This window comes from Strigops habroptila, chromosome 7, assembly GCF_004027225.2.
Source record: "Strigops habroptila isolate Jane chromosome 7, bStrHab1.2.pri, whole genome shotgun sequence".
NCBI classification, from domain to species: domain Eukaryota; kingdom Metazoa; phylum Chordata; class Aves; order Psittaciformes; family Psittacidae; genus Strigops; species Strigops habroptila.
Window position 1 is genome coordinate 10161526 of NC_044283.2, and position 144179 is coordinate 10305704.

The following is a 144179-nucleotide window of genomic DNA, read 5'->3' on the forward strand; positions in this document are numbered from 1 at the left end:
AACCAAGCTGAAGACTCTTGTTGTCTGGTTTTGCCTTCCTGGTCATTTGCAGTACAAGCCTGGCTTGCTTTACTCCATGAAATGAATGCGACTGTGCAACAAGACTAACAGTACCTGCTGCTGAAAGACAAGTACTAACTCAGCATGAAGGAACTATTTACTCTTCTTTGGAAGGGATTCATTTGAAACAAAAAAAGGTTTCCACAGAAAGCTTATGCCATTCTGAACACCCATATTTGTTCTGTGACTTCAGTTTCACTTTGAAATTAATATCCTTCCCCTGTGCATGCTTTTAATCTGGTAGTTTTGTAGTATATATATTTGCTCAGTCTTCTCCTGCTGTAAAGAAGGTGGCTGTTTGATAGGAAAGGTGTTAGACTGGTGTTTCTGACTAGTTGCATAGAGCTTTTTAGCTGTCCCATTTTTAAAATCTACGCTTATATGCTTTATATGCTTTGTATCAGTATACAGCAACATCAATACAATCAATAACACTTATTTTTTAAAATATATTGAATGTTCATAAGTGATACAGTCTATCTTCTGCCCTCAAGGGTCTAAATGATAAATCTTCAGTCAATACTGTCATACTTTGAATGCATTAAAATTAATTTGTGCCAATGATTCGTCATTTAACCATCTGCTGTACAGTGACTAACACTGTATTAAATCCATAAAGCCAGCCTAGGGGTGGCAGGAAAATGTCTAGGTTAAGCAAGAGGTCCTTGCCTCACCTCTCACACCCCTAACATTGGCCACATTCCTATGGGGCACTCCAGCACTTTCTGCCTCCTGGCTTTCTGTGGAGCATTCCCCCATGGAAACTGGACCTCCATATTTTTCTCTTCCCTTCAAGTGCTTTGGTTAAAATGAAAATCCAATTTAAATTTACTAGTGAAATTTTATCTGGTATTTTTCCTAACACTTATACTGAAATTGAATTTGAATGCAAAGCCAGTTGAACAAACACCTCCCTAATTCATTATGAAACACACTTAAAAATGGTTTTATTAAATTATATGTTATTCCCTGAAAACTGACCAATTCAAAGGAAAGAAATAAACGCAAACATCTAAAAACCCCTTCTATTATGCTATTGAAAGAAAAATGTGCTGTATAAAAAAAGCTGAAGAATTAATTACCATCAAATAAGATGCAGTAGGAGTATTTTTAGAATAATGGACTCTAATTAGTCCATTTCTCGTTGAAATAAATCCGAGGACATCATTAACACATCTTATTCTATTAATTGTAGCTGCTCTGGGTTTGGTGTAAGTGGGTTGTTATCTTGTGACAGTTGCATTGCAAAGAAGAGGAAAAAAAGGGAGTATTTTTATCCGGGGTAGTTGGCTGTATGTCTTCTGGGAGGCGAGGGGAGCAGTAATTACGGGCTTTGAAAGAGGAATTTGAGCATTGTAAGAGGGGTGGGGAAAAGGGGGTGTTTCGGCCCGCTGGCGCCAGGCCCCGCTCCGCGGAGGCAAAGGGCGCAAGGATCCAGTCCGGGCTTTCCCGCCGCCCTCAGCCACCGGGCTGCCTGGGCGGTCAGCGGTAAAGCCCGGAGCGAGATTAGGGCGGCGGAGCGGGGTCGGTGCCTGCCCGGGGTCGCGCCCGAGGAGGTCGACAGGGCGGCCGTCGCGGGGCTGTGGCGCTCCGGGTGCGCCCCTTGCACCTCCCTCTACCAACACCCTGCAGGAAAAATAGTAATAATTAAATAAACCCTAACACCGCAGTAAAATACATGAATAAAGATCGAGTGAAAAGCTTCCTGGGACCCCCTCTCCCTTCAGCCAGAAGCCGCCCCGTCCCCTGCCCCTGCCCGCTCCACTGCCCGGTGGGGCCGGGGGCGCCGGGGAGGGCCGGGCTGCGCTGGCCGCTCGCCCGCGTCGCTCCCTGTGTCTGTGCGGGGACCTAATAAAGCTATTTTGAAAGTGACCCCTGGTCCAGAGCGCGGGGAGAGAGAAGCGAGCCGGGCGCAGCTGTCCGGAATCATGACTGAAGATGACGGATTCCGTGCTGGTGGAGGGTCACGTCAAGTTGAGAGATGGAAAAAAGGTCCCTGCTCGCAGCGCCCCTTCGGCCCGGCCCCGCGGCGGGTTGGGGCCGGGGGTCGCCCACCGACAACCCCCTCCTCAGGAGGGGAGAGAGCCCGTACTTCCCTCCTCCGGCCTTAGCTAACCCTCTCTTTTCCTCTCGTTGCAGTGGAAGAGTAGGTGGCTGGTGCTGCGTAAGCCCTCCCCGGTGGCAGGTAAGAGGGGGCCCGTCCTGGGAGAGGGGAGGCAGGTGCCGGGGTGTCCCTCCCTTCTCCGCCCGCGGTTGAGGGCCCCGAGGGCAGGGAATTCACAGGGCTCCCCTCGATGTTCGCAGCCGCTGGAGATCACCCTCGACGGGGCTCCCCTCAAGCCGTCGCTGCTCTTTCCTCCTCTTTTTTGTCTTATTTAATCAGGGGAGCGGACAGTAAATTATCTGGCAAAGGACCAGGCGGCAAAAAATAGGAGGCGGCTACCGCTGGAGCCCCCCGAAGCCGCGGCGGCCAGTGCCTGGTTGAACATTGTCCCCCGGGCTGCCAGTGGTGCCCGGGTGTCGGGTTTGAGTAGTTTAATACCAGGCGCTGACTACAGCAGGAAAGGTGACTTCTCAAGGCACAGCTTTTCGGTTTTGGATCCCGTTTATTTCTTCAGGGTGATTGGTGGCTGTAAAAAAAGCTGGCATTGAAAGCTCGGTAGGTATTTTTGATCAGTGTTTTGACATAAAATATCACTTCGATTTAAAAATAAAATGACATTTTGAATTAAAAAAAAAAAAAAGAAAAAGACAAAAATCACTTCCCTGCTTCTGAAGGGGAAATTGAAAATGCTATTCCAAGCTGATGTTTTACTGCTGGAGAAGGAAAAGTAGGTTTTAGGTTTCAGGTTTCCCTATCTGTTCCTAACAGAGAAAACATTTGGGCCTGAAAGTATATTTTTCCAGGGCTCCTATACATAGAAAATGTGAATCTGCATTGCTGCAGAATGGATTAAGGCATCTTTTCTAGCTTGTTGCTGGTAGACCAAAGTTTTCTTAGTAATTGAAGGTCTTCAGACCTAACTCTTGTTACTTGAATCATTACAGTTATGTGTTAGTGTCTTAAATGCCTGCGTATCGACTGGCTCTGTTAAACTTCCCTGCGTGAACTGGCATCTATAGATCCTAGAGCTGGTATCCAGACATATGAACGTGGGCCTGGATTTCTACTGTAAGACAAGTTTGAAGGGGGAAGATGAGGGAATTTGCTTTGAAAACTTAATGGCTGGTCCTGTGGCTTATTCCTCAAAGACAGTATTGTATTCTAGCTAAATTAGCTAGATTTAACAGAAAAAGTCCTCAGTGATGTGCTTTTCTCGGTCTGTAAACCATAGCTGTTAGTCCTCCAGACACACAACTGTATTGCAGAATGCTTGAATCTCACAGTTGCAGCTGTTTTTGCTAACAGGTGGATGAAAACAATTGTGAGTCAATGCAGAGCTCTGGTTTAGCTAGCAGAGGGTTCAGTCTTTCGGTCATTTTTCACTTCTTTGGAGGTGTGCCCATCCTTTGCCGAGCTGAGGGCCGCAGGGCACCTTGCCAGGGCTCGGAGCACCACACCCCAGCATTCATCAGATGGTGCATGGGGGGCTTTCTCCCTTGTGGTATGTAGGGCAGCTTAAGCTGTGGATGAAGCAGCTTTGATACTGATCGTTAATTGCACAACCGAGCGGTATGTGATAGGAAGGGGGAAGAGGAGAGCTCTTTTTCTAATTGCAAAAGTTTGGGGAGGCCTCTCCCCTTTTTTCTTCTCTTTTGGGGTTGCTTCTGGAATGTGTTTTCCCAGGGGACCACAGCATTTGAATTGCTCTCTTCCACTGCGTAGTTATAGTGTAATAAACACCTCTAGGAAGGGGTTAAAACCAAATGGTGACACAGGAAAGTATTTTACTTTCAAAAAGGTGTGGCACATAATGGTTATTTAGCAATGGCTACTGTGTAGTATTTAAGTAGGAAACCGGAGCTGACACCAGCAATCTGGCAGTGTAGTCTGCTTGCCATTTAGTAGTTGCGTAATCTGTGAACTACTGTAAGAATTTCATTTGTGCTTCAGTATGTTCTGGTGGAAATACAATGGTGGAAATACAATGACAATAGCCTCTTAGGTCTTTAGTGCTGGTAATGTGAACAGCTACTGTAGTGTAGCTTCTGATGCTCAGAGTTGAGTCAGTCCCACACTCCAGAGACTGTCTGAGAAACCACTGGATTGTTGGAAAGTAAAACAGAGAAGATTTTTCACTTGCCTTCTTATTTCTGAGCCTGCAGATTACTCTTGAAACATGCCTTCAATGTTTTCTCCTTAAAAACAGGGTCTGCAAACTACCCGGGGATGGGGTGGGAAAAGGAAACTGAGTTCTTGCATTCACTTGATTAGACTGACCCTGCAGTTGTAAACCACCTTTGTGCTGAAGCGAAGTACTGAGAAATGTGTTATGTTCTATATTCTGCCTCATCATCTCTGACAGTTTTGCTTCTTTTAGACTGTTTGCTCATGCTTGTGTACAAGGATAAATCTGAACGAGCAAAAGGGCATAAGGAGAGGAGCAGCATGACCTTAGAAGACATCTGTGGCTTGGATCCTGGGCTCCCCTATGAGGGCTTGAATCACACGCTTGCAATCATCTGTCTCTCTCAAGTTGTGATGCTGGGATTTGAGAACAAGGAAACAATGTATGCATGGGATATACGAATCCGCTACAGTTTGGGGGAAGGTAACCTTTGTCTTATCATGCTTTGTTTTTATCTTCCAGGGGGGAAAAAAGGCAAACAAAAACATAGCTAAAATGCAAATAATGAAGTATAGGTAAGGAAAAGACTGTCACTCATTTGAGAGTGAAGAGACTGGTCTTCCCTTTACATCTTAAAGCAGGTCTCCCTTATGATAGGTTTTGGTCATGGTACTGCCCAGTACTGACAGGTAACTATGAGAGCTCTTAGTTTTTGATTTTGGCACTGAAAGTGTGTAGCTTTGAAGCAAAGTGATCAGACTTCTATTTCTGGTCCTGCAATTTACTTAGGGATTTTGACAACAGGTTTCAGAGGGAGCCTGAAGGAGCAGAGTCCTGAGTTGCACTTGACTAGTTTAATCCCAGTTTTCTGAGCTGCCTACTAGGTGTTGTATTTATAATGCTTGTTACTGCTAGTGTCCTCTTTCAGGAAGAGACATCTTGCAATAAGGAGTGTCATCAGACACAGTCTTTCCAGCTAGCTTCACTCTTATGCATCCTTTTATTTTATTTTCTTGGTTAGCAGCTCTAAAAGGTACAGTGGTGAACAAAGACTGATAATAGTGGTAATCCACAGTATCTGTCTTATGTTTGTTTAGTCATAACTAGGGAAGGAGGGTAGGTGTATGGAAGATGCACATTAGCCATCTTAATCATTTGTTACATATGCTTTGCCATCTGTTGCATTTGTGGACTTGTTCCTTTGCAGTACATACATAGAAAGATGGTGGGAATTTTACAGTGATGAAATATAGAAGTATCGCAAGAGAGATGTGGGGATGTACCACTTGGAGCTGTCAAATATGAAGCCTTGCATAAGGGGAAAGGTTAGAGGTAATTTCTGAGCAATACAGGCATGAGTAGCTGGAGCAGTTGGTACACTTTGGTGTAGCTGTGCTGTGTTCTGGTTCTATTTCTTTACTAGATTTAGGATCTACGTGCAGGTAGGTCCGGCTTTTGTGATCTTGCACTGATGCAGTGGTGGGTTAGAGAGAGTATTTAATCTCAATCTGGTTGTGATAGGAGGAAATGCAGAAGCAGCGAAGATGGGCTTTTTTAAAGAAAAATGAGGTAGGAATAGAGTCTATTGGATGATGATATGAAGTAATAATGGAGTGGGAGAGAACATGTGTGGAGGTGAGGAAATGAAGAAATAAGAAACCAATTATAATTGGTTGAATTTGCAATAACTAGTAGAACACTAATTGCAAAAAAGCTTAGGGGAAGGAGGATAGACCAGAGTATAGAAGTTTTTTTCAGGATTTTACTTTTGAGTGCAGGTTCAGTTAGGAGAAAGAAGTCAAAGTAAAGTGAGTCTAGATTAAGAAGAAATAGGAAAGAGTGGAGTCTTAGATGAAGAGAGGATGGTGACTGGTGTTTTTTCTTGAAGCGTAGTAAGGGTGCCTTTGCATGCCTTGGAAGTAAGGTTGCTGGATGATAAAAATAGACCATGGACAGATGACCTCAGAGTCTGGGAAGCAAAACAAAAAAAAAAGGGAAAGGAGTAAATGAGTTGTTCCTGTTCATGAATGAAGACCACAGAATGGATGCATTTGCACTGGTGTTCCTAGTGTTTTCTATCCATTTTTAGCAGATGAGGTGGATGTGATTCCTGGAATAAAAGAGCCAGGATTAGAGAAAACACTGGGATTAAGTGAGTTGAGGTATAGGTCAAGTGCGAGAAGAGTGCTTGAGCCCAAACTCATTCTGAGGAAGTTAGTGTACTGCAGGTCAGTGAATAGCTGTGGAGAGGAAAAGATGAGCTAAAGGAAGTGAGGACCTTAAATAGTACCTTTTGTTTGTGGACATATTCAGCTCTATATCTTATTCATTATTTTTTCAGAGAAGAAGTAGATGGGAAGAACTTTGAAAAAAATTCCAATTTACTAAGAAAGCAGCATATGGCAAAAGCTTCATGTCCAAATCAGGTTTTTTCCTCTACTTTGACTTTAGATTTGCTTATGGTGTTTTTTTTAACAGTGGTCTAGCATCTGAGCTGCAGCTCTTTGTTTTCAGCAGCTGTTGAAACTTGCAACTGATTGTGTGAAGAGTGTACTTCATTCCTCATTTATGAGACAGAAAGAATACTGATGCTTCTGCTCCTGTGGTTTAATTGCCAGTGAAGTACTGAGCAGAGGGGTTGGAAATGATCTTAGATTCCTTACTGAATGTTATTCATCATGATGGTTTTGATACCTTTTTCATAGTTTATGTTTGAGCAGGTTGTGTAACAGCTGTGTGCCCAAAAGGGGACATCGTGTGACTACTGATTTGCTTCCTAGCAGTACTACTGGCAAAGCTGTAAGTAGAGCTGTGGTTAGTTAGATCTATCTCTGTCTCCTTGCACATTTCACTCGAATGACTTTGCGGCTAATTCTGCTGGAGCCTTAGGGAACTTATCTAATGCACGTCATAGATGAGGAATTGACTTACAGCTAAGATGGTAACTAAGAATGCAGCAAGTATTTAGATGAGAAGCAAGACTCGGACCTAGCTGAAATTCATGATGCTTGAAGAAGCATAGGCAAGACACAGGGAAGAGTGGATGTGAGACATGAGACTACCTGGAAGTTTACTGTGTAGATTTCCTGGGCAGGGAGCTGTTTGTATGATCTCTGAAGGATAACTAAAAGATAAATCTATGTGCTTCTTGATAAATGCTCCACCGAAAGCCTCTGACTAAAAATGTTGCAGTCCTGATGCTTCTCTGTGCCAAGACATATTTTTGTTTTTATTATCCAATTACAAGAGGAAAGAAACTAGATGAGTAGTGGAGGTCAAAACAGTTGTTTGAAAATTAAGTGCCTGCTCACTTAAATTGCTCCCTTTGAAACACTGTGAGATTTGAGCCCTTGAAGTGTACCCAATTGCTTATAATTCAGAATGCAACAGCTCTGGAGGACAAGGTGAGAGACCAGCCTAGAGCAGCTGCTGCGTTAGGCAAGGACCCTTACAACATAAGGGATAGTGGAGTTGGGATTTGAACCTGAATTTTGTAAACTTGAATGAGATGGGTATTTCCTTTTATTTTCCAGTCTTTTGAAGTTTAGGCTGTGAAATATAAAGAATTAACTGACATCTAACAGTGCTTATTACCTATGAATCACTTACTTTCCTCGTAATTCTAAATGTCTGGGCATCTACCATTACCAACTCCCAAAAGATTCACAAAGGTGGGAAAATGTAATTTTCCCCCATTTTACTGCTAGGGAAGGAGTGAAGCTGTTTATTAAAGGCTGCAAATGAGTCAGTGACAGAGCTCTGGTTAGAACTTGCCTACTACTTTGCGCCTTGGCTTTTGGGCTCCTTGGGCACTGTGTTACGTGTATGTGTGCATGCACTTAGGAATGGAGAGGCATGGTCTGTTTAGAGGAGGAGACAAAGAAACCCATGTGGTGATGCAAAGATGGAAGAGGTAACTGAAGTGTGGGCTGGATAACTGACTAATTAGAGATACAGAGTAGCCTGAAAGACTTAGGATAAATTAATAATTTTTTTTATATATATATATATAAAAATTTGTTCTTTTCCAGTCCCAAACTGGCATAATAGAGAGTAATGAGCTTATAGCTGCTCATATGGGGCTGTCTGGGCACTGCTTAGAATCTTTATGCTAGAGCCTTGTGGTGGGGGCAGGGGTTGGTCCACATACCACAGCTGAATAGAATGACTTGTATCACATAAGTCATGGTACCGTCCTTCTGTTTTCTATAGTAATCTTCTTTTTCTTCCTTATCTGATAGTTCATAGATTTCAAGTTTTTGTAGCACCTGGCACTAAACTAGAGAGTGGGCCTGCTACCCTGCATTTCTGCAATGACATTCTCGTCCTTGTAAAAGACGTTCCTCCTAGTGTCATGGGGCAATGGAAGCTCTCAGATCTGCGTCGGTATGGAGCTGTCCCAAATGGATTCATCTTTGAAGGGGGTACCAGGTGCGGCTTCTGTAAGTACAAACAGAACATGTCTCCTAAATGTTGTTTGAAACCTTATGTAGGAATGTAAATGTTAGTCTCATTCAAAGTGGAGATTGCAGAACCAGCTGCGCTGCTTTGCCATACAGGCAGCCTCAGGGTCTGTTCTACTGAGCAGATTTCTGCAGGCTTCAACCCTGGTGTTCAGTAAAAATGTGGCTATGTGGAATCCTGATTGAACATTGCCCTGTGGCCCTTCAGGTGTTCAGTCACCTACTGCTATTGGACACAGAGCAAAAATAAGGGGATGAAATTTTATGGTTAGTGTCATGCAAAACATAAAGCAAAATGGTTTAATGTTCAGATTGTTAAATTATGATCAATTATTTTGTTGTTTGCAGAGGGAAAATGATACAGAGCTTTGAGGTTACAGGTGTCATCAAGGCTTTTGTGTAAAGGCAAATGTCTAAATCCCATAGAGGACTTCTAGCTGCTAAAAGTTAGGAACTCTGTCTGTTCCCTTCCCTGTTAGTAGGTTGGTCACTTTATGGGACCATGAGGTTTGTGGGGTCAAAATGAAAGCAAGTAAGCAAGCTGAAGCTAGTTTCTGTAGCCTAGTACTTAAGATATATCTTTAGAGGGGAAGTAATCTCTTGTTCCAATGCCCAGTGTAGGACTCACACTCTCACTTCAGATAAAACAAAAAGCTTTATACAAGAATTGAAAATGAAAGATAATTAGTACCTTGGTATAATATCATATAAATAATTAGAAAACAAGGTTTTAACTTCAAAAGTAGAGTTTGAAGCCATGCTGAATTGATGAACTGTGAGTGCAAGTGGGTATGCAAATTGCCAGTGTAGATGTGAAATTGTTTGACTTGCATACTGAAATGTGGAAATAATGGATTTCTTCAATTACCAAATTCAAAAAGTAGACGGTTTAAGAATCCAAAGATATTCTGCCTTGGGACTTGTGGCAAAATCTGGGGAGGATGGTAAAGAAATTATTTTGACTGTTTTACTCTTGGAGTTTTTATTTTGTCGGTTGAAAATTACAGACTTGAGTTACAAAGATTATAAGTATAGACTTAACTATTCTATCCTGATTCCTGATTTAAGACACTTGTTTTCAATGTGGAAGATTCTGGTTCAAATCTTTCCCTGCCTAATTCAGAGGTTAGGGTTAAAGAAAGGTTTCCACTATTTGAAGGAATGTGTTACAGCCTGTGAGGAAATAAATCAGTTTTCTTCTAAGGTTATTCTGTTTTAGGTAAAAAACAGGTCTCCAGCTGGGCTTTGGGTTATGCTGGTCGACGCTTTCAGCCTGGCACTTCAGCCAGTCTTCAGTCCACTGCACTGTTCACTTATCTGGTCCGTACTTGATCTGTTTGTCAATGAATATATTATAGGAGATGGTGCTGAAATCCTTGCTAAAGTCAGAGAATAATATCTACTGCTTCATTCACCAAACCAGTCACTTTATCAAAGACTGTCAGACTGGTTAGACATTAGCTCCCTTGTGTAAATCTATACTGGCCAGTCCCAGTCAGCACCTTGGAAATGGACTCTTATTTCTATTACTTTCTATTGGTTCAAGTATATCTTTGCCCACATTATTCCTGAGAAGCTCTGAATGCAGAGGATTAGTGAATCAGAGTTTTAAATACCACTGTAATAAATACCATACTAAAAGAAACTGTTGATCTTGTGGTTAAATTGCCTTTCCTCTCCATAAAAAACCCTCCCAAGACCCAAACAGCAGCAGAGCTTACTTTTGGATGTTTCTGTGGTAGAAGCAAGGTCTAAAAGATTATGAAATCTGTTTTAGCTTTCTATTCCTTGCTTCCTCACAAAATTTTCCATAAATATAAAATGTGTGATTATATTTACAATTAGTCGCTCAGTACAGATTTTGTTCAACTCCAGAGGCTTTGGTGCTCAATCCAGGCAGAGGGAAACCATCTGAGATTATGCTAAGATTTCAAACATTAAACTAGGTGCATTTTCAAGACATTTAACACCAGTTTGTTCTTAAATAGGAAAAAGAGCATTTACATTTTGAACTTGTCTTAACATCAAAATTGTACTTCTAGAGATTAGAAAATACTTTCTTCTGCTCCTGACAGCTGCAAATTTGGCTCTCCCTGCCCCCAGCTTCTCTAGCGGCAGCTCAGTCACACATACCATTTGCAAAAAAGCCAGGCATCTGAGCCTAGGAGTCAATCGAAAGGTTTATTTAGAGGAATGGGCTGGGAAAAAGGAGTCTTTCACTTTCCTAAGTTGCTAGCTCAGTTAGAGCGCACTACTCTCAATTAGAGAGAGCAGTTGCCAGGAGAATCTTGACTTGGAGGTTAGTGTGAAACAATTCAAGTAGGGTAATTAAAGGGCATGTTAACATTGTGAGAATTCAGGCTCTCCAATGTTCAAGTACTTCAGGATTAGCTTCCATTAGCAGTTTGAAGCTGGCTCATGTTTTCTAACAGGATCTACTGGAAGAGAGGAACTTGTAGGACCCTTGGTGTCCTTTGAAAGAACAAATGATGCTGCTGCTAGTTGCAGGATGAGCAGGAGTATTTCTGTGATTGTTTTGATAAAATTAGGTGCTTCTTCCTCCCTAAGACTTCTGCAAGTGGCTCTTAAAAGTCATTCTGAAATAGTGGAAGTGGCTACCAGCATATCTGAAAGGGCCAAAGGAGGAAAGGAGTAAACTTGTAAATGAATGGAAATTTATTTGAAACTAAGAAGCAGTAGAGGTGGTTGAACAGGGGCAATGTCTGGAATTTCTTGAAAGATTCTTGGTTGCATAGATTAAAACTTCTGTTAATGTGCTAGTATTTTTCTTTACGTTACTTACGCCTACTGCAGACAACAGACATTTTTATCTTTTTAGTAGTCATGGCCATGTCTTAGCTGGCAATGATAGGAACACCTGCTGTAATTTTCACCTAAGAGCAGCCTGAGATACCTTCTAAAGAGGGTTGCATGAGGTCAGGATTGAGATATACTGATCTGACAACATGATGATTACCATGAACTAAACTGCCATGGTTTGTACTTCTTCTGTAGCTAAAAGACTTCAAGCTCTAGCATTGTCTGGTACCTGTTAGGAGGAATAATTCATGGGAAGGGACTGACTGACTCTTCCTCCCTGCTTTCACATGCAGTACAGAGTTTGAAGGAATAATTGGCAACTTCTCTTGAATGTTCGGGAGACCGTACACTGCTTTACTGCTGACTGCCAGAGGACTGGCTTAGTGTTTCAGCCTTATGCAAGCGGTTGCAGGCTGCTCTTCACCAGGTCTCTTACCCTATGAAGAGAGTGAGTGAGTGAGCTCTTTGGTCTACTAAACAGCTGCATGGTATTAGAGTGATGCATACCATATATTCCTTGGCTCCCAAATGCTTCTGCACCAAATCTCTTCCAACACATGACTGAGATGTCTAATTTCTAGTAAGAAAGCAGAGAAGAAATGTTATTGATGGATTTTATGTATGCTTTTAAAACATAGTTAAGCTTTTCCTATTCATATGTCTTTTGCAAGGACCCCCAAACTTCTTTCTTCCCTTGCAATCTAGTTCTACCTATCAAAACAAGAACGAGAATGTTTCCTGTAAGAGTTGATCAGCAACCGTGGTGGCCATGTGAATAATAGAATCTACAAAGAAATACTTTGTGCGTATGTGTATATTAGATTTGTATCCATGTGCACATGTGCATACACTGTTTGCACTAGTTTACTAGTTTACAAACCCATCACATTTCTTGGGATTTCCAAATGTGTGATAGTTTTTCGCAGAAATCATCCCTTGAGTTAAGCAGCCAGCTTGTATGCACACATTCACTTTTTTGTTTCTATTAAAGTCAAAAGCTTGTATAGCCTCTTAGGAGTTTAAGTAAGACTCTTGGCAATAGTGATAAAAGAACAAAGTGGTCCAGATGCACTCTTTATGACAGAAATATTTAAGCAATGTTCTTTTCCTGAATGGTGACATGGATGTGTAGGGTTCTGCTGAATTATCAAGCCACATAGTATATCATTGTGCTTGAGATATGAATGTCCTCTGTTATGTTGTCTCTATATCTTGCTTAATTATTGTGCATGGAATGGGTGGGTCATGTTCAGAGTCCAGCAAAGCCTTGTGCTGCCCTGCTCCCTCAAGGAAGGCATGGATTCTGGCATCACTATGATTCATGGGGGAGGAGCCATACCATCTAAGATTAGGCAAACTGGTTTCCCTAGACTCCCTCTATTCTGTGGGGGGAGGATAAGGCAGCTCAAAGGAAGAACTGAATTTCAAATCGTTCCTGAATACATGCTTTGCGCTTAGCTTTTTCTAATGCAGTGTTCTCTGACTCTGGCATTTCTTGGGCAGGGGAAATGGGACAAGACTGAGAGTGAGTCACCACCAGAAACATTCATACCTGTCAGACTGCATGATTTCTGTTGTAATCTCCTAGGTCTTTGATCCTGAAGCCAGGATGTGTATATGTGCCATGAGGAAACGTGGGGCAAACTTGTTTTTAAAAACAATACTAAAAACCAATGCCACAGAAGTGCAAAGTTGAGTAGGCTTTACTCTGGTTTACATTTCGTGAGCCTGTGTATGCTCATCTTTTCAACTGCTTAAACATGGCGTAGTGTTTTAATATTTGTCTATTCTAAGTTTCAAGTAATACATGTGAGACCTTGTTCTCTAGAAATAGCCCTTAAGTATAAATTTAACTTCTACCAGACAGTTAAATTTCTAGCAGCTCACCAGATGAAATAAACTGTTTCAAGAACAGGATTTCTGTTTCTTTAGCTGAAGAAGTTTTGATCAATAAGATCTGAAGGGGAATCAAATGTGGTGGAATGACAAATCAAGTTATGAAGATGCTGCTAACAATGTTGGCTTGAACAGATTTAAGCAGAGCAGATGGAGACTGAGATGTGATAGAAATTAAGAATTACAAAAGAGTGTGGACCAGAATATGCTTTTTGTAGGGTGGTCAGTTTGCAGCTTGCTGTTTATATGTAATTTACTAAAAGAATTATTTTGGTTTGTGGTCCACTCTTTATTATCCCCTTTGTTAGAATCCCATAATGCTTTGTCAAGTAGTCAAAAGTGTATCTGTTGCCTAAGTAAAATGTGAATATCCTGTTGAATGTGATGGGGCATAGGTGTGGAAAGTGATAGGGATACAGGCATTCTGGTCAAGACCAGCTTTGCTGCTTTGACTAAAATTGGCAAAAAAACATATGCAACTTGGAATTGGTTAGAGACATGCAGAAGTCAAATTTATGTCCAGATTAGGGGCCCAAATCTCAAAAAAAAAAAAATAAGCAAAAGCTTTCTGCAGGTTTAGGATTTGCTATTGCGGTTTTCTGGTGTGCATGGGTGGTCTTTTGCCTGATGTTTTAAGTTTTTTTTTGTTTCCTCATATGAATAATATTTGGACTGGCAATTCTCAAAGTGTTCTGTGGAGCACTTCTAGTCTTGTGCGTTGTCCATGTAGCTATATATCATGAAGCTCAGAACTTGTTTGTTTACTTAGTGATTCTCATTCTAATTTTGCTTGGGGCTATTCTTAATGAATGGAAAGCAAAATATCAGAATAGAGCAAAGGGTAAAGATCTGTTGACAACCTGTGGAGTTGTGTTACGTTCTGTTAATAATAGACACATAGGATTTGGTCTAGGAAAATTTATACTATAATCCAGCAATATAATCAAATCCTAATTCATTGGGATATAAAAAGCTGCTCTCAGTTAAAATTGGGTAATAGTAAAAATACCTTGGTTCGTTTTGATAAAGACCCTGTAAGTATCCCTGACTCTTGCATAGGTAAGATTTGTTCTACTAAATTTTAGCAGTAAAGAAGAATAAAAGACCCAGATGGCTGTTAAGAATATGGCTTGTATTTTGGCATTGCTCTAAGTGCCTGAATCTCAGAAAATTAGTGTAAAAGATTAGGTAGCTATTGAATTTATATGCGTGTTTGTGATATATTGTATGTGTGCTGATCTGAATTTTTTCTTTGTATTTCTTTTATTTGGATAACATCTTGTTGATGTCTTTTCATGCTTGCACTTAATACTCTGCTATACTATAAATAGCTTCATCTAAATATATTTCTAATGTATCCAAGTGAAAAACACATATTTATATTGTGCTTTCTTGCAGGGGCTGGTGTTTTTTTCCTTTCTTGTGCTGAAGGAGAGCAGATCAGCTTTCTATTCGACTGTATCGTCCGTGGCATCTCCCCGACGAAGGGCCCTTTTGGTTTGCGTCCAGTCCTACCAGGTTAATATAGGAAGTATAGAGTAACCGAGCAAAGTAGGAACTTGCCATGTCTAGCACTTTATTGCTGTGGTTGTAAGAACAGCTTGCAGACACTAAGGGTGTAGAAAGTGCAAAGTGGTTTTCATTCTGAAATGTCACAGTACGGATTTATCAGTTGAATGTACCCAGTCCCCCCCTGCTGCTCTGGCTCATTCATATTCCTGGTGATATTGTTAACTCTAGCCTTCTCTTATTTAGCAGTACTAAAATATGGCAATTTGGATTGAGAGGAACCCTAAACTCTAGTTTTAAATGTACACAGTTCAACTTGGATCCATGTCTGCATTACTATTTTGATATTTTAATGGAAAACTAACTTCTAGGGCATTTTGAGTTCATCTGAAATGTTTAGAACTAAGTCCTGCCAACCTCAGAAACCTTTGTCAGGCATCCACATCACATTTCAGTTTTGCAGCTTGAGCTTCTTTTCTGATGTGCAAGGACTAAATTCCTTTTCCTATTTCATGGTAAATGCTGCATGTGCTGTAATGTTTAGAGGGGGAATTAGGTGGCATCATAGTAAGTCCTGTTGCTTTTTGACTTGAGCAAATGAAGAAATATAATATTGAGTCAGAATGACTGTGTCAAAGAGGGCAAGAATGTTGAAATGAGAGTATAGGAAAATATCTGTGAATTGGCGGTGGGATATAGTGGGAATAGGCAGCAAGAATGGTGAAGGATGAGGTGGGATTTGTGGGAAATACTTATAGTTTTTGTTTAAGTGTTAGGCAGTTAATAGGTGTTTGTCAGGGTTTTATTACTGTTATAAGATGAAGATAGTTGCAGGAAGGAATATCATGGAAAAAATCAGATCTAGATGCAAAACTTGTGAATATAATTATGAAAAGTTAGTGAACATAAATGCAAGGCTCAGTTAATCTCTTCTTTCCATTAGCCGTAACACTGAAGTAAATAAAGTAAGCATAATAGTCAGTAAAACCTCATTCTTATGTGATGATCTGTGCTTGTGTTCAAGTAAGTGAAGTGTTAAAAAAACAAGCAACAAAAGCCCAACAACAGAAACCTAAAGAAGCAGTGCAGGTACTTAAACCTCTGCTATCGAACACATATTTTTCTGCATATCTGAAAGTGTATTACATATATACAACTCCTAAGTCTTTCATTTAACAAAAATTTGTCTAGAAAAATTAAGCCTACAAGCAACTACTCTGTTGTCTTTTTTTATTATTATTTTTAAAATTTTAGTTTTAGATGTCATGTTCTTTGAAAAATCTTTTTTTAGAGACATGTAGAAATAAATCTGCTTTCACATCTTAGTTATCAGCTTTGGCATTTGTGAGTTGTCATACATAGCCACATACTACATTCCCTTTCCTCCATTAAGAACTCTGACCTCACTAAAGTGCATAAAGTGGATGTTGAATATCCTGGGGGTGATTTGGTGGTTTTTGTAAAGGAAGACCTCTTTTCTGAGGTCTCTTGTCTTCTGTTCTTGATGGACTTGCCACTAAAATGAGGTGACGATGGACTCAGCCACTTGATTTCACTTTGTTTCCCTGAACAGGAGCAATATTCTGTAGGGAACAGTGCTCACATTCTTGCAGACTCCTTTTTCCAAGCTACTTTGACCTCTCTAACTTACATTTCCTTGTATCTTTACCCTTGTCTCCCCTAGTTTGTTGTTACCTCCATGTACATGTCCCTTCACAGAAAATTTGTATTTTTTATGTTCTCCTTCATTTATTAATCCCATGCAGAAGCTTGCACAGAGCTGTTAAAGGCATATGCACATGTACAATAATACTGAATCATCCATAAAGTAATTTTCATTGCCAAGTATGCCGTTACACAGAAAGTGGTGTGTTGCTTGAAAAGGTCAGGTCTCTACCAGCTACATACTGTATCTGGCAAGAGTACTGAAATTCACCTAACCTTTTGAAAGGGTTAGTTATTAAATAGATTAACCATCTGCACACCTCTGGTAACTACATCAAAACTCAGTGTTATTCATACTGACTGCAGTGCAGAATGCTACACACCCTCAACTGGGCTTTATAGATGCAGTGTTCTGCTTTTGTGTAATTTAAAAGCTTTTGTAGGAAGCAGCCTTCTCTCCACAGTTTGCTGTTTGAATTTGGCTTCTTGCTGTTGCCTGTACCTTTCCAATTTAAACATGAAATATGCTTGAGTATCTTTTATGCAGTTGTACAGAGAAAAGAATGTAATGTGATGAAAAAAGTCACATTGATGATGTTCTTGGACACCAATGCTCATAGCACAATTATAACCTAGAGAGGTTATGCAGTCAATATCTGCTTAGTCTGTCTTTGAAAGAAGGGTAATGAATGAATCCAGTAGCTTCATGTACAAACCATATGGTTAAGTGGAGTGCTGAAATATTTAAGTGTTAGCATGAAATTAATATGAAATGTCGAGACTGGTTTGAAGAAGACTGAAAAAATGACCAATTTCCTTACTTTTAATTGCCAAAGTGATTCTTTAAACAAATGTAAAATGCACAATATCCAAAAGGAGTTTGTAAGCTGCATGTGCAAGGAATGTTTACTCAAGTAAAATATTGACGTCTCTTCTCGATTGTAGTTTGGAAAAATATACCTTACTCCCTTAAAAGCTTGGTGTAACATAGATATATGAATACTATATGTATTTTATTATGTAATCTATAAGATATGTAATGAAAATGCTGTGCAGTGGAACTCAAACTTGACTGACCATTGCAAGCTATCAAAATCTGGTCTAGTCTCTCACAGCTGACCTGCTTTGAGCAACAGGTTAGACTAGAGAACTCCTGAGATCTCCTCCAACCTGAATTATTTTCTGACTTTTTGGAAATGGTATAAAATTATAATGAATATTCTCATGATAAAAAGATTTCTATTATGTGTATTACATCTAAAAATGGAAAAGAATATTAGATGTTTTACAGTATTTTACTGTGTAGTACTTATTTTGGGAGTTCATTAATTCTGCCAGATTTTGCCAAAATACTCCTGTAGGCAGCACCATTAGCAGATTGGAGGTTTTTGTTTGTTAAAGGCTGCGTGATCAGGTCTCAAATTTAAGACATATGGCATTGAGTGGGAATGCAAAGGTAGTGTAGGTATCTGTAGATGTTTTTAGGTAGTGTAGTGTTTAAATTAAGGACTCCAATGAGTGACAGGATGTCTTTGGATGACTTGTTTTCCCCAGCTACTAGTTGGAAGATATTTGCTGTAATTGACTGCTTGCATAGTCTCTTTTTCTTTTGAGAAGATATTTAGAAACCAGACCAGAGAATTTCATGTTCTTGACAGAAGTCTAGATATTGGCGTAGTAAAGAACACTGATTGCATGGCTTGTAATCTGTACTGAATTTGCATGTGTATTATATGATAAATGTTTGTGTTATCAGATGTGTGTTGAATTCCATCTTTTGACTAGCAAAATTAGTCTTGAACACCAAACATGAACACAGCAAAGGCCCAACAGCTGATCAGTGATATTTTTGATCAGTGGGCAGAGCAGTGTTCTCTAAATTTAGGGCTACTGGATAGTCTAGTCCTCAGGCTGGAAAGACGCCAAGTGTAATCATGGTAGTCGGGCAACCCCAGGCACTGCTACAGGCTGGGCAGAGAAGAGATTCAGAGCAGCCCTGCAGAAAAGGACTTGGGGGTGTTGGTTGACGAGAAGCTTAACATGAGCCGGCAGTGTGCGCTTGCAGCCCAGAAAGCCAACCGTATCCTGGGCTGCATCAAAAGAAGCGTGACCAGCAGGTCGAAGGAGGTGATCCTGCCCCTCTACTCTGCTCTCGTGAGACCTCACTTGGAGTACTGCGTACAGTTCTGGTGTCCTCAACATAAAAAGGACATGGAGCTGTTGGAGCGAGTCCAGAGGAGGGCCACGAGGATGATAAGAGGGCTGGAGCACCTCCCGTATGAAGACAGGCTGAGAAAGTTGGGGCTGTTCAGCCTGGAGAAGAGAAGGCTGCGTGGTGACCTCATAGCAGCCTTCCAGTATCTGAAGGGGGTCTACAAGGATGCTGGGGAGGGACTCTTCCTTAGGGACTGTAGTGGTAGGACAAGGGGTAATGGGTTCAAACTTAAACAGGGGAAGTTTAGATTAGATATAAGGAAGAAGTTCTTTACAGTGAGGGTGGTGAAGCACTGGAATGGGTTGCCCAGGGAGGTTGTGGATGCTCCATCCCTGGCGGTGTTCAAGGCCAGGTTGGACAGAGCCTTGAGCCACATGGTTTAGGGCAAGGTGTCCCTGCCCATGGCAGGGGGGTTGGAACTAGATGATCTTAAGGTCCTTTCCAACCCTTACGATTCTATGATTCTATGATTCTAGTCTGGATGCTCTCTCTTAATTTTGGAAGCTTTTTCAGGCTGCTTTGTGACTGACTGGAGAGTGCTGCTTGCTGAGGATCTATCTGATGCTCTTTCTTTTTGTTGAAGCTTGATACACCTTTGGCCATTGCAAGACAGCTCTGTGGCTGCCTTCTGCAGTATCTGTACCAAGTGGATCCTTCTCAAACTTTTAGGACATCTTTTCATTCCTCCATCTTTCAAGGTGTGGAGATGTTAGCATGAAGGTGAGGGTCCAGGCCTGATTTGCAAATGTGCCTACAGTTCAAAGGTAGAAAGAAAGAAAGAAAGAAAGAAAGGACAGATGTTCAGCCTAACTTATCTCACTTTGCTTAATGAAGTAATTAACCCATGTTGCATTTTAAAGATGCATATGATCAAGCATATCTTAGGTGGCTGCTGACTTAACTTAGTACAACACATTTTTTCCTGACAGGTGCTTACTAAACAACGCTGGTGCTTTGAATTACTGTGACACTTTATTTGTATGTTACCAAAGTATCCAAAATCTCCCACGATGAGCAGCTGATGTGGCTATAATGAATATCCACCAACGTAATATAAAAATAAAATCACCATCAGAGTCATTTTAAGTCCAGCCAAATTTGATGTAATCTTTCCCCTTTGCTCCCAAAGCAGCAAACCTTTAAGAAGATTTCAGTGAATGCCTCACATGAAGGATTTTTCTTCATAGGAAGGGGTCCATTTTTGTTTGGAAAATGATAAAACACTTTCTTAATTGAAAGAGCTGAGTGAATCTTACTGCCTAGATTCCATGGGAGTAAATCGCGTTACAGGATACATTTGTTAAGAGTTTGGGAAATGAGGGTACTAATTGCTCTTGGAGTTGGAGCTACTGCAGGATGTTGTGTAGGAAGAAGCTGTCTGAACTTCCTTGGACAGCTGTCTTGGTACCAGTCATGTTGTTTCTGTCCTCCTGAGTTAGTAATATAGTTAATTATTATGCAGTTATTTAGAGGCTTTGTATTGTGCATGCATAAGGTATAGGATGATGCCAACAAGTCCAACTTTACCATTGAAAAATCCCTCACTTTTATAATTTTTTAGGCCATATTTCTACTCTCATATGACAGGAGGACATAGGTTGTGTGCCCTCCAGTAAAGATTGGTCTCTAAAAAGTGGCTGCCAGTGACTTCAGTTCTTAGTCTGATCTTGTAGCAGAACCTCCTGATTAGTGCTTGGTAGTCTGTAACCAAAAATACTGTTATAAGAGTCTGCTGCTTCTGGGAAATAGTATCGTGTGTGTTCTCCAGAGGGGTCTTGCTCATTAGCGGAGAAGGTTAAAGGCAAACCAAAGGTTTCAGAAAGGACCGTTCAGAAAGGACTGAAGGACAATTATTTTTAATATCTGCCTAAGACTTAAAGTCTATATGTGTTTGGCAGGTTTTGAAACTGTTTCTCTAGATATTTCCTAGTTCTTGTTGAGAAAGGGTTTTTCTAATCAATATTCCACAAAACTGGGCAATGGGAGGTCACAGCACATAACTATGGGCCTAATTTTATATCCACCTTTTATACATAGACAATCCCTAAGGGTAAGTTTGACTAAAATTTATCAGTCCTGTTGGACAGGCAGTATGCCTAGAGATTACATGTTGTTGGGTGAAATCTGTTCTGTAGCTGTGTAGCTAATAGGGAATTTGTCTTCTAGAAGCAATTGAACATGTGAAATATGAACTTACTGATTTCTTCAATTTCCCTTCTACCTTCCCATCTTGTATTTTATTACAGGCCATTTTTGCAAGATCAGATGTTTGACAAGGTTTTTTTAGTTATATCTTTTGCTGTCTGTAAGATGGATATCAGTTATTAAAAAATCAATAGTTGTGTATGTGCCCAAGTAATGTTATTAAAATCTATATTTATCAAGTAATCATATTCTGAGGAAAGTGGCAGGATCTTTCCTACTGACAGTTCTTTTCTTTGGGAAGGGTTAGTGTCTGTTGCATCTTGGTTTGACTAATTTGTTGATCTGTTATGCCAACTTTCTATTCAAAGTGCTTGTAGAACATATTTGTTGAACATTTTTGGACATAAGGGCATTTAACTTGATACAGCAGAGTAACTGGAACAGAGGACATTAAAAAGTAGATTCTAGCAGCAGCCTGTAATGCTGTATGCTTGAGTGGATCCTTGCATGGACCTGTCTGGGTTGCACCACAGGTGCTGGTGGCCAAGTTGTGTATTTTTCTTTGGCAAAGGTCCATATGGAAACATTGGGGGTTTTGTTTGAGTAAGCTTACACAGTTTTGTTTGAGTAAGTTACACAGGTTTGAACTAGTCAATGTTTATTTTGAATTGTATTGCAGTGGAAATAGGAATGAAGACCTAACAACATAATCCATATCAAGAAGTCCTCTTTTCTGTTCTTCCGTTTTGGAAGGTGTCAGACACTGAAATCAAGCACTGTTTGAGCTGGGGCACACAGAGGTCACAGACTATGTTTGTCACATGCATTGTTGCCTTGTCCCTGTTAGAACATCTTTGATTTCCAACACATGCTGTTATAGGAGGACTGTGTGTATGTCTGGCTTGTCCTGCTCATCTTACCCAGATTGCTGACTGCTAAAGATGGAAATCCCCTCTACATGTGAAAGAAAGTTCAGCATTGTCACTTCTGTTCCTGTGACGCACTTGGATCTAGCCAGAGCAGATTAGAAAGTGAAATACAGTTAGGGAGCAGAGTTGTGTCAGCTTGTTTCTCAGGTAGGTAACAATTTAGGGACTCCCATGGAGCTTCAGCTCACTTGGCAGTGCTCCTTCCCCTGATTGTGAGCTTGATTTGATTGCTGTGTTGACAACATCAAACCCAAGTATTTTAAAACTGAAAGACCTGGGATGAAAATGAATTTTTCTTTCGTAATTTCAACTCTTTCTTGTCTTACTAACTCAACCGCAGCAATGTATAGCCCTTTTCAGGCTTTTTTCCCCTCTTATTAAATGATTCAATGATTAAACGTTTTTGTGGTATGCTGCTCAGTTGATCAGATATACAAGAGGAGCAGTTGTGAGGAAGCTAATCTGTTTTATCTGTCATTAATCACTTTAATTAATAAGAGCTACTGAAACTCCTGATGATGAACAAGTTAGCAGACCATATCCTTTGCCACTGCTGAACATGACACACTTGTCAGTGCTGTTTGAAGAAATCTGTAAGATTTCTCTTGGGATAATGATTATTATTGTTTTCAACATCTGGTTTTATTGTTGTGCCTGGCTAGAAACAAAATTGTTTAGAGAACACTGGTCTGTTTTACTGGTGAAAGTACTTCCACATTCTGTATAACTTTTGGTCTTTCTATTGGAATAGAGTGAGCCGCCTTCAGTGGTTTCAGCTGGAATGGCAAACTCACTGAAACGCATGGGGAAAATCCCTGATAGTATGCTTTGGGAGTGGTTTTTATAATTTTAACTTTTTTTGTATTGAACATGAAGACAGAGAACCACCAGGTTGCTTTTTTCGTATCTGACTTCTGAACTTCGTGACCTTCTGAACATCAAACTTGAAAGCAATGTCATTGTAAATAGGTGATGTGAATTGGAAGGTATCATATGGTTTAACCATTATAACTCTTGAGTTTATGATGTAGATTTGTAAATTTGTGAGATGAAAAATTTGGTCTTTCTTGATGATAAAATTCCCAAGGAGTTCAGTGAAGTCAGGACATATTTTACAGGTCACATACTAGTTTTCAACTCCTTTAGACCTGCTGGATGCTCATGTTCTTGTAGCTATTGCCTTTGGTGCTGTGCTCTTCAGGGTCCTGTCTCTGGTGATAACTCTTACAGACATTGGGCATAATCTTTGAAAGTGTCTTTGGCACTTAAAATTATAACTTATTATGTAGCATTTCTCCAGGATGTGCTTGAAAGCAGATTGTCCCATACATTTTCCGATCAGCATTATCCCTTCCTCTGGCAGGAGATCAAGCATGAGAACATAAGAATAGCTAACATTCTTATCTGACATAAGAATGTCTTTTTTTCCCCCCTTTTCTGCTTTTTTTGTATTTTCTATGTTTCTTCTCTTTTATTTACTTATCTTCTATTTCTTTTTAAAGATCCAAGTCCAAATCCAGCCTATTCAGAGGAAAGATTGGCTCATGAAGCTTTGCAGTTAGAAAAGCGCTTGAGCTTGCTGTCCCATACAAGTCGCCAGGGCAGCGGAGGTAAGAAATATCTTTAATTGAATAAAAATAAATGGTGTTCCTTCCTCCCCAGGCTTTAGAAATGAGCATATGTATATAATTATAAAAAGGTAAGCTTAAAAGAAAAATAATAGAAAATGGTCAAGATATTTGATTTGGCTGCTGTTGCTTGTGGGACGGTTCTTTAGCAGAATTGTCTAAAGTCCATTGATGTAGATTGGAGTTTTTTAACTGAGAAGAGTGAGTTTTGGATCAAATGTTATTAAAACAGGAAAATCCCTTAGTATGCTGAATCTTACTGAATTTGTGCATGTGTAGCTTTAAAAGAACATTCTGTGTCAAGTTCGATACCTGCTTAAGTATACTGGACTCACTCCAGCTTGAGAGATGGACTGACTTATGTAGTTCACACATCAGGCTTACAGCAGATTTTGTTGTGAAACCTAGGACTCCCGTGCTTTGATTCTAAGTGCTACTATTCTTGCTCTTTGTGGTGCTGTCTGTGCATGTTCCTTCTGGAGTCATTTATATATCAAAGTAGAATTGGTGTCGAGCACTGGATTTGTAAAAGGACCTATGCCCTGTACTTCTATTTGAATTATTTAAAGCAGAAGTTATATCCTCAAAACATCTGCTTTGCTTTTGACTCTAAAGCCTATGAACATGAAAATGGCCCTGTGAAGATCCTCAGGCACTTTCTTATGTGCCTCTATACACGTCCATGGCTACTTCAGTCTTGACCCTGCTATATAATGTAGTTTGTGACTAAATTACACTGAGACTTCTTGAGGTTTTTCTTGGTTAGGACATAACTACTAGACTTGACTAGATCGATGGAAAACAAATGAGACTTGATAGAGAAGCATGTTTGTTTGGTTTTGTTTGTTTGTTTGGGTTTTTTAATTGTTTGGATTTTTGGTTGGTTGGTTGCTGTGGTTTTTTTTAATTCAGTCACTTTGGTTAGAAAACATGGCCCAATTTCGAATACATTCTCCTAGAATGTTGTAATCCTCAGAGAATGAGGAATCCTAGAGTAAGTTTTTCATATTCTGTTCTTTGAGTTTCACATAGGAAAATTAAATATTTGTGTTTGTGGGATATATCATAACAACAAGACTGTCCCTGTAGGTTTGGTGGGAAGACATTTGCCTGAATCTGGAGACCTAGGTTCTGCCACTGCCTTGGAGAGAGAACATCTAGCTCTACAGAATTAGAGCATTTTCTTCAAGACTGGGGTGGGGGGTGGGCGCTTCCCTTCCAGAGTTCTAAAGTGCCTGAAATCTTTTTCTAAGAGAAGTGATATCAAATAAATTCAACAATCTTATTTTTTAAAATAAAAATAGATGTTTTTGTAAGCAAAACAACTTTTATTTAATGATTATATTTCTTCTTCTGGGCATGTTTCTGAGACCTACACTAATATTTTTGTAACTTGTGCCTTCTCTTTAGAAAGATGTATGATTTAATCTCAGAAGTTACATTCACACAGGGGTCACAAACCAGTGTCATGTAATGGGCACTGGGGGAAAAGAAAGAATTAGATTTCATGGGATAAACATTACTATTGTGTGACTGTATGTATCAAGAATTACTCCATGAAGAGCAGGAAAATTGTTCTAAACTTTTTCCTCAACAACTGTGAATAGAAATAGCCTAGTAACTCCAGAAGCTCAGGTCACAGTTTGTAGTGGTCCCTTCCCTTTCCACTCCATCTGGCAACTTACTGCCCAAGGTTTAAAATTAATAAAATGAATTAAAATTAATACTTACAAAATGATCCTGCTGTCAGCCCTTGTGTACATGTTGGCTTAAGAAGGAAGAAAATAACATTGTAGACTGTGTCTGTTGCTACAAGAAAGTGGGTTTTTGTTTGTTTCTGTGTACATGTTTGTGTGATGTTTGCCTTTTGTCCTTATGCCCTTTCATGCTGATGTTTAACATTTTTCTTTCATAGTCTGTCTTGGATAGCAACAGTTACCTGTAGAAGTATCCTCCTTGCAAATATCAGTGAGAAAAAAAAAGCAAACCCTTGCAATATATGCACAAATGACTCATGGGCCATCCTTTTGTATGTAAAAAAAAAAAAATAATAATAGTAGTGTTCTCATTTTTGTTCATTACAGTGATGTATAGTTATGTTTTGGTATGGATATTATGGATAAGTACAGTGTAGGAGAGCTCAGAGGAGAGAACAGGACAGTCTTAAGTTTGATTTCATTTTTGTAGTCTCTAACATTCACTTTGATGTCATTCAGATAAGATTTAAATAGAGAAAATAAAGTACAAATAAGATAATAAATTGGTTGATACAGCTCAAATATAAACATGAAAATGTCTTATATGGATTTGCATTACAGTAACAAGGTTTTCTTCAGAACATGCTCAGCTATTCTGAGCATGGGACTTTGTGACTGTTCCCTGTGATTTAAGATAGGAGTATCTAAAATAAAACCAATTAATTGTACGGAAGCAAAATAGGGTTTAAAAGGGGAGAACTTGGTGCCTAAACTCTAAAAATTTAGCCCTGAATGCATTATGTTCCACAATCTGGTAGGGTTATGGCAAGGTTACATACTATTTTCATTTTTCCTTTGGGGATAGGAATTAGTGCAGGAATTGTGGCTTTCTGACAGAAGTTCCCCTTACAAAAAGCAGATGGAATATCAGGGTCCTTTCTGTTTGTGCATGCTTGCCATGCGTCAGTCTGTCGATTGTGTTTTAAACTGAGACTGATGTGTTTTCTGTTTTTCTAGGAGACGAGAGAAGTCTTTCAAGCTCATCTTCAGATACCAGCCACTCAGATGTTAGTGTTGGGAGCAGGTTGACAATTTGGCCTGAACAGTCTTCAGCCAGCACCTCTCAAGAGAGTCATGGACTCGCAGCTGCAAAGGGCATTCATCTTGGGGAAGAAAAGACACTTCTAGAAGGAGCACGTGGCACCACTAAACCACCTCCAAAGCCCCTCCGATCCAGACAGCTACAGGAAATAGGTCGCCAGAGTTCTTCTGACAGTGGGATAGCTACTGGTAGTCACTCTTCTTATTCTGGAAGCTTCTCCTCCTATGCTGGGAGCTTGGACATTTGCCATGGTGATGAGTTTGGATCATTGCTAAGCTTGCCATTGAACTTTCCTTCGGATCAGAGTTTATGTACTTGTCCTCACAGTGAGCCCCAAAGAGGTGCAGGGTCAGAGTATCAGGTTCCCAGCTCTCTCAGACATATTTATGATATACCCAGGAGTGTGTTACAGGCAGCTTCTAAAGATGTGCAACCGAAAAGCGCGGATTCCACGCTATCCAAGGACCAGGCTCTGTTGCCTCAAGGTGCTAGTGACCCAAAACTGCTGCCACCACACTTGGAAGCAGGGAGGGTACCTGAGCACAGCCAGGACAGAAGGAGGCCTTCATCCTTACTGGCAGAAAGCAGCAAGGACTCAAGTGATGAGACCTATGTGGATTTTGTCTCGAGGTGGTCAGACACAAAACCACAAGGACAGGTGTCAGACTCCAAAAGTAGTGAGTTGTCACCTCCTGGTGGGCCCTCAGCTGACCCCTGTGACACATGTAGCCCCCATCTCGGGATGACAAGAGCTCTTTTTTCAGCTTGTCCAATCTGTGGTGGACTGAAGGTAAATACCTAACACTGAGCAGATGCTAATGAGCCTTTCTTAATATAGCATGATTAATTTAAAATGACTTAAGTTATAGGTTATAAGTACTATTGTTTCCTTTATAATTTGAACAGTTAATAACTTTTGTGTTGTTTATGCTTAAGTTGAGAGGCTTAGCCATACGGTTTCCTCAAAATCTCTGCCTGATCAAGAAAACACCAAACCATATAGGCCATCAATCATTACTTTTAAACTGGTCAGTTTTGGCTTTGCGTTTATGAGAGTGGCTTATAATGACAGAGATAGAAGCTTTACAGGCACTGAGAGGGTTGGATTTGTCATATAATAGTAATCTAGCATGAAGAACATTGATCTGCCTTGCTTCTGGTATTTCAAAAGAAGGAAGGTCAGATAGTATGTGCTGCTCTTTCTTAAGGTGACCACAGTGCATATTTTTATTGATGTTTTTGTTTTCTTTATCATTGTATTTTAAGCATGTCTTGCATGAAAAGCCAGATTAGCAAAGCTTCTCTCTGGGGAAAGAGAAGATTGTCAAGTCAACATGGCGATCCATAGCAGATCAACTAATCCAGTATTATAACTGAACAATGACAGATACTTTAGAGGAGAATACAAAAACTCATTAGTGGCCTACTACAAGTATAGTATTTGCAGGAAATATTATTTCTGAACACCAGTCACATAAAGACTTAAACCCTAAAGTACTGACATTCATACGCCTTTCTAAACGCATTTGCCAGTATCTGTTACTATGACTTTGATATTCTCATAAATTCTTCTTGAACCTTGCTAAATTCTTGGCTTTTTATGGCAGTAATCATACATTAATTATTCATTGCATGGAAAAAGTGTGTCTGTTTTTATCTGGAGAAGACTTTTTTTCTGAATGTGTTTGCTAAACTAGAAGGCAGCAAAGCTGCTTGTGTTGGTGGGCTGTTGAAAGGCTGGGAAGGTTAGAGGGAGTGCTCAAATTAGAGAATGTGTGAAATAGAGATTCAGCAAGAGAGACTTTTGGTTGAGGAATTAAATACTGCCGTTGAAGTGCATACATCTTAGTTGAGCATGTGAGATTACATAAATCAATGAAAAGGGCTTGAGTGTATAGAAAGTTATGAAAAAAAAAGCTTATCAATTAGAGTAATTATTTTCTTCTCATGAGGTGTTTCATGCATTTACATCATTGACTGCCTTCATGTGTTTGTGTGACAGGCTTAGTTTTCCTACACTGATCATTAGGATTATTAGGTTTTTTCCAAGGCCATCCTTGCCAGCCATCTGCACCAAAGTCCCTCACTAGCCCTCAAGCCTAATTCAGCTTCTCACTTCTCCTCTCTGTGCAGTGCAGGCAGTGGGGTGCACAGCAGTGTATCTATTGATGGCTTCCTGCCTTTTCTGCCTTTAATTAGAAAGAAGTTGGGAAAAATGCGCAAGACTGATTCCTGGAAGGGCTCAGCTCTGAGATTAGGAAGCTCCAAGATGGCTTCGTTATAGGCAGCAAGGAAAGAATTAGTTAAGGTACAGTTAACTCACATAGTCTAAATGTTTCTGGGTGATCTGAATTGTCAGTTTAGACATGACTTTATCAAAGTTTACCCTGATACCTGTGGCAGACAGGAAGCTGAAAGTGAGTATTCCATTGTGTATCTTCAAAGCCATTGAAGGCTAAATTATGTCAGTTCTTTAACTGACTGTTGACCCTAACAACATACACACCCTGATCTTTCATTGTATAGTGCTGTCACATTTCATGGTGTTTCTAGTTACCCTAGTAGTATTGGTTGGCAAGAATTTCAGGAATTGCCAATATTTAAAAAAATTTAGTACAACCCTCTTACTAGTTCTTGGTTTTTAGCATGATATGCACATATGCTTCTTATCTTCTTTTCTTTTTTTCCCCCTACACATTTGTAAGCAGTTGGGAAAGAAGTCTCATTAAATAGAATGATTCATGGGTTTGTTTTTACTTTTGAAAGAAAAAATAACCTTTTGATACATTGTCCTGGACTCTTCATTGTCAAGAAGAGTTATTTTAATGGTATTTAATGGACATGGTCTTTGGCTCTTCTCATGATGAATACAGTGAAAGCACAAATCCATACACTGTGACTAAAAAATAATTATTATTCCTTGTACTCTGAGAAATACGTTTAAGATGCAGTTAGGGCCAGGAGGATTTATGGATTAATGAAGGCTTCAGTTTTTTACATTTATTCAAATTCATGTTCAAAAGGCTTTAGTGTGCCAGTGTTTGGAGTTCCTTTACAGTTTCAAGCTAAGCTGTTAATCAAATTGTGTAGATGGTTTTTAAATGCCTCCTATATAAAGTGAGTGACCTGAGTAGAGCAAAGTCTGTGGCAGTAATAAAGGATATAAACATAGGTTTGTTTTCTGCCCTGTATGTAAACTTTGGCAAATTAAGGTTAGATTTGGGCACATTGTCTGTGTGTGTTGGAGTTCAACATGTGAAAAGTTGGAGGCAGGTTGCAGGATGAAGACTTGCATATGTGGAAGGCATAGTGGTGTTCATGACTGGGGTTGACTTGGTTAAGAACCACCTGTTCCACTAATAAAAAGGGTGAGGATGAACATAGGGAGAACATACCCTGGGAAAGTGCCAAGGTTCAAACAGAAAACAAGGCAAGGAAGCCTTTCGGTTTCACTCTGGATGAGAAATAGAACCAGCATGAAAAAGTCACTAAATATTGTTTCTATTATTTCTATATTGTATTTCACATTAGGCTTCAGGGATTCCTCAGCAAGCATGCAGGGTGTTTTGCTTTCTGGTGTATGTTATTGTAGTGTGCTCAAGATGTCCTTCTTTACTAACTAAACAAGGTGTGCCCTTGCTATTGTAATTTTTGCCTAGGCAATTTCAGTGCTATAGATGATTGCAGAGGTGAATTCATTGTGTTTTGTAAGTATATTTTAAACTCAGAATGTTGGATTGTTATGGGAATTCTGAGTAAGCTGTAGAGATTTATTATTAGACATTACATTTTCAACTACTTAGCTAATACTATTTTGATGAATAGAATTTAACTGTACGCTTGTTGCTCTGTAACTTCATTTGATGCTATAGTTTGAGAAATTCTGTCAACCTTTTTTATAGGGTGCTTTTTTTACACCACCATTGTTTGTAAATTTTCTTAGAAGTCTGAAAAATAAAATTATTTTCCAACTGGTTTTGTCCTTTTCCATCTGACAAGTACTGCTTTTAGTTTTGCTTTGCTTTTTGTCCCCTGACCTTCATCTTTTTGCAATTAGAATTAATATGGAATGATTATGGCTGTCTCTTCACACTACTTAGTGTTATACTCAAATCACTGTTGACAGCTCAAAATGTGCCTATTAATAGGAATGACTTTTGTGTATGTCTAGCTCACCTAAACTCATATTTATGTCAGTGGGAGTTCTTATGTATGTAGAAATACAGTCTTGATTATTGCTTTCATAGTTAATTTGCCATGATAGAGGAGAAACGAAAGTCAGTTTGTGTGTGGCTGTTATCATCAATCTTGTGTTTGTATTCAGCCACCCACTTTAGTTAGTGATTTAAAAATGCCAAAACCTCCTTGGAGACAATGGTCCCAAATTAGGAGCTGGTCTACACAAATCCCCTGTGAAGTATTCGTATAGTTTCTGCTACCACAGTAACTGCATGCCTCAGACTTTGAACCTCCCAGCGTGTCTGTGTAAGAGGAAATACAGAAATGCTATAATCAAGATGCCCAAAAGAGCTTAGGGTTTTGACAGGTAGCAGGAACCACAGCACTGGGTGGCTAAGAACCCTTCCCTACACAGTATAGGGAAATCTGGTACCTGCCTTGGGGTGATACAGATCTCTGTTTAAGTAGGGAATTGCTTTCTTTAGCTGATAGGAATTTACCTCTTTCAGTCTGTTCTGTAGAAACTGCTTTATTTTGCATTACAACTTTAGAGACCGGCACAGTGTCTGTCTGGCCTGTGATCCTTGAGCAAGAAATTTACTCAATATATTTAATCAGGCAGCACCATGTCATTGCAGGCCTTAGTAATCACATGCTGCCTTTTGTGAGTGCAGAGTCTCGGGGCAGGCCTGGACCTACTATGAATATCTGTGTTTCCATTGTGCATTATAGACCAGGTAGAGACTAAGCGTTAGAGAGCAAGGCTGGTGTGCCCTCAGGCAAAGAAGGGGGTTGAACTCTAAATAACATCTTCCAATGAGGTCTGCTTTGTGGTCTTGCCTAGACGGATTTAACCAGGGTCATGAAGAGGTTGTAACTGGATTGGGAATACAGCCTTGGTCTTCCAAATCCTGTACAAAAACCTTAACCCTGGATTTGCTGGTGTGTCTCCTTTCATTGTAGAGGCTGCTTTTGAAAGCGGTAAAGGAAAAAGCCTGTAAGGTGTAAACTTGTGTAGTGAGATTCAAGAAATAAAAGCTGCAAACTACATTGTCACATCCATGTAACTGGGAATGCTGGGGGTTTTTTAGCTTTTAATCAGGTACTTTTCTAATACAGTATTAAAATAGATACTAAAACCCCCATGATGTATTGCCATATACAACTTTAATGTAGCTATCTTTTTTCTGTTGAGCCATTACTTCTTTCCCCATGAGACTGAAAGCCGCCTGTGTTTATCTTGTAGTGTGTTTATTTCCCTGCTCTCTCTGAAAGTATAGGAACACGATTATCATAATTACACACCTTTTACATCTCAAAGACTTTTTTTTTTTTTTTACAGTATTGCTGTGTGATGCTGTAACATTTTATGTTTCCTCCCACCTTCAAAAAAGCTACAGGCTGTCTAAATCCTTAGTTGAGAGGATGCTTTTGTCATCTTCTGCAGCATTGTTTCTACTTGTTTTTCTGCTCTAACCTCAGAGCTCTGGGCAGTTAGGTAACACACACGCTGTTAAAACTGTAAGAGGAACGGTTTGTGCCTCAGAGGAATCTAGAAGTCAGTTGTCAGTATTATTGACCTGAGTGAGTTTGTGAGGCGCTTGTATGCTTTGATCATTGATTCTGAGTATTGCTGGCTTTTGGTATGAATTAGGAAACTTGAATTTGTGCTCTCTTCTTTTAAGATTGAATTACAATTGCTTTTCTTTAAGTCCTGACTGTGATACATTAACCTGCAGCGAGGTGCATCTTCCATAGCAGTATCACCACTAAATGAGGTGACTGCACTGGAAAATGATTTGGCAATCTGGCATTTATCTTGCATTACAGTTACTGTAAAAGGCTCTGAAATTTTTACAATAAAGTAGTGTTATTTTTTTGGTTTTTCACAGCCTCAAAGGCATCTTTAGAAACACCAATTTCCCCACAAGATTTTTCTGAAATAAAAAAAAATCCAGGATCATTGCTGTCCTTGACAATGAAATGCAGCAATTTCTGGAGCTGGTTGTCCTGACAAAAGTGCACAGCACTGTGAAAATCAAAAAGTGGAGCACCAGTAATCTCTCCAGCTGAAACTTGCTGAGGAAAGGGGCATAAATCAGGTGGGTGTAGTGTCAGTCTTAGAGCTTGGTTTGTTTTGTCTTCCTTGTTGTAGTTTTGGCCATGGTCCTAAGTTTATCACAGAATTAACTTCCATCCTCTTACTAAGGTGCTGTTGGGTCTGCTCATGCACTGTGTTGAGGTGTTGCTTATTGGAAGTTCACAGGGGAAGGAAGATCTTGTTTTCCTCTCAGTTTATCACTGTTATTTTGCACAGTGTTATAATGCTTCTTGGCAATAGGCTTCACTCCCAAGCAATCAAGACGAGACCCAGCTTCCTTTTACTTTGGTGTTGCTGGTAAGGGCTCATATAACTGATCTGGCTCTTCCAAAGCTTTGCATGGAGGAGGTAATTTTTAATGGGCATGACTTTGAGACATCACAGTAAAATACAAGACATGCCAACCATACGAGAACTGTGCAGGTCTGACTTGCTTTTGGCCTTGCAGAAGGCTGCCTTTCCTCTTACGTTAAAAAATAATATTGATGATACTCTCCATGAAAGAATCCCCACAGCATTTGTGCTAAGAATAAAGGATTCTAATTTGGATTCAGAATAACAAGAATTAAGCTCTCGGCACTTCTTGGGATCAGGCACTAACTGGAACAGCCTATGTTCTGTAGTGGGAAAAGTGCCTACCACAGAAACACTGGTAAGTGAAGTGATATTGATAATGTCAAGAGAAGAGAGCATCTTTCCTGTAGGAGGAAATGTAGACAATGTAGCTCAGTAGGATTCATTCTTCTGTACTAAACAGAAGTGTTGCTGGATCGCTTTTCTGTCAGAGAGCCAGTGAAGATATTGATAAGCCATGGTATTGACCTTTTATACCCATCAGAATGAACAAATGAGAAAATCTACTTCCTCCCCTAAATACAATCAAACTGGATAATAGCTTTTATTATTACTGCAAATGATGGCTACTTCTTCCTCTTTGGAAGCAACAGCTTTTCTGAAGAGAGATAAAGAAATGTTTTGAAGGAAGAGGAATCTGACAACAAAAGCTGGAAAAAATTACTCCCTTTGGAATGAAGGGTTTGTGGGGCTTTTGTTTTTGATCCAGTTGTAAAGAGACTCATCAGATTGCTTGAAACGTGGCCAAGATGGAAAAATGGCTTTTTTTTTTTTTTTTCCTTCTGTCTTTGTCTTCTTTTTTCTATATAGAAATCCATGTCCTTCTGGAAAAATTCTACAGAATCCTATAAAGTGTTAGCAGACACTTTCTACCTTCATTTTCTAAAAGAGAGAAAGTACAATTCACCTGGAGAGGAAAAAACCACAAAAAGACATTAGGAAAACATGAATTACATTGAGCAGGACTCAGCAGGAAGTAAATAACTTCAATACCAGCCCTGGATTAAGATTCCTAGGTTTGATTCCCCTGTGGTTCAACTCCTTCTGCAATATCATAAACAAAGCTATTTTAAAAATCCTTAATTCCTTGACTTGCATTTCTGCAAAATGTTTGTCATGTCTACCAACGTTATATTTTTAAGGTGATGGACTAAAGAAGACTATGCTGAAAACATCCTGTTTTGATTAACAGTCACTGATATCAAAGTAATTGTGCAGCTCAGAAGGAATTGGCGAGTGTCAGTAGGATAGCAATCATTCGGATGGGATGTCTGGAGGGCTGACAGCAGCTCACTGTGAGTAGATGAGAGCATTGAAAATAGGCGCTCAGTAGGGATGCAGCCTCTCCCACCAGCGCTTTTTGACAGAGCCACTTAAAACTGGAAATATGCAAATCAGAAGGATGAAATGAGTTCCAACACAATTACACAAACAGTGTTTAAACTTGTCCACAGCCCATGGCAAGACATATGAGTGGAATTAGTTTTGGTAATTCAAGATGCCAAATATATTTATTACTTAAAGATATCTACGGAAATACTTTCTGTTTGGCTGATAATATCCCATAAGGATTTGTAATCAGATTAGATCCTTAAAGTATTGATTGTGTAGAGGTTGTGATGTAGGCAAATTCTTACTGTTTCTGATATAACTGTGCAATCCTATACTGAGTGGTATTACTTCATAAAAAGCAAATAATTTTTCCAAATATTGGCTTAGTGAAGTTTAATAATATGGTAACAACATCTTCATATGGGTAGTGCAGTTTTGGCATTTGTTAGTGAGAAAACTGCAAGTGTGGCAACAAATCCACTGAATAGCAAAAAAATACACTGAAATCAATTTGAGGAATGAATCACTTAAAAATATGTAATGCTCAGAACAGAATACTTCCCATGGGCTGAAGAGTTAGAAAATGTGGATATTCTGTTCAGATATAGAATTGCCTGCCAAACAGTTTTCAGGATGAACTGTTTTTAAGTTCCTGTGTGATTTTATGTATTACTTTACTATGCATAGTTATGAAGCTTCTGCCGAAATGCTAGGGACTTGTCTAGAAATAAAAGAAAGGGAATTCTTTAAACATCCACATAGTAGACAGGACCACCAAATTTACATCTAATGCAATTGTACAGTCCTCACCAAAATGTCCCACTGAGATCAGCAGAAGCCTTGTTACAGACTTAGCAGGCTTTCCTCTGGCACTCTTAAAAGCCACTGAAATCAGCATAATTAAAATGTTTGGTTCATAAGAGAATTGGGCTGCATGTGAGTTAAAGGAAATAAGATGGATCTTTGATATCTGAGAGACAGATACCAATATCTGTCCCATAGTAGAAGAGTAGGGTTGATTGCTCTGGACATCAGGAAATAGAGAAAGAATCTGTACTAAACTTTGCTGTTCTTGCTGTGCCTGGCTTAGTGTTAGATGCATTTTACAAACCTGCGTGCTGTGCTATAAAGCTAGTTGTCCACTGCACACTTCTGGTGGGAATCTGTAAAGTGCAGATGATGGTGTTTTGGGCGCTGTCTCACTTCAAATAGGAGGGGAATCCCAGGGTGAGCAAGAGAGGTAAGAAGCTTGAAATTTGGACTGATCTAGGAATTTTAAGTTATGGTTTGATTGTTGTGGCTCTGACCAGCTTACCTCTGTCTACCCAGGTGTATAATATCTGTGTCTTTATAATGTTTAGTTCCTAAGGCTGTTGTCAGATCTGATGGGATGGTGTTTCTGCAATACTTTGGATGTGGACAATTCTATCCAAGCGCTAAAGCTTATAGTAAACATGTTTTCCAGGCTGCAGTGAGAGACAAAAAGTTGTTTACCTTTCATGTGAACTCTGGACAGAAAAGGATCTCATTAGTAGGAGTACAAAGGAAGAAAATCAACCTGCCAGGATGGAGCAGCTGCTCTACTATTATTTTTTTTTTTTTTTTTTGAATGCTTGGAATTGTGTCGCCAATTTTTATAACCTCAACAATCAGCTTAAAGCCATTTTCCATTTAATGAAAGATCACAGAGCAATGTCATTGAATACATTATTTCAACAGAATTTTTTTGCGTGAAGCTGAACTTGAAGAATGGTGTCTTTCAATAGCTGCAGAGTTACTGGAAAGAAGTTGTTAATGCAGAAACCTTTACACTCAGTGGATTCAGAAAGTCTACAACTGATGACATGGCAGTTGAAAACCTGTTCTTTCTAAGCATGGGATTAGCCTTAGGGTTGAGCAATTCTTTAGCATTTAAAAAGGAGCAAAATATCAAGAACATGCTTGAGGATATGGCTGAAATTCAAGCCAAGTTGTAACAACAGCAGAGGAAGAATGAAATCCATAACTGTGTTATGTTTTCTTGCATTATTTTCTTAAATCCTTATGGACAGGTATGTTGCATCAAATCCAATTTGCAAATTATTTTGATGCAATGATTTTTAAATTTTTTTTTTTTAGGTCAAAAGCTGTTTTTGATGAAGTTTGATGCATCAGTGTGTCTGTAACAACACCTAATTTCTGTGTGTGTAAAAGTTAGACTGAGCGTCCTTGGGTGGGATGGGAATGTTAAGATTAAAACAAGCAACTGTTAACATGATCCATGTGATAAACGACAGCCAGGATGGGGCAAGTGAACATCAGTCTTACATACAGATTTTAGGTTGCAGTGAAGCACCTTTACCGCATACAAGGTCTGCTTGTATTGATTCCTAGATGTTATCTTTTCTGTATTTCCATGTTTCCTTTCCTAAAGCAGTGTACGTGAAAGAAAGCAGTCCTCAAGACTTTCTCTGGAGCAGTTCAATCCCACACAAGTCCAAAGGGTAGATGGAAAAGGGGCTTTAAAGTTGACTTTGTGCTCCTGAGTCTTGTCACATGAGGATATTGGGCTATTCGCAGTATAAACTGCAGCAGCCAGCTGCCAATCAACTGAAATGACTGCTTCAACAGCTGGGAATCAGTGGGGCATGAACTCTGGCGGTGTTCCCTCTCCCCTAACCACATCCTCTGCAGTAGTCTGGATTCTGTGGAATCCTCTGCTAATTCAATGCTGATTGGAAGCAATTTTGAATGTACAAGAAATTTGAGCCTGGAAAATATTAAGGAAATACAAGCCTTTTCCAGATCTGGTTTATTACAAGGACAGAGAAGTGCTAAGTGGGCTATATCGGGGCTAGCAACTGTATACTTGAATCCTCCGTAGCACGAGGAAGATGTTTCCAGATGAACTTTGCCAATTCATCTCATTCCTGAAGACATAAAGTCAAATAGAACACATGTGCTATGGAGATAACGACTATAGAAAGCTTTGGAAAACTGCAGAAATAATTATACCTAATAATATATAGCAGTGTTCTCTGATACAGGAGAAGCCTGTGAGCAGCCCCCATGCATAGTTAAGTATCTGTATCCTTTAAGCTGTGCAGCTTAATTATAGTTTCGTTACCTTTGACAAACCATAATTTCAGTGATGGGCTGGGGATAAAGGAAAACACTTGTCTTAATTTTACTATTTTGAGCTTTCTTTCCCTTATTTGTCCTTCTAGTTCCACCCATTTCTTTCTAATTATGCTCATTGATTATCTTGTTAATAATTTTTTTCTGGGAGAAGTTGAGTAACCTTAGCTGTAAATGTGAAGTTGAAAAAGGAAAACGAATGTGAAGATCATATTGCAAGGCTTTGATTTTTATTCTTCATAGGCTCATAATTTAGTCCACTCTAGTTCTCTCTCTGTGTGGAGCAGGATGCACAGGTTATAACAAGGATTCTTTTCTTCATGTCTTTATGTGGAATGGACTGGAAGGAAGGAATCAAATAGCTAGTCTAATGTAAATTGGCATAGCTCCATCGGCTACAAAACAGGCTCAAGTGTATTTTTAGTGCAAGCCAGAAGCTAAGCTCACACTGTGGAACAACATTCTTTGGGGGAAGTAGAAGAAGGGAAAGACTTTTCTTAGGGCAGTCCCTACATGAATGTTTCAAAATTGTAATTACAGCTTAACACAAACTTTCTCCATCTCTAAGAATTTGTAGACATAGGTTTAATTTATCTCTAACAGCTGAGATTTCACTTTACCAGCTTCTGAAGTATTTTCACATTTGAGCCATTCTCCATTTACTGCTTGTCACTGTAGCTGTAGTTAAGCTATTTGCAGGAAAGAATCCTTTTTCTTCCTGAATAGATGACTTGGACTTTAAATCTTGTTGCAAGCAGAAAACTTGACTTTACTCAAGCATACGTTATTTCAACAGAAATGCAGGGATACTTTATGCACTTTCGTATAACTAGTGTAATTAATTTTCTGTTAATCGGAAACTTTTTGACAAGAATAGTTGTGATGTTGGTATATTTGTCAGTACAGTGGCATAAGAACTATTTTTCATAGAAAAGTGTAAAATGTCTCTCGTGCACATTGGTCAAAGCTCATTCCTTTCCTTGTCAGAGAAGGAATGTCTCAGTGTCAAGAAATGAATGGATTATTGGGCTTTTTGTCTTACACGTCTCTTCTGGTGTAAATTTGACATAAATTGCTCCTTTGCTAATCAGGAGAGCAAGGCTATCTGAATCTCTTTGACAACATGTGTACATACCTGTCTCTGTTAATGATTGTCCCTTTCATTTATGTTTAGTGCCTCCAAGCTTCATGCTAAACAGCACTCCTGTATTGACTTCTAAAGTCTTGAAATAGGCTAATGCTCATGCTGCAGCAGAACTCTTGTTTCTACTGGGATGCACTGTTCTAAGAAAATGTAGAAAAACACTTCCCATTTGTGAAGCCCTCCGAATTTCACAGGTGTTTCTGCAGTACTGAGGTGCTCAGTGGTGGCACAGTGAGTCTTGTGAACTTTAAAACAGAAAAGAAATGGATCATGTGAAGTCTTGCATTCAGTCTATGCACACCTTGCCTCTCCCTGTTTCTACTGTATGCTGAGCAAGAAGAATGAGGTGAAAACACCACAGTGCTTGTTATCTCTATGCCAGAATCAAGCCTGGGTTACTCATACATGTTTGGACCCCTTCCAAGCCTTATTTTCAGTGGTGTGGTAGTTTTGCTGGAGTCTCTGCCTTCAGTGGTTTTTGCTTGGTGCAGAATGAGTGGAAATGAGCGGATCTATTGTACAAAGAAGCTCAGACTAGCAAATGTGGGGAAACTGAGTGTATTTTAAATATAAAATGTTCTTGTAGCAGTGTAATGCTACCCCCTGTTGGAAATTGGAATATATGAAATATAAACCAGAATACGTGGAATTGAAGCCTCTTTGACTTTGTGTACATTGCTTTTTTTCTATTGCGCAATAGGACTTTAGAAGTGCCAGTCTCTATTTAAAAAAAAAAGGAAAAGATTTTTTGGCATAAATAGGAAAGATGTTTTCCCCTCAATTATCAGAACTGAGTTCAGTTTAAAATAATCTTTTCATGTTAAAATACAGCTGTCGGCACAGATGCCTGTAGCTTTACTATCTTTCTGTGAGAATACCGATATATAACCTATTATAATTAATGTTGATTTTATTGTTCATAAACGTCTATCTATTGATAAAGGCCTGGTAAAGAGAAACACGTCTGCCTTTTTGCATGGCTAAAGCTACTGTATATACTATTAGTCAGCTGCATTCTGAACAACAGCACTTGTGTTCACCTGTGAAAATGTGAATCATAGAATCATAGAAAGGTTAAAGCAGTGCTGTGGGTGCACTGCTGAACCTCCAACGGTCAGGACAAACGTGTGTTTAAACTCTTTTGCTTAAGCATTACAGCAGGAGTTTATATATATATATACCTAAGGAGAAATGGTTTATCTAACAGGAGCCTAAGTTAACAAGGCTCTGAAAAGGGGAAAAAGGAATGTAATGTTGCTATGAAAACATCTCTAAAAAGTTGGCAACACTATTTTGAATCAGAAAATTTGATGGGTGCCTTATGCTTAAATTAAAAATTGTTCCTTTTCATAGAATTTCAGAATGTATCTTCCACTACTACAGTGGAATTTACAGCTGTCCTACTGTAAATTAGGACAGCTCAGCTGAGGAGAGAGGGGGAATAATGTACCTGATTCTATTACCTGGAAGAATTGGCCATCTTTATTTTGGCCCTAAGAATATATGATATGCTGAAATTTAAATTATATCAGGGGTATCTGTATTGGATCTCAGACCTCACAATGGAGAAAAAGAAGTTATCATTTCTAAGCTGAGTATTCGATGGTTTATTTTAATAGTGTAAGGAGTCTTTCATGTCCTGAATGGCAGAATGATTGTTAGGAGATCAGCAGATTGCGATCTGGTGAAAGATGAGGCAGTGAAGGCTGATCTTAATACACTTTATTATGTAGCTAGCATCAATTCATCATTGTATTTGTTCAGGGTTCTGTGTTATGAAATCAGGAGATGCTGTGCCCCAGTTGTCAAGTTTGATGAATATACCTTATGACATTTGCATATGGTGCTTTTATTTTTCATTAATTGTTTTTAGTTCATGCCTTCTAACTCTTGCATGATTTTGGCCATGTTTATTAAATAAATTGAATTAAAACTGGTCTTGGAGGTAATTTGCTATGTCTGGCATAGCCATTCTTCTGACTGGCTGAATTCCTCAACCTAGTCCTGGCTCCTGCTATGAAAGCCCTCCTGTATCATGAACCAGGAGTGAAATGTGTCCTGATCATGCTCCAGTGTCATTGTGCTGTGAGGTCTTGTCAGGAAGTTTAGATGATATTATCATTAGTGTCCACCTTTTCATTTGAGTTGCTTATACAGATCTACTTAGAGGGTTTGCTACTGCAGTATCTCTCTCTGCAGCTTGTCACTGTTTGTGTCCTTACAAAAACTCCATGAAATGATGAAGTGCTACCTGTATAGAAACCAGTGCTTCTGATTTTTACCTGTGGTTAAGTAAGACAGACTCTCAAATTCAAGGAAGTATTTAGTAATTTTGTTTGACCTGGAACCATCATACCAATTTTTTGAAGAACCATGAGAAACCCAAACCATATGAAATTCATTTCAAAAACTGTAAGAAAAAACCTAAATCTGTGTTTGAGGGAGGTGACAGTATGTCTTTTTTATTTATGTTTCTTAAGTTGTCGTTTGGGGCATTTCCCTGTAACCACAAGCTATCTAGCCGATATTGGTGTTGGGACAGTTTATAATGGTTTGGTGGTGTGTGGCTTCAGACTTTGCTATCCACTTGGAGTGAGTGTCCTTGTTCTGGGCCAGCTGTATGTGCTCTTGGGCCAGCTGTATGTGCTCTTGACTTTGTTTTTTGTCTAGCAAGTATGGAAGCTTGACTTGTTGTAGTGCCTGGAAACAGACACAAACAAACTGGTGTGTTTACACCAGGTATTTTATATGCATTGGGTGGTATTCCATAGCTGTTTCCTCTAGAATTCTATCTGAATGCTTTTGTACATAGGAAGATATGTATGTGATGTTAAAAGGATATTATTTAGGTTGAAAAGTTAAGCCCCTTGCTGTTAAGGAATTGACAGATTTACAGTTGCTCGTGCCATCTTGATTTTACCCACGTATGTGTCCCTCTCGTGCAGTGAATGAGGCAGATGTCCTGTGGAAAAAAATGATATGTGACCATGTAATTGCATTATAGCCCAGTTGTTCAGCATAATCCTAGTGTGACTCTGGTATGCAGTAATTCTAGGTCTGTTTTTGAAAAGCAAAAGACAAGAGCAAATCATGTGCCTTGTTGCTGTGTCAGCTTCCCCATGCCCATATATTATCAGTAGCAGAGCTTGAAATTTGAACCTGTAGCATTGCAACCAAGACTCCTACCATCTGAATTTCAGGGCTGTTGGAGCTAGCTGGCAACCGCGGTTGGCTTTTATCTCAGTCTGGAGGCTGGGCAGCTGTGTCCAGGTACTGGCTTTTATGCTACCTGTGGCAGAGGACTCAGCCCAGCTTTTCTTTCTCTTCTTCCAGCAGACAGTTTCAGAGTATGCTGAAGACAAGGCATGTCATTTTTGAAGCTAATGGTCATATTCTGGATTGGGTGACAAGTGGCTCGCGGCTGCGGGTGACTGGGAAGCTCACAGCAAGGAGCAGAAGGCTCCTCTCAACAGATGCATATCAGAGTCACAACTGAAGAGTTCCTCTGTAAAAACACGAGAGAGACAAGATGGGTGCACAAATCTGGACTAGAACTAAACAATTCTTTGGTTCTTTCTGATCTCTTGTTGTTTAAACACCACCTGTAACTTGTAGATAAGTTGAGCTGTGATTATCCCACAGGTTTTAGAAGGTGTATTTTAATGTGACACTGAGCATGGCTTGCCAGTGCCACTGAAATCGCCAGCTTCATGCTTCAGAAAATAGCTGATGTTGGTTGGGGCTTGGCTGAGCAAACGGAGATGTTTCTGAACTGACTTCAGCAATCTTTCTGTAAGCTGACAGTTGGCTTGCGGAACACGAAGCTGAGTAATCAGAAGTTTGTGGCTGAAACTGGAGCCCTGCACCTGAGGCATGCCATGGACAGGAGTTTGTTTCATTTGGAGTTGTTATGAAGGATTGTAGAGTTTAATAATTTTATGTATTTTGTTCAGAACCTGATCAACTGCTAGGTGTTGTAAACCAGCCTGTCAAAGCAGATGACCTCTAAAGGTTGCTCTATGTATCTGTATTTATCAGTCTTTGCTGGGAAGTTTTTTTCCCTGTGGCAGCCTGAGAATTCCAGGCTGAATTTAAACTTTTCTGATGATTTGCTTCAAAAAGAACTCATAATCTTTAATGCTTATGAGGGAAGTACCTTAACTATCAGTTTCATTAGGGACTGTTTTCTTTTGCTGAAATACCTGAGCTTTGCAGAGCTACAGACATGGTCAAGATTTTTCCATTTTCTAAAAGCAATTGACGCTTTAATTTTTGTGATGCTGATTTCAAAATCTTTATTCGGGATTTCCCATTGAATCCTTTCCTCCTTTAGTCCTTTGCTTCTTTGTGAAGCCTCTGGCAGTTCAAGATATTATTTTCATAAACCATATAATGTAACCATAATTTGCTGCCTTCCTCTATGTGCAAACTATGTGAAGGAGTCTGAGAGATTGTGAGGAAGGGCCACCATCTACGTGCGGCAGGCGTGAGACTGTTTCTCCGTTGTTGTTGAAGTCTGCTTCACAGTTTCTGCTTTTCAGGGGCTGTCCTCTGGATTTTAAGTCATGATTTTGTTGTTTTTCTCTTGAAAAACTGGATGTTTTGCATGGTCTTGATACTGCTCAATATCTGCACAATATGCTGCACAGCTTTAAAATAAAGAAAGGGAGAGAAAAAAAAATCTAGATCATGTTCTCCATGCAAATTAAGCAGCTGACCAACGTTGCAATCCATCCTCTCTGTTTATGAGTTCATTTTTATATGTGCTGAATAAAAATCCCACCGTGCAAATAGTTGCTTCTATTTCTGAGTATGAATTCCTCTTTCATAACAAGAAGAGCCACTTATTTATGTTAGGCCTTTCTTGTTCCAACCCGAGGACCAGACCAGAGCAAAATTTCATACATATGCTCAGACTAAAGCAAATGGCATTTAAAAATCATAGAATGATAGAAACGTTTGGGTTGAAAGGGACTTTTAAATGTCATCTAGTGCAACCCTCCTGCCACAGGCAGGGATATCTTCCACTAGATCAGATTGCTCAAGGCTCTGTCCAACCTGGCCTTGAACTTCCAGGGATGGGGCATCTACTGCCTCTCTGGGAAATCTCTTCCAGTGCCTCACCATCCTCATTGTAAAAGAAAAGAACATTTCTTATACTGAGTCAGAATCTCCCCTTTTTTAGTTTAAAACCATCACACCCCTTGTACTATTGCTACAGGCCCTGCTAAAAAGTCTGTTCCCATCTTTCTCATAGGCCCCTTTTAAGTGCTGAATGGCTGCAATAAGATCTCCCTGGAGTCTTCTCTTCTCCAGGCTGAACAAGCCCAACGCTCCCAGCCTGTCCTCAGAGAAGAGGTGTTCCGTTCCTCTGATCACTTTTGTGGTCCTCCTCTGGTCTCCTTCCAACAGGTCCATGTCTTTCCTGTACTGAGAACTCCAATTCTTATTAGGTTCGGAATAATGGAGCTATAAAAAGCTGCCAAACTTAGATGAGCTGAAAGAAAAGCTTTATTTCTAAAGATACACAAAGGGAATTACATCAGCTGTGACTGATGAGGTGTGTCTGAAATGTTGACAGTAATCAGCCAAATGGCATCTCATTCCTCTTGCCAGTGACGATGGAGCCCAGCTCAGCATTACAATCTACAGGAGCTGATCTACTTTTTCTTGGAAGTGTGGTTTCCTCCTTCTTAGGAGGAAAAATATGAAACAAAAGTTTTTGTTCTTTGAAAATACATGCTTTATCTGGAACAATTATCTATCAGTTCCTACCTTTAAAGCCAGTAATGGGAAGGATTAGACTTAAGATAATATTTTCTTTCTTTCTTTTCTGTCCATCTGACTCACAAGCTCCTGGCTCTTTCTCACACCGTGGAAGTAAGCTTACAAAGCAGTTGTAAGGCCTCTTCCCACTATGAATCTGGCAAAAATAGGAAATTGTGCTGTACAGTGTCTTTGATCCTTACTGTGGAGCTTATACTGGGACTTTGGGACTAATCTTGTGCCCAAAAACTTTAACTCCTGTTAGCAGCTGTGGAACAGGATTGGCTATGCAGTCCTTGGAAAGTGATTTGAGTATATAGAGAAAGGTAGGCATATTGCTTTTAATATCTCTTTATATGGGACAGTATTTGTTTCTGGTAATGTTCTAAATAGAGAACTGATCTGGTAAATCATATATTTCATGAAATGAATGAATTACATGAATGTAACTTTGAAATAAAATGAAACTTTAAAAGAAAAAAAAAAAGGAGAGAAGGAAAAAGACATACCAAATATACACAAAGGAAAAAGAAATCCCATTTTGATTGTGGAAAGGATTATGTACTATGGTGGTTGTTTCCGCACACAGAGATAAATGCCAAGGCTTAGGTTCTGTTTAGCTGTTTAGGGCAACAGAGCTAAACTATGAATAACGATCCAACATATCAAACTAGTGGGTTCTCCTAACATCTATCATTGAACCATACCTAAAATATTTGGAAGCAGAACATAAATGAATGTCATCTGGCAGCAGCCTGATCACTACCAGAGTTAAAATAGCCCTGGACATGTAGTTCATGATGTGTGATATACAAGAGGTACGTATCCATTTACTGTGGGTGTTGTAGTGATGAGGTTGTTTGAACTAACAACCATGTATCACATACTTCAGCACTCAGCTCTTGCATCACAGATAAAAGAATCTACATTAAAAGATATTTAACTTAATAGACGTTAACAATAGTAATATGAGATATGCAGGATTTAGGTGCTCACTTCGTTAGTTATTGTCAGAATATCATAGCAGGCATAACAAAAGCGTATTATTTGCATGAGGTCACTTACCCCTTTTCTTCTTTTGTGTAATCATATGGTAGGTTGAGATATCTATTATACTTAGCATTTGAAAACCATGCATTTACATTTGTACCTGATGCCATAATAATTTTAAAAGTTTCTCCTACAGACAAAAGCGTGTTTTGCCTGAGTTTTGTAGAATTTAAAAAGACAGCTTTTAAGTCTCTGATACCATTCTTTCTACTGAGGTACCTTAGTGGTAGCTGCTGTAAGTTGGTGAAGTCTCTGCCTTAGAGGATTGCAGCAGGAGGCCTGCAGAAATAATAGAATATGATACATTGAAATGGAAATGAAGACAACAATCTTGTAGACTGGAAAAGCCACTTTATAACAAAAGACTGTTTTTTTTGTTATTATCTGAGACTCAGATTTTTAATCACATCTGATTCTTTTCGTACTTGTTTTCTTTCACCCATTCCCTATAATTTCAATGATATTTTATCAGTTCCACATCTGATGTAATTTCACATATTTAACTTGTTTGCCTGTTTGCATTTTTGTCAAGTATAATCTAATCTTCCAATAATGATTTTTAAAGTACTTTTATTTGATGTTATGTCTAGCCTTTATAAATTTTCTTATCTGTTTTGTGCATTTTTATGAAAAACTTGTAGGAATTTATTTTGTAATAGCAACGTGTTCCAGGCATGAAATAAGACTCCATTTTTGAACAATCTGTACCTACATTAACAAAATTATAACTCTTTCATTTCCAGTTATTTCCATGTCATATAGTATGCACAGAAAAAAAGACAAATGACGGCTTGAATTCTCATTCACGGGACAGAATGTCCCACTGATTCATTTTAAGTTGCATTAAGTAGCACATCACCCAAAAAATATTTCTGCAACTGAAATGTTTTTAGCAGTTGGGCGTTGCTGACTTTTTAATCCTCATTCTTGCAGAACTGCTGTACTTGTGAAACACCGAGGGGAGGGCAAAACAGCAAAACTTGGTTTGCAAGTAAATCAAATAGTTAACTTGAATTCAGAGGGGGAGCTGAGCTGTTTAGCAAGCAGGAACTATTTTGCAAGTAGCAACTTCGCTATATGGTGAGAAGAAAACTAATCATAAAAATATTCAGTTTATTCTTTGTTTCTTGGTGCTATTGTTGCTCTTAACATCTGTGATGATGAAAGAGGACTTTTCTCTGAGAGATAATGTATAAATAAAGAACCAAAATGCTATTCTTTCTTCAGGAAACTTTCAATCTCCTTTCAGTTTGTCAGCTTTCTATCCTTTATTTCTATACAAGTCTTTGCCATAATTTAGGATATTGTGATGTGTTAATGCATTTATGGAAAGAAAGTTAAAAATATTTTTCCAGCTTGTTATCTAGTTTTGTGCATCAGGCCCATGCCCTGAATGACAGCAGGGCTGTGCAGACTAATGAATCTAGAGGCAAAGGTGAGAAAGATAAAGATAATATTTTCCCTTTGAAAAACAATTTTCGATTGACTTTCTGAACTAAGAAAGAAACAGTTCCCCCCCAACCCCACGAGTTACTCCGCCAAAGAAAAGCTTTGTTTTTAAAGGCAAAAAAGTAACCAGAATGTTGTGGGATCCTTTCTTATTAGCAAGATTTGATTTTCATGCATTTCAACACTGCAGTCTGCTCCTTCCTATTCCATTAAGTAAGCTAGCAGCTGCTACCTTCATAAGCTGCTATAGATCCACAGACATAATCAAAGGCAGGGAAATAGTTTTTAGTGTTCTATATTAGTAACCCCCTAATATGTTACCGGTGACAGCAAAAAAAAAAAGCATTTTTCAAGTCTGCTATAAATAACAAAAAAAAGGTATCAAAATTCTATTGTAATGGAAAAACATTTTTAGCTAAATATGCAGAATTCTGTTAATAATATACTCTAATGTCCTCTATCTGTGCAGATACTTCTGCATATTCCCCAAATAAAAGCAGCGACTTCTGTGGCGGCACACAGTAACTATAGAAACAAATAACATCCACTATGGTTAAATTAATAAAATGCTCTTTTTTAAAATGCTGTGGGATGTTTTTTCTCTTTCCAAAATGAAATCTTGGCCGTGATTCTGACTTCCTCACCCTCTCTTCCACTTTGACTCTAAACAGTTGCTCAAATTCAATGTTTCGTATATTAAAATACGCAGTTAACATAAAAGCTCAAGTAAATACTGAAACTGTAGATTCCATGTTTGCAATAGGATCAGGCAGAATCTTGTTTGTTGTGTGTTTTTCCGTTATTGAAAGATGTTCTGTGTTGCAGATTTCAAAACTGTGTTTAAAAAAAGAAACAACCTTACCCCTCCCCAGTTAATCCAAGTAAGCTCTTTTAATGAATATTTTATTGGCTGAAACAGAATCAGTGTAATCTTTTCTAATCTTTTTTTCTGGTATATTCCAAGGTGCATCAAAACCAAAGAAAGCCTTTCCACTTTAACTGAAGCTGAATCTAGTTGCTAACTGACAGTTTTTTGTGATGATCACATGTCAGGAGCTTTACATCTTAAAACATTTGTCTTAAGAAAATGTGCAGGAATTAGTATGGCTTGAAATTCTGCATGCATAATAAATAAATAATCTATTTTGTTTGCTATTGAGAAATTTTGGGAAGTCAATGCAGTGCCTGTATAGGGGGAAGATATATGTAATGTATACGTAAAGTTTTATGTGTGTCTGAAAAGCCACCACTTTGTAAGAAAGCAAAGGAACCTAAGAGTTATCACAGGTCACAAGTCTGTGTATTTAGGTGAAGAAAATTGCTGTCAGGCGTCAACATGAAATGTACTTTGATTGCTCTGGAATTAAGCAGTGTTATTGCTCAGCTCCAACAGGTATATAATATTTTTCGCTTCAAAGCCCAGAAGACACATTTATTTGTCAAAGAGAATGAATCATGATGATGAACTCTTCTCACCCAGATTGCAGAAGTAGAAGAGATCTCTTTGTCAGAGTGGTAGATATCTTTGGCAGAGCAGACTGACCTCACAGCCTACCTTGATGTTGCCATGCAGGAGCAGCCTTGATACCATCTGGAGATGAGAGTGCTAGAGTATCCTCCAGATCAGCTTTGAATGAGATAGATAGCATAGCTGGGGAGAAACCTGGTCTGCAAGCATGTTTTGGAACTTACTCTGAAGTGTGAATGGACACTGGTACTCTGTGTCTGACCGCTTTGATGTGCCCTTAGCTGCCATTGTATAACCATGGTACAAACAATGTGAAACATCTGAGATGGCAAAAAGCTTTTCTACAAAAAGACCTTCATGACGCGGGTAGGATTTGTAGGCAGCCTGAAGTCAGTTTAATCTCTATGTTGGTTTTTATGGAGCTGGCTTGGAAGTACACCAGAATTCAGTCTGCCTACAGCACCTACCATTTTAAGCAATATAGGCATGGCCTTAATATACACCTGTTAACCCTGTTATTCCAACTTGATATTGTCTCCTCAGAATATGAGATTTTCTTACTTTTTACTGTTTAATTCAGAACTGATTCAATAGTGCTAAGCTTCACCATGACTGCTGCAGTTTTTGCAATGCATCCAAAGCCAAGTTAGTTAGCCTTTGCTAAGGTACACGAAGGTTTAGTAATTTGTACATGTTTTGAACACCTTCAGGTCCGAGCAGCTTTTTGTCTGTTCTGGATTTTAAACCCACTTGTTAAGCTTTTGTGATGGTGAAGTGATTTCTCTGCCATTCTTCCTATATTTCTTGAAGTTTCCGTTTCTTGAGAAGATTTTTCATTCTAAAATTTTCTGTTTTCTTTAGGGAACAGCAGTATTACAGTCTGGAGTCTTACCAGCTACACCAGGTAGGAGCCATTTAGTTATTTGTTTTGTTAAAGAATAATGTTTAAGTCTCAAATTGTGATGAGAGAAACAGAAGATTTATGGAAGCAGAACTAAAGACTATACTGAGAGGCATCCCGGTTGTGGTTGGTTTTGCTGCCACAATTCATGACTGACAATTTTGAAATACATTGTAATCTGTAGTAATCTTTGTTTCAAAGATTAATATAATTATTTTTCCCTTCCTTTTGTAATCTAAAGAGATTCAAAGTTGTTTAGTGCTTTTTCTACTTACATAGTCCAAGAATGTCAAGAAAATGTTTTTCTTAGGCTATATTAGCACCAAGAGGAAACTTGATTTAAATGTTCAGTGTGTATACACAGTTTTCTAAGTAACACAAACTCACAGGAATAGATCCTTACCAGACGCAACATGGAGATGCCTCTCTCATGCCGGTAGAACTACCGATTGATTAACCAACAAAATCAGTAAAGGAAGAAAGCTGAGTGTCTGGCCTGGAAATATTAGTTAGGAAAAGGTAACACACTGACCACCTTTGTAATTTGTGTATCAGTAGAATGTGTTGGTCATCTGGAGTCCTCTGTCTAATGTTGCCAAACTGGTCTGGCACTTTTTGTATCATAATTTTACTTTAAAGATAACATTTCATTAAAAATTTGGTTTTTTTACTGTCTCTGTCTTAGTCCTTGGAGAGATCTGAGCAAAGAAGTTGTTTAGTATCTTAAATGTTTTTATATTCCTTAAACTGCTTACTTGATAATTCATCAGATCTGTTAAATTTCTCAAGTTGCCTGCTTCAAATAGACATGGAACAGCTCTTTGTGCTTGGATTTCTTTATTGCTTTTAAAAACCTTGGCAAACGTGAAGAAGTAAAGCTGGTTGATACTTGTGCGAACAAATCCATTGAGATACCTTGGATCAGGAGGTGTCTCTGGAGAAGGTTATAAGTAACTCTATTACTTTGTGTGTCTCAGAAGCATTTAGCAGATCTTGTTCCTAGTTATTTCATTTGAGTCAGTGGAATTACTCTTGATTTATAGAGGTGTAAGTAGAAGCACAAATTGGATCATTAACTCTAATTTTATCTTTCCTTCTGGTACTCAGGTTTCTGTTCCTCTAATCAACCCAAGGCAACCAGAGCACTTATGATTAAAGTGTGTGTAAATACAGGGGATCTTGGGTCTATAGCTGCGTGTAATGGGCACAATATTATTTCTACATTAAATTCAGTGGCAAATTAATTGTGGATTCAAATAATATCTGACAAAAACTTAATCTCAGGCTATTCATGCAGATGAAAAAGCTGTTTTGATAAAACCTATCATTAAGCAAATTGAAAATGTAGAAATTCAGGACAGATTTTAAGATCAATGGAAAGGGAAGATACAGGATTGAAGAAATTCAAGTGGGTGGGTTTTAATGTCTGGTACACTGGGAAAATATTATTTAAGAAAGGAACTGAATACTTGCCTTAGGTAAATGCAGCATCTAAAGCCAGTGACTAATGTTTTTCGCTATGTTTGTGGGGTTTTCATCTCCCAAATGTGCTCATATACCTATAGAACTTCATTCTTCAATACTACACTATTTTTTCAGAACACAAACCCATGTTTTCTCTGCCTCCTCATATTTTTATTATCCTTAGACATTTCATTTTAAAGTATTGTCTTTTGTATATGTGAATGTTTCAAGTATAATTGAACTTGGCTTTGCAAAGCTTTCAAAATAATATTGTAGCCTTTGAATGTTTTGCTTTCACCACCTTTAATCCAAACCACTAACTGAAGGCCCCTGGGTGCAGTTAGGTTTGACTAAAGGAACAGCATCAAAACGTCTCTATGTTTCTATATTATTATCTTTAGTCCATTCTTGAGGAAACATAAGCACGTACTAATTTGAAGTAACTACATTCGAGTTGAGCATGTACGTGGCAAGATATCACTACTGTCATGAATGATTGTACAATGACCCAATACACAATTACAATATTTCCTAGTGTAGCAGTCCACTTAGTCATAAACATATTTCTTTTTTATCACAGAAAATAAGGTATTGCATTTTCATTCAAATACACGGTATGAATGCAAGCTCACTTCTTCATTGCTGTAAGTGCCTACATGTTCTGCACAATGTTTTTATCTCGAATGCCTCAGTTCTGTAGCAAGAAATGGAGATAAAGAGTCAGGATCAATTGATTAAATATTTTTCAGTTTGTTGGTAGTGAATGTGGGTGATGATATTCTATTTCTACTGTTAGTTACATATGCTGAGCAATAGACTCAGCAACTTCAGAGAAATGTGTCTGCTTCTAATGGCAGGCTGAAAAGTGTTCATAAACGCAGCAACAATTCTGAATTGTATTACTAGATGGAAAAAAAAACAAGTTGTGGTGAATCATTTAGTTCTGGTTAAAATAATTTGGTTGCCTTTGTTATAAATAACTTTGTAAAGATTGATTAGAAAGAGAGACTGAATTAGATTGCTTGCACTTGTAGGAGGAAAGTATTCCCACTGTTATAGCTTTGTACTACAGATCAAGGTAATGGATTCTTTGGGGTTTTATGATGTGGGAATGCCTGCTCTTAAGTATAATAGACTGCATTTATGGTTATTATGGACCTTAAAATACCATGACAAGATAGAGTTTCAAAACTGTTATTCAGATTTCCTGATTTCTGAGACTGCTGGATTCTGGAGGCACCTAGGTTTAGTACATTTGGTCTAAGAAGTTCTCATGGGACGTCCACAGAGTTTCTCATGAATGCTTAAGATATTCTGTAGCATGATCTACTGGATGCAGTTTCAGAGATATGCAAGTAGGTCCTTTACTCACAAGTTGCTTATGTGTTTTGAATTAAGGGATCATGAATGAGATGTACATTCAGTGTTGAGAGGTGCAGCCAAAAGAGAGCACATTCCTCCACAGAATCATGAGCTTTTCATTATCTTTCTGGTACTATAAATCACAGTACTATAGGAAAAAACAGGCTGAAGGGGTTGTCTAGCTCAAGCCTCTGACCTGAGCTTTGGATATACTTTTGTATGTATGTCTGACAGGTGTTTGTGTAGCATGTTCTGCAATAAGAATCCTTAATCCGCTTTAAATCATCCAAAGTCCTTTGCTATTCTCACATTTAGAATGTATTTCCTAACAGTTGTGGTGTTTCTCCCTGTGATTTAGGTCTGTTATTTAAATCTTGTGCTCTTTTCTAGTTCATTGCAACAGCTTAGATAGGAACCTCCAGCTCTTTTCATGGCAGGGGGGTTGGAACTAGGTGATCTTAAGGTCCTTTCCAACCTTAACTCTTCTATGATTATGTCTTCATGCTCTCCTTCAAAATATTTGGATTTTCTCCACTGACTAGAACTCTGTTACAGCTCTCCTGTTTTATGAAGGACGTTTAGGCCATGAGGTTATTTTGTGAGAGGGGAAAAATGCAACTATTTCTGTCCTTAGTTGCCAGCCGTTCCAAGTGAACTGAACTATCTGAATCCCAAGACTCCTATTTGGAGAAGCTAAGTTGAGAGCTGGAATGGACACTTAGGTTTGCTTAGGGACATTGCAATCCATGGAGAAGGCATTTCATGCCGGCTCTATGCACCATATGTGAGAACCTTTTGTCCCTTCCTGTTAGATACAGGGAAGCTGATTGCCTAGGCATTCGCAGAATCCAGACCCAACCTATGGCATTTCAACACTCAGATTAAACTTCTATAGTAGGAGGTCTGATCTCCCTTTACTTTTGTGGTGCAGGCTCTGGCTGGATGGGAAAATAAGTTAACAAATGTCCTCTCATGGAAGCAGCATACTTTAATATTGTTAAATTTTGTGCCTCTTAAATTCTTGTTTTTTCTATTTTTTTTTCTTGTCTGTACAGTTCCATTTTTCCATATTCCAGAGGAGCAAATTCATTAGGATTGCAACAGACACACTTGCTATCTGACAGCCCCTTAGCTTGTAATACCAAACCTATACAATCATAGAATCCTATAATGATTTGTCTTGGAAGGGATCTTAAAAGTCATCCTGTTCCAACCCCCTGCCATGGGCAGGGACACCTTCCGCCAGAGCAGGTTGCTCCAAGCCCTGTCCAACCTGACCTTGAACACTGCCAGGGATGGGGCAGGCACAGCTTCTCTGGGCACCCTGTGCCAGCGCCTCAGCATCCTCACAGGGAAGAGCTTCTCCCTTATATCTAATATAAATCTCTCCTCTTTCAGTTTAACGCCATTACCCCTTAACCTATCACTACATGCCCTTGGATGCCCTTGCTGAAATGTCAACTGAATGCTGATTATGAACATTGTATCTCTATTAAATTTTTCTTAGGTAGATAGGGAGTCAAGGTAGGGAGATATAAAATTAAGTATGTAACAGGTGACGGGTGCTGAAAATGAACTCAGCTGCCTGACAGCTTAGCTTTTATGATGGAAAAATAAGGTTTCTTTCATGCATTTAAAAAATTTTTATTGTGAACCTAGGCAGCCTGATACTTCTATTCCGTGCTTAGGAGTAAGCTTTCAAGGAATTACTTGAGAGCAGTGAGAAAGAAGAATCTGGGCCATACTGTGGTTGCTGTTGCTTAGGTTGAAAAGAATTTATAATTCGTATTTTTCTTTCAGGAAATGTGTTGTCAGCTCTTCAGATGTAGGAATATAAAGTATACTATGATTGAGCCAGGAAAGGACTATGTGCTGAACAGTGTCCATCATAAATATGTCATGTGTCATAGGTCTGAACACTGTAATAGAAAAGCATTATTATAATGAGAAACTGACTACCAAAACCCTGCTATAATATGGCATGTTCTTTCTTGATTGTGCTTTATTTTATAAGTGCACTCAAAATAATTCCGTAGGGAAATTAAAATAGGAGCTCAGAAAAGGGAAGTTGATGAAAATACGTATTGCATTTACAAGTTAAACCTTGGCCTTAGTGGTTACCTGAATTACTAGGGGCCCAACAGGAGGGGAGGGGGGAAAAGTCACTGTGGTGAAACCATATGCTAGTGAATAATCCAAATGCTGCTGCTTCATTCTCTGGGCTGAGTACATCCAGCAGGTTCCTGTTCCCTGTAATAGGGTGGTAGATGGTGATAAGTCCATGCCACAGTGACCATGCCACAGGACTAGAAGTCCTATTTTTCCTGTGTTCCTGATTTGCTTTCCCTTCCCTTCTCTGACACTGAAATCTCAGGAAATTACATATACCAGCCTTTTAGAACACAAAGGTGAGGAACTTTATTTGCAAACATAGTGATTATTTCAGTTTTGGTTTGGTTTGTTTTTTTTCTATGAAGGAAACATATTATGTGACTTTCATTCTTGGCCAATGCAGATCCCGAGCTTCAGATGCATCAAAATTTTTGGAGTAAATGTATGTAAAGCATCTTTGAAGGTATATTTTTCAAATAACAGACACCGAGTTTCCTGGTACAGGAAAATGATAATGATTCTACTTTAACACTTCTGTATTTTTAAGGATGGGAGGCTGGGCTGGAGTGGCCCTACAGCATGAGAAAATGACTAACAGCCAGAGGTAGTTAGATCCTCTGAGATTGTTCTGGACACACTAAACAGGCATCTTTGTAGAGCGATATTTGAACAGTGAGTGTGCTTGAACGTATTTCTAATTTTGAGTGATTGTACTACTTCTGAAGCCGGCTGTTACAGAGACAGGAGGCATTTCTGAATATGCTGAAATCTGTAGAGCAAGTAAGCATTTTTAAGCATCCGCTTCAGCATTTATGTCTTGCAGATAATGCCATTTGTATAGAAGAAAATATATAAAATCACTTTGAAAACTGAAGCGTAAACAAACTTAGGGAGTTTTTACAGGGCAATTATACAACACCAGGAAGTCTTTTACTACATTTACATGAAAATACCTCTGTACTTGCAATATTTCTCCCATCAATCAGTAGCTCTAGCCTTTGGGTGCTCTTTTAAGCAAGGTATCTGCTTTGAAAGGAGGAGATGGAAATGTTGGTTGGCTGAGTGGATCAAAGTACTTCATAATAAATTTAATTCAACAATAATTTATTGTAGAACATAGTGTTTTCTTCTGTCCTGACTCTTTGTCAGCAAATTTAATAGCCCAGACCTGCAGAGTTTGTGATCTACTCTGTGAAGTCCAAGTAGAGGCTGGGCAGTAAGAAGTAAAGGCAATGTAGTGTTGCATGTGTCTGCTCACTGGCCATGTAACAATAGGTGACTGTATTTGAAAGTGTAAACTGTCGTGGCTCAGTTTGTAATATTCCAGCTTCCTTCTTGTTTGTTAAGTTTTTTCATAGCTCTTTCTTGTAGCATATGTGCTGTAAGCTGTGCTTATTTTTGATGAGTGGGCATAAAGAAATAACTAAGAAGTTAGAAAAATGTTTCAAATAGTGCTTGTCCTCATTGAGCTACATCAGACATTTGAGTCTAATCATATGTAAGAATGCAAAATATTCTGCAGCTTATTTTCACTTTGTCACATTTTGAATATCGTCTTCCTCTTACACATCGAGGAAAGTAGGACAGAAATAACTCTCTTGATGAGCTACTCAGTTTTAACAAAGACTTGAGCGAGTCAGCCACACAGAACTGGATGGCAGGGGAAACTGAAAGAAATTATTCTTAACAATCCCTTGTAAGATGAAAAGAATGGTGGAAAGGAGCATCTGTCTCTTGCTGGATGCTTTATATGTTCTAAAATCTATCTTGCTAACTTGCTTTTTCCATTTCTGCAAGTTTTATCCTAGAATTCATAAATGAGAAGTGACCTGGTTTGTATGGTAGCTGTAAACATGAAAGAAGAAAATATCTAGGTTGATCTTGGTTGGCATGTGTTTATATGACACAATTCAAAGCTTCAAAAAAATTCCATGAGAGATTTGACTATGTAAATATTTTTTAGTTGCCAGATTTGAAAATGAGGAAAATGCAACAGGTCAAATCCTGAGTCATTAACATAGTTCTTTTAAATGAGCTCCAAATGGGGAAACTTCAACTTGACTATAAATGGATTTGGAATATCTTACTGTTTTAAATCTCCTTTCCTGTCCTGTGTACTTTACACAAATCCTAAAAATGTTTCTTAAAAAGTCACATTTCCTCTGGAATGATTTCTGCTGAGTTACATTAAGCTTTTGAGGAAGAAAAAACCCCACAAAACACCCCACACTAGTGCTGTGATGAAGCTGCAATTAGCATAAAGCTGCAGTCTTTCTTCAAGTAAGGTAAGGCTTTCAGCTGCATAAAGTGTATTCTGTTATTCCTAATAATGCAGAGACAGGGTGCTATGAAGTAAGAAAAAGGAAAATCTGTTACAGTGAAAATATAAGTAAATCAGCCAGTTCAGGTCTGTCCTATTTTTGCATTTGTTTTTATCAGCAGTCAGTTTTTAGTGATGAACTACTCACCATACTATGTGATGGTTCTACAGTCTGATCCCATTTGTTACAATATAAAATCAGTTTCTTGGCATGGTATGCTTGAAAATTGGTTGTGTAGCCTTGGATTGCCTTATATATGCTTTTTTTATGTGTACGCAAAGACTACAAACCAAAGATTTTAGTTCAGTTGTGTACTTCGAAATAGGTGTTTATTATTTTTCTTTAATTCATTGTCCTTGGTGAAACAATCTGTGTGTTTTATTTAGGTTTATTTCATAAAAGATTAGTAATAATTTTATAAGCTTGTAAATTATTAGATTTAAGGGGAAAAAAGTATGAATTTATACTTTATATGGTGGAAAAAATTCAGAAATTGACATTTTCTTTAGCTTCCTAGGCCATGCAATTTTCTTAGGTATTTGAGACTGCTACTTCTCTTATAGAATTTCTTCATGTTGCATAAGAATTATGGCAATTTTTGGACACTATTTTAGAAACAATTTGCAGAGAAGCATCTCACGTGCTCAGAGACTATTCATCAGTTTAGAAGAGAGTGTTAATTTTATACCTGATCCCCAACACCCAGCAGCATATGGCACAGCTGCCCTGTCACCAGTGGCAGGGTTACTCATACTCACAGACTCCTACCTTATTTCTGTTAAGTACCACTTACTTGCACAAGAAGTTCCCTCAAAATTGTTACTGTGAGGAAGTAAATGTCACTCACCTTGATTAAGGTGCCCACAGTGATAACAGTAGAGGGAAGACATTCGTGGCTGGATAGGGGTATTGCTAACCGACAAGTATAATGCTGGTTACTTTCTGCTTAAGTAAAGAAAAGATGGTGCATATGCAGACAAACTACACTAGATGTGTACCACTCTGTAGGCTTCTGAGTCACTAGCTCTTGTTTCGTCAAACTTCTGTATCTCCTACTATACCTGGGACAGCTTCCTGCTGATCTGAATAGGGCTGGGGAAAGAAGACTTACTCTGCCATCTCAAAGGAGACTGACATGCCCCCAGTACAGCTTTCCTGGCTGTAACACTTGGAATGGTATTTCACAAGAACCAGCTATGGCCTGGAGTCAAACCCCATGGAAGCAAGATCCTTTGCCTTCCCTTCATCCTCCCCCGGTTCATGCAGGTCTAAAACTAGACACTGGACTGCTGAAGTGTGATATAGTCCTTCCCATTAACTTTATTAGGTTTTGAATCCAGTGTGACAAGATTTTAGTGAACATTTTAAACTTTGTAGCTGCCAAAGCTATGCTATGGATTGGAAAGGCAACTCCCTACCCAGCTTTCATTGCTATTTTACTTCTCAGTTGAAGACAAAGATCTCTGTGAGTAAGGCAGTACTCACCAAAACCAGGAAAGCCAATATCCTGAAGTTTTATAGATGGTATCCTTTCTTTCTAAAGAAAGAAAACAACAAAATCAGATTATAATGTCACAATCTCAGGATAAAGAATTTAGGAAAAAAAAATTGCTGAAGTGAATCATAGAATCATAGAATAGGGTTGGAAGACCAATGACTTGTAGATCTTATTGAAATTTTTCTTGATGTTTCAGAAACACCTGCTAAAAATGATGATGTGCAGCAGATTCCTAATAATAGCATCAAGTATTTAGATTTAATGTGAATATCTCTCTCTGAAAACAGGTGGTGCTTCTGTCATGGCAGCTTCTGGGTCTTTGAAAGTGCATAGAGGGCACAGTCTCCAAGCTGGTAAGTATGAGTGGTTATGAAGTATGTGTGTGCATGTAAATTTAAGCTAAATTAAACTTAAATTATTTTAAACTTCAGAAAATGTTAAAGGTAACGTGTGACTTGATTCCCTATTGTAAGACTTGCATATTTCTTTGGGTTTTTTGCTTTGCAGGGTTTTTGTTAGAAAGGCATTGACAGATGGGATAAGTTTAGAAGAGGCAGTGACAGATGAGAAAAGTGTCAGAGCATAGACAGTAATCTTATTCACAGCAGTTAAATGCTGCCAGCACTTTAACAAAGGACACCCACCAGCAAAATCTCACCTCAGGCCATGAGAAATCCTGTACCCTAGCAATGACATGGTGGGAAAAAAAACCCACCACATTTAAAGATACTTCTTTGTGACAGTGGAGAAAAACCCAACACCAGCAGATAAATTTATGAGTGGTTATAATTCAAAATTAATCCAAATATGTTCATTCCGTGGATGTAGCATTTTTGCTTGCCTTGTTTGAACTTGGGTGGAGGCTGAGATCTTGAGAGAACCATGGGCACCTTTTTTCAGCTTAGTGCTCTGGAAGGACTGATGGTGTTGTGCAACCTGGCCTCTTGCAAAGTGCTTCTTTGCACTTCGAAAGCAAAGTTACCTTTGGAAGGGCTAGTTTAATCATTTTCTACAGAGCTTTGTCAGAAATCAAGAAGTTATCCATCATGCTGGAGGTGGAATTTTAACAAGAGTCTTCCAGATGCTCCTGAGATCACCCACTCACTTCTCCCTGATTCACGCGTTCAAGACAGCTTTGCTCCCAAATTGATGCACAGCAAAACACACTGTTGACTTCAGTGGCCTTCAGTGTGAATACCTGTAAAAATGTCCTAATGTTTCTTTCCTTGTGTTACACTCGTGAGAAAATGCTGACATCACCACTACAGAAAAGTCAACACTAGCCACTGTTCATACTTTCTAAGATTATTCAGATTAGAAGGTTACAAGTCAAAACTTAGAAAATCATACGCTTGTTTACATCTTGCAAATTCCTAAATCCAAAATGATTGACAGTGTTCCTGTATTCTAGGTCCTAAAGGTGGCTATGAGATGCTAACACTTCCTTCAGAACCTGGAACTCCTACTAGCCTTGAGGAACCTGGTGAGTACAGATCTTTGCAGCCAGTTGCACCAGGGGACACTAGTATCTCCTGTTGCTTTTTCCTTTCCCTTTTTTGTTATGATGTCTTCTAAATGTTTATTTTTGAAGTGTTGCCCTTTGAATATGTCAGCTTTACAGGCATGCTCACACAGGCACGCACACGCATACTAATCTCGGGGCTGTGTTTCGGCATTGGCTTTCTTTCTGCCTTATTTATTGAACATTTCTGAGAATGGTGTCTGCAAAGGGTAGAAAATATGAATAACTAACAGTTGCTGAAAGAAAGGCTAAATCACCAGTTTCAAAACTAATTTACTTCTTCCCTCCCATATTATACTATCTTTTCCCTCTCATTTCAGTGCCACTGCATTTTCTTTTTTCACTCTTCTCCTGTTACTTGCTTAACTATCTTTTTTATTTCCTATCTTCCCACCTTTCTTTTTAAGCAATTGTGATATTCTACCAATTCTTTCAGAATGTTGTAAACATGCACTTGGTCTGTTTTTCTCTCAAATTCTTCTTCCATAATGATCTCAAATACTGGTCCTCTGATCCCTCTTGTAAGCATCTTCTACCTCTGTCCACCCAGAACAGTGCCAAAAACACTGTCTTTGTCCATGGGTCTCTGCATGCCTTGTTTTCTTAGTAGGAGCTTTTGACTGTCTTGTGCTTTTCAAATAAACCTTTGTCTTCAAACAAATATAAGCCAGGTTTTTTGTGTCTAATGTGTTTTGGTGGGGTTTGGGTTTTTTTGGGTTTTTTGTGTTTTGGAGGTTTTTTTTTGGTGAGTTTTCTTTTTTTTTTTTTTTTTTTTTGTTGAAGGAAGAAATGAAAATCCAAGTATTTCTATGTTCACAAAGAAAGCACATTTTCTATTAAGACAGTACTAACTAAACAACAGAAGACTTTTCCTTTCCTTCCATTCCAGTTTGCCCAACTTTGTTCTTGATTTGTTGTTTTTGGTGGTTGGTGGTTTTTTTTTTTTGTTTGTTTGCTTGTTTTCCTTTGAGAAGAATATTTGACTGTTACCAGCAGTTTCTTTGTTCTGTGTGTTTCTTGTGCTTTTCTTGCACAAAGCTCTACCAATTAATATCTTATTCTGCATGTGTGTTTTTTTAGTTCTCAGGAAAATCACTTGGCTTGTCTGCATCAGGTATGGCATCCAACTTCCTGAAACCTTTCAACTATTTAGCTCTATAGAGAAGTTTGCTAGCTTTCATGCTAGCTAGCATTGAGGACACTTCACTTAACTCCTGCAACGTCACAGCATATAGAAAGACTTCAAAAATTACCTTTTCCTTCATGACTGTTCATGACTCTGTATCAGTCCTTAAGATTGTTATTTGCTTACAAGTTTAACTATTTGGGATGCAGGTTTTCAATGCTATGGTTCTGCTGAATCTCTTTTGGCACAGTCAGGCCAAATTCCTTTGAAATACATTAGATAGAATAATTGAGAACATTTTCTGAGAATTATGTTTGATGACAATACAGAAATTTCTTCTGTGTTGTCTTTTTTCCCCTTTTTTTCCCCCCCTTTTCATTTTGTTCTTAACATCTGGCTTTGGAAAAACAACTTGAAGTCTGACTGTCAGAAAAATGATTGGTTACTTCATGGATGTTCCTATGTTTTCATTATGAAAATCTGTCAGAATATTTGCCAACTTTCTGGTGCTTTTAAAATTTCGGGCTGCATAATAGACTCCTTTGATTTAAATAGCTTAAGTCTGGAGAGATTCCATTATCCTGGAAACTGCTGTAGCATCTGACAGCTTTTCCTGTTGCCCAATCTTGTATGAGCTATCTCTGCTATTCATAATACAGTCCAAGAAGAAGAAAAAATTCCCTTTAATGGTTATTCACATCTGCTGTTGGTTGGATATAAGAAGGCATTTTTTCCTGTGCTGAAAATGATACCATTTTTCCTTTTGACTCCTCTGCCCCAAATTGACTTAACAGCAGAAAGTATTTTAAGGTTAAGAACTTTAATTGGACTGGATGGGCAGGTGATTAAGAGCCTGCTGAGTAGGACAATGAGACTGCAACTCAAAACCTTGCCCAAGCCCAGAAGAAATACAGGTTTGTATTTGGGTCTCCTGTAGCCCAGGTAATTCTGGGAAGTCCCTCCGTATTCATGGATTGAAAAACTATATGTAAGTGCCTGATACCAGGAGGGACTGAAAGCTGGAATGCCTGGTTGGCCAGTGAATGGAGCATTAACCTTGTACCTTCTCTCTTAGTTTCACGTCTGATGAGATCAGAATAATTAAAAGAAGGGCTAGAAGAGGTCTTAAGAATTCATCCAGTAGACAAAAAAGTTGCATTTAAGTCAGAATCACTTTATAGAGACCTGTTTCCTGTAGGTGTTAATCTATTTCTGTTTTTAAATTTCTAGAAATACTTCAGCCTCTGTGGGATTTCCTCTAGCGTTCTTATGATCTTTACTGCTAGAAAGGTTTTCCCACTGTCTAATCTACCTTTTTCATGCAATTAAAGTCTTCTATTACTTGGTCTGTCTCCACTTGACATCATTCCTACCTTTTTCAGCTCAGTATAGGGGATCTGTCAATGTTGTCTCCTCAAGCCTGCCTTTCCCTTCCTTGAAACAGTTCTTCAGTCCCTGTTTTCAGAGCTTCTGAACTTCTGTTTCTGAAGCTGTTTCTGAACTTCTGATTTTGGTTGCTCTCTTGCAGATGATATAATAGGTCACATCCTTCCAGAAGAGATTGCTTCATATAAGGCTTTACTAACCTGAGTTAGAGTTGAAAGCCTTGGGAGGTAGTGTTGCATACACTGCTTCTGTAGTGTTTGCTTCCTGTCACAACATAATGAGACCCCTGTCTGTGGTCTTCTGTATAGATCCTGACTTGATCAGTCTCTCAGGATCTTTTCTGTAGAAACCTTAGTCTTCTATGTGTCCCATCTATGACTGAGGAATGCACTGTTTGGCAAGCTGAGTTGTTGCTGCTAAATGATTGCTTTCAGAACATTTGATGGAATAGTGTATTTTTATGAAATAGATCATTGGTCATTGCAAACAATGTCTATAGTAACATGTTACTTATTTTAGAAGGGGCGGTAGGTTATTCAGCTGATGTCCCTACATCAGATCGACCCCACAGCGAGGCAGCCACCTATGTTAATATTCCCGTCAGCCCTACTTCCAAAAAACAGCTTCATTACATGGAACTGGAACTTCAAGAACATAGCACAAGCATAAGAGGTAAGGAAGTCTATAATACTATATAAACAGCAAAGGATGCAGTAATGCAGAATGTGTAGGGTATGAGGAATCTGAATTTCTCATCTACCCACAGGCTCTTGCTAACAGAGGAGTTGAACCCTGGTATGTTTGTGAGGCAGTTCTTGTAACTGCCAACTCTTTTGGAAAAGTTTTTTAAGTTATGAGGTTCTATAAGACGATGTATCCCTCTGACAGATGCATTGTATATGCACTCCTTCTAAAGTGAAAATTTCTGTGTCTGTGCAGTTTGACAGACAGTAATTTGCTTCGTGTTCTCAAGATTTTCATTGCACATATTAGAACTACACTTAATTTTTTTTCTTGATTGGCTTCAGAAACAGGGCTGTGGGTGTAGGTGTACAGGGCTTGCTCCTGAAGATACTGCCTCTGGAGCCATGCAGCAACTGCTTAAGAATAGAACACAGTGTTCTTCTATCTGCTCTCCATGAGGATGTGCGAAAGTGCTACAGAGGAGCAGTCAGCCCCAGTATTTTTTTATTATTATTATTTTTTATCGATTTGTCTGTATCTAGGTATTTTAGTTCTAATGCTTAACTTGGACAATTAGCACATAAACGCAATCCAGCTACTATGTGTTGTCATTTAGAGATGCATTACTCCTTCCAGAAAGCCCCCAGTCAGGATCTGGCATTTGCTTGCTTACCTTTGATATTGATGAGTTTTCTACGTACAGTTTTCAGTAATTGAGATTTTAATTTTTATGCTTGTAATTTCAGCAATTTTATTAGCTTTTAAATGCAACACTTTTCCTTTTTTTTTTTTTAATGCTTACATGGCTTTAGTTAAGTTATTCTAAGCTTTTCCCAGAATTTAGTGCAGTTCTCTGTACAACATCCTGTTGAGATGTAAAAGTCATGATTTATCTTTGTTTTAAAGACAGAGAACCAAAGCATTAAGAATGAAGAGATGAATTCCATAAACTGACATAAACTTTCCTAAATGACAACTACTCTCTTAAGCTCAACTTTGAAGATGTCTTTAATGACCATAGATACTTTATTTTTTCATACTAAAGTTTTTCCAGCTTCTGGAGTTGTATGTCTGAGCCTATACAGAACATTTGTGTGTTTTACTCCTGAACAGACTAAGCAGCTTTTATCTCCCTTATTGCCAGTTATCGAACTAAATTGTCATTCTGCCTGAGGTTGAAGATGGTTGATCTGGTAAACATTCACAGAGTGCCTAATCCAGACAAAGAAGAATCCTTGTCAGCTGCCCTACCAAAGGTGTTTTCTTTTCTAATACTAGGAGTTCATTTACTGACAAGTAGCCTGCTGATGAAGCCTCCCAGAATTGGAAGAGCTGACTTAAATTTTGGCCTCTACTGAGAGGAGTAGGGGTGGAGATTCAAACCTGGGGCAGAAATACAAGTGGTTCATTTGCTTATTTGAAGAAAACCAGATAGCTAAACTATGCAGATAACAAATCTATTGAGTTTGGGGTTGTTAGTTGTGGTTATCATCTTACTTCCTTTATAGAACTTGCCTTAAGACCAGACCAAGATGATCTAGGAAATCCGAGGAATAAGTGTTTCAATACCTTACCCTTGGGTCAGTTCTACCCAGGAATATGTGAGGGGTATTGTGTTTTAGAGGTTTTCATTTGGTATTTCAGGGAGTGGATCATCCCGATATGCACAGATTGACATTGCAGCCACTGAGACAGCCCACAAGGTGGGAACACAGCATGCTCAGTGCCGGGAGGAACGCTTGCAGGAGCTAGAACAGAAGAAGAAAGGGGCTCAGCAGTGACCTGTCTAGGAAAGGACTTTTTGCTCACCCTAAATTGGTATTAATTTATCTTCCAAAAGATTCACATTTATTGTAAAAAATAGTTGTACAAAATGCTGCCATTGCTCATCGCATTTATACCAGATTCATTCCAATATCTTGATTCCTAATTGGAAAGCTGGTAGCATGAAGCGGGTGTGCGGTCTTTCTTTCTATTTTAATTTGGTTGTAAAGTCCAGATTTTTTTTTTTCCATATGCAATGACAGATGTAAATTACCTTTTTCTATAATTCTAAATCCTGGAGTACCTGGAACCAATTCCAGTGTTCATTAAATGGTGGCATTTTCTTTAAAACTAAAGAACTTGAATGTGTGCAGATAAGGGAACGTGAGTGTGTGTGTGATAAGTGTACACATATGTTTTCATGTGTGCATATGTATGTATGTAAGCACACATTACTGATAAAATATATGTATATATCTGAGTGTATAAAATATGTAAAACCTCTATTAATATATTAATGGACTCTTACAAAAGCAAGAAAATTCAGTGCCTGATTTTTTGCAGGCACAGTTTTGTTCAATTTATATGCTTATTTATGGACATGCTTAACTTTACCTATGGTAATTCAGTTTTATACCTCACCAAGAGTTCTGCAGCATTGGCTAAAATTGCTCACATTTAAAAGCTGCTGAGTCAGGGATGCATATATGTATGCATACAGACAACAGCACACACAAACAAGTTATTTAATTTAATTATGTTTATAAACCAAAGTAATGTGAAGGGACATTTTGTGTGCTTCTGTTCTTAAAAACACTGTGTCAAAACATAGGCTTTGACTTCATAGTTGCTGAGTACCTATAATTCTAGGCAATTTTCCTGGAGTTGAACATGTGTATCACTTTGAAAATCAGGTCTCATGTTTCTCACACAGAATATCTCAAAATGAAGGTACTCAAAAGAAACATTCACTTTGGAAAACAGAGTCCTTTATCTGTACTTCTGAAACTGTCTCTAATGTAAACCATCATCAAAAGCAAATCATCCACCTTGAATCTGAAACTTCTACTGAATACTTCTCTGCTGTCCTTAAATAGCATAATATCGGTTCTGTGCAAGAGGATCGTGTCTTCAGAGATGCTACAGAACTGAGGCACAGCAGGATGTTATGTTGTAATATAGATTTATCCACAAGTCTGTGACATCTTGCTTTTGTACAGTGAAATTGTATGATTAAAAACTTGACTTAATTTTTGTGTTGCGTTGTCTCCGTAATTCTTGTGTTCTATGTACTTGCCCTGATACAAAATGTTATTTAAAATAAATGTTATGGCAGAGACACTAGACTAACAAGGCAGTGTACTTATGAAGAAAACAAAATTTTGGCCTGCGATAACATATCAGCTTTGGCTTCCAGAAGTTATGGGGTATCTTGGGTATTATGACTTTTTGACTGTGTCCTCTTAAGATACAATACCACAGCCCAATTTTGGTTTTGAGATATGCATTGTAATTTACATAGGTGAGTTTTGTGCCAGTGGGGGTTTCAGTAAATGACTTAGAATGAAAGGTGGCTGTTTGTTTTTGAGGCAGAATTTAACCTAGAAATTTATTTGAATGTAACCTTAGTAGTAATGTAAAATACCAGAAATCTCCCAAAGAAATAAAAATGTTTTCCAGAGTTGACAATTGCCATTGTCATCTGTCCTGTGATAAGATGTACGTTCTGTTTATAAGCCTAGCACTTATGATATTCCCAGTTTAAAAGATTTTTTTGATTTGGCAAATGGACAGTGGTGATCTGCTTTGTAAAGACATATTCAGTACAACTGGAATGCCCTGGACTTAGAGCTCTTTGGGACCAGGTTTATCTAACTGGACTGCTATGCAATTAAGGATCCTCCACTGGAGGACTTGCAGGGTTAAATCTCTTTCTATTTAATATTTAAAATGAATTTAATATTTAAAATGAACATTGCTTGCCAGATGCACTGAAATGCACCATTTTCCATTGTGGTACATAATGAAGCTGCAATATTTCTACTGTAAAAATCTATTTACCAGGAAAATATGTTACCCAGGTTCTCTACAAAGGCCGCCTTTCCTGTACGTTGCTCAGAGTTATACTGAATCCTGGACTTGCAGCAAGGGTAAAGATTTGACACAACAGTAAAAGTCACCAGATTGCTGCTGGCCTTATAGGAGGAGTCACACTTTGAAAAACATGTTTTTTCAGGTTGAACAGGGCTGTGAATCTGTGCATGCATATGGTTGTCTGTGCACATGTATTTGTGTATGTCACAGTAACTTCAGCTAGGATTAGCTAGATGGGTGGATATAAATTTGTACTTATAGCCTTTTTAGTGTCAACATAATTATCATAATGTCAACATAATTTTTTCTCTTTTTTTACTTCACTTGAATAGAACAAATAGAACAGGTGACTTTCACTTACTTTTTAAATTCACTTCATATTCTCATGCACTAAATTGTATTTAGGAGGCTGAAGCAGGCGGCCAAATCTTACTGTTGCATCGGTCAAAAACAGGCTGATTGTTGGTTTTGTGGTATCTTGGAGGCCTCCCTGTCAAGTTATAGGCTTGATATTTCTTTTGAAGAAACTAAAATTTTCTCATTTGAACAACAGGAACACACAGCAATGGAAAACTTTTCTAAATAAACAAAATAATGTGCCTCCAACTTCCAGCAGCAAACTGGGGAAAATGGAATTCAAACTATAATCCTATGAGCAGGATTATGTAACTTCCAGGGGTTAATTCAAGTACTGTTTTTAATGCACAAATAATTACAGGTTTATTTCCACGCCTTGCAAAAAACTTGTGCGTAAGTAGTCTAAAATACAGTTTGTGATTGCTATAGGATGATTCCATATTCAGAGATCTGCAAAAAAACCCCAAAAGATCTCCCCCAGTTTTGGAGATAAATGTGTCTTGTAACTTCTGCTCATAAACACAGAGGCTTTGCTCATTTTTAATTTAGCATTCTACCAGTCAGATCTCTTCCTGCCCTTGAGGAACTAATCACCAGAAGAACAAAACAGTGTGAGGTGGCTAATACTTCTGTAAGATGTTCTTGAAGTACTTTAACATGGCAGAAGTGCCAGTTTGGGGACGGTGCTCTCAGAGATAAGAAAACATGCTGTCAGCAAGTGCAGTGTTTGGGCATAACCACTAGTGTGATGTGTATGTACCTCTTTCTGATAGTCCTACTCAATAGGTTACTGCCAAATGTTACCACTACTTCACTGTGTTTTATGGTGTTGTTCGTAAGCTGTTATGGGACATTTTTATGTGCAAGTATTTGGGTGATGGAATTTCTCCAAGTTAACATGTGCTGCAGGATGGAGGGCTGGAGTTTGGAGGCATTTAATTGCCCAACAATATGAATATTTGTCTGGGTTTTAATAGCACTCTGGCACCTAATGGTGGAAAATGCCAGTAGGTGTCTTTAGGCATCTAAATGTATGCAAAAATCTGCCCCAAGAGCTGTTTTTAGCAAATGACTTGGAAAAATTCCTCATTTTCCCCTCCACTGTAAAAAAAAAAAAAAAAAAAAAAAAGGATGTTAATTAGTGTAGCTTGGAAAACTATATTTGAATTTGAATTACAAGTGATTACGTTTTTTATGACATGCTGAAACATGCACCCTTTGGTAAGTACCTTTTCTAGTTTGTCTAGAATAACACACATACTGTTGCTAAAATGACCACAGGAATAAGACACACAATGAGTTACTAGCCACTCATTTCTATTAAAATTATGCATTTTTGGTCAGATAAAAGTGCCGTTATGTTTTTATGTCACCTTTTGTCTGGGAAGATCCTTGGCTCTCATTCAGCCAGTCATACAAATGTTATTTTTGCAATCTAGATTGAAAAGAAATCTTAATTTAACATCATACAGCAACAAGAACAGCAGAGTAAGGATGGGTGAATTAGAAGTTAATAAATTTGTAAGGGGTAGCTCTGCAAACGTGTCTTTTAGCATAGCTGAATTCAGCGCTGGTGAGACCTCACCTCGAGTACTGTCTGCAGCTCTGGGCCCCACAGTTTGAGAAGGGCATGAAGGTCCTTGAACGTGTCCAGAGGGCAGCAAAGCTGGAGACAGGGCTGGAAGACATGTCCTGTGAGGAGCGGCTGAGGGCCTGGGTTTGTCTGGTTTAGAGAGGAGGCTGATGGGTGAACTATTGGTCTCTACAGCTTCCTGAGGAGGGGAAGTGGAGAGAGAGGTGCTGATCTCTTTTCCCTCTGGTCCAGGGGCAGGATGGCTGGGAATGGCTCAAAGCTGCATCAGGGGAGTTTAGACTGGACTTTCAGAAGCATTTCTTTACTGAGAGAGTGATCAAACCCTGGAGGAGGCTTCCTAGAGAGGTGGTTGATGCCCCGAGCCTGTCAGTGTTTAAAAGGCATTTGAACAATGCCCCTAATATGCTGTAACTTTTGGTCAGCCCTAAGGTGTTCAGGAAGTCGGACTAGCTCACTGTTAGTGGTCCCTTCCAACTGAAGATACTCTAAAGATTACAGGCTTCAGGGTAGCCTCACTCTGAGGCCCAGGACAATGATGACCAGTTGGTTACAGATTAGAAACAACTCTCCTATGGACTTTTCTTTGAAAGGCTGGAATGTAAGTGAGAGAAAAATACAGAATAATTCACATCCTAGATTCTGATACGGTAAAGAGCTTTATAAGACACTGGACAGGTTTAGGGAAGTGTGGCTGTCAAGTAAACTTTGAGTTTAGTAAAAACTTTAGGGTGAATGAAAGTTAACTTTAAAACTTGCTTTCAAACATTTGTCTGCATCAGAGCATCTAGAAATAATTCAAATTTATTATCCCACTGTGTACACAGAGGCGTATGTAACATCACCTTTTTACTGAAATAATAAGTGTCAACTTATTTGAGGAATGTGCAGTGGGGGGGTGGGATCAGAAAGCAGATTTAGCATGACAGTAATTTGTCTCTACATTACATTATACTGTTGTGAAATCCCTAAAAAAAAAATAATTAAAAAAAGCCCTAGCATCTGCTATTGTATAAGTTAAATTTTACTCGTCTGTGGGCTGAGCTGGGAATTTATGGATAGTTCCTATACAGAAAATAGAGCAGATTGCATGCTCGGGAAGGAACCTGGCCTTTGATTACCAAAGTTTTATTATGTAATTATAATATATACGTCACTTATTATATATATTATGCTCAGATTTGTCACACATCCATGTCTCTGCTACACTTAGAAGATGCATGCCATGGCCTGCCTTTGGCCGCTGTAACAGTTTGTCCTTTTACTACTACTGTCAGCAGTACTGGACACATTGGGAAGAGCAGGAGAAATTTATATTGGGAATTTGATGGAGGAGTAGGTAGGTGTCAGCAGAGAGCTGGAAAGCAACAGCTGTCCTTTGCTGTTGTACTGACAGAAGGGCAGCAGCAGGGTGGCAGGAGAGTATATGAGTCTGTAAGATGTAGTTTGTGCCAGAGCTGGAGGCCTTCTGGCTGGTGTGTTGCTTCTTGTACAAGCTGTGGTTGTAGCAACGAAGTGAAGTTTCCTGGAGCAGGCTGAGGTTGCAGTTGTGCCCTTGGTTAAAAAGATGTGCTGGCACTGTCTCTACCAGGAATGGGGTGGAAAATGTGTGATGGTTAAATGCTGGTTAGTACGTATGTTGGGTGAGGGATGGTGGGAGCTGGGCCCTGCTACGAAACAGAGCGCACCCTAACTTGGCATGAAGGTGTACCTAATTCTGTGTTCAGCTATACAGTGTTAGTTATAACAGCTGGGACATTTCCTAGAGATCAATCAGGAACTGATTTTAGGTGAATTTTTGCCACCTCTGAGCTTCTTACGGTGAATGCATGATGCTGATGACCATATGTGACAGTCCCAGGTGGGCTGCATTGGACCTTTGCTGACACAGGATACTCTTTTCCAGTGCCAAGCCCTCCTTTACACCCATAACATCCGACATGTTTAGACCCTCTCATTGCTGTCCACTGGTTGGGCAACAGTTGAGCTGCAAGTGAGAGCCTTCAGGTGGCCACATCTTCAGTCTGGACTGTGCCAGGGCCCCTGCTTGCTGATACAGCACAGGCTTCTGACTGTCCTATTTGGTTACACTGGTTGGTTGTTTTTTTCTTTGAAAAATTCTAGCATGGCTGTTTATACAGTTGGCAATAAAATGAGAAGGAAAACAATTCCTAAGAGCATCTCTGGAAAATCATGTTCTTATCCTGAATTAAGAACAAATAATGAATGAAAACTTTGGTTTGCAGTTCTGCAGAGGTCATTCCTCTGCAGGGGAGTGAGGGTCAGTTTGCAGAAGCCCTGCAACAATCGATCAGTGGTAAGGGTTTAGAAGCACCAGCAAACTGAGGCTGATGCAAGCATTGTCTAATTGTGTATCCCATATAGATCGTGGTTATTAGCTGCTTGAAGAAGGGCTTAGAGAAGGGTAACTTGAGTGTTCCAGGCTGCATTTACCTGTGTGGAAGGTATCCAGACTGTTGGGATGTGTTTTTTGCATAAGAATCTGTGTCAGTTTGGTGCAGATTAGGAAAAATGTATAAACTGAAAAATTTCTAAGAAAAATAGAGAGGAACTTACTGCATTTTCCACTGTCAGGGGTCTGCTGTTGAACTGAAATGCGCAGTAATCCCCGGTTCCTAAGATCTTGCCATGGAAGTCTCTCCTTTGGAGATGTCACTTTTTGCACACAGTTCTTCTCACTCCCATTTTGCTTTCTTCGACTTCGAAATGAAACAAATACTTGATTATCAGTGGCCACAGGCAGTGGTATGAATGAGGATTCTCCATACTGACTGGGCATATTTGGAATTGTAAACGAGAGTCCTAGAACTTGGATCAGAATTGAGGGATGGAGAATGGACTCTTTCCCCATTGAAAGACCATTTAGTTAATGGTTCTGGTTTGGATGTCTTCTTGAACTAGAAACTGAGATTTGAATTTTGAGGTTAGGTTCCCAGATCTAACGACAAGCATTGCAAATTACTGGGTTTCATACACAGGTTTCCAGTTCTCAGTGTGTTTCTTCTTAAAATGAGGCAGCTCCCTTCCCTTCTTAAAGTAAGTTCCTTGGAAAATTATAAGTGCAGAAGATTAGGTAGCATTTTATTTTAGTAGGAGGCTTATTTCAAAGTGGTTCAGCACTCACTTTGCCCTATACCTGGTGATATAGAGATCACCAGATTTAAATTACAGTAGACTAGTTATTGACAGGTGACCTTTGGGACTGAAAACAACTAGTTTTGTTAAAATGGACGTGTGCAGCCTTTTGATAAGCAAACACATCAGTGAAGGAACAAAATATCTACATGTTATATTGATGTAACCATTGTTTTTATGCTCAAATGTTAAGCATTAATACCTGTGTACTGTTTTCTTTTTGATTTGGGAGACTGCTCTTTTGTTGAGTGGTGGGATAATATACATGAAGATTTGGATATGAAAGTGCATTAAGGGCTATTGATAAAAGCATTTGAGTTACAATCGCTGCTGTACCAGGTATGGCTCAACTTGAAATATTTACTGTGGATGTAAGTTTATATATTTATTTTGGCTTAACTGGACAGATTTTATGAACGCTTCCATTTGATGACTGTGGATGCCAGTAAAAGAAATCCATAGTGTCTTTTTTTCCCGTAGATTAACAACATCCTTCCCAATAGGTGCTATGTGAATGGCCTGAAATGCATGTTAGCTGTGTGTTGTATTTGGGAATGTTGATTCTGGTATTTAGAAGCTGTTTGTTAGATAACATAACGTTATCTAACATTATATATGGAATATATGTGGAAAATGTGGTCTTTGTCTTTCACAGCTCCCTGTTCTCTGCCACAAGGACAGGTCTGTTTGTATTGAAAGCAACAGTGTATTCTATTTGTTGACTTTTATTTCATGACTTTTTTGTTTATTTCTTCTAGTCTCATTAAATGATATGGAAAGAAAAAAATACATTTAAAAGTAATTTTAGAACTGTGTACGAAAGCCTGTGTACTACTTACTGGTAGATTTTTGTATGTGAAATGCCACATTTTTAAACAAACCAACCCACCCCAAACCTGAATATCTCTCTGAAGCAGTGCCAAATGATGACAGGGAAGGTCTGGGTATGGTGAACGTGTTGTGACCCAAGCACGTGAACTGTGTGCCACTGCTGCCTGGGTTAGTCCTGAGCTGAACACTGCACTTGGGTGCTTGATCCATGACCCGGGTTAGGGCCCGCAGAGTTGTTCCCTGCATCCTGGCTTCTGCACACTGCTCTGGTTTCCGGGCACTGAGGCATGCTGCATCCCAGCTGGGAACCTACATTCTTTCACAGTGTAACTGCACTAATTCATCGAATACTGAAATGAAATACGGTGAGTTATTTTCCTGCCAGTGCTCTCTGGGGTCAGTGGGGTGAGATGCCTGCAGAACCAGAGCTGCAGACCCTGTGTGCTGGGATCTAGGCAGCATACGCAGGCGTATGCTTCATGTTCTCCAGCTGGGAGCTTCGGAGCTCTCTTCTGTGCCTCATTCAGGGATTGAAGCCCTTGTGAACACTCAGCCAAGACCAGCCTTTGAGACGGCCTCATCCTGGAAGCTGCCTTTTTTTTTTTGCACCTTCTGTGCAAAGGCCCCATTACCCTGGCTAGATGGAGACCGACGCACAGCAAGCTGGAGGAGAGCCGTGCCACGGATCCTGCTTCCATCAGCACAGAGAGCCATACCTGCAGGACCCCGGTCACTACTTCAAGGCGGGGCTGGAAAGCCAGATGGCACCTCAGCTTACAAAATGTGAATGATCTCTACTTGGTGAATTTAAATACTCTGCCTATTACCTGATCTGTTGAGCATCAGAATCCCTTGGGAGGGAAGAGGGGAAATCATTACAGCAATACATCTGCTGTAGTGGCTGTTCCTTACTTGACTGGGTTAGAACGTGGTGATCTTAGCTCCTCTACCAGCATGTAGGACATCGTGTTATTTTTGCTGTATTTAATGCCTTGTGTATTTACTTCCCTCTCATTTCCACCCCCAACCTGTTTAATAAATAGAATCTGTCCTATGTGAAAGCACTGACATGTTTACTTAAATTGAGGTTCTTTTTCAGGGTAGAATTTGACAGCCCTTATAAAACATAACATAAAATAGCTTGATCTTTTTTCCCCCCCTAAGAAAAGCAGTTTTCTCCTCTTCCTTCTGCTCCCGTTTTTGTATTTCAAATTGTTTCTCAGAGTGATTTGAAAAACTTGGTGATCTGAATTACAAAAGGATCAGATAAAATACCAATTAAGGAAGAGGTGAAGGTTCAACCCCTACTTAAAAGCTGTTAGTTCTTTCCTATTCAGCTGTCTCTTCCATGCAGTCTCAGCCATGAACTCCGTTATTCATCTTTCACTAGGTACAGGGCTGTAGGCATATTTCATTTATACCTTTTGTCTTGGCTTTGAATTTTTATTGCTATTAACAGAAACACAGGAGTGGTGGCTCAAGGTATTTTTTAATCTTTAATGTCTCTAAGGCTACTCACTCTTGTAATTTTGGCCATATGAATTGCCTTGGAGACTTAAATCCTGTGATAATTAAATGACTTGTACATATATTGATGTGTCTAAGGTGCCTACTACAGGAACAAGAGTGAAATCAAGAGTTTACAACTCGCTAGCCTGTGCACTGTCCCTAGACCTCAAAAAATAGGAAAAGCCCCGAAAAGCTTTCAGAATGGGAATGGAGACTATTCCTAATGTCTTCTCTATGCTTCTTCTCTATGTTGCATACTGTAACTCAGCTACGGACTGCTTCAGGGAGAAGCTGGATTCAGGGGCAGCAACACTGCTGTTTAATATTTTTGCTCCTCTAGGTTTGTGTGAACAATCTTGCTAATGATTCATTAACAGCTGTTTTAAATAACAGTGCTGGCCCCAGCCTCCAACCTTTGCCACTGATGATCTGTGACTCATTCCTAATTTTAAATTACTGTGACATGTAAGTGCTTTGTCAGCCTCTTGTACTTTGAAGCACTTGCCAAGCATTCTCTCTACTGGAGCCTACCTGGCCTGTGAACACCACTACTGTCAGGGCATGTGGGTAGACACAGTATAGCCACCATTTCTGTTCACAGCCTGTGCTGAAGCTGCTCTGCACTTAGAGACAACCATCACCACTGCTGATCTGACCCCGTGGTTATGTCTTTCACAAATCCCATGCCCTCTGCTATTCCAAAATTCTCCAGAAATTCTTCAGTATGCATATTTATTTCAGGTACACACTGAAGACAAAACCTGGCTTTCTGCTATGCCCTCTTGAGCGGAGCATACTCTGCCCGCCTCTATTGTAGACTGAAATACATTGCTTTCTCTTGTGCAACAGATTTCTCTCAGTAGCAGTATCTCAACATTCGCAGTAAAAGCTTTTCCATTCTTGTACAATCCACCTAGGATTGCTGAGCAGCAGTTGCTGGTGCTTTGCTTAGTTCCTTTCTTCTGATGTATTTAGTGCATGTGTTCAATGTGTTCAAACTCTTCACTCAGGAGCCAGTAGCGCAGGCCTCTGCACATCAAAGCTACAGCCGCCAAACTGACCTGTGGTACACAGATTTACTTCCTACTCTGCCAAAGGACATGGTGACGTCTGCACCTTTCACACAGAGTACAGAATACACTTTTGTTCTGCATTCACCTCCAAAAATGGAAAAAAATAACGATGAAGATAAACCTTAAGACAATGCAGCTACTGCTGTGCTAAAGGCTGAAAAGCCCTAACGTGATAGTCTGGGGAACAAATGGTGTGTAGCATCTAACAAACCACTTTTCTCATAAATGGGTTTTAGTTATTTCTGTGTTTGCTTTTTTTAGCTAATCAACCAAGGGGAACATACCCCATAAATTGCATGAACTGAACCATCTCTAAGGTGACTCCTAATATTAACAGTAGCCTGTTTTTCCCTCAATGGATAATGATTCTCCGGAATATAACTGTTAGCTTACATTAAAATGAAAAAGCAAAAAAAAAAAAAAAGGGAAAAGCAAAGCTGATCAAAGTTATGAGTCAGAATCTCAAGGTAAGACTGCTACCACAGTTTGTTTTGGTTCATATCACTTGCGTGTTATGAAATAGTCTTCATGTACAGAACCATTTAACAGACCATGGACCCAGGAACTGCATAAATAATATACAGAGTGGCTGATTTTGACTGACTGGATCTCTTCACTATTTCTCATGGAATAGGCATGGCAAGCGAGGCTTTAGGACAGCTTCCTCATGCAACACACTACAGCACTGCAGTCTGTGAGTGATGGCTCCTTAACCAAGCAGCTGTAATGATTCACCTACACTGGACCTTTGCCTTAACCTTGTTCCTGGAACAGTTTCAAGTGAAATGCCCGAGAAATAAAAGGGTCAGCATTATTATTACAGAAAATTTCAACCCAGATGGCTAATGTCTGCCAAAGTTTTGACATATGATAGAAAAATATGGTCTTCAGAAGGAAAGTTATAATAATCTTTACTGGTACTGGAATATGTGCTCAGAGAGAAGCTGTTTTAGAGAACCTTCTGCCTATTCAGAACACAGAAACACATTTTTGTGGCGCAAAGCTACCCTTCCTGTCTTAAAAAATAATGTGTGAGTGAACTTTAGTTTAAAGGAATAAGCAAAATGCTCAAAAAAATAGGTCTGGTTACTTCTCACTAAATGAGAAGGAAGAAAAAAAAAAAAAGCCTTACCAGTATCTTGTTTTTTTTTTAATGACTAAGTGTTACAAAACCAAGCAACCATGAACAAGGTAATTGTACACATACATTCAGTAACTTCAGATACGTTAGTCTGTAACTAAGTTGTGTGATTTGACCTCAATACTTGTTCCCTCCTTACTCTTCCTCCCCCTCTCAAGCGAAAGATTCATAACCAGTGCAGCTCTGAGCCCCTGCTCAAAGTCAGTAGGAATATTTTTGTTACCTTCAGTAGGAAATGTAATAGGCCAGACATTGAAATAAAAGACTTTTCTGGCTTCTGTTTTAACTTTCTGTACCTCAGTGTTTGCTTTCATTGATCAGAACACCTTTCCTATCAGATTAGTGTTCACATATTTTTCCTTTTGACACGACAGCTTATTTCGAAGGGTGTTACTTGATTCAGACCTAAGATATACATGATCCAAGACGTGCAACTTAAATTTATAATCTAATCATTTCATAGTGCAAATAGAAAACTAGCAATTAAGTGGACCAAACCCAAAATTTCTTACTGGACAACTCTGTTCAATGCTTACTATTTCAGATGGACTCCTTGATAAATCCTGTTCAAAAACCACATTATCTGTTTTGTGTTAATAGATTGATCCCATGAAGGAGAACAAGTTTTTATAATTCATTGTGTTGAAGACCTTGAGAAATTCTGCTGGATAAGTCTTGCAAGTGCTTCTTTACCTAGCAGAAAAACAAAACACATCACACAAGTTTTAGTAAGACCAGGAACTATCAATATCATATATTTATATTTTCCTGTCAGTATATGTAACAACAGCAAAGAGCAGAGACCAGGGAGATTTCAGGCATTTTAGAATTATGTCTATAAAAAACAATTACGCGTATCCTGTATAAACATGGAGCACAGGCGTGTCTGGAACAACCCCTATGGAAGTCATTCAACTTGCATGAAAATCAGCACTGGATAATCTACATACCCTCTACTGCCGAGTTAAATTTTCATCATGTATGTACACTGGATTTATACAGACCTTATATCCTAGTTCTTTTGTCTTTTCTTCCAGCATGGCATATTTCTCTTTGTTTCTGTTCAGATGATCCTTATCTCCAGTTCCCTCTATATGCTTCAGTTTCTGGTGTGAAATCTCTAATTGTTTCTGATAATGATGGTGTTTTTCAATTTTTGCTTCGAAGTGTTTCAGCTCCTCCTAAAACAAATACACGCAGTTTCACAGGATTTTCTTTCTCTTTTCTTGCCAAGACATCCCTAATGCTATTTTACTAAGTCAAGCACAGAAAGCTTTTTCAGTTCCCTGCTTCTTAAGTAGATGTGGACAATATACTATCATCACCACCCAGACACCTAATTTTGAAAGCAGGTTCTGAAAACCTCCTACCACAGAGTCCTCAAACAGACTGCTGATGGCTGTGAGGTGCTAGGAGATGATAGCAGTGAATGCCAAATAAAAATTTATACATAAGAATAGTGGACTGGCGGGAGGAAGGCAGAAAATTTTGTAAAGAAGCCTCTTTTCAAAATCTGATCCTAGATCTGCTGTTTTCTGCTCAGACTTAAACTCTGTGCTCAGAGTTAACATAGAGTTAACATCTTTATGTGGGAAAATATCTTTCCGTAAGAGATCTAAGTGCAATTCTGCTTACCCGAAAAGATTCGAGTTCTTTCTCTGTGAAATTGGCCGATTTAGCCATGTCCCACAAATCAATCACTCTTGGTTCTTCAAATTCTAAACAAACACATATGACTGAATGAAAATCTGGACACAATTCTTTTATGCCCAATTTCTATGAAAGATGAGCATGCCTTCTGACATACATACACATAAATATATTAAGCAGTGCATTACTCATATGTCTATTTAGATGAAATGGGAGAAAATCCAAGTACTTAAAACTACAGTGTTGCTGTAGCAGGCATTTTTTAAAAAGCAAAGAAACCCCCAGGAATTGAACAACAGCATTGCTTGCCCTATGTGTTGTCTCACTTACCTACCCTCCTGGGGTTGAAAGCATAATATCCCTTCTCAGGTGGGCATGAAAGACACAACTATCCTCTTTACAGGTTATCTCTAACCCTTCAGTAGGCTTTTAGTGTTGGCTTCTAAATAGAACAAGACTGGCTGTATCTCTTCCACCCGCTGTGGTCAGATCATGTACTGTGATACTGTGATTACATCTTATTGCTTGCCCACTGATTTTAAAGTTTTTAAAAATGAAATTGATCCCAAACAAGCAGAAAAACCACTGTATCATACCACTGGTTGCGTCATATCCCTGGTGACTGACTTTACGCAAACGCTCAAACCCCTGATTGATGCTTCTTAGCTTGTCTTTTAGTTCCCTGTGTTTGTTGTGCAAGATTTCCTCTTTCACCAGGTTCTCTTCAGGGTTGATAACATTTTTGTGGATATCTGTTGAAGAAGTGTTATTGACTGTGAACCAAATCCTCATAGGTCAAAAGCTCCAGAAACCCCCCAAATCTGAGGTGAATAAAAGATTGTAAGTTCTAAGCATTTGAGCTGAGTGTAAATAAAACATCAACACCATACTTTAATAAGCAGTAATTCCTTTTGCAGGTCAATATTAGGATCAATACCCCTCAGTGCTTCAGAAGATAATATAGAAATGCCTTTTAACTCCTACTGACCATCAGCCAAGATTTTAGTCAAGAAATGCTTTTATTTCCTAGGTTAGAAATATCCCAAGGAAATGGGATAGGGATGGTTTATGAGTCCTGAGCCCTCTTCCCTGACCATTTCATGAACCAGTCAGGACATGTGATGTTGAAATGACTTCCAGCAGGTTCCAGCTTGGACTCTACAATGCAAACATCAAACTGCCTGTAAGCTTTAGACTACTCTTGCTCTAACAATTCTAGCTGGGATTAGTAGAGCAAGCTGGATTCAGATCCTTAATGCTTTAATAAGCCTTGGGGTGCATAAGATATTCAGGTATATATCCTCTTGGGCTCTCAGCTGGTGAGATAAAACATGCATGTTCTGCAGACTTTAGGACCACATTTTGCAGCAGTGTAATCTATGCTTGCTGCATGATTTCCAGTAAACTACTATGCCATCATTGCTAATCTGGTGGTGTTTTCTCTACTTGAAACGCAGGCAGAATCAGAGAACTGAAATCGTTTTCATTAGCTGGCAAGATTTTTGGCAGCTAATGCAGAACTAAACCCAGGAAGAATCTGGAAATGTCAGCATCTGCACACAGTTCTGACAGAAATGTCAGACTTCGGGAGTTTCAAAGGAACTTGGAAACAATGGAGGCAATGGGCACAGAAAACAGTTGTACTGATTTCTAACTGTCAAAGTAAAGTTTAGGCACCTTCTGTTCTGCTCACGGTCTCCAGCAGAATATTGTATTCATGGATCTTTTCTTTGTGATGCTTAAATTCTCGCCAAAGCTTATCCAACTCTTCATCAGAGAACTTCCCAGAGGACTTGGCCTGAAAGAAACACGAGCTCATTATGCCTTCCAGGCCAAGTGCTTTTAAGTACACTCAAACAGCCAAAACTTCTTCACAACACACTTAGAAAATTATTAAATCCAGCTTTTCCTTAAGGTCTTTTGTTTCAAATTCCTTTATATTAGTACAAGGTCAGGATTTAGACATCAATGGATACGGTGGCTTTAATCATGTCAAGAGGAAGTTTGCTTCAGACTTACAAAGCTAGACTTGCTACGGGCTACCAGTGAAAAGTGTCTGCCATTTCTCTTCCACAGGAAACAATTTAATACAGAAATAAGGACCATGGAGCTTCATATGCAACTGTAAGGGGACCGTTTGCATGACGGATGCAGCCTGATATTAAGCACAGTCTTTAATCTTACTCTATTGGTAAGTGCAGATTTTATCACTGCTGTGCATTTGCTCTGCAGTGATTTGTTCCTCAATAGACTACTTTTGGCAATTAGGGAAGCACTGGTCAGACAGCTGGAGCACTACCCACAAATCTGGTGACTTATTTGCTGCAATACGTGATAAAAAGTGAACGTTTCTGATACCTACCCAGCCCCAACCTCTTTTTTTTTGCTTAGGGAATATTTCTATCTAATGCACTTTACTGTTCCCCAAAGCACATGACATCATGTCCCTTGCCAGAGCTATATCTAGTTACAGCAACATTTTAAAACCCAGCAATTATCTTTCTCTGCTTTGCTACCACTGCAGCAAACTGGTGTAAGAATGGTTTGCTTTACCTGACTTCCTATTTCTTAAAACTTGAATTATTTAATTCCCAAAGAATATGACTCTGTCAGTTTTAATTGCCCAGACTGACAGCATTTTTTTTTTTAATGCATTAATGCAAATCCTGGAAATTTTCACTTGAATATCAGGATGGGAAAGTCCTTATGCAACACCCCCCCACTATACATTTCCCTTTTAATCAGTCTATGAAATGGTTCTATTTTAAATACATTTCGTAAAAAAAGCCCAGAAACAAGAAAAACAGGAAAACCAGGATGAAGTGTACTACCACACAGTGTAGTAGTGGGACAATGTAATAGCCCCACAAAGGCAAATCGTGAGTTCAATGAAATTTAAGGAAAAACTCTGTCTCCAGTGGATCCAGGATTTTATCCCCCATGCAGACTGATGCAGGAATTTTCTTTGGTAAAGGAAATCTGCCATACCTGGTCACCTGGATGCAGATGGCATGCCCTGAGGGCACAAAAATGTAAGCTACAGAGCACAACAGCTTGGTCAGTACTTAAAAGCAGAGTACAAAAGCTATTCAAGTCTGGCAGCTCTCAGAATACACAGATAGTAATTCAAAGAAGAAACACACTCCAGTTCCTGGAAACCTTACTCACCTTGCTCCACAATTTTTCCAGTCTTGGATCATCTAGTGTATCACTTTCTGTACCATCTTTAATGTAGTTGGTATCAACTAGTTGAGAGTCCTTCTTTCCATTCATTCCATATTTAGTCATAATGACTGCAAGGGAATAGAAGATACAGAAACATTAGAACCAACTATGGATGTATGGATGATGAGAGATTGACTACATCCTTGCCCTGCAGAGCTGGAGTTTGCAGCTCACACTGACAAAGCTAACAGTTTAAGACACAGTGGTCCCGGTTTAATGACCTCTTCTGAAAACATCAGGAGTAAAGGAATCTATTAGCCTCCTGCAGCTCCTTACTGACCTCCAGTGAACTCACATGTGCTCAGTGTCTGGAAAGACAACCTGGTATTTCATGGTTCAAACAAAAACACAGGTGTCTAACCATGCATGTGTCTGATGCAAAGTTTAAACTTCTTCTGCAAAGATATGCCTTACCATTTAAGTTGCGTCTAAGTTTGGCTTCTTTCTCTCCATCTTCATCTAGCCCTTCAGCCTTCAGTTTTTTCCAGCTTAGCTCATCCTTTTCTTGTATTTTTAGATCACTGTGCAGCTCTGCCAGTTTCACAGCAGAGAGCTGAAGCTAACAAGAACAGAGAAAGGTTTTATTCAGTTATGTGGAGTTACCTCTTGCTGCAGTGTTACCTCAGAAGCCAGTACAGATGCATAGCCAGTATCGCACAGCATTTTATTCTTTCATTCTAATGCTATGTATCCATCTGAATTTAAGATTGGATACTCGTACCTTAAGGTATGAGTCCTTGCCTACATAATACCTCTTTCTTACAAACGTGGCTATTCCTTAGCATAGCCATGTTAACAGAGCCATCATCATGTGGCCTTCTCTCTCAGCTCTTCAGCTACTTGGATAGTGGAAATATATTAGGGTTAAAAATTTGTGTCTTTCTTTGGTATTCCTTCAAGTAATTTAAATAGGATTTTGCTCCCACTTTTAACAGGACTGCCTTCTAAAAATGTTTCTACCTTAAAAATGTCCAGTAGCAATAACAAAGAATGTAAAAAAAAACCCAACCTGATTAAATTAATTCAGTTTCACTAATTCACAAAAGGCAGTATTGACCAAATTTCTCAAACAAGATGCCACTGCTACCACATGTGCAAACAGGATACTTGTGGACTACCTTCTGAACTTATAGCAAGCTGGTAAACTTTATTTGTCACTTTGGTTTTGCAGGACACTGAGGATGGCCTTGCAGGTCAAGGAGCCACTTCATCAGCAATTTCCACTAGATCACAATGCAAACATTACCAAGATCACTTATTTACATGGTTCATGTGCATTAAACACAAAACCCAGAGGCATTCCTGTCCCACGTAACAGAACAAAAAGATAAGATATTGAGGCTGAAGCTATGAAAAAAGTAAATTGAGATTTCAACAAATAGTAGGTCAGCTCGAAATTTTGTGAAATACAGAGAAAACAGGAATCGAGATAATGACTAATACGCAGTTGGCTAAGCAGCCAACTGCTTTAAGTTGAGACTGACTTCTGAACTTACGGATTTTCGACAGTTTAGCTCTTCAGTTCAAAACAAAGAAATATAACAAATCATATTAACGTTTCAGAACTTCTTTTGGGTGTGTGCATGTTAATTACAAGAAGGTGAGGTAAAGAAAAGCCCAGAGAAGAACACAGATCCAAAACCATAATCAGTGTGACCTCCAACACACTGCCTGAGCTGTCCGAGTCCTTCAACCTCTGACCACCGAGCAGCCAGCTCCTGGGAGCTCAGATCCAGCTCTGAACCACCTGGGTTCATCTGTCCTAGGACAAGCTTATTTACTGGGGGTGAGTGGGGGTTGCCATTAAAATCAGATTACAGATTATGAAAATTCTCATTTTCAGTGAGGAAGCAGTATGTTTAATAAACACAGACTCAGAACTTAGTATTATTTTTAAACATTAGAATGATACTGAAAAGATTTAGCCATCCATTTGAGTGTCAGCAGGTTACTTGGAAGTAACTAGGAAAAATGTGATTATTTTTAGCTAATGCACTAAACTCTTACTGACAGGAATTCAGGAACCTATGCACATCATTGCTTCTGATTTCAGCTTAGGCTGTCCAATTAATTAGTCTTGTGCTACTGAATGTAATTATTTCACTAAGTTCTTTTACTTTCCTGTATCTTGGTCTTGGCTTACTGAAATACTCTACTAAAATCTAGAGTAGTTAGAATCACAGGCAAACACAAAATTTATAGAATTAAATTAAAACTTCTGATCCCTCTAATACTAAAGCAAAGAAGTATCCCTATTGTCTTCTTTACCATCTGCTTTTGGGGAACTGCTTGATGGAAGCTAAGCAATTAGAAGGAACCATTTTATTTATGATTTTTAGTATATGCTAAAGACAAAAAATCCTTAATCATGTATTTATTTGCTTTTCTGGAGCAGGACAGCCAGAGTGTCACTGCTGCAGTGGCACCAAGTAACAACGTTTTGCTTAGCAAAACATTGCGCCCTGATCCTTCAGGAGGAAGACTGGGTGAAAAGGTTGCTGTAAATTGTGAAGGAAACGACCAACCATCTCAGCAGTTCTGTGCTCTAATGTCAGCATTCAACCAGTGTGGATTTAATATGTAGTTACGCTGAGCAGATCCAGGATAAAAACCACCACCAACAACTTGTATAAGAATTAATTCAGCTCCTAAGTACTTCAAAAATAGGAAAATACTATTATAAATTTATGACTTCATCATCAGAGACACACTATTGTATAAAAGATTACACAATGCAGTTTAACTCTCCACAGCCAGTGCAATCTCATAAATACATAGAGTTTTATGTTTTCTAAAAGTTCCAGAGAAGAATGTCAGAAATTCTAAACATAAAGTTTGGAGACATCATCAATCACACATTTTAAAATCTTAATAAAAACTAAGGAACTACATTAAGTCCATTGGTCCTTAAGAGAAAAAAGAAAGCCTATTCAAATTTTTCCCAATTCCAATTACATTTTACTGCGAAACTCAAGTAACTGTCCTTTTAAGCATTATAAATCCTTTAAACCAGTTGCAAGCCCTTTGCCTGTCCCATTTCTGTAACACAGAAGTGAATACATAGGCTAATTTAAAGTATACAGTTCAAGCACTGCTTCCTTCAAGATCATCTCATGTAGGACCCTCAATGACATCAGATAAAAAATGTCAATAGGTAGGACTCCACATTACTTTACTAACATCAGTCATATGTTGAATAACTAACTAGAAGCAGAGATGAAAAGCTAAGTTTAATAATTAAATAACAAAGCACCAAGTTCCTTACACTCATTTCTTATTACTTATGCTGCTTGGATATTAACATCCAAGATAGATACCTGGCAATTCTGGGAATGAGTGCTGGAAATCTGTGAAACATTACAACAATCAAGTTGTTTGCTGTTTGCCTGGCAAAAACATTACCTGCAGTATCATTACCTATGCCCTCTCTTCTGAGAGGAAATAGTTCTTTAATTATTTAGGAGTAACATGCACTAGATTCTGGAGCCTAGGATGGCCAGGAAGCCCTGATAACAAGTGATGCTAGAACTACACCAGTGGCAACAATCACAGCACAGTGGGTTGCTAGGGACCAGTGGGCCAAACCATATACCTTGTGAAACCTGGGTAATATTTGTCATTGGTTCGAATAACCAGAATTAGGGTCTGACTAAGAAGAACTCTTGTATTAAAATCACTTTTTAAAGATTCTGTATAAAATATCTATCTATGAAAAGAGACCCTGGAGGAAGATCAAACCCTCCCTCCCTCAGGGAAACTGGAAGGAATTTCAGCTTGCCAGCTCCTGGTTCCCACTAAGTAAGGTTTTGGGGCTTTCTGAATGACTGCTCATCCAGTTGTGTGTTGCAACACTGAATTGCAATATCTATCTTTCATGTTAAAACAAAGAAGCTCTTCATTTTCAGTACTATCTCCCTCACTATCAAACTGAGGGAAAGAGAGCTCAGCATTGACTCACATATTTCAAAGCAGATCTAACACACAGGCATGGCTTTCCTCTTACTTCAAACCTTGCCCAAACATACTGAAAAATCACTTTAAAACACAGGCTGGGTACCAGTTATATTCAAAAATGAAATTTAGATGGTGGCAAATTTAGTTCGAGTAGGTGTTGCCTCTATAAAATCTGGCTCACACCCATAGAATTTACTAAAGCTTAGTTCTTTACTCTGCAGTTAACTTCATTTTACATTTTAGCATCTTAACATAGGTGATGTAAAGCATCTCTGATGTGAATTTCAGAAGATTCAGGTATGAAAATGAAAAAAGACTAATCAGAAAAATAAGAGGAAACTAACAATACTATCATTATGGTTTATTTCTAGTCTCCATGTTGTTTCTTTTTCAGCTGTCAGTTCACAGCTGGAGTTTCATTATCACCCATTGCCCTGTGATCCCCCATCCCATCCTTCTCCCATTGACAGGAGGAGTATTTTTGATACCTTTTGGCATGCTGGGAGGCAGCGTTATCGCAGGGCTTCTATCATTATACTAAACCCAGGCATGTCCTGCCTCTAACTCAATAGCTCAGGCTGGGGAATGTCCATCTAGGATACAAGAAATCCAGAATATTAACTATATTCCTTTGCCTGAAAGAACTGAAGCTTTACCAGCCATGACTCTAACTTCCATGCTCCATAATATTCAGGGGATGAATATGAGTGTGCAGTGCGGTCCTGCCCTCCTGTTGGAACTGTTCTGCTTAGCTGTAATTAAGTATTTCCACTGCAATTGAATACTTTTACTGTATTTTCATGATAATTAAGTATTTCTTTAACTCAGAGAAAATCAAGTAGCATTGTCAGAATTAAGGCTCTCATCTGGGAATGGTGATACCCATTTGCTGGTCCTCCTGCATGTGTGACTACATCACTTGGTACAAAGGAAGGTGACACAACCACCAAGCTGGAGGGTTTCTTACTGTCCTGTGCAGTGAGCTCCTGTCTTGTGCAAAACAGGAACTACGGCCTTAAGAGATATGAGAGCATCGTGCCCCTTAACAAAAGGGCTAACGCATTAAACCAGGGGGTGCAGAAGCCAGATCCCCCATGGTACCAGAGGGATTTCACTCTTCCACTTTCTGGGCATGTGGTATCACTGCTAGATTTAAACATGGGTAGATAAACACTTCCCACGCCACAGATACATATAGCAGGAAACGGGAAGGAGATACCTCCTGAGAGAAGGCCTTATACAGCACTGAAGTTCCCAGCCGCCTGGGACAGCCCCAGGGACCGGGGCTGTGTGGGTCCTGCTCTGAGGTGCCCATCGGGGCCAGCCAGACCTCAAAACTAAACAAAAGCCACCACAGCCCGCGGCCCACCACCAAGCCAGGGCCTGTCGAGGCGATGCCTGGCCGGACAGCCTCGGTTTCTCCTCACACACAAGTCCCCAGCTCCAACCACCGCCCGCACCGCTTCTCCCGCCGCACGCCGTCTCCTGAGGCGGCTGACAGGGAATGAGTGTCCGAACCGGCCAAGCCCGACCCTGGGTCCCCCTCAGAGCTCTGCCAGAGCACCCCCTCGGAGCGCCGCCATCGTCCCCGCTCCGCCTCACTCACCCGCTGCGCCTTCTCCCAGACCTGGTTCAGCCTCACCACACGGAACTCCCCGGCCTCCCGCCGCTTGGCGCCGGGGGCCGCCAAACCCTCGTTGGCCTCCCGGGAGTACTTGCCGGCCTGGGAGGCAGCGGCCAGAAGGAGCGCGGCTGCGACAGCCGCCAGAGCCCGCGGCGCCGCCATGTCGCGCTCGGCGGGGAACTACAACTCCCGAGCAGCCTTGCGGCTTCCCACCCGCAGACAGCGGGCTCCGCGTCCTCCTCGGCGGGGAAAGGGGTGTTTGTATGCTGAAACAGGTTGAAAATCCAGTTTAGGTCTAAAATCTAGTGTCTAGTTTGGGGTCTGGGTAGCGTGAGAAGAATTGGGTTTGGGCTGTTTCTTTTAAAGCGACTTCGTGATATTCGCGTGAGTGTTTGCTTCATAAAAAGTGGAAATATGCTGAGTGTGGCACTTTTTGTGAGCGGTTTGGTTGGGTTTTTTCCGCAGCCCGTGCTAACTACAGCGAACGCTTTCCTGCAGCCTGTGTCCCCTTCAGCGGGGTGTTGCTATCAGCTGTGGGAGGAAAGGAGGGCACGGTGGGTTTAAACACCTCCCAAACGAAGTTTTCGGATACTAGCACAATGTCAGGAGTATACAGGAAAATAAAAGGCAGCTCAGGAAGGGTGGAAGGTAAGAATGGGGACCAGCTCTCCAGTACTCCCTATGAGTAGAAGAAAGACTCTGTCATCCTTTGGAGCTGGTAGTGGAGAACACCTCAGCCCAGGAAAACACATAGGGTTTGGTGGTGTGGGGAGAAGCAGCACTTAGAGAAATATAATAACAAATAGATTGGGTTGTTATTAAGGGTTATCTATGGGAATGCCTCTGGGGTTGGTAGTGTGTGGTGAGTGCAGCTGTTGGGCAAGTGCCAACCTCCCATTGCAGTGCTTCCTCCTCAGGTAGGCAGCCAAGAAGTGCAGTAGACAACAGGAAATCTTTGGAAGGAGTTAAGTCGAGCTGCAAGAAAAACCGCATGATGCTGTGAAAATGCCCAGAATTTAGTCCAGTATTGGCATATATCCTCCCCAGTTTTTAAAAAAATCTGCTAAAATTGAATTCTGCTATGAAAGAGGTGCAGGAGAGGTAGAGAACACTCCTTGTGGGTGTTTCTGAAGGGAAGGCAGTGGAGAAAGCTGTTCCTTCTCCTGTCTTCTTATCATAGAATCACAGAATAGTTAGGGTTGGAAAGGACATCACCTAGTTCCAACTCCCCTGCCACGGGCAGGGACGCCTCACACTAAACCATGTCGCCCAAGGCTCTGTCCAACCTGGCCTTGGACACTGCCAGGGATGGAGCATTTACCACTTCTTTGGGCGACCTGTTCCAGTGCGTCACACCCTCACAGTAAAGAATTTCTTCCTTATATCTAACCTGAACTTCCCCTGTTTAAGTTTAAACCCATTACCCCTTGTCCTATCGCTACCGTCCCTGATGAAGAGTCCCTCTCCAGCATCCTTGATGAATCCTCTTCTGCATACTTCAAAGCTTTTGTTGTATGGGGTCTTTGGCATAGTTGGACATTTCTGTATGAAGTTTGTTTAGCAAGGTAGTGGTGGGGTTACTTTCCTGAGCCGAGCTGGTGGTAGACACAAAAGTTCATTAATTCACCTCAGATCTCATTAGTGACCTTGAGCAAATTACAGCATAACTCTGTAGTACTGTCAACATCAAGCCTTCATGCATTATAAATCAGTCCTAAGAAAACAAATAGATTGCCTAAACTATAATGAGATTTCTGAAAACAATGCCCCAGGGAGTATTTTTACTGGACTCTCATTTTTGCCTTGTAAGCTATGTAAAAAGCTCTTTTTTTCTCTTCCATATTTTCCTAAGTCAGTGCAGAGATTCTCAATCATATGAACCTAGAAGCTGTTACTGTAAGACTAAATTGCAGAAGTGAGCAAAAGTATTGCAGCATACGTTGCATTGAAGAGCAATTAAAGTGAGCATTAAATTATACATTGAAGTATAACAAATTAATGATGGGAAAAGAAGGCCCATCAGCCTTACCCAAATCTTACAGAGCTCTCCACATGAATTTTAGCATTTAGATCTTATTTTGGTGTCATTACAGTGTATATATATATGCATTGTAGAGTCATTTGGGAACAGACGGTTTTGTCTTGTCTATCATTTGAAGTATTGATTGAGTTTTCAGGCTCTCTGCAAATAAATTCAACCTCCACTCTTGTGTTGAGTGTAGTTGTGCATAGCTTAATGCATTTGTTTGCTTGCATTTTTGGGCTACACTGAGAAAAAAGTTTAGAAATCAGTAAAGGATGCAGCACCATTAGTTTTCTTATGCTGGTTTGCTGGATCTCATTCTCCAGTGCTCTTACATCTGTGTCAAGCGACCACTGCTTGCTATTGTTCTGTATGTCCTGGCCCAAGTGCTTCACTCCCACATGTAAAAAGCTGAAATAACTATATGGACTTCTGTGTAGAGACTTTGGATTTACATTGCTGTTGATGAGGCCAAACTCATCATAAGAATGTGCCTTAATGTAAATAAGAAACATGCAGTAAGAAGTAATGGGAAATCAACTCAATTGTTTCACTTTCCCATGTGCTTTGGTTCAAATGTCAGGCTAAGAAAATGGGGGCTTTTCAGCCTGGAGAAGAGAAGCTGCGTGGAGACCTCAGAGCAGCCTTCCAGTATCTGAAGGGGGCCTACAATGATGCTGGAGGGGGACTTTTCATCAGGGACTGTGGTGATAGGACAAGGGTTCAAACCCAAGTTTAATGGGTTCAGACTTAAACAGGGGAAGTTCAGGTTAGATATAAGGAAGAAGTTCTTCACTGTGAGGGTGGTGAGGCATCGGAACAGGTTGCCCAAGGAAGTCATGAATGCTCCATCCTGGCAGTGTTCGGGGCCAGGTTGGATGGGGCCTTGAGTGACATGATCTAGTGGAAGGTGTCCCTGCCTGTGGCAGGGGGATTGGAACTAGATGATCTTTAAAATCCTTTCCAACCCAAACCACGCTATGATTCTATGATTCTATTAAATTCTCCCTTTTTTTTTTTTAGCACAGTTGAAAAGCAGCTCAGCTGGATCCAGAGGACTGTGCCAAAAATGATATAAACAATGGAAGTGTTAAGCTAATGTGGACTCTGTTGTTTGCATTGTTCCAGACGGCTGTAGCCGAGCTGATGGACCATTGCTTTGTGTGTATTCATTCTTTATTATCCTTATTAAAAAAGAAGCATTAAGAAAACATGATGTAGACCACATTCAGAAGTCTCCTGCCATTTGACCACTTGAAGAACAAAATTAGAGAAATTTGGAATGAGGATGACATTGCAAAGCAGCAAAAAGATCAGAGAAAATGGCATTTATGGAACAGTGCATGGTAGAATACAGTGGTAGAATAAAAGACTTTGAAGCTAATGTTCAGTGTCTTGAATGTGATTTAAATTCCATTCTGAGCACAGTGTCAGGAGATCTCTCCCTTTAAGAGCCAATGCAAGAGCTGGACCAGCTGCTTCTGGCTTCAGTTTTACCAAAATCAGTTCACTATTGAATTTGCACCTTCACATGCTCTTTACACATCTACAATTTTTTTCAAGTGGTAGAAACTGCCCAACATTTCAAATACTGGGTTTCAGGGCTCTGGAACTGAGAGAGGTTGTGGCCTTCTCATCTCCATCTTCTATCCCAGCAATATGGTCTGCAGGCTGAGCCTAGGCAGCTAAAACGCAGGCCAGGTAGGACAAGTGTGGCAGATTTGCAAGGGTACTGCTAGCTTTGCCCAAATATGCCCTCACTTGGTCTCTCCAGGACCCTGATGAGGGTGTACTTCAGCGATGTCTGTGAAACTTTTGCAAACAATAAGCTTGGCCAAAAGACTCCCCCACCAGGAAAGTGATGTGTTGGATGTTTCTCAGGGTGCCTTTCCTTTCGCTCCAATACCAACCTAAACCATTTTCTGATTCTGTTCTATTACCTTCATGGTAGTGCGGAGGCTGAGGAAACCATAAGCAGGAGTGGAGCTGGAGTGGGTGCAGGGCTCTCCTATGCATGATACTTGGCCCCTGCTGCTGCTGTCCTTTTATCACCCCAGGCTTCAAGGAAAGACAATGACAGCATCATACCAAATAAATTATGTCAGGACGACCAGTTTTGCAGAGCTGGAGAAGGCAAAGAAACCACAAAAGGGGAAGTGCCAGCCATGGGGCTACAAGTTTCAGGTTCCATTTGAGTGCCTGGCAGGGACTGGCCAGAGCCCAAATCCCTGCAACACCAACCCTGCGGCTGCTGCGGTGACCCCGCCAGCTAAGAGCCAGGCTGCGGCATGAAGCTCCATAACCAGAGCCCTGAGGAAAATCAGGATGAGGCCAGATAGAGGAAAAAAAGGAGGAAGTAGCAAGTTTTGCAGCTTTGTGAGTATGCACTGGGCAGGGCTTTTGTGAATTATGCTCTGGGATTGCAAATGCTGCCCCTTTTCAGTCATGCTACAATTTCCTTGATGTTTCATCCTCAAGGCTGCAGTGAGCTGATCTCAGTGGGCACCAGCAGAATCCTCTCGTCCCTTCTTACTCTTAATGACCTATCTCCTACCTAATGCCAGTGTATTTGTTTTTTTCTGGGGCTAAGCTCTTTTCATCACTCATTCTCTCTGTTTCTGAGGGTTAGAAGATCCACAAGTAATGTGTTTTCACAGTTCTCTTTGTTCCTGCTCCTGTCCGTAAAGGTAACCCCAGCTGTAGCCTTAAATACAAACCAGATAGAATCATAGAATCATAGAATAGTTAGGGTTGGAAAGGACCTCAAAATCATCTAGTTCCAGCCCCCTACCATGGGCAGGGACAACAATTATGCCTTCTCACTGATCTTTAGTTTTGCTGATATGCGTAATCCACCAGTGAAATGAAATTACCAATTCCCAAAGTATAATATATACTATATATTATGGCAATATTTGGATCTATTTGAAAAGATACTCCTTTAGTTATGGTCAGCACTCCACTCCATGCTGTTGTGGTCTGAGTAACCTGAATTTTGCCTAGTTCTATTTCTGGCTACTTCTCTATGTTTAAAAATACGGAAAGGTCAAGAGAACAGAACCTTAAACATAATCTTGGGACCACTATAAAGACCAGAAAATGAAAGTAACTGTTAGTATCTGCAGACCCTGATTTTATCCTTGATTTTGTAAGTTTGCAGTATCCCAACAATATATCCAAATCATAAACTCATATTATCCTAAACATTTAACTAGACAGCAGCAGGAGCTGAAGCCTCAGGTAGGTGACCCATAACTGTTCCAAAATGGATTTACTTACTTTAATATAATATACGCTGTTCTCTGCTGAGAACATCCAACGGTATACTGGGCAACAAATTATGCCCTACTACTCTCTTTAATTTAACACTAATTGTAAACCACCACTAACCATCTTCGTAAACACTCTGTTTTCTCGTCTGTCCTGGTAAAAAGTACATGTACACTTGTTTTTTGATTATAATTTAAATAAATTTAGGACATTTTTATGTAGCAGAGGCAAATAATTTTGAAATTACGTTATCTGGGCTTTTTTTTTTTGTTTGGTTGTAGTCTGCTTTTGAGGTCATGCTCCCTTTTAGTTAAGATAGAAGAGGCCCTCTGACTGACCTTTTATCTGCATTGAGGTAATATAATAAATAGATCCTTTGATCTTATCTAAATTGGACAAATGTGTCCAGATTATAAAAGCAATAATAATTGGTTCTTGCCTATAATACAGGTGTGTATTTATAGCCCTATTCAGAAAGAAGCACTACACAACTAAAGAGTTTTGAGAATGACAAGCAATTATGAATCCTAAATTTCTTGATTAAGGTTAGCTATCAGGCACCTATAATATCTGTGCTATAACTGCTTTTTCTCATTAAGAAGATTAATCTATATCCAGCACTATTTAGTGCTTTAGTAAATTAACCACATCATAGCAGATATCTTGGACAGATGCTCAGTCAAAGACTAACTTTTCCTTCTCTTTCCATTTGGAAAAAAAACAGTAGTATAATGTCTTTCTAAAGAATGTAGCACCAAACAAGAAAAATAATCTCAGGTACTATATAATTCAGAAAATCCCCCAGTTACAGATTTCTGTACAGTTCTGCTCTAGTGCATGAAGTCTAGCATTTTCTACTTTCTGGATTTTGGATTTTCTGGATTTTTTTGACTTTTTAGCAGTCATCCTTGTATCTGTAACAACCTCACAACTACCTGGTTATTAAATATTACAGAATAAAAGAAGAAGAATATATAAACATGCCTCCAAATAGTCAAGGTTTGCCAGCAGCTTCATCTGTGATACCACAGTATTTTTGCATACCAACATCAGTCCTGGTATGTTGCCTATTTTTGGCATCAGGTAAATAATACTGTTTTGGTGGTAACCACTCTGGATTTCACCTTCCTGAACATCTTGACTTTTTCCCCTGGTTTGGTGTGGTCAATAACAGAGTTTAGCCAGGGCTGATCTTGTGAAGAGCCACAAATATACCTTAATGCTGTGTGTAATCCTACTGGCTCTACTTGCACCTGCATGATTTTATTTATATTTCGGATTAGGTCTTAATAGTTTAAAATCTTTCTGGCCCTACAAAGATACAGGGACATGCTGGTAAAACACTCTTAGGTTAATGTAGGAACTGATAACTCAGGAACCTTCCAAATCAAGATGGCTTTGGAGATGCCTGATGGTCTTTGGTCATACATTCTCTGTGTCTAGTGTCTGCCTCTCAGTATGGTTTTGCAAACATAGAGGGATCCTATTTCTTCGTTTACCTTTTTTTAGTAACAGAAGAGACAGCATCCCTCTGCATCTTATACATTCATTTTCACAGGGATATATAATTCCTTATACTCTAATTCACTTTAATTTAAAGAGTATTTATTCAGGTTTGCTTTAGGTTTTCCAGGACAGCACAGTCAGAGATATGTATCTGGACTAACTGAGCTGAGATCTCTCATCCAAGACAATTCTGTTTCTCAAGGGGTTAAGCCTGTTCCTTCACTGTGCTGTTCTGTAAACCTCAGACCAAGGTCAGAGTCAGCTTTTAGACATTAGTTTTGACTACTTCAGCAGGGCTAACAGGACCTGGATTCCTCTGATATTCCCTTAAGGAGTCTGTGATAGCTCGCCGTGATGGAAAGTCACGGCTGTCTTAAAAGCACTTTACACACACATTCCTGAAGCGGCCCAGTGGCTTACAGCTGTGCCTGAGACATCACTGTAAACCTTCCTGCTCTGTGCAAACTCCGTTTTCAGCTCAGAGGAGCAGTCTTCCTCACAGCATCTGTCTCCAGGGTTCTCTGCATGGGTGACTTTCAGTTCCCTGTCCAAGCAAGCCCAGATAATGCGTCCTTTTCCAGCATCAGAAGTTTTAGGTCTGTTTGTTTGTTCCAAGTCTAAATCATAGGAAAACTACTCTGTTGTTGTGTGGATGAAACTGTTGGTTTTGTGGTTTTTTTGTTTTGCTTTGATTGGGGTTCTTTTTTATAATAATTTTGACCATTTAAATTATGTTAAGCTGTGTAACTGTTTTCTTTTCCTGAATAGCTTCTTTATTTTCCTTGGATATAATTCTGTGCATTCAAGCAGAAAGTTAAACAATGTCAAATTGAAGAACGTGAATTGCATAATGTGCTGAAAAGATGAACTGAGGAAATGTTTGTTACTACATTAACTTCTCTTTAATAGGAATTACTGGAATGTCAAAGAGAACTAACCAGACTGGAATTTATTTTTAAATATGTATTTTCTTCTGTGCACTTAATTTTAGTGAAAAAAAAAAAAAAGCAAGTGTTGGTACAATATTATTGTAAAACATCTCTCTAAAGTAGTTAACAGCTTTCTGTTGCCATTGTCTTACTGAAATTACTTCCTTAGTTTAACTGTTTAGAGCTGATGCTAGAGAGTATGAAAACCAGCTCATGAATTCTGCCCTTCTAGAAGTTATCTTTGTGGCTGATTAAAACTTAACTTGTTTTGGGAAGAAACAAAGTGCTCACTGGCGTTCTTAGCTGTGTAGTCAGTGCTCCTGAGTACAGCTTTAGATGACTTCTGGCTGCAGTGGTGAATCCATCTTTCCTTTTTATCCAAGGTTTTTATAGGCTTGGTCTTCATAAACGTGGTGGGGATAATAAGGATTTCATAGGTAGAATCTTGAATGGTTTCAATGAGACAGTTTGCGAACTGAATAAACTCAAGATTTGAAATGAGAGGTGATTTCTCCAGCACTCAGAATCCAGAAACCATGTCTTTGTTTTATAATCCTGGTACCAGCATGGGCTTTACTGTTGTGAGAGTACTTGCATTTTTAATATTAGTTATATAGGTAATTTTTGAAATAGTATTTGGGCTTTAAATTATTAGTATAAAATAAACAATGAATGTAAAATAAGCAATCAAGTTGCCAACAGGTATCTCATCTGCCAGTGAAATGCAGTTCCTCTCTGAGATGAAGCCCATCGGTGCAACTCATGGTTGGGTATAGTATAATGAAACAGAATATGAAATAACAGAAAGGATTCTGAAAAAATGCCAAGTGCCATATCCTTGAATACAATATTTAAGTGCTGAATTTTTCTCTCATAAAACTATTACAAATAATTAATTGTAACTGTGTTCCTCCTGAATGATCTTTTCTGGCATTCAGCAATGCAGTGTGGAAACAAACCTGACAGATAGGCTGCTTTACATCATTTTTCTGTCAGAGCAAGTGTGTCCTTTTTTTGTCAGGAATTTAGTTAAGGACTCCTTAAAACTATTGTTGCAGTTTAACTTGATCCCTGTTTCTCCCACAAAAATGTAGTACAGCAATCCTGATTGATTGCTTCTAGATTGCTGCTGATTTTCACTGTGAGATGTAACAACAGGAGGTCTTCAGTATTGGGCAAGTATATATGTGTGTTCGTGTTTGGCTGTGCAGCCACCTTGAATCATTTCTGCCACTTGCTTCTCTGCCTCTCTTGCGTTTTTGTCCTCTTCCCATCCAACTTTGGTTGTGTTATTCTTAGTTTACATACCTTCATGATCTTCCTTCATTTTTAGTGTTCACAGCACAACTTTCTAAGTGTACCTGCTTAATACATGCTTACACCCCTTTATTTTCCTCCCATTCCTCCTCCATTGTGTATACAGCTTTCAAATTTTACCAAGCAATAACTATACCTTTCAAAATTTATTAGAACTTCTGTCACTCTTCCTAGATGTACAAGAAGAGTGGTATGTCACAGTTCTGCATTGTTCCAGTGTGGCCCAGTATCTTTTTTATATCTTTTGAGACAGTGAGGAAATATTTTATTTTCTGGCTTATTTGTTATCAGAACTCTTGAAAAGAAGCAGCAGTGTTTTTCAAGTTACTGTTGTATCGGAGATTGAATTTTTGGTGAGCAGCTTTCAGAGATGGCTTGGTGTTTTAAAGTAGTACAAGCTCAGGCATGAACACTTGAGAGTATAAAAGCAGTAGTTCTCATTCTCCTTGCTGTTCCTGAAATCTCAGCTGTTTAGGTGGAAAAACGGTCATAGGAGTTGTGGAAAACTGAGCCAAATAAACGGGATCTTCTAGTCCAGCTGGAAGAACTACTCTTCTGTGCAAGGTTCAAATAGAAGATTTCAGAGCTAGAAAAAATCTACAGAGAAATTCCTGAAGAAGGGAGAGTCTGCAGTTGAGTTAGGACTTCACCAGCTGAACACTGATTTCAGGGTATTTTGTTATCCTTATTGACTGAGGCATTCAAATGTAAAAAGTTAAGGAGCAGTGGCTGAACATCTGCTCAGGGCAAATGAACCCAAAAGGGCAGTAATTGTAGAGGGAGATAAGGCCACACCAGTCTCAAGAATGAAAGCAATTCTCATCATTTCATTAGCTTTCAGTTTTATGACAGCCTGAAAAATAACTTATTAGTCAGAAGTCTTGCTTCTTGCCAGATATACACACTATCCAAGTAGAGACGTGCTGTGAAGAAGAGTTATACAACAGAGGAAGAAGTACTGAGCTTATGAATATAAGATAAATGGTGAGTGTGAGCTACGGGTGGGATGATGAATTTACTTTCTTTGCTATAGTATGGGTCAAAAAGTGAGAACATATCTGCACTAGATGTGGCATCCTGATGTCATACCAGTTGTTTCAGTTGGATTCTGTTGCTTCTGCAAGGTGGACTACCAACAAAAAAAGAAATCAGTGTAATTTTCAAGAAAATCGTTTTCTGGGGAATAGTGATTAAATGAAAATAATGGTTCTGTATAATGTTAAATTTAACATAACTAATGTTGAGCATTGGAGGTGACAAATCTACCAGCCAAAAATATAAATAAATGGAATTCTAAATGCAAGCCACTTAATCATTTCTATTTGTTTTTCCTATATAGCATCCAAAAAAACCCAAACAACCCTGATCAGAAAAGATGGAGAAATAAAGTGAACAATCAAAAATCTGCTGCACTTGGGAGTGAGTAGCAAGATCCAAATGTGCCTGTTTGCTGACACAGGATTAGAAAGAAGGTACACAAGAGGAAATGGAGGGTTACGTCAGGATTCCCAGAAGAAATCCAAAGATCGATCTACCTATCTATCTATTTATCTATCTATCTATCTGTCTATCTATCTATCTATATTCACTTGTGCTAAAGGACATGTTGCTGAAAGATGTAGCCAGTGAACATCCTTGCTGAAGACAGCAATGGAGCTTGCGCTGGAAAAAGGCTATTGTTTTTATACCTCCATTTAAAAGACACTGGTGATCTGCTCAATTAAATCACATTATAGCAAGCCTAATTTCTTCAGTGTTGTCCTAACTGGCATGTGTCTATGAACATTTATTACACACAATTAATGAACAAGTGAGCAGTGTTCACTGTCGTCTTGTTGATACAACCTTTTCAAATATTCTCCTTCCTTCCAGGCTGCAGTTCTGTATGCTTGGTCTGCACAAAATGTTCTTGGAAGGCAAGCTTAGGAAAAATTCTTTTCATATATTTTCAAGAGAATAAGAATTATGCCTTATCCTGACTGCCCTCTATATGTACCCAGGGTATGTAGTCCTCACTTTGCATCACATTCTATAGACCCTTCTGGAACCTACTGCTAAGCAGGTGCCATTTCTCTTGAGATAATCACTAAAGTTCATTGATGAGAGAGAAATATTGTGCAGCAAGGAAAATTTGCTGTCAATACTTACCTGAAAGTAAAGTTGATTTTATTGAATCAGAAAAGAAAGATATTATGGAGTGTGGATTGAGTGCATTCCAGCGCATTGGAAAACTATGGCTATGGCTGAGTCAGTTAGCTGTGGCTCAGGATTCCTGTTCACCCTCTGTTTTGGGCTGTATGTTTTCCAGAAACAACTTAACATGCTTTTGAGTATCTGCTGCATCGAATGGATACTGAAGTGCATTCCTTAATGTTCTCCATCTGTATGGATTGTTTGCAAGTGGTTTCTCCAACTTGGAGTATATAAAAATCCTGGTGTAGGAAATACTGAAGTGCGTATTAATTGAAGTCAGACTTAATTAAAACCACACATATTATCTTGGAGTTGATTCAGACCTATTAAATTTCACAGGGGACTTCCTTCCTATCATTGCACCCTAAAGATGATATAAATCAGTTCTAGAAAATGGGTCTTTGCTATGTTTTGGGTTTTTTAATTAGAGTTAGTGATAAGATTCTTCTTTTACAGTATCAGTATATTGGTCACATGGGATTATTTTTGTTCCATGCCTCAGAAGAGCCATGAGGGTTGGACATGCATAGTCCTGGTTAAAAGTTTGAAATTCCATCATCATAATGAATTTTAATATTCTGTTTAAATTTGTGGCAGCACTGGTAGTGTCTGTCAGAAAAAGACCATCTGTGGGAAGGAATAGGTAAGTCATTCTTCCACTGCATAGCTGGCAATCATAAAAGAAAGAGAGAGATGCTTATTCTTGTTTCTCCAGCCTTGGCAGCTGGATGGAAAAGCTGAGTCATATTAACTGATTGTTGGCAGGTAGAATAGATCAGGTCAAGCACATTTCATGGAATATGTCAGGTGCAATTAATCTTCACAGAAACTGTAACCGGATTTTCAACAGCATTTTGACATAATGGTGAAGAATTTAGACTGCTTTAAGCTACATTCATCCTGTCACTTATATATATAAATCCTTTATTGCAACAGTTTTCTGTCAGGTGTGTCCCTGATCCAATATTTAAGACATTTTTATTATCTCCAAGTTTTTTACCCATGAAAAAGTTGCAATTGTGTTGGTTAAGCCATACCGTTTGGCTAAGTTATGGGGATTTCAGAAAGTACTTTGTGTATTCAAGGGCTATGGTGATGGACATTCTCTTCTGCTTTGCACATCAATTCTGTAGCCTAGGGGACTTAGGTTTTGTCACAGGGAGCTTCATGTCAGTCCCTGACCTCCATTGCGGACTGTTAATGCCATGTGTCTCTGCAAACTCTTGCATTATGTCTGACTAAGTCACTAAGGACCTGATCCAAAAGACATTTAAGTCAGAGGGAATCTGTTTACTTACATGGATTTTGATTAAGATCTGAAAGGATCAGGCCTGCTCCCAGTGAAGAGATAGAAAGTTGTCTCTTAGTCTGAGAGCAGACAGAATGTGGTTCTGTTGTTGGATTAATAAAAAAAGCAGTAAATCTAAGGTAGAAGAGGACTGATTAATTGACAGTGCACAGGAAGGAATGCTGTCACTGTTAAACATGACCGCTGAAGATGAATGTAGGTAATCATGATTTCTGCTGTGAATAACATCATCAGGAGAAATTTAAGGAGCCACAGGGACTGGCATCATGTCTACTGCTTACTCTTTCTGTTCAGCTGCTATGCCATAAACCCAGCTTTGGATGTAGGTTTTGGAGGGGTTCGTTTCCGAAAGATTGCCTTGAATATCTGAGGTTGTGCACGAGAAACAAACGAATAAAGGGGAACCCTCCTAAGAGTTGTTTCTTCAGAATAGTCTTTGGCCACAGGAGGGCAGTACTGTTCTATAATAAATTTGACATGCTTTGTGCACTGAAAATCTGATTTGCAAACACACCTGAGGGGGGAACAGGATTGATCATGTTTAACAGTCATCAAAGTCATATTGATCAGAAAGTGGATTTACGCCTTTAGCTATGCTTGCAGGTGTTGACCAGTGAGTCCTCCCAACACTGCTGTGAGTATCATTCTCTTTTTCAGAAGAGCAAATTGCAGCGCAGAAATCAAGAGCTGTGATGAGATTGTCCTGCCTTTTCAAACTGAAGTAAGGAGAGCTTAAACTCAAAATGGTGAGTCTGAGAGTGTGTGACTCACTAATACTGGTAGGAGTATTTAGCTGGGAAGGATGGATTTTATTTTTCTTTTCTTCCTTAAGAAAGTTTCTGTGTATTTCCCCAGTGGCCGAGGGCATGTTCTTCTTTACAAGGACCCAGACATAGGAACAGGACTCTTAACTCAATAGGTTATTGATTCATGCCCTCACTCTTAGCTGGTCAGATAAATCTTTCCTGTAAAGCCCTATAGGCAGCTTAGTTAGAAGATTCACCAGAGAAGTGTTTGGGTTTTGAATCCCCAAAGCAGATGAGACTGTTGAGCGTGCTCTCTGTGGCTCTTAGGTGAATAAGAGCTACCACTGTTGGGCCTTATGAAAGAAAATGGAAACTTCACTGTGTTCTCTGTGAAGATTAACCGCTAGTAGTACTTTGAGACTAGTGGATTTAACCTTGAAAGGCAGGGGAATACTTGGTTTACACAGACTGAGAGTTTGTGAGACTGGTGGTGGGCACCATTAGAAATGTTAATACATCACTTAGCATACTTCAAGTACTTACACATTAATATGTAAGTAATTTGTGGAGTCTGGGTATTTCCTGAGTATGGAGACAGGTGAAGTCTCAAAAAAAATAGAAAAGGAAGCTTGCTAAGGGCCAGCTCTCTCATCCGTGTTATTAGTATGCTAGGAATGGTCTCCCAGAAAAATTGGAATAATGTGCAAAGTTAGAAAGGCATGTTTATGAAGAGTAGATTGCTACCTTCCAAGGTAACCTTTGAGGTCAACTGGAAATGAAAATGTTTCAGAGAATGGATATTACTGAGCTGCTGCCCTTTTAGCTGCTATTTCCAAATAAAGGCTCAAAGAGGTCCCCTTCTGAAAGACAATTCTTCTGAACGGTGTGTTCAGTCTGTAGTTTGGACACTCTTTATGATGGGCCTGCAAATGCTTGAGATGGGCCTGCAAATGCTGAGACCCTTGTCTTTAGCTTTTCTTTAGAAGTTGCTATACTTCTACTGAACGTATTTAGGGGAAGAAAGAGCATTCATGTCAGGTATGTCTTAAATGTTAGTTTATTTATTTTATGCTTTACTTTTTAAAGTGTGTTTTCAGTTTCATAATCTGGAACATAGCCTTTTGTTTTGCAAGAACAAGTTTTATTGCTTTTATTTTTAAACTTTGTCTAAGGGGAACTGAAACAAATCTGACACTTTCAAGGTGCTTGCATTGGCAAGGAGGTAAGGAAGCCAAGGAAAATGGCAAGTTCTTTGCAGTGCTTGTAAACCAAGCTGGCAATTATCACCTTCCAAACTACTGGAGTCATTCCCCGAGCTTCAAGTACTCAGAGAAGGAGAGGAGTTCCTTCTGGTAACCTGCAACCAATGTCTCTGACAAAGGGCAGGCAGTGATGATACAAACCATGATGTGATAAAGTTTTCCCAGCTGAGTAAAGGTTTTTTTGTGGGGGAGGGGGAAACATAAATTTTGCAATTTGGTGCTTAGGTAAGACTCTATTTAATTTTACACATAATTTAATTTGTATGTATAATGAAGATAAAACATATGGAGCCAGTCACCCAAGTCTGGTGCACTTTTGTATGTACTTAGGTAAATCTCACTTTACTCCATAGTCACTTTTTCTAACTGAAGCACTACATTACAAATCCCATACTTGACTTTGATGTTTTATCCTTAAATATTGAAGAAGAATTAGATTAATGCTTCTTTGAGTCTTTGAGTGTTAGTTTTTTAACACTTAAAATACATGAAAATGGTTAAATATGATTCTGACGGTACTTCTTCCTGAGATTTTTTTCTACTCTCTGCCACATGTGGTGTATTCCTACACATATTTTCTGTCACAATAACTCACTCAGCAGAAGACACGAGTACTCAGATGTCGACTGATGTAAGAGAAATGGCCCTTATAATGAAATCTGTTAGTAGCCTCATGCTATGTAAATCTGTACAATAACCTCATGAAGAAGGCAAGATAAACTTACTTTGTGACCTTTAGGACAAATCAGTCAAACCAATAAAAAGTACAGAAAATAATGCCCTGCATGGGGATGAAGATGGCCAAGCATTGGTAGAACTTTTCTGCTTTATTGATGTTTATAATTTTCTTCTGCTTTTTAAATAATTCACAATGATTATTACTTCAAATGCTTATTTCTGTCTCACTTCTGAATGTTAGTAGGCAAGCTCAACTTTTTTCGTTCTTTTTAGAATCATAGACTCATAGAATAGGTTTGGATTGGAAAGGACCTTTAAAGGCCATCCAGTTCCAACCTCCCTGCCATGGCCAGGGACACCTCCCACTAGACCAGGTTGCCCAAGAACCTATCCAACCTAGACTTGAACTCTGCCAGGAATTGAGCATTTATTCTTTCTCTTTAACGTAATCAACCTCTTTTTCTGGCTAATCATGGAAATATTTGCTGTTTCTTTATTCACTGGTTTAGAGGCTAAAACAGACCATTAGGATTGGCTTATCTGACCTCTTGTACGAGCCAGACCAGAGAACTCAACTCCATAATCCCAGCATAAATTCTTCTTGAGACAGGAAACATGGCTTTTAGAAAGACACTACATTTTGTTTCAAGACTTCCAGTGACAACAAACTCACTATATTATCTGGTAAGTCTATAACTGCCTTCACTTAAAAATTGCATCTTCTGTCTAGCCTGGATGTAATTAGCATCAACTGGCTGAATATGTCTGTGTAGTTGCTCATGAAAGAGTATCTTAGAACAGCAGCAAAGAAAAACTTTCTTGCTTCTCTTGCACCTGATGCCTTTAGCAGTCTGCCTGAACTATTCACAGATATTTTTGGTCTAAACTTGGAAAAAACACACACAGGTATTTAGGACAGAAGAATTAGGATTCACAAAGACTAACTTTAGCCCAAAGAGTTCAAATATCCCTCTGTCAGCAATGAAAAGAGAAAATGGTACTTATAAACACCCAAGTTGGAATATTTAGTTAGGCTTCTGTTTACCCTGCGCCCTGAAGGACCCTTGATGAATATCCCTTAGGGTCCACATTGTACACTTATTTTCTGAGAGGTTTCATTTTGTTCCCTTTTTCTTTAGTGGCCCTTTGGCTACATGTGTGGGAATGAAGGAAATATGCTTCAAGAAAGTGTAAGGTGCTACACCTCGGTCAGGGCAATCCCAGGCACTGCTACAGGTTGGGCAGAGAAGAGATTCAGAGCAGCCCTGCAGAAAAGGACTTGGGGGTGTTGGTTGACGAGAAGCTTAACATGAGCCGGCAGTGTGCACTTGCAGCCCAGAAAGCCAACCGTATCCTGGGCTGCATCAAAAGAAGCGTGACCAGCAGGTCGAAGGAGGGATCCTGCCCCTCTACTCTGCTCTCGTGAGACCTCACTTGGAGTACTGTGTACAGTTCTGGTGTCCTCAACATAAAAAGGACATGGAGCTGTTGGAGCGAGTCCAGAGAAGGGCCACGAGGATGATAAGAGGGCTGGAGCACCTCCCGTATGAAGACAGGCTGAGAGAGTTGGGGCTGTTCAGCCTGGAGAAGAGAAGGCTGCGTGGAGACCTCATAGCAGCCTTCCAGTATCTGAAGGGGGTCTACAAGGATGCTGGGGAGGGACTCTTCCTTAGGGACTGTAGTGGTAGGACAAGGGGTAATGGGTTCAAACTTAAACAGGGGAAGTTTAGATTAGATATAAGGAAGAAGTTCTTTACAGTGAGGGTGGTGAGGCACTGGAATGGGTTGCCCAGGGAGGTTGTGGATGCTCCATCCCTGGCGGTGTTCAAGGCCAGGTTGGACAGAGCCTTGGGCGACACGGTTTAGTGCGAGGTGTCCCTGCCCATGGCAGGGGGGTTGGAACTAGATGATCTTAAGGTCCTTTCCAACCCTTACGATTCTATGATTCTATGATTCTATAAGAAAGAACAGATTGACTTTTCTTGAAGAATCTGTCAGTATAGAAAAAAACATTTAAACCTGAATTTAAGGTAGTTTTCTTATCTCTGCTAGAATTCCTAGCTGGAGAGTGTTAGGTGATTGCTTACTCTTGTAGGTGAAAGAATAGTTGTATCGCTATAGGTCAAAGACCTTTAAAGTCGCTAATAATAAAATTACATAAAATCACCTCTGACCTCAGTCTGGAGAGATGCTGTGTATTCTTTGTTAAGGCTATTGTTCTTAGTGAGTATTTTTATCTTCTTTTCAGAGTTTTATTGTCATGTTTGTTTTTGTTTTATGCTTTCGTCTCCTTTGGTGATGAAAAAGCATATTGTGTGTGGGACTGTTCCTGAGCTCTAAAAACGTGATAGCTCTTTGTCACTTTTCATGTACACAAGCCACAATGACATTCAATCTGGAGAAAAGTATTGTTCGTGAACATTGGGGCACATGAATTACAGATTTGTATTGTTACAAAAAAGAGTGTACTTTAGTCAATCAGCTGTTCAACACAATACATCAGCTTAAGAGACGAGACTGATTTTCAACATGTCTGGCACGTACTGGAGGAGCATGATTTTCTTTTTCTCTCAGCGTTTCCAGAACTGCTGAGATTTTACAGTAAAAAAAAAAAAATCTTCTCTTGTCTTCTATTGAGTGTTTAACAGGATGCTTATTAAATCTCTTGTAGTAGCTAAAAGCTCCTGAGCAGTGATAGTTTTGGCTATCTATCTAATGCATTGCTCCTAATTCAGTTCTCCTTTTGGCTCATGCACAGAACTGTACTGGCTGACAACTGCTGTCAGTGCAGGTAGACAAAAAGACCCCCTGTAATCTGAAGTGGAGGAAAATTGTGCTGATGGTAAAATCTTCTTGGCTGTTTTATGGCCTTCTGTGATGCCAGGAGACTTCCTGAATGCTTCAATCAGAGTCAGAATTAATGAGAAATAAATAGAATTGACCATTTGAATTGGCATTGTGGAAATCAAGATGCATGTTCAGTTGCCAGCTCTGTCACTGACCTGCTCTTTACCTTTAGCAAGGCCTTTCATCATTTTTCTCTTGCCTACAGTTGTCAGTTTAAAGGATGAGCCTTCTGTGATTGGAGCCCTCTCATGTTATGGGATTTGGTCAGGCCCACTCTTTATTTGTGGCTTCTAGGTCCTTCTACAAAAAAAATGCTAACAGGAAGCTCCAAGGCTGCAGAGATGCTCAACTCTGTACTCTTTTGCAGTTGATTTTTTTTATGAGGTGTTATTATTTTCACAAGATGTAGCTAATGGATCCAGCACCGTGTCAAAGCTGCTCCTTGGTGATATACTGCAATAAGGGGTGCTTATTTCTACTTGTTAGTTAGTTATTCCAGGGAAAAAAAAAAAATAAAAGCTGCTTAAGTTTTTAATCCTATTACACAGTATTCCAAAAGGTCAAGTTGCTGTTTTTTTAAATACAATTTAATTGAAAATGGACAGTAGCCTGGATCTTCTGCAGGCGTAATGAAGTAGGCTATTGATATGCACCATGTGTCCCTGATTAAAATCTGAAGGCGAGGAATGTTCAGCCAATTAGGCAATTTGTGAGACAGTGGACCAATTAGTTTAGGACCATGGAGAAGCAGGTATACAGAAAGATACTTTCTGTGTTCCCTGTAAACAAAAGAAGAAACTACAAGGTACTGAATGATGTCCAGGCTAATAAAGCCAATTAATTGGCTGAAGTGTCTTGTTGCATTTTATTTGTTCCCCTAGAAAGATTTGTCTACAGTAGAAATCTACAGTGTAGTTAAATAGATAAACACAGAGCATTGTGTCCATGAAGCAAAAGAACTATTCATCTGACATTAGGATTTTGCAAAGAACAGTTTCAGAACATGGACGAAAAATGAAGACCCAAAGACATTGGTGCAGTTCAAGACTATCAGTAAAATTCACTTACTTATAGCTGTGCTGATACAGACAAGAAATTCCTATTCTTTCTCTCTGTTGTTTGCTTTCTGGCTGTGCTGCATATGGTGTACTGCAGACAAAGAGTAGCATTTACTCGTTTTAGCTAAATGAAAATCAGCAAAAAGGGGCAAAGTTAGGTCTTCACCAGAACATAATATAAATATATATTTCACCATTAAACATGCTGCAGGATCTCCAAGAACGTTAAGTCTTTGTTCTCTGGAGACAAACAGTTTAGAATGTGAGGGTTGTGTATGCAGTAAAAACATAAAGTCCTCCCAGCACAAACAGTTTAGGAAGGGGTCTACATCATATCAAGTGATTATGTTTGGCTTTATTGACACCTGAATTATTGCTTTGAGATATTAATGCAAAGACCAAAACCCAAGAGTATAGTTTAACATCTGCAAAAATCCTTTAATTTTGTATTGTGAGTGTAGCAGTTTCTGAGCACCTCATTTTACAAATCCATCTAAGTGTAGATGTCATCACCTAATTCTGTGGTTAAAAGAATGACATTTAAAGATATAAAGATATGGTTTTCATGACAAATGGACTTTTGGATCATCTTAAGCAGGAACACATTCACTGTGGAAGATGTTTACAGTCACAGACAAATAACTCCATACATTTCAAGTTCCAGTTTTGTCTTTCTGGCTTATCAGAAATTACAGCTTGTACAGGCCCTTATGAAGTACAAAGACACACCTGGTGAAGTAGTATTATTTTGCAAGAATATGCCTGAATATGAATCTACCCAAAGACAGAAAAACCTCTCAATAGGTTTGAAACATCAAAATTATCTGTTTTAATAAATGTCTTTTATTAGTGAAGAAGGAAATGTTTAATTAGCTCTAGTCTAGGAGACACATGTGGGATGTTCATCAGATTTGCCGGATTTGTTAGAGCTACAGTTGTTTCTAAACCAAAGAAAATATGGAGACTGGCAAGGTTAAAGATGGGATAGCTAGCAATTCACTGTCACCCATGAAAAAGAAACACCACACTGCAGAGGCTTTAACTGAAAATTAAACCTTCACATAGTTTGCTTAGCTGGTTTACAAATGTGCTTCACAGTTCCTGAGTGTTTGAAAACCAGGTTGATTTAATTATGGACTCAGGGGCTTTATTCACATGAGCAGGGGAATTAAACTTCAGCTACTTTGTTGTGGGCTAAATGTTAATCCCAAGGTGGCTGGTATTGAGGTGCCTAAGAGATAGTACTCAATTACTGAAGGCGATGAAGGTTTTTTGGCAGCCTGGTGCCTCTGCATTGTATTTGTGCTGAACAAGGAAGCAACTGGAACACAAAAGTAACCATGAATCCTTCAGGGAATATATCAGGTCAGAATTAAGGAGTTTATTTCTTTAGCCAGCAAAAAATTTCTGGTAGACAGTGTGATTCTTACAATGAATGCAACTGCACAGTAGAGTCTGAAGATACCTGTTGGGTATTTGTATTGCTAGTAGGGGCAGCAAATATAGGAACATTTACTTATGTCCCAGTCTTGTCCCACAAAAGTCATCTGCAATCATTTGCCATCTGCGCAGAGGATTGTGTGGCTTTACTGCAGCTAGCTGTTCTGTGCTGGGAAGTTTACTTTAAGCTGTAGTCCACGAGAAAAGGCAGTTCATGAGGAGAGCAGAAGCCCTCACTTAGCAAAAGCTATCCTGACCCAAGTATGGGGCATAGCTCTCAATTCCACCTGTCATACTTCCACTGTATTTAAAATAACGAAGTGCTTACCAGACTGTGACAAATAAGTGTGAGAATGATTTTATAGCCTAGTAGCTGTGGTGTTCCCTGAGAGACGTCAGTGCTAGACTCCAGTTGCTGAGTACCTAATAGAAAATACTGGAAACGCCCTGGTTTAAGGATTTCCATTTTCCAACAGAATTCTAAATTATTCTTTGAAAAGTAGATTTGGTAAGAAGGTCTGAAGAAGCCCTTGTTTTCTAAAGAACTCGTTAGTGAGCTTGTGTTTAAGGTATCTTCATACAGGAGTGGGGAAGGAAGACAAATTACATACAGCTTATGTGAATACTGACAGCCAGACCAGTGCGTTAACAGAGATTGCACCCGTTTGTGGCTTGGTTTTATCATTTGACTGGTTTTATTTGAGAATATCCTGCATACTGCAAGTGAGAGAGGGAAGGGACTGTGCTACATTGTGAGCTGGATAAGGCTAAGAGCTGGGATAGGCACTTAACCTTCATGTGTTCATCAAGACATAGGCAGTCCCAGCCATTTTAAGCACCCTCAGGATTAGATGAGCAGGAGTTTTGAGGGGCCGAATTTTGGAAGAAAGCATCTCAGCCTTTTTATAGATGCAGTCCCAAAGCAAACATAGGGAATCACAGATTTATGAAAACACCAATCAATGAACGTGTATGAAGGTCTGTTACTGTTTCACAAATGAAATAATTATATCTATAATAATTACTAGAGTATTAAAAACTGGTTTTTCTTCCACGAGTACATATTAAGTATATATACTGCCTAGTTTCAAACTGACAGTTTCCTTTTATATTGTCTGCAGCTCTGAAAGTTTTGGAAAGTTTTATCATTGTCCATAAAATCTTACTTTGTGAAATGAAATTTGTATTTTGTTTATTTCCTCAAGCTCACACTATTCTTCACATGTAAAGTACTCATGTATTCTGTCTAAATTTTGTCTCACCAGGAAACTTCATTGGCATACTTTTCTTTAGATTGATGTAAGTTGTGAAGACATTAGCTAACATTGGTTCCAACACTGATTCTTAAAAACTTCAAAAAGTAGAGTCCTGCCATCGCTGTCAGCACTCCAACTCCTTACTTTTCTTAGAATTTTTGCCTTGATTTCTAGGTCTCAATTTTAGGACAGTAGTGTGGGCTTTGCACCATACTTAGTGCTTTACTGGAAGTTTAGATCTATTTTATATCTTGTGCAATTCTTGGGTCTAAGCTCTCAACCCCAGATCATCTTTATTCTTTAAAAGACACCTGCTACTTTTGAAGTGCTTTATGTTTTACCTTGATTGTACTCATAAGCTGAAAACGTGTCTGTGATTATTTACTGAAACTAAAATTTTATTCAAGGGAGAAGCTGCAGCTTTCTCTTCTGGAAACTGTAAGATCAACCTACCAGATAATCGTGTGTTTAGGGTTATGATAGCAGATGCATAATGTCTATGAGCCACCCATATTTTTTTATGTCAAATCCAAAGTTATAGCTCTCTTTTGATAATTTGTACTCCAGAGTCTTGCCTCCAGAGTAAAAAGGTGAAGGAACAGCATCTAAAAATTAAATACCACATGAAGAACACAATTCGCTTTTCCTGTCTTGGAATTGGAGTTAATTACAATCAAAGAACCCTTCAACCTAGATAGAAATTGCAGATTTTACAGCCACATCTGATGGTTCATGTCTTGCAAGTAGTGTCATACAATGATTTGCATCAGTTTATACTCAGTTTGGTAATAATACTCCTCTAAGAAAGAGTTCCAGCTGAGATGATGGGCAATATTTTCAAAATCCGAGATCTTCACTAGTTCTCAATTTGTTTGTCCTCCAGTTTTCAGATATGATATTGTCCTACAGCTGTGCAAGTTTCCACTGTGCTCTTGATTTTGTCTGAATGTGTACTTGCATAACAACATCAATGGAGAGCTATCCTGGTTATATGAAGAGCATTGTATTCCTATTAAACTCATCATACACTGGTATTACTGAAATATCAACCAAACCTAACCTTTGTCTTTTCCTCCTCTTCAAAACTAGCCTAACACCTAGTTCTTTTCATGAGGGTTTATGAGTAATAACTCATGGGTACTTACGTAACACTTCTGGAGTCTCACAAGGAAAGCATAAAAGAAGGTCAGTCCCTGAGCTGCATTTAAATTTCCTCTGTTGTTTAACAATCTCAAAGCTTTTTATAAATATTATCAGTGTAATGCTCAGAACGTGGGGGATTATAGCTTGTTTGTCTGAAGATTATTCCAAAGGAGAGCTCATGTACACAGCAGCTTGTCTTATTCTCTCCAAGCTAGCTACTGAGATACCCTAAATCCTAACTCTGTGCTGCCCATCACATAGTGTTTGCTTCACATACCTTCATAGCAGGTGTGCTTAGTGGTCCACCTCATCAATTTTAAAGTCAAAATGAATATGTTTGCTTGGCCTTTTCTTTCAATAAACATCTCCAGAAGGATTAGTATCATCAAGATCACCCTAAATGATTCCAAGATGATGAACATAAACATAAAATGGTTTGGAGGCTCCAATTTTAAGTTTGCTTTAATAGCTTCGAGCTGATCATATCCTTTCACAACTACTTCTTGTATACCAGTACACAACAAATCTAAGTGCTATCCTATTTCTTCTCCCACCTGTTTATGTGAATGCCTCTACAGCAATCATTTTTTATACAAAAGCAACACATTTCAATGCCCTTGCTTCAAAGTGAATGCTGCCAGAGAAAACACACCAGTATGAATACTTAGATTGTTATAGGAAATACTGGAATAAAGAATTTGACTTAAAACACATCAAACAATTTTGATTTTTGAGATTTTTTTTTTTTTTTTTATTATTTCCGTGCAGACTATGTGTTCGCTTCAGTTTACATCAGAGCAGGCTGTTTATTAGTGGGAAGCAGCAGCAATTTTGGCAGAAGAAAGGGTCAGTTCTTAATGAAGCACAACAAATAATACAAACAAAAGCTTCTTTCTGTCTAGGCAAGTGACTAGTGCCTGAATTTGGTGGGGAGGGCCAGAAGACATACTGATATCATGAAACTGTATAGGGAGACTTCCTTCAAGAAGAAAGAAATGCCACAAAGACAGCTTTTAGAACACTATATTGACTTTTTAAAGAGGATTCAACTGTGTCGAAAATGAAATATGTGAATGTGTTGCTTTTCCTCTGATGCTTCAGAAATACAGTTTTCAACCTGTTGACTGGAACAAACCTGCAATCATTTTGCTTCTTGTCAGGTCCATGTCTCTGTCAGATGTTCTTTAAAAAGGCTATTTGGCAAATGTATGAAACTACATGTAGAAAAAACCTTAAAGATTTCAGGATAGTGTCATATTGCTATGTGAGCTACTGATCAAATGGGCAATTGCAAACATTTTGTGGCACGTTGTGCTATCTTCTGATGTATCACTTCTGCCTTTCTGTGTCTAAAACTAGACCTCTGAGGAAAGATTCAGGTGTATGTGTTGATATGCCCTGCTTTTACAAGAGGAGTTTCAGCAGCAAGGCTGAACCCACTTTCATATCTGCTTTCAGAGAAAAAATGTATGGCAAAAATAATTACTGACACTTTGTATGGATTGAGAGAGGTTAAATTTACAGAAATATTAAGTATGTCCATTAATCTGTTATGAGCAATTGCCCTCTCAATAAGTCATTCATTTTACCATTTATCGTATTCAGTCCCAGCCAAATTATTAGCCTTTCAGAACAACATGCCAAAATTAAGCTCAGGCAGAAGTTTACAACTCATGCAAATGGGCCCTATGAAATTCATAAGAGCTTTGGAAACCAACCTGTACAAGTCTAAGTACATCACAAATTCAGAGAGGCAAAAATCATCACAATTTATTTTATTACTATTTAACCAGCTGATAAATGATGTCTCTGGTATATTTGAACTCTTCATAAGGCTTTAGACTGCACTCTCTTATAGATAACAGGCTTTGCTGAAGAGCAGTGTAAAAACAAACATACTTATGATTTATGCCAAAGAATTCGACCTCTGAGAATGTTTAGAGATTTGAAAAGACAAAAGTCACAATGATAGCACATTAGATCACAACAGTTGTTCTGCGCTAAGTGAAAGGTCTTTTTATGGTTGAAGTGTTAAATGTAATTTGCAGGAATATGCTTTAATGCTTAAAATATATATAATTATAGGTATGTATAATAACTATAATTTTTGTTATAGTTGCTTTTAACCAATTAAAAAAAAAAGGTTAAAAAAGTAGAGTGCTTATGTATGTCCATTAGCAACTATGCAAGTACGGTAGCTTACAAAAATGTCATTTATTTCTTCTAACTTGGTATCACAAAGATCAAAATTGTATTTGGAGTTTTAAATAAATCTTTTTGTCATTAGGTAGAATGGGAAAGTCAAATGTGTAAGGTTCAAAGTGACACAGACAGACATTTCATGAGATAATGCTGTCTCATAATGTAATTTTTGTCAGTTCTGCCAGGCTGACTTAACAAATTGGAAAATCTCTGTGCACTATAAAATTCTTCACCCCTGTCAATAATTATTAACGTAATTCTGTTTACTCTTTCTTCTAGGCTTTTGAGCGTCTCACTTTGGTATGCTGGTTTTGCCATCTTGAGATTCAGTCAATAAGTTCCCAGTCAGCATTGCTATACCATTAATGTAGTTAATTATCAGACATTTGTTATTTCCTTATCTAGACAGGATGGCTTACAACACTACATTCTCCTCTGACATGAGTGTATAGATTTTGGATTTTAGAGGATTACACAATGCTTTTAGGGGAAGCATTCGTATAATTTTAGGGCAGTTACAAAATTTGCTCTGTTTTGGCTCATGTTCCTCTGTTAAGAGCAAGCATATACTTTGACTCTTATACGCTCAGTCCTTTAGTTCTTCTGTGTATATAGCGAGCAAAATAAAGAGCAAGTTTATGTAGGTGCCAAAATCAATTCTTACCACGAGACCTCTGCATTCCCTGGCAATGTGTGCTTGACACTGGCATTAGGGGAAGGCAAAGGGAAGGATTTTTTCCTGTAATGTGACTCTGGCCTCTCAAGAAGCAACGTGCTACAGCTCCACAGCATTGGATTCATCCATTCCCATTTTATTTTGTCTTCCAGAAGGCAGGAAGAGTGCAGAGGAATCCTGTTCTGGAAGTCACAGAAGCTGCTATGTGCTACCTCGTACTTACTCTATTGCTTCTGCTCAAACACCACTGACTAGCTGGGTCTCTTCTGTCAAGCAGGCAAATAATGCTGCCAAATCAGAAGCCTGGAGGTTTGAACATAATTCCATTTAGGCTAGATATGAGGATCATTGCTGTATTTTGAGTGAGTACATGTTTGGTTTTACTAAAACAAATGAGGTCAAATAATCAATAGAGCAATTTATGAAGTGTTGGAGTCTCCATCACTTGCAGTTGCAAGTAGAGAATGCAGGTTTTCAAAAGGATGGACTCTGCTTCAGATGTGACTAAAACCAGGGAAGTTTGTTAGTCTGCTTTATGCAGAAAGTTATAAATTGATTTCACAAAGGTCCTTTCTCATGTTTCAGAGGAGGAGCACCTTTTTTATCATTAAAAGCAAAACCATTTCTGCATCAGTAATGAAGTGATTGTTTATAATGTTAATTGCTTTGGCTTAGTGTCTAATAAACTCTACCACTTTCAAACATATAACTGATTTTCCATTTGCATCAATTTGTAACAATGAGTGAAACATCATCCAGGATTTTTTTTTTTCTCTGTCCTGCAAACATCCTTATATGCTGGTGACTCCATTAACCATAATTTGGATGTTTTCAATCAGTTTGATAAAGACAACATTAATTTTTTAGTAGTGACAAATATTTAAGATCAGGCTGTTACACAGCATTGAGTGAAATGCTTTCCAGAGATCTGAACGTATTATGTCAACACAATTACATTTATCAGAGAGATTGAAATCTTGTCAGGGACCCTGCCTTCTATCAGATTTGGTTTCCAGCCTTAGTGAAATGAAATTCAAGATAGCACTTCAGTTTAATGCTTGAAGTCAACTGAAGTATTAACCTGTCCTTCCCAAAAGGTAGGTGTTAATTTACATATCTATATCCATGGTGTGTTCATTTTTAGTAGCTTAGACCTTTTTTATGCTGCTTCCTCATAATAACTGACAGACGAACTGGAAGTTAGGTTTCATTTCACATACTGTAATTGTATCACAGCTCTAGGACCATCCAGCTTGCTAGCTGAGGCAGAGGAATGCTGCAGACTCTCATTAATACCTGTCAGAAGTTTTAATTTACTAAGAAAAGTCGTGATTCAGAAACAGCCTCCTAGATTCTCAGAATTGTAGAGCATATACTTGTCCAAAATTTTCCCAAAGCTGATGGAAGTGTGTTTGTTTCAGAGCTAATACATTTTCTTATTCTGTGAGCAATTTCTGCTTTGATAAAGGGAGATAGCGGTATATGAAAGATTTCAGTTTAGGGAATATTCTAGAGCAGCAGTTTGGCTTTTGCAAGTTGTCAGAGCTTGATTGACTTCAACGGCATTGTTCCAGTTTGCGCTGTCTGGGTATTTGGCTCTGCATCTGATTGCACTTATTCTTTTTTCCCCCTCATCTGAACCCCTCATCAAAAAGATTTCCCCCCATCCCTTCAAACTGCAGTTGCTCAAAAGCAGGCATTACAAACATTCAACTATTTTCTTCCTTGCACTGAATCCTAATCTCTGAGAGGTACTCGCTGCATCTTGTTGTATCCTATGTGTAATGCAGAGATACTCTGCTGCATTTTGTTTATGGCAATGTCTAACATTTACAGGTATTTTTTTTTACTCATCATTATCACATATACAGATATACAGGTTGAGTGTCTGCATTCAGAACTGAAGTAATTTTATTTTCCTGTCTTTGTACTGACAAGTGCTTGGGCGGTACAGAGATTTCCAGTCCTTGTTTAGTTGGCATTCAGCACAAGTTACATGTTTTCCATTTAGCATTATTTATGTAATACACCCACAAAGGCAGATACATCCATGCTGTCCTATTCCCCACATCACTGTGTATATATGTATATTTATTTATTGTTTATAAAAAGAAGACTACCTTTTCTTCTTAAGGGACTTTATGCTCTATATTTCAGACAGGATGAAAAAAGTAATGAAAGCACCTCTGCAAAACAGAGAGAGAGATGCAAGACTCTCCACACCCCCCCTTCTGTCTTGGGAGCTAAGCCATGGAAAACACTCTCTTCCCTACCCCAAATACTCTATCAGCCAAAGGTTGAAATATTCCTGTGGCTTCATCTAACACATAAAATAAAATTGCCTATTTGAATATTAATAGAGAATAAATAATTCTTGTGTAGCTGAAGGTGGAATCAGGTTTAGGTAGCCCTCAAAGCAGGAGAACAAGTCCAGGGTATGAAAGACTGAGAATACCTACGTGTTTACAAGCTAGTGAAAGCTGAAGCAGTTCTGCCCCTCTGAAGATCAAATCATGTCTGCAGAGGGCCTACACCCAAGGAAATTTGAACATCTCTGCCATAATTCCTCCCTGGGAAGATGATGAGTTCAGACAAGCCTACTTTTTTAACCCCATTCCATCCACAGCCCCAAGTTGAGATGAAAAATACAGCTGCACTGTTTCCTGGCAGAGACTTGTCTGAGCTTTTTTAAAGAACCTCTGGTGATGTCAAGTCCGGTTTTCCAGGCAGTTTTTTCCAGTTTTTAATTATCCTGAATGACAAAGCATTTTCTCCTTTGCAGCAGTGTAAGCTCATTATACCCTGTCCTATCTCAGTGGACATGAATAATGGTTTTCTGTCTTTATTTTTGTTGCAATCTTTAACAAGCTAGAAGACCACTAAATTTTCTCAATCTTGTCTTCTCTATGCACAACCAGCCCCATCCTTTCAGGTCGTCTTTTTCATATGCTGTATGCAGCACTCCTCTTTATACAATACGACATTTTCATAATAGCATGTTTGCCTCTATGGTGGCACTAGGCAAAGTCAAATGCATGGAATTACTAGGACAAATCTCGCCAGTTGACTTTTGATTTTCATGGTATATTAAAATATAGTCAAACCAAAACTTTGTCCTTTATATATTCCCATAAGATTGCCACTGGGAATTCTTATTCTTGTCACCTGGAAAAGGACATGAACAATATGGTTAACAAAGTTTGTGAGGTAGTAAGTTATTCATGATAGTAAAGGTGACAGCTGACTGTGAGGAATGGCAGAAAGAACAGGTCTGAATGACCGGTCGGCAGAACATCAGATGGAATTCGGTGTAGATAAATTGATTAATATGGGAAAAAGTTGTGCAAACTTCACTTAATGGGCTCCAAACTGGCATTACCACTGGGTGGAAAGGTCAGGGTTTGGCATGATCAGGTTCAGGGAAGGCAAACAAGGATCTAAGGCATGAAATGGCTTATATAGAAGGACAAGTTTTGCAAACTTGGAATCTTCTTACTGGAAAAGAGAAAGTTGGGGTGAGAGCCACAAAACCATAGTGACCTTAGATAAACTGATGGGGGACTTTTTATATAAAAGAAGTGGGAGTATTGAACGAAAATAACGGGAACCTTGTTCTAATCAGACAGGAAGAACCAGTTCATCACATGGTTGGTTATAGACTTGTGAATGCCCTTATCCAGGATATTGTGGCTGCTGGATTCAAAGGAATTTACCATGGGCTCAGAGAGAGACTGGAAAACTGCATGGAAGAGAGCTTCGCCGGGGGTAGCTAAACGCACAGAAAAGTGCATATAGCCCAGGAATCCCCTGAAGTAGAGATTGGTAGAAGGAGGGAAGTCAGAGTAAAACATCCTTGTACTGAATTTTGGTGCTAGTAGTTTGTAGAGACACAATATTAGGCCACATGGGCCTTTGATGTCACCCGGTACTACCTTTCTTCCTGAAGTCAGCACTTCGTTTTTGCCAGGTCCAACCAATATTTCATGTTCATCTTCAGAGGAGGTGAATATGAAATTCTGGGCTTGTTAAAGACAATGGCAACTTTCTCAGTGACGTCAATAGATGGGCTCTTCATTCCAAGAGCTTCAACCACAATAAATTGTCCTGGAAGCAAACACTGGAACAGAGAAGCCTGCCAGGATGTTGAAATTTCTGAGAAGATAATGCAAATAATGTTAATCAGAATGTCCTAAATGCACAGAACAAATATACAGAATGACAACTGTCAGACAGAAGGACTTAGCTAGAGTAGTATTTTGATTTATTGTATTTGAACTTTAAGGTTTTAGGCTTTCTCCCAAGACCCCAGAAACATTGTTCTAGAAATAACAGTTTTCTGAAAATAAAATTGTTGTGACCATACCATGGTAATATTGTCTCATTCCTGATTTGAAATAGAGCAATTGAAAGAAACTAGTCAAAAAATTGAAAGACTAGTCAAAAGTGAATCCTCTTCCAGGGATTCGATATCCACAACTTCTATGGGCAACCAGTTCCAGTGCCTCACCATTCTCATAGTGAAGAATTTCTTCCTAATATCTAATCTTAATCTACCCTCTTTCAATTTAAAGCTGTCTCCCCTTGTCCTATCCCTAGATACCCTTGTCTAAAGTCCCTCCCCCAGCTTTCTCGTAGGCCTCCTTTAGGTACTGGAAGGCTGTTACAAAGTTCCCCTGGAGCCTTCTCTTCTCCAAGCTAAACAATCCCAACTCGCTCAGCCTGTCTTCATAGCAGAGGTGCTCCAGCTCATCTTCATGGCCCTCTTCTGGACTCGCTCAAGCAGGTCCATGTCTGGTGTTGGGAGCCCCACAGCTGAATGCAGTACTGCAGGTGGGTGTCACAAGAGCAGAGTAGAGGGGGAGAACCACCTCCCTTGACCTGCTGGTCATGCTTCCTTTGGTGCAGCCCAAGATATGGTTATACTTACGTATCTAAGTATATCATAGTATAACTACATCACTCATGTATATCAACTAGGTATATCATCATGGTATGCGATCTAGGTATATCATGCTGTAGATATATTTTAGTCTTTAATCTGAAGGCTCTGAAACGAGTTCCTTTCAGAGCAGCGATGCTGGAAAAGATTAACTAATGGTCTGGCAGTTCCTAAGTTCTCCTTTATAAAATTATTTTTCAAGAAAAGTTTTCTACCAGACATTCACCAATGTTATTTCTTTTTATCCTATTGAAACACATACTCAAGTGTCCCGCTATCTAAGTTTGCTAATCTTCTAGGAAAATCATATTTGAATGCAATATATTTTCTGTTTCATAGCAGTGAAGAGGTGCACTTTCTTTACTCTGTTGTGGCATAGCAGCGTCTGACAGCCTGCCACCCCCAGAAATAAGTGATGAGACTCACAAGATTCTTGCTTCTCCAAAGTCATTTATCCAAACTGACATGTAGGCTTGAAAAGAAATGTTACAGCTGGTGGGTCAAAATTGTATGAACTTCATATAATTCACTTTTCATAAGAAGCACAAAGCTCTTTGTTATGTAGATCTGTGTCTGCGACAGTGAGGTACTGCATATCTCGTGTGCCACCATTCCTTCCTACCTTCATTCCTACGTTCATATAAGCTGTCTTATGTGTGAATAGAAATCTCCAGGTGGTATCTCAGTTAAGGTGAAGGTGTATTAAGGTAGGGACAAGCAACTGGAGGCATACTGAGGTTATAAAGTGGTGGCTGCTGAATTTAGGGCCACATTTGCACTCACCCTGAGGCAGCTAACAGAAAATAATACCAATGACACCTATATTTTATGCAGTGCTTTTTGAGTGCAAAGCACTTTACAAATGTGGTTAGAAAAGCTGTAATGGAAACTGCAGCCACTCTTTGCCTCGGTGACTTGTCCAGCCAGGAAACTACTAACAGTGCAGTTCTGCACCATGAGCTAATCTTATCTTTTGAGGTCACTCCCTGTAGGGGACTTGCTGCATTTCATCTGAAAGAAAACTCTAGGTGGGAGAAAAGAGTAAGACATGAAAGATAAGAAACTGAAGTAGTCAGTCATAAGTGGCTCACGTAGATTTTTAAGGGCAGCCAGCTGAGTAGTGCCACTTATATGACAGATTGAGCAAGTACCAAATGTAGATACCATGGTGATATTATGCAGGTGATTGATAGGTTTTATTCTACTGTGGAAAGTGGATGCATGATTGGGGCTTTTCAGAAGGAGATGCTGTTCCCAGATCACGGTAGATATTGGGATATTGGCTTTGTGTAGTTACCAGGTGCCCGGTTACTTGGGAAATTCAGGTATGATTGGTGTGGAAGTGGGACCTAATTTCGCAGACCTTCCTGAGAAAAGGATGTACCAGCTTTACCAGAGCCTCCACTTCTGCCTGGACAACTCAGGACACTTATTTTTTATTTTACTTTGGTGACCTTTAATTTTCCTGATAGACAATTGCAGGCATGGGATTAGTATCCCACTTGAGACCACTGCAGCCCCCAAACAGGCCAGCAATTGCTAATGAATAAGGCATAGGTAAATGTAATATGCATTTCCAAACCAGTGGAATTTTTCCTTCTTTCTGTTTATTTTTCAAATGTTACAAGCTTCAACTCCTAATACTGCAGGCACTTAGAATACGCACACTCCATGCTGTGGAATCTTTTCACCAAGATAAATCTTTAATACCAAAGTGAAAGAAAATACGTTTCAGTAGCTAATTTTTTCTGGTTGGCTTTTTTATTATAAACATTTTTCTTGTCTTATTTTGTAGGTAAAACTCCCCACTGCTTTTCTCCTAGGTAAAAAATTGCAAGATTATAATGTTTTTGCATACATCCTTTGTGATATTTTTTATTCCTGTTAGAGTTGACATAACATTTCTTCCTGCATGTTTTGCACTGTCATTCATTGCTTCTAGCAGTCTCAGAGGTAGTGCACAGTCACTGACTCTTCATGCCTTTTCTGAGACTTCCAGTGATGAAAAAATTTCATTAAATGTGCTGATTTTATCTTCTTAACAGCTTTTGCTTCCAAATGTTTAATTTCCCTTCTGTTTGATGTTTTTCACTTCATTATTTCAAGGTGAATGTGAACAAAAGTATCTTCTCTTTCACCCTGATGTGCAATGGGATGCAGTCAGCAGTGTCTGTATGGTAGGTTGAGGGAGGAAGGGCACATGCACAATGCTCAGCATGCTTCCCCATGGTTTGAAAAATCCTCTTCTAACACACATTTCACTGTGGAGATTATTGGAGAGAGTCTGGTCTCCACAGGCTCCCATGTCAAGTTTCTATTCAGGTGCCTTCACTGTTGCACAAAGGTTTCCATAAAGCAGCAGCTTATTCTATCAAATAGGACCAGAGGGAGAAAAGGGAGAGGAAGGGACTTTCTAAGACTTTATTGCTCTTCTGTAGAATTGGAAGCTGCTGCTGTGAGTGCTTAAGTCAGTGAAGCATTGAATTTGCTATCTCCGTGGGCTCGGATCATTAGCTGTGTTGTTATTATAGGTGTGCAGATTAATATAGGCCTGTTTCAATTCTCTGGGGATTTGAAACATGGGAGTGATGCCCTATCCCTCAATGAACTCTTCCTTTAATGATTACCTTCTTTTGGAGCACCAGGGCCTTTTTCCCCTAGAGCACATCATTTTGCTGTTACTAAGAGGACAGAGAGTCTCAGTCATGGTCAGATAAGGAGGCCTTTGCACTGCAGAGATGCTGAGCAGAGCTTGCTGGCTTGTAAAATTGTCACTATTTTGTTTATAAACTTGCTACTGAGCATGATTGATTATTTTTCTTTTTAATCATTGCACCCAGGATTAAAATGATGGCTGGAGAACTTGGATAAAGATGTGGTAAAGATAACTCATATCTAATGTGGGATCACCGTTCAGGGAAAAAGATCTGCAGAGAGGAGGAAAGTTGCAGAGCTGAAGAACAGCAAAGTGTGTCTGTGTATCAGGCATAATTTCCTGGGAAGGAGGGGTAAGTACAGCAAACAAGAGGGTAGAAATCTTTCCTAGTGACAGTAGCAGAACTGCTGTAGTCCTGATTCTCCACAGTTGTAAATAGGTACAGCTCCAAGAGATAAACAAATAGCCTCTTGAAGCAATAGTAGCTTATACCATTTGAAAACAGGTTCTCTGTGGTTCAAGACACTGAAAGTGAAGCTTGAGTTTTATTAGTAATAATAACCTTTCCTAAGTAAGTCTAGCTGGAAAACCACTTCAAATGATGTGTTTCAAGAATAGGCTTAGTATGTCCAACGTGGCTCATGGTCTGTCATTTGCAGGGGGCGTATTTTACATTGTGATCTAAACCTACAGTCAATGACTTCAAACACTACTGGAAGCAACTGCTTTTTGCAAAAACACTCTAATGGGGACTGTCTGTCTTTCTGATCATAAGCAGTAGCCAAGCCAATAAAAATGATCTTGAAATATAGAGATTAGATACTTAAAACAGTAGGGATGAGTCTGCTGTCACCTGATTGTTGGAACTGACCACTACTGAAACAAAACAGCATTTGTTTTGAAACACTGTCAGTTCTGAAACAATTGATAAATGTGTGTAGAAAATAGTATTAAGTATAGAAAGTCAGAAAACATAGAAGGTCAATTGCCAGCAAGAGAACTGGCAAATGTAACATGGAGAGCATTGAGGCTGTCACAAGGAAGGAGGATTGGGAGATTCTAATACTGATAATATATGATACTTTGGACACTGCAGTAAAAAAATTTATTAGGCAAGATGATTATATTATTTACACCAAATTCAGTTTAATATTATTTAAAGCTGGAGTATTTTGCTCTGATTTCTGTTGATACAAACTAGGACAAGAGTTAGCACAGAACCTTTCACAGAACAATTCTTTAAATTAAACACAATGATCTTGGATTTGTTTCTTTTTTCCAACATTCCAACATTAACTGGGAATTCTCTGTATGCTCATTTAACATGGACCCTCATCTTCTTCATGAGTCTTGTGTTCTTCCCAATGTACTCATGGCAAAATTATTTCCAGGGCAGTAGAGGCTGATGTATTATTTCCATAATAGATAGCAAATGCAATCTCAAATTAAGTAAGCTATAATGTTGCAAGTAAGATATTAAGACACACTAAAACAATTTAGTGGCTAGAGAGTGGTGCTGAAGCATTTGACAGGTATTTAAAATAAGTTATTTCTATACGTACAGCTGTTCTGCAACCTGTGGGACATTGGACTTATGTAATGATGCATATATGCTTTTTGCCATAGAAATTAATTATCCTGTAGACTCAAATACAAATCAAACCTTCATCCCTCAACCAGGCAGTAGGGCTAGGGCAGAAATGTTAGCCTGCTTTCTCCTACCAGCAAAGAAAATTGCATTTGGAAACAGTTTTCCTGCAGGGACAAACTAGCACTCTTCTAAAAGACAGAGATGCGTCTACTGATGGTATGTTAACAGAGAAGCTTATGAAGTCCTACAGCCAGTGGAAGCACATGCGACACCCAAAATGACCTTCCACCACCATGTGTACTGGTCGGGGAAAACCGATTAAATATCAGATTCCAGAACCTCTTAATTTTTCTAATAAAATCTATATTCTTTTAAATCTGCCCTTTTCACAAGTGAATTTCGTGACCTATGTGTTTCTTCAGGTTCATAATGATGTTGTGTGGTAAATTCTTTATTTTTCAGCTGCAGTCATACCTTCAGTGAGAAGGTCTTAAAATGGATATGTGTGATCTGGTGGGCCACAAGTGCCAATGTCATGTAAGCTTGCTCTAACCATGGAAATTTAATGTAAGTAAGTCATACAGGACAAACTAAAATCTAGGGACTTAAGTCATAAAGTGGCCAGGTCAGATCATTATGTAAAGAAGGAAAATAAGTCAGAGTAAGCAGAAACTAATTTTGTATTTATGGATTGTATAGGAACGTGTCATTGGCCTCAATTTCAGTACAAAATGACTTGTTGAATATTGGGTTCTATCCAGAGGCACCTAATAACTGGTTTTTGATTTTCTTAGTGCATGTTTGAGATTATCAGCAATATCTCAAACCTTTTCTCTCCTGTCTCTAACTAAAAGAAATACAATTTTTAGTATACAAATTTAGTACCTCTGGAGCCTGTATTATCATAGACTCAAAGTCTGCTTTCTTTGAATATTAACTTACTCCATTTTTCAGTCCTAGAATAGCTAAAATATTTGTAGCAGATGAACACAGAAACCCAGAACAAATTAATGTAGTGCCTCATGGCAAGGCTACTAAAGGGAATGTCAGCCTTTCATCTCCACCTTGATGGGCTTTGATTAGGCCCTTCAGGAACTCATTTCTGTAGGATTCATTCAGTTCTGTAATTTCAATTTCACATTAATAAACAGATCCAGAGGGACAGAATTCACACATCACCCACAAAAACATCTCATTCAGCTGTTTCTAGAAGCTGCTGCTTAACTTCTACTTTCAGCTTTGCTGTTGAATTTGAAGTATTTTAAAATGTCATTACCTTCTGTGGCACTACGAGTTTTGCAGTAAGCAAAATGTTAGAGAGTAGGTATGGAAATTCCCTCACATTCTTGATTTCATGCCACTGATGTAGGCGATTTCACTCTTTCTGTGTCAAGCATATTTTTTTTTTTTTCAATTAGCAAGACAGTTAACTATCAAAGCATATAATTTCAAATGTAATTTTTTCATGTCCCTTATTGCCTCTCTTATCTACTAATTTATAAGGTTAAGCAAGGTTTTTGTTGATGAAATGCAGCCATTGCATTTCGTTCTGCCATTTCGAAGAAGCGAAGTATCCCCAAATTCATTTATGTTTTATATTAGTTTACATTAGCATAAATTACAAACGAATTTCTCACCAATAAACCAAACCCTACAATCCTTACTGGATCCTTCCAGCTTGCTTTGATCTGCCCACCTTCCTATGCAGGTTTTAATATTAAACTACTCACAGCTGTATTTGCAGAAACATTGACTTTTTTCACAGAGGCTTTTACCTGTGTCATGATTTTTGCAAATGACTGTCATTTGTTTGCCAGCCCAGTAGTTTCTATAGCTCTGTTTCTAACATGGTGTTAAGAATTCATCACTTGCCCTGAGTTGCTGGCAAGTTAAGTAATTTAAACAGTCCCTGAGTAAGTGATTCACAGGGAACTTTCATGAGCACATCTCAGCTCTTTGTTCCTGAAACTCATTGATGTTTGGACCACTGGCAGACACAGGCTGCTGTCTCTCCTGCTGACTCTGTTGTTTCCGTTCATCTGTACCAGGGGTGTTTGGGTCTCTTATTCCTTATCTAACACTTTGGCTGTAATTTCTGGAGCAGGGAAAGTCACTCCCTTTTTCACCAAAAACTTCTTAGAATAGAGGAGTCTCAACACATCACCAAGGCTACTAGGTGCAAGATAATTTAATGCAAATATTAATCCATTAAGTGCTATAAAAAAGCAGACATAGGATAGTGATATATGTCTGCCAGTTCAGAAACAAAATCATTTGCAGTGAAACAAAATCTATTTTGCTCAGACAGGGTTATTGACAGAAGCGGGGCTGGGGAGTTAGTGTTGTGTTTAAGCAAAGCCAGATCAGTGGGATCCTAGGCCTGTTCTTGCTGGCATTCCTGTTCTCAACAGGAGCAGGGCTTAGTACAGAAAGTGCCGAGTTTTCTCTTGCCAGGCCCATAATTCTTCTGAAAATGACTTTTTTTAGGGTGCTTCCAGTTTCTGCCCTGCCTCTTTCCTTTCTTTCAGAGGACCTGGAGAAGCCCAGCCATGCACCAGTGAGGAGCAGCTGTACAACACCTTGGTAGTGCCAAGATTGGGAATTTATTACCACATCTAATGTCCCGTCCTATAGCCATGTGAGCTGCAAGGGGATTCCTGGTAGAACAGAGGGGTGTCAGGTTTGCAAGGTTTCTAGCAAGTCTTCCTTCTGGTCTGCCCAAGTAAGTGTTGGCTAGCAAGCTACAAAGTTGTGTGGCCTGGGACCACCTCATTGTAGCATTTGCAGTCAGGGTTTCAGAGCAACTCTGTTTGTGTGCAGCATATAATACAAGGACACCAGAGTCCTGGCTGATAGTACATTATAAAGTAACCTCATAATTCACCTATTAAGCCTTTGTGGTATGTTTTATCATATATTCTCGTCATAGACAGTTTCATTTTACTCGATTGCATTGATTTTTCTTGTAAATATCTCTATATTAGAGTGGACGGTATGTTATATACACTTAATTTTTTCCTCTGTGGTATTTCATTCTGACTTCAGTTCTTGGCATGAAACCAAAAGACAAAACTCATAGGCAATATAAGCCCAGTAAGAAAGACAAAGCTCTCTTCTTAGGAAATCTCTATAAAGAGCTGCTCTGGTCATATGGAGATATTGTTGCTCTCTCAGCACAGAAATAACAAGGCTTAATAGCTAACTGAAATGACAAATTCTTTCTACTTAGTATTGGAGAGATATTCTGCATTGACAGTATGTCCCTGACTGTTCCATTAAAATGGAGCAGAAAGTAAGAAAATCAAAGTACTACTACCTTGTAGTACTCATAGTGGAGAGCCCTGAATGTTTAGTAGAAATAGGTTTTGCTCCACCTGACTTCAGAGAGGGCTGCATTGGGTTGTTTGGTGGGAGGATGCCAGTGCACTGTATTATAAAGTTTAAAAAAATGCCTGTGATCTTTATAAATGACTACAAAACTGCAGCAGATTAACAAAATGCCTTAGCACTTAGGGTGAAAAAACTTTTTTAATATTTTATATGCCCTGACTTATAGCAGACAATAAATCACTATTTCATGTTGTAATAAACTTTAACTTTGTTTTCTAGAAGCAATTTCCATCCAAGAAACTATAGTCTTAATGGAAATATTGAGCAAACACTAGAAAAAATTATTAAAGCTTCATGTGAACGGCCAAGCAGGGCATTGCTGATGTCCTTTCTATTTGTCTTCCTGCAAAGATACTATTGTAGCAATAATAGATGTAAGGCAATAATGGATATAAACCAAGTAGAAATATTCAGCAAACCAAGGAGATCATAAATTTAATAATACTGAGGAAATTATGAGCCTCATTCTGACTTTTTCTTATATTGGTGGACAAAAATCAGGAGTGTCTGCTTAGCTACCGGTGGAGTCACCTGTGCGTGACAGAAAAAGCAATCTTTGTACTTTGAAATATTGCACGTGTTAGTTTGAGTGTGAACTGAATAATGAATTATACTGCAAAATGAAGAAGGGTTTTAATCAAAATGAGCATATTTTATAAACAAGGGTTAAGCCATATTTGAAATATTTCTGGGGGGATTCACAAGCTGGAGACGATTTACCAAGGTAAGCTATTGTTTGTTTCTAATTTCTCTAGTTGTCCCTGCAACGGGTAGAGGACTGTTTTTCTTAGAAATGAACATTTCACAAATGTTCTTTATTTGACTGAACTGGAAAACTCATTCATGAAAGAAGAGGGGGTCTTCAGGGCTGATGCAAACAGATTTTCTGAATAGGTGTTCTACAGCATGAATGCTACATATGCCTGACAGCTTAGGACAGGGACAATGTATGCAGGGTCCTGGCCTCTTGGCTGTGCTGAATCTTTTAAAATATAATGGCGTGTTGCCAACCAAAGATTACCTTTGTTGCTTTGTAATTCTAATAAACAGCTTTAATGATTGGTTTAATTACTAGGGGCATTTGAATCAAATCACAGCTGCTGTTTAATTTACAAAGCAGTTAGGATTATCCTCTAAAGCCATGGGCTTTTGAGCAAGATAAGCAAGTGTGGACACTTTCTTTCTTCCAGGTATCATTCAGTAAATATTGCTGTATTACAGCTTTCAGTCTTTAGATTAGTAACGTGCATTTAAGTAAATCAGTTGATAGAGTTCTATATGTAGGAAGATCTGTTTGACTTTCACAAGGCACAAACGTTTTTGCCTCAAGACATTAATAATAAAGTGAGTGCAGTGCAGGTTTGCAGAGGCACTGTGTTCTAATCATGACATTCATGATTACCTGCTTTGTATCATTACTTTTATGTGTCCATTCTCAGACAATCCCTTAAGAGGGGCCTGCTGAGACTAGTTTTACACTGGCGTCTTCAAATGATGGATTGGTGGATAAAGTTTATTTCTTTCAAATACAGTTGCTGTAGGATTGTGTGATCCACAGTTGTAATCCCTATATACAGGCATACTGTACTGCAAGTGCAGCTCTGGAATAGTCTTTCCACCAAATAAATGTGTCCTGGTATGTAGTCATCAGCTGGGGAAGTGCTAATAATATATGGACTGAGCCTGAAGAGTTATCAGTTCCTGAGATCTGATCTTGTGTATGAAACCCACTGGACACTGATCTGTTGCTACTGATTCCCTTCAGTTTGTCTGCTTATTTGAGGTGAATATGTTAGGGCTGCATTTCCAAACTGCCTGGGTACCCATAGCATGGGATCTGAGCATTGCCTAAAGCCAGGGCTTGGTGTCTTTTGTAGTGGAGGTGCATTTCAAAATGTTATCTTACTTTTCATAGCTGTTAGTTTGCATATTTGAATGTAGAGGGTTTTGTGATTGAATTGGCAAAACGATTGGTCTGTTGAGGTACAACTATTGCCTCCGACAAAGAAATCAGTGGTTAATATGCTAACATTGATTAGTATTTGTGAAATTATGAAATGAAATGAAATGATTTCCAAATGAGGATTGCAAAAGATTATACAATTCCAGTTTCCTCTCAGGCAAGGAGGCTTTCCTCCTGATGAGGAACAGAATATTATTTGCATAACACTGCTGTTTACCTTACTTGCGATATTTTCTCAACGTTTAGATCAAATATGTTCTAAGAACAGCTGCATTTCCTCCTTCAGAAAGAATTCTGCTACTCTATAACACATGACCATCCTGGCAATCTACATGGACTTATGCGAAGGTGAAAGTAGAAGCTATTTTGTTTCAAGATGTTCTTTTCCCTATGTTGCTGGAAGCCTTGGAAGCTATGCACCTTACACAGACAATGCCCAATCAGCAGGGACTTGCAGTCTAGCTGTGTTTTTACATTCAATGGATTTAGTTTCTCTTATCATGAATAATGTGAAGGAAATCTGTTTTTATTTTCTATTTAATTCTTGATTTAAAAATCTACAATTTTAAAAATATAATCCTAACCCTTTGAGACATGCAGTGTTCTCCAATCTTGGTCCACCCCCATTCAATTCAGAAAGGTCACAAATATCCCAGAACTCTACAAATTGGGACTTCAGTGCTTTCACTGGCAGTTTTTGAAGATATTTGTAATTTATTTTTTTTTTCCTTAGGTCAGCGGTACTGAAAGATAGAGGGCTTTTGTACACATGGAGGTCACTCAGAAAATAATAGCCTTAATTGATAGGTGTCCATGAAGGAAAGTATTGCTTTGCTTTAAATAAAGATACTAAAAGAATTTCAAGAGCACAGAAATGTAGGACATTCCAGAATTAAATTGCTCAAAGCCTTATTTGCTTAATGTGTGCATATATTTTGTGATACTGTTTTAATTACTGTAATGATACTTTTTCTTCCCTTTGGAGACCATCTGCAGATTTCAACATCTATTTGGCAAGTTCCATCATCTTCATCTTACTTTGAGAAGATTCCAGCTTCCATGCTCAGGGGATGTATTGGTCAAAAGATTTGTTGTTGGCTTTTCAGGTGATTGTGGCCAGTGGGTTGGAGAACTGAGAATATGGCTGTTACATACATAAATAAGGCTGTTTCATACAAATCCCTTTTAAGCACTTTTCTAGGTCTCAACCCTCTTCTGTTAGCTGAGGCCAGAATTCTAACTCCCAGTGCTGAGAGCTGCCTCCCCCTTTACGGAGACTCTGGTTAGACTGGGATATAGAGTTCTGGAAAGGTCAGATTTTTTTCTTGTCTAAAATGAGTAGCCTCTGCAGTGCTGCTTGGAAGCGTGGCATTGCCTCCACTACCATATAGAGCCAAATGGATGAATAGCTAGATGGCATTAATACCTCCCAGTGGGAGGACAGAATGGCAGCTTGCATCAGTGATGCTCAGCTTCTGATTTTTAGCATGTTTCCTGTGTTTACATCCCTGCTAATGGCATTCAATTCTAAAGTGACAAAGGCTTGTCTGAATTTCAAGTAACATATTCTGGAGGACAGCAATCTGCTGCAGCTGTATACCTCTGGTGACTTCTCAGCGCTCATTTTCTCTTGATATTAAACCAAGACATTTCAGATCCACCATGGCATTCTAAATGGGTCTTAGTTTAGGAAGTCAGACTGTAAATGTGAGATAACTATCAGGATCATTATGCAAACAACCCCACAAAGTTCACATTCTGCTTGGAGCAATTTAAAATCTTTCCCTGTGGTTTCAGGTGTGTTGGCCTAAGAGGATCATTAGAACTCATTTCTAATTCCTCTATATTTAAACTAGTAAATTTAGCTTTAACCCCATTCAAAAAGAGGCTGTGAGATGCTGCATCAAATGGTCTTAATATAGGATGGGGACAGTGGAGTAGCAATGTGTTCATTGCCTGTTTCAGTGCTTTTACTTGTGTAGCTTCCTGGTTAATGTTTCTTTATAGTTATTACAGAGCCAAGCTATCTGGATTTTCAACCTGAAACCCTCTAGTCTCAGTGTTGACAAATAGGAAAGAAGATAACAGAGAGACACCGGGCTTACAAGTCAGGAGACACGAGGAGTTGTTCCTCAGCCACTGACCTGCCGTGTCACTTAGTCTGTTAGTGCAATTTCTCCTTCCTCTGTGTCTCATCTGTTTTGTAAGCTCTTGAAGCAGGACATAATCTTGTTTTGCATTTGCTCAGGGTGTAAAAAAAGAGAAGCCTCAAGACAAAATATTCCCTTTTGAAGCATCTTGGAATGGAAACAAGTATGATGGAAAAATTATGATAACAGAAGGGCAAACAGATAAAGACTTTATTCCCAAGCACTTAAGGAGGATGGGCTGTTGTTACTTTTTGATTTCTCAAGACAGCCTGATCATTTGATGCCATATGCTTGGAGACTAATAGCTGACATCTTTCAAAGCAAAATGCTGTATGGTTTTGTAAGTGATGAAAGAGATTGGTTGTGAACATACTAACTTTTAAATTCTTTATTTATACTCCTAATAGAGGCAGAATGATATTATTTTGTCAGTGAAATACAATCAATTAAAACTTGAGCTGTAGACGGAGAACTGAACTGTTTTTTCTGTTTAAATTCAACTTGGTAAATTGGTTAGGCCACAAAAGGTGGAGGAAAATATTCAAGTATCGAAGGATGGTGTCTCTGTGAATTTGAAGATAACTTTGGCTTAATTTCAAAATGTAATTTTTCTGTTTAAAAATGAACCTAAATTAAATATACAGCTGTACCTCCCTATTCTTGTCATCTTTTGACCAAAGCAATCTAAACTCCCCACCTACTTTGCTGCAGCTTGACAGAAAACAATTATTTTTCAATAGGGAAGCCACTTTTGCCCACACTAATGTGACCAATATTCATTCACTTTTCAATCAGCCTAAGTGGCCATACTCATTAAATCTCCATAGTTTGTTTACTTCTAAAAGTAAATATCTCTTTTCATTAAAGAGAAATATGACAACTGTAGCAGTCCAGTGTATTCCCATTTCAGATTTACTTTTAAGGAATTTAAGCAATTATCTTTAAGGCATCTATAAATTACAAAATGCATGCGAAGAGCTGAACTAAGTAAATGGCTTCACAGCAAAACTGAAATGTTGGACAGGGAATCTTATGCTGACAAAACACCAAGTCCCTGCAGAGTTACTGCAAGGTCAAAAGAAACCTAACAGGAGGTGCTGAAGAACCAGCACTTTTAAAGCTGCTCCCAGTATGTGAACTGATGAGACTGGAAGGTAAATATGGAATGAATTCATGCACTGTCCTCTTGCTCTGAATACAATTATGTTCAAGATGTAAACAAACCAAGCTGTGAATTACAGTGGGGGACTGGGATGTGCATGGGGAATCGAGCTTCAACAGATCTCTCAAGTGTTTTTTCACCTTGGCAGAGCACATGATGGGAATTAGTGTTAAACTTCTTTCTAGCTCTGACATTGTTAAACGTAATTTCGCATGTGCTTGAATAGGTAGGCTCTGAGACTGACTGCAAATCTGAGGTTACAGACACCATCCCCCAGAAACAAGAACTGGTTATCCTCCCACCGCTGATATGCTGTGCCCTGCAGACTACAGCAATGGGTGGTCTGTGACAAGAACAATAACAGAACATCTGTCCAGAGCTGGTGAGCCAGGGCTGGGTTAACACCGGGATGGAAGCCAAATGCCTTAATTTGCCATCCCTGAGGTGTAGGCGAGGACATGTTACCTGCCCTGGGGAGGAATTCCTGATTGTATAGTACAGGAGGAGCCACAGTAAATGTCCATTCAGATAATTGTTCAGAAATTTCTCATCTTGCAGTGGTTTATAGTTATTACAGGGATAAGCGCGCTGAGTTGTGCACTCACCAGAGACTTAGAGGTATCACTCTGAAAGAGCAAAAAATTACTGTATTAGAGAAACTATTCTGGGAATAGCTTTGTAGCAAGGAATGTGAAATAATCCTATTTATTTTGATGGAGGCAGGGCGACAGACTGTTGTAGCCCAGCTCTGAGTATTTAGTTTTAGCTTCATTTTGTAAGGTGGAAAGTGGATAAGAGCTCACCACCCTGTTCTGGGAAAGAGCTTCCTTATAGGCCTCCTTTTTAACTTTTTATGGGGGTCTTTCTCAATATTAGCTATTAGGGACATTTCAAACCCATTAGGTTGAACACTGAATCAGTAACCATTTTGCTGTTTTCTTCTAGCAATCAAACCTCAGTCCTACAAAGCTAATATTATATTTTAGTGCAGCAAGTAATTTACCCGTCTGGTAGCTGTATGGTGTTCATAGCTTCATTTACTAGCTTTTAGAACAGCATGTAGACTGGATATCAAATTATGAAGGGGGTATCTGCAGATTTTCTTTTACAGGGTAGCTGCTTTGGACTAGATGGTCATTGTAGGTCCCTTCAAACTGAAATATTCTATTCTTCCTTCCTTCTCTCCATGGCTGTTCATCTCTCTCCCCACTTTATTTCAGCCCTCCAACCAACTGGCTATGTCTCTGGTGCTGAGTGTCTCCCTTGCAAAGGTGAGCTGCTAAAAGCAGTATCTCACTCATGTACTGGATGCTTCTGGCTCCTATGTGCCTACAGAATACAGCAATTCAGGTAACTTATTTGTCAAGGCTAAGCTAAGTCCTGCATCCGGTCTAAACATTTTATTAAGCTCTTTTTCTGTCCTATACATTCCATGTCAAAGAATTGACTTTAGCACTTCAAAGTTCTTCCACTATAGCTACAAACTGTACAGCTTGCACAGAGGTACATGCGTCTCTGTTGCTCTCACAGCAGATCTATTGTTTGATGTGCCATAGTTACTAAGCTGCTCCGTCACCTATGTGTAGACTACAGGGGCAGGGAAGTGGTGAATGAATTCCTTGTTTTGCTTTGCTTGCTTGCGTGGCTTTTGCTTTACTTATTAAACTGTCTTTATCTCAATCCATGAATTTTATCACTTTTACCCTTCAGATTGTCTCCTCCACCCCACTGGGTAGGGAGGAGGAGTTGCTGACTGGGGTTAAACTGTGACAAAGACACTACAAAGTAGTTAACCTATAAGAGGGACTTAAAGAAGCTGGGAAACAGACAAGAAAGAGGAAGAGAATATAAAAGGAAGGATAAAAGGAATAACAAGCATGAATCAATATTCATTCCACCGATTTTCATTTCACAGCTTTTGCTGAGGATTTTGACTTCATTCTGCTCAGATTCAGCAGAAGAGCTCTATATAGGCAGTGTTAAGAAAAAGCTGTCATGTTTTTCATACGCTAGTGTGGTTTGTGTGTTCATGTTTCTCACAGTTAGAGGTAATGGGAAGAAATGCAATCCCAAACTTTCAGTGAAATGGGGAAACCATTGAAAAAAGTTCTCTGGCTGACACAAGACTAGAGAAGTTATTTTCTTAACCAAAATGAAGATCTTTAATGAAAGCTCATTATCAGCCTACTAAAGTTTTTTATGCTAGTGAAGAGTTTGACAGTTCATCCAAAACTAACTACAGAGACAGAAGCTCTTATAAAAGAATAAAACTTGACATCTACTTATTTTCAGCTCTTACATTCAATTAATATCATTACAAACCCCAGAATCCTTAGCCTAGCTTCTTCTCCTTCATGCACACACCACTCTAACCTCATAGCACCTCCACTCCTGTTCATGCAGAGAGCCAGAACTAGATGCCTTCTTCCCGTCTCCGGTTAGGTAAAATGCCTTCTTGGTCCAGTAGTGAGCACTTCCTTTTTGTTTTATGCTGTTCCAAATGCTGTCTGCATCTGCTGGTTAATTGGACTCTAATAGTTGTTTATAGCAAGGTTGTTAGAGGGGGTATAGGGCCAAGTGGTATATGAAACCAATATTTTTTTTTTTTTATTTAAAATAAAAAAGAATTTATATGCATATTTGTGTGTGTACAATGCAGTAGTTCCAGTTGCTTCCTATTTGCTGCCATTTACATGGACACCACAGTTTGTGCATTACTCGATTACCAATATGGACTTTTCTGTGTTTAAGAAGTCATCTCGGTTAACTCTGAGAACTACGACCTGATAAACGATAAGCAAGAACTTTCCCTATCACGTGGTTAAATCATTTATAGAATCTTATTTGGTGATATTCCCACAGAGGCAGCTGGCTTGGGATAATCAAAATTTGACTTGGTGTTAAGGTAATACATATTCAGATCTGTTGCTAATCAAGAAAAATATACACATGTTGAAATTCCTCAAGTCATTTTGATAGAACATGGTGACTAGGCTGTGTAACTAACGAAAAGGCCAGCTCCCATTCCAGTAGATTACTTCAAAGTGGTAGTCACCTGTGCATGTCTCCCTCTGGACATAACTACATCTTCCCTTTTGCTACATGCTGTTCTTTGGATCCTGAAGGCCTTCCTGGGAACAGTCTATTCCAATGTCATGTCATCAGTATTTCAGCATGGAAGCATCTCAAATGGTATTCTGTTACAGTTGCAACATTTTCTGGCCTTTTTTTTTCATTTTTTTAAGATTCTCTCTGCCCCTCATTTAGAATTTTCCTGGAATTGGTCCATTTAGGGGTACAGAGACTCCTGAATAACCTGTCCCTATGAGGATATCCTGGTTCCATTATTTTCTACTTTGTATTAGTCCATTTGTGCTGGAACCTTCTCAGTAATCTTTCAGTCAAGATGCCCACGAGTCTCTGTAACCATTTCAGTGTTAAGGGCAGGCTGCCTTCAGCACTTTCATTTTACTTCTTAAAAATAATTTCTGGACGTATTTGTGCATTATGAGGCTGGCAGTGCCCTAGGACTGTGCCTTTGGAGGAGTGAGAATACTGCACTGGCAGGCACTGCTCAAAGAAATGTGGTTGTTTTCTGTTAACAGAATGCTGAGGTCAACACATGTAAATAGATTATTACATTTAGCTGGTGATTCTATACATGTAGAGACTTATCCACAGCCGCATCCAGGCAAAAATCCCCAAAACTTTTTCCATTAGCTATAAAAGACTAGGTCCTTTCCTCCAACTGGGGCTAGTTTCAAACTAAGCTACACTTTAGCCTCCTACCCCCATAAACCTCTACCTCATGATTTCCTGCCACCTCTCCTTCACTGGGCAACCTTTTAAATCCCAGCCTTTTAAGCAGCTGACTCTCATTCCCTGCACGTATTTATCTTGCTCATTAAGGCCAGTTGCCATTGGGAGTCTTTAATAGAGTGGGATGACCTGGGAAAAGGATATTATGACATACTTGTCCAAGAAAAGGAAATGTGTTGCTCCTCTTATGCTGCTAATTCAGGGTTTTGGGGACTAGTTGAAGGACAATGAGGCAAGGTTATGATCCACCTTTTTCATGTGAAAGTGTGGAGACCTGATAAATCATTGTGTATTTTGGTGAGTATGTCTGTTCTCAACAACTGTTGATAAAAAAGAGTAAATTACAAGCTGTTGTGATACTTTCTGATTTGGGTCTCCTGGCAACACTGCTTCCCCCAAGGCTGACCCTTCTCATTGCAGAGTGTCTGAACCGGGAAATTTTAAAGAGCGTTTTATGGCTATAATGAACTTTAAATAAGCCTTTTCTTTGTGAAAACCTCATTTCCCATTAAGCAGATTTTATTTCCAAATTTTGTGATAGCTTAAGAATAAAATATTATAGTAGTTGTGCTTACTGTGAATAGAATCACAAAGGAGGTGAGTGGTTTCTTTTTCATAAATGCACCTGTGTTAATGTTTGTCAGCTTTTTTTTAAAAACTTGTCTTCTCTGAGGTTGAAAAAACTCAACTATTTGCTGAAGGAAGGGTTTAGAACTTTACAACTGATATCTATTATTATTGGTATATCTGAGATCTTGCTGTGTAAGTGACTGGTAAGTAATTTTACTTGGCTTTCATTTTTCTAAATTACAAATTTTATTCAAATTTCTTCCCCCACCCTATTTTTTTCAAAAGAGATTTCTCATCTTTGTGAAATAGAGAATTGTAATGGAAAGACCTCTAAGCAGTGCAAAACTAGCTGAAGACTTTGAAGAAGTAGATACATGAGTGGTGCACAGATGTGTCATAAGGGATCTTCAGAGATCTGTCTTGACTCTGACGTTCTTTAGTACGTTATTAATAGACTGAATGGTGGTACAGAAGTGGTGCTTTCTAACCTTGCAGTTTCTTTGGATGGCTGCATGAGTATTGAAGCTGGTCTTGACACATTGATGAACAGGATGCACTCTGAGGATAAAGCCCTGCACTAGTTCAGGATTGGTCCCTTATAGTTACATATATATTTCCTACCTAAGCGGTGAGGTCCCAATTGACTGAAGGTTAGCAAATGTGAAGCCTGCCTACAATAAGGTCTGGAAGGAGGTTCCAGGCCTGTCAGCCTGACCTCGGAAGGTTCTGGAGCAGGTTATCCTGAATGCTATCATGCAACACGTACAGGACAACCAGGTATGATCAGGTTCAGTCAGCATGGGTTTATGAAAGGCAGGTCATGCTTGACTAACCTGATCTCCTTCTAGGGCAAGGTGGCCTTTGTGGTGGATAAGGGAAAGGCTGTGCATGTTGTCTAGCTTATGGCTTGGACAAGCGTATGCTTAGCTGGGTAGAAAACCAGCTGGTTGAATGGGCCCAAAGAGTGGTGGTGAGTGGGATTAAATTCAATTGGTGGCTGGTCACAAGTGGTGTTCCCCTGGGCTCAGTACTGAGGCCAGTTCTGTTTAATATCTCTACCAATTATGTGGATGAGGAGATCAAGTGCACCATCAGTGAGTTTGCAGATGACACCAAGTTGGGCGGGAGTGTTGGTCTGCTGGAGGGTAGGAAGGCTTTGCAGAGGGATCTGGGCAGGCTGGATCGATGGGCTGTGGCCAACTGTAAGAGGTTCAACAAGGTTCAGTGCCAGGTCCTGCAGCTGAGCCACAACAACCCCATGCAATGCTACAGGCTTGGGGAAGAGTGGCTGGAAAGCTGCTCAGCAGAAAAGGACCTGGGGATGTTGATCAACAGCCAGCTGAACATAATCCAGCTGGTGTCAAGTTGGCCAAGGCCAACAGCATCCTGGCTTGTATCAGAAATAGTGTGGCCAACAAGATTATTGAAGTGATTGTCCCCTGTACTTAGCACTGGTGAGGCTATGCCTCGAATACTGTGTTCAATTTTAGGCCTTGCATTCCAAGAAAGATATGGAGTTGCTGGAGTATCTGAAGAAAAACAATGAAGATAACGAAAGGTCTAGAGCTCAAGTCCTATGAGGAGTGGCTGAGGGAATGGGGACTGTTCAGCCTGGAGAAAAGGAGGCTCTGGAGGACCTTATTGATTTCTATAACTATCTGAAAAGAGGTTGTAGTGAGGTGGGTGTTGGTCTCTTCTCCCAAGTAACAAGCGATAGGGTGAGAGAAAATGGCCTCAAGTTGTGCCAGGGGAGCTCTTAGATAGTAGGTAAAATTTCTTCGCCAAAAGGGCTGTCAAGCATTGGAACAGGCTGCCCAAGGAAGTGGTTGAGGCACCATCTCTGGAGGTATTTAAAAGATGCGTAGATGTGATACTTATGAACATGGCTTAGTGGTGGACTTGGCAGTTCTAGATTAACGGTTAGACTCTATCTTAAAGGTTGTTTTCAACCTAAAGGATTCTATAGCTAGCAAAAATGTCCTCGGGAAAAGGATCTATCATATAGAATGGCCCACACATCAGATGTGAATTGATAATGTAAGCATGTCAGGAAAAAACCAAACATTTTTTCTGATAAAATGTCATCTGAAACAAGTCCTTCTGCTTTATTGGGCTCTAGTGGGAGTGCTGTATTCAGTGTGGGGCAGAACGACTCAGGAAGGATATTAATAAGAGCAGTGATAAAAATTGTGAAGCTAGAAAATGTGGTCGGTGGAAAAAAACAGGATTTGCTTACCTTCAGAAAAACTGAGAAGCAACATATTAAAAATACTTTAATATATAACTGGAATGCAACTGAAAGTGGGAATTACAAGTTGATCCCCCTCTCCAGAGAGCCCCTCTCTTTGTATGAAACTTAGAACCAAGGAAGTCACTAAAGGAAGAGAAGGCGAGGCTCTGTTTTGGATCTTACATGCAAGACATAGATTTACAGTGCTCTTTTCACAATACATTAAGAAATAAGATGCTATTTTAGAGAGCAGCATCAAGATAAACAACACATGCAGACAAACTGATCACATTTCTGTGTCATTCAGGTTTCAGATACCTAGATTATCAGGGATAGGACCATATGTTTAGCATTTAAAAATATATGTAGCCTTAATTCACCATGTATAAAATTAGAGATGTAGCTGGGTCCAGTGACTGATAACATGGATAATGAATTTAGTGTGCTGCTTTATGTATTTGCAGCCTGCAATGTAGTTATTGGTCGCACTGTACTGGCTACATACATTGCCAGAAAATACATATAGAGATTGTCTTCCACCTGCCATATTGATAAATTCACATTATTTCCCTCAACATATATCAATGTGCTGGACAAGTCTTGAAGGAATTCTTAAATTGATACCAGGTATTATGGTGTTAAGGGATAAGGATGAGGCAGCAAAGGGGTATGGGAAGGTTGTATTGTTGTAATAGATTTTTATGGTTACAAGAGTAAAACATTGTCACCTAGGAATGAAAAATAAATAGAAAAGGGCTTAAATTATACACATTTTCTAACCGCTGTTGTCAGAATATTTAAAGCAGTTCAGCTTGGTCTATTGGAAGATATCACAAGAATCCCTTTGAATAAATGTAGTTCTAGATAGGGTGAACTTGCATAGAAAAGATCAGCTCTGCATTTCATGTGTATAAAAGCAACAAAAAAAAAAAATCCAACCTTTTGTGAGTATTAAACAGCTGTTGTTTATCTTCTATTTAGGATTCCCATGCCTGAGATAGTGAAAGAAATTGTTTGCTTTAGCTGTAGCAGCAAACATAGTGTTTGCCAGTTGAAGGTTCCTTAGCTCCCATTAAGACCAGTGGTGATCTGGAAGCCTTTCAGAGTTTGTCTGATGACCTGGCTCACTGCAGTGGCACTCCTTGTAATAACACTTTCATAGGATGGGAGAAGCTGCTATTCTGAGCTGTAGGCAGTTGTAACTGCCTAAAAGGACTTAAGAGGAGCCAAGCCCTGGTAAACTGAGGCAATCAACAGTGAATTTCGTCTCCAGAGAAGTTTTGCTTTGGGGTAATCCATGTCACCAGCAAAGAATAACCAAAGGTGAACCACTGCCTGTTTAAGTGGAGTGGGCATGGGTGGGAGGAAACCTCCCTGGTGTTCTGATCTGTTTAGACACAACTGAAATTAAACAGCAACACTAACAATAACATATTGCTAGGCAAGAACCACATACTCATCTGCTGTGCTTTTTGTTAAAACAAAAATCTTGGGCACGCAGCACATTACTTTTGCCCTGATGACATTCCCTCCATGCACTAAAGTAGTGGGTTCTTCCGTATCCTTTTCAGAGCCATCTGCATGCACCAGTGGCAATGGCAGAGCTCAGTGAAGTAATGAACATTTTCACTCACTGATGGTACGTGCAAAGAAGTCCATCAGTTAGCTTCCACCGTATTAAATGTATTTTTAATATATATAAAATGTATCTATTATATGTAATAGATAAAATATATAATATATAATCTCTCTATGAAGAGTACAAGAAATGTACAAAAGACGTTTAGTTGCAACAGTCGAAACATGAAGGCAGACAGGTGAAGCACTTTGTACCATCTACAGGTTACACAAGGCAAGAGAAGGGAATATTAAGTTACAAGCCTCGTCTGTACTTCCTTTTGCTTCATCTTTTGACTGTAGGAATTATGTCTAGTAGACTCCCCTTGAAGCAAGTGAATCAGTGTCTTAAGCTGCAGTGTCTTTAGTGATGCAAGTAAAAGGTCAGTGGTATACATTTATGCACTCATGTATGAAATATGACAACTAAGATAAAGTTAAATGGTCTCACTTAGATTTTACATACAGCTAAGATCTCATAAGAAGTCAGCCTGGAAGGGACCTCCATTTCAAAACTGGGTCAGCTCAGAGGTCAGACGAGGATGCTCAGGAATTTGTCTGGCTGGGTTTAGTAAACCTCCACAGGACATGGACTGTCCCTCTGAGCAAACTGTCTCACTGTTAGGCTTTCCTCCCAGTTAAAAAGTTTATCCTTGTATCCCATCTGAACCTCTCTGGTTTCTATGTATGCCTGTGCCAGGGTCTAGAAGCTCTCTCTTCTGGGGGCTGAACAAGCCCAGGTTCCTCAGCCTCTCCTCACAGAGCTAGTGTTTCAGCCCCATTGTTATCTTGGTGATCCTCTACTGAACTCCTTGCAGGATTATTTGGAAAATACTTGTCTAAGAGGAGAGATGTCTTCTGTAATGGACCAAAGACCATACCTCTTCTTTTGTCTGAGTTCTGAAAACCCCATGTCCATGGCACTGCCTCTGTAATCTTAAATCTTAAACCAACAATAGTATATGTGCCTTTAAGACAGTAGAATAGGCCAAACCGTTCTAACTTACTAACGCATAGAGAGAAAGGAATATTCGGCTGATGGGGGAAGGAACATCACAGGACTGATGACATCTAAGGAGACAATAAATAAGACTGAGGATGCTAGCCTTCATGATAGCAGAGTGGAGCCCAATGTGGAGTGAGACTGGAACAGAACAGAAGCAAGGACATACCAACTGCTAACTTGGCACTAGGATCTTGCAAGCATGTGCAATCACTAAGGTCATTCAGTAAACTCAGTGAAGATGACTATCAGTGACCACCAGAGACCCCCACTCAGCAAGAAAGCACATGTGTAACTAGGATGCAAATATTATAATTAGTTCCTGGGAACTCCATGAATATGCATGAGTATGCTAAATATATAGCTGCTGTCAGCAAGTATCGGGTGAGCTCACCTTTGCGAAATGATTCATGTATGCGCCCAGCGCTGCTATAGAGAATGCCTGCTTTCTAAAACTCCAAATTGAGTCTTAAAGAGTTTCTCCGACCGACTCTTATGGTAACACCTCCTGTTTCAGACTTTTTACCTCCATTTCCAGATGGTATTTGCACTGATACTGCTGGTGTTCAGCCTGATGATGCTTTGTTATAATATTTTTATTCATTTCAGTCTAATAACTTAGCAGCTAGCACACATTTGGCTATTAGAGACAAACAATGATAAAACAGGGCAGTTTCTTAATGAAATTGTCTAGAACATCTGTAATGGGAACAAAGTAAGTAAACTACGAAGTTGCATTTTATTCATGTGAACATATATCATTTCATCACTTCACAGTTTTTAGTTAGTAACATTTTATGTATCGGTGAGTCTTCAAGTCTGATTTCCTTGGCCTTTCTTTTCTAAATACCTCAATAAAACCCAAGCACAAATTTAAGCACACAGAAAACAATAAATATGACCCTAATAAACTAAAATTTGCCTATAGTGAATTTAAACAAATTGTTTTACGAATTATTTAAACAAATTGATTTTTGAATTAAAACGAATAAAGCAGATATGGCTAGACAAGTCTGTAAAATCATGACAAAATTTTTGTAGCTGCCTTTATTTAAAGATAAATACTACTTTCTCCTTGAGTAATTTTAAATCAACAAAGAATTTGGTATTTGCAGGAGAAAGACAGTGTAGGTAGTTGTGCAAAATGCAAGTAAATGTTTCCAGATCTGGAATCACTGTTACAAATTATTTTATTCTGGACAGGTATTGAGTGTCTGGGCATGATCTGCAGACAGAACTTCTGCTTAAAACCAGCTCATGTGTGCAAGAAACCCTGGCAGAACAGCAAGACAATTGATAAGAAATTACAGGCCCTCATTATCAAAGTATCATTCATCCAGTGAAACTTGTGGACATCCCATTTCCAGCCTCATTGTTGTATAACTTTTAATGTTGTATGGCCTTTGGGAGAATCTGATCTTGGTACACAGGTGGGTGGCTCTGACCCAGCGACTTTTGCTTCTTACCCTTTGCTGCTACTCCTCCTCAGACTACGTGGCTGGTCACAATAATCATCCTCAGACAGATATCATATTCTCTCTTGCTTGGAGATATCCACCTTAAACCCTTTCAGGAAATCCTGAGAGCCTGTGGAATTGCAAAATCCACTCATTCCCTTGAATCCCTGTTTGGGACCTATATAAAGCAAAGGCAGTTCTCCCGCAGCCTTTTCTGCTTTCACATTGTTTTTGCCTCAAATCCCTCTGGAAGAAAGCTCTGTTTTAAATTCCTCATAAAGAACACTTATATTTTCATGAGAGACTTTTCACAGTGGTTTCCATAGCCTCTTTGTTTCTAGGTAGTGTAAAGCCATTGTCTAGTCCCAGGTGTGTTTATGGTTAATCTTCAAATTAAACTATGAGCAGCTAGAATAGCTCAAGACATTATGCATCTCATAATAGATGAATATGTGGGTTTACTGCCAAGAGACTGTAGCTTCAATGATGCAGCCTCAGTAGAAGAAGTAAATAAGTTAGGAACTTAATTACTGCCTCACATGATATGTATTCAGAAGTTTCTGTGTGTAGCAAAACAAGTTCAGGGAATTGCAGCAATATCCTTTGCCACTTTATTTGATTGTGCAGCGATAGAGAGGGAATGAGGTAACTTAATTTGCATTAAAATTATTATGATTCCTGTTTCTCAAATCGCAAATATTCACTGAGATATGGAAGAAGAATAAAACATCCTGTTTAGGTGTTTTATTCACAGTGTTGTTTTGCATCAGTTATGAGTGCCAGCTGAATCACATTCTATCAACAGTACATTAAAATGCCTTGTAGTAAGCAGATGTTAAGGAAACACTCCTAAAAATATTGTACAGGCCAGTTTTACAGTGGAACTAGCCAAAAGCTATATGACCAGAAAAACCTTTGGATGAGAACTGGGGCCAGACTCCTACTAAAAGTCTGTATGGGAAGAGAGTATTTACAGCTCCATGCTTACAAAAGTGATTATGTTAGAGGCCAAAGATGGTACCGGAACAGATTATAAATCATGAGACTTTAAAGCAGATCACCCCTGGGATTTTTAAATTTGTTTTTCTGATGTGGAAGCCTTCAGGCTGTACATTTTCCACTCCTTAAGCCACAGAAACTTAGAAACTTCTGTTTTATTCTACAAATGAGAGCTGAGATTATTATGTACACACATGAGTTAGGAGCTTGGACTCCAGAAAAAACACCAAATGCATTGCAAAGCAACTATGGGGAGTTTAAAACCGTCTTGCTTTCTTGTACTCTTTTTGTTCTCAAACTTTCACGTAACCGAAGTACAGGCTTCAAAGCCATGGACTGGATAAATCTAAATATATGAACATTTGGCTGAGCACATTTTGGTGATAAAATGAAGCTAACGCTAACAACTGCCATTAAGGACTCCACTGTTTGTCAGACAGTTAAAATCCTGTAGACTCTTGTACAATTTTGTTTCAAGTTTGAAAGCAGCTGTCCTAGTTCTAAGCTGAATTACACCTCTTTTCCCCTTTGATTTGAAGCTGTGTCAGGAAGGATTTAAGCTTTGTGTGAGTTTATATCTACTTTGAGAGGCTGTTGGACTGATTTCTTCTGTGAGCCTCCATATGTGTGGAGAAACATTTCAATGCTGTAGGAGACAAAGTGACATCATATTGAACAAGCTGCAAGAAGAGCCTTTCTGGTCTGAACAAGTACAATTCACATGGATTGAGAATAAAACTGTAGCTTTTCAGTGCATCCCCAGTCTGTGCACACTGACTGAGAAGGACTTGTGAAAACAGGGATCATCCTGTCAGGACAAGAACATTGTCCTCTGCCTTTAGGTTGTCCAGAATCCTTCTCTGAAAATGCATCTACTCCTGTCTTCCTTAATTTGATGAGACTGAGTTAGAGCACTCTTTGATTACTCCTACTATGGAAACCTATTGCATAGAAGGATTTTTATTATTTTCCCACACCCCAGCCTTTTATTTTGGTCTTTTCCCCCCAGCTCTGATTGTCACTATAGAACACAGCACACGTTTTAAAGACTGCTTTGAGTTTCTTCTCCCTGACTCCTCTGGATACTAAAATGTTGCAGCATGGCCTGATGGCTGCCACAATAGCTCAGCAAGAGTTTCAGCTTCGAAGAAAAATAGTGATTGAATCACTGCAGGAGGATGAGCTGAAACAGTAAAAACTCCCTCTGGTGAATACAGACTGAAGCTTAAATCAGACTCTGAGGGAGAGCTGGGTTGGTGAAGACTGGGAATAGGGTTTTCAGAGACCATGCTCCACTCAAGAACTGATAATTAAGTCTTTTTGAGCACTTCATTTTCCTTTTTCACTGGTTTTGTTTATGCAGTTGTGATTAGAAACTAGCTCTTCTTTTTTATGTGTAGCTGTTAGTGTTAGCAAAATAAAAAAATCCATTATCTGCACTAGGCTTCTTAGGCACTATCATAAACACATATATACGTAAATTCCTGCGTTATCTTTCAGAATTAGAGCTTCTGTTCTTGCATATCACTACTAAAATGAATAAGGAAAAGCCTTAATCTAATCTTTTTTTTGTGTGGGTGGGTTTTTTGGGAGGGGAAGGGGACAAGAATATTTTACTGTAATCCCCAGCAAATACAGTTTTACTGCAAAATTTTGTGCTTTTTTTTTTTTTCTTTATACCATCTTAAATCTGGTCTTACTGCTGTGAGGAAAACTAGATTATGTTAGCAAACTGAGAATGTGGCACTCTGAATTTTGGAAGAATTCATAAACCACTTGAAACGAAACACAGAATTATAGGTGACATTTCAAATCAGACTGCTTTTAGTCTGCCTGTGTGCATGAAAAAAACCAGAAACCTTGCTGACAAGCAGAGAACGGTGAGCTGAAGTAAAGAAAAGGTTAAAATGGGGATGAGCATGAAGAAAAACACAAAGGGGAAAACTACCTGGGGTGTTATGTGGATGAAAAAAGGAGAGGTAAGTACAGCCCGCTAAAGACAGCAAAGGGTAAAATGTCCATTACACTGGATCAAAGGCTTAAAAGATGCAAAATGCTAATTGAGATAATGAAAAATAAAATCAAAAGGCTTTCTGCAGGTAGTGTACCAGCTTC

The 144179-nt window shown here is 39.2% G+C and overlaps 2 protein-coding genes and 1 long non-coding RNA gene across 6 annotated transcripts; 1 reads left to right on the top strand and 2 right to left on the bottom strand.

The window, feature by feature from the left end:
• The first annotated feature begins 1939 nt into the window (after positions 1 to 1939).
• DOK7 (docking protein 7) lies at positions 1940 to 66144 on the top strand. 4 transcript variants are annotated; one of them, XM_030491640.1, is made up of 12 exons: positions 1940 to 2052; positions 2200 to 2245; positions 4527 to 4772; positions 8531 to 8731; positions 14867 to 14986; positions 23434 to 23541; positions 26274 to 27148; positions 49180 to 49222; positions 58264 to 58329; positions 59388 to 59459; positions 62530 to 62682; positions 64339 to 66144. In XM_030491640.1, the coding sequence occupies exons 1-12, from the start codon at positions 1999 to 2001 to the stop codon at positions 64473 to 64475; spliced, it is 2121 nt and encodes a 706-aa protein (XP_030347500.1). In that variant the 5' UTR covers positions 1940 to 1998; the 3' UTR covers positions 64476 to 66144. The 4 variants fall into 4 exon arrangements, with proteins under 4 accessions (XP_030347500.1, XP_030347501.1, XP_030347503.1 ...); XM_030491641.2 differs by having other exon boundaries at positions 4542 to 4772; XM_030491642.1 differs by lacking the exons at positions 1940 to 2052; positions 2200 to 2245 and adding an exon at positions 2586 to 2719 and having other exon boundaries at positions 4542 to 4772.
• On the bottom strand, positions 43709 to 71257 carry LOC115610325. The gene is made up of 3 exons (XR_003992190.1): positions 71078 to 71257; positions 57964 to 58015; positions 43709 to 45680 (listed from the first exon to the last, which is right to left on the bottom strand). It is a non-coding gene; the product is annotated as an uncharacterized LOC115610325 (long non-coding RNA).
• Positions 71258 to 75964: 4707 nt separating this feature from the next.
• Positions 75965 to 86869, bottom strand: LRPAP1 (LDL receptor related protein associated protein 1). The gene is made up of 8 exons (XM_030491645.1): positions 86646 to 86869; positions 81500 to 81644; positions 81029 to 81153; positions 79538 to 79658; positions 78457 to 78612; positions 77846 to 77928; positions 77215 to 77391; positions 75965 to 76903 (listed from the first exon to the last, which is right to left on the bottom strand). The coding sequence occupies exons 1-8, from the start codon at positions 86823 to 86825 to the stop codon at positions 76838 to 76840; spliced, it is 1053 nt and encodes a 350-aa protein (XP_030347505.1). The 5' UTR covers positions 86826 to 86869; the 3' UTR covers positions 75965 to 76837.
• Positions 86870 to 144179: the final 57310 nt, after the last annotated feature.

Coding starts and splice junctions, on each gene's coding strand:
- LRPAP1 (XM_030491645.1), bottom strand. CDS start 86,825: ATGGCGGCGCCGCGGGCTCTGGCGGCTGTCGCAGCCGCGCTCCTTCTG. Junction 81,645..86,645: donor TCTGGGAGAAGGCGCAGCGG/GTGAGTGAGGCG, acceptor TGTTCTTGTTAG/CTTCAGCTCTCTGCTGTGAA. Junction 78,613..79,537: donor GACCGTGAGCAGAACAGAAG/GTGCCTAAACTT, acceptor CTTCTTCAACAG/ATATCCACAAAAATGTTATC.
- DOK7 (XM_030491640.1), top strand. CDS start 1,999: ATGACGGATTCCGTGCTGGTGGAGGGTCACGTCAAGTTGAGAGATGGA. Junction 8,732..14,866: donor GGGTACCAGGTGCGGCTTCT/GTAAGTACAAAC, acceptor GCTTTCTTGCAG/GGGCTGGTGTTTTTTTCCTT. Junction 58,330..59,387: donor AGGGCACAGTCTCCAAGCTG/GTAAGTATGAGT, acceptor CCTGTATTCTAG/GTCCTAAAGGTGGCTATGAG.